General features: G+C 36.3%; 18 protein-coding genes, 1 long non-coding RNA gene and 1 pseudogene across 25 annotated transcripts; 7 read left to right on the top strand and 13 right to left on the bottom strand.

Annotated features, from left to right (window-relative positions):
• Positions 1–3,771: 3,771 nt before the first annotated feature.
• Positions 3,772–9,432, bottom strand: LOC125195869 (probable cyclic nucleotide-gated ion channel 20, chloroplastic). Of its 2 annotated transcripts, none has more exons than XM_048094135.1 (13): positions 9,052–9,432; positions 7,950–8,446; positions 7,511–7,702; positions 7,197–7,295; positions 6,587–6,724; positions 6,179–6,427; positions 5,802–6,065; positions 5,457–5,602; positions 5,270–5,347; positions 4,969–5,098; positions 4,635–4,881; positions 4,266–4,425; positions 3,772–4,133 (listed from the first exon to the last, which is right to left on the bottom strand). In XM_048094135.1, exons 2-13 carry the CDS (start codon positions 8,430–8,432, stop codon positions 4,037–4,039), a joined length of 2,283 nt encoding a protein of 760 aa, XP_047950092.1. In that variant the 5' UTR covers positions 8,433–8,446; positions 9,052–9,432; the 3' UTR covers positions 3,772–4,036. The 2 variants fall into 2 exon arrangements, with proteins under 2 accessions (XP_047950092.1, XP_047950091.1); XM_048094134.1 differs by having other exon boundaries at positions 8,993–9,431.
• Positions 9,433–11,637: 2,205 nt separating this feature from the next.
• Positions 11,638–13,530, top strand: LOC125196762 (succinate dehydrogenase subunit 4, mitochondrial-like). 2 transcript variants are annotated; one of them, XM_048095380.1, is made up of 3 exons: positions 11,638–11,737; positions 11,851–12,095; positions 13,127–13,530. In XM_048095380.1, exons 2-3 carry the CDS (start codon positions 11,868–11,870, stop codon positions 13,298–13,300), a joined length of 402 nt encoding a protein of 133 aa, XP_047951337.1. In that variant the 5' UTR covers positions 11,638–11,737; positions 11,851–11,867; the 3' UTR covers positions 13,301–13,530. The 2 variants fall into 2 exon arrangements, with proteins under 2 accessions (XP_047951337.1, XP_047951336.1); XM_048095379.1 differs by having other exon boundaries at positions 11,659–11,767.
• A 526-nt stretch (positions 13,531–14,056) lies between these two features.
• LOC125196761 (ALA-interacting subunit 1-like) lies at positions 14,057–16,389 on the top strand. Its single transcript, XM_048095378.1, has 8 exons — positions 14,057–14,238; positions 14,374–14,432; positions 14,505–14,579; positions 14,768–14,878; positions 14,969–15,039; positions 15,137–15,437; positions 15,693–15,982; positions 16,048–16,389. The coding sequence occupies exons 1-8, from the start codon at positions 14,190–14,192 to the stop codon at positions 16,100–16,102; spliced, it is 1,011 nt and encodes a 336-aa protein (XP_047951335.1). The 5' UTR covers positions 14,057–14,189; the 3' UTR covers positions 16,103–16,389.
• An 8,950-nt stretch (positions 16,390–25,339) lies between these two features.
• Positions 25,340–29,348, top strand: LOC125192631 (tRNA (guanine(37)-N1)-methyltransferase 2). 2 transcript variants are annotated; one of them, XM_048090254.1, is made up of 11 exons: positions 25,341–25,581; positions 25,668–25,765; positions 25,869–25,973; positions 26,371–26,433; positions 26,874–26,947; positions 27,298–27,823; positions 27,938–28,036; positions 28,182–28,340; positions 28,624–28,730; positions 28,819–28,893; positions 28,968–29,348. In XM_048090254.1, the coding sequence occupies exons 1-11, from the start codon at positions 25,487–25,489 to the stop codon at positions 29,052–29,054; spliced, it is 1,488 nt and encodes a 495-aa protein (XP_047946211.1). In that variant the 5' UTR covers positions 25,341–25,486; the 3' UTR covers positions 29,055–29,348. The 2 variants fall into 2 exon arrangements, with proteins under 2 accessions (XP_047946212.1, XP_047946211.1); XM_048090255.1 differs by lacking the exon at positions 27,938–28,036 and having other exon boundaries at positions 25,340–25,581.
• A 123-nt stretch (positions 29,349–29,471) lies between these two features.
• LOC125196913 lies at positions 29,472–31,044 on the top strand. Its single transcript, XM_048095577.1, has 5 exons — positions 29,472–29,979; positions 30,136–30,185; positions 30,364–30,451; positions 30,683–30,799; positions 30,875–31,044. The coding sequence occupies exons 1-5, from the start codon at positions 29,521–29,523 to the stop codon at positions 30,923–30,925; spliced, it is 765 nt and encodes a 254-aa protein (XP_047951534.1). The 5' UTR covers positions 29,472–29,520; the 3' UTR covers positions 30,926–31,044.
• On the bottom strand, positions 31,016–33,891 carry LOC125196912 (kinase-interacting family protein-like). The gene is made up of 3 exons (XM_048095576.1): positions 33,760–33,891; positions 33,152–33,281; positions 31,016–32,180 (listed from the first exon to the last, which is right to left on the bottom strand). The coding sequence occupies exons 2-3, from the start codon at positions 33,258–33,260 to the stop codon at positions 31,147–31,149; spliced, it is 1,143 nt and encodes a 380-aa protein (XP_047951533.1). The 5' UTR covers positions 33,261–33,281; positions 33,760–33,891; the 3' UTR covers positions 31,016–31,146.
• Positions 33,892–34,959: 1,068 nt separating this feature from the next.
• On the bottom strand, positions 34,960–39,799 carry LOC125196009 (dehydrogenase/reductase SDR family member FEY-like). Its single transcript, XM_048094348.1, has 8 exons — positions 39,439–39,799; positions 37,702–37,822; positions 37,303–37,420; positions 36,834–36,970; positions 36,220–36,321; positions 35,793–35,885; positions 35,601–35,673; positions 34,960–35,494 (listed from the first exon to the last, which is right to left on the bottom strand). The coding sequence occupies exons 1-8, from the start codon at positions 39,693–39,695 to the stop codon at positions 35,235–35,237; spliced, it is 1,161 nt and encodes a 386-aa protein (XP_047950305.1). The 5' UTR covers positions 39,696–39,799; the 3' UTR covers positions 34,960–35,234.
• Positions 39,800–41,985: 2,186 nt separating this feature from the next.
• Positions 41,986–42,666, bottom strand: LOC125195144. The gene has a single exon (XM_048093337.1). It carries the CDS (start codon positions 42,664–42,666, stop codon positions 41,986–41,988), a length of 681 nt encoding a protein of 226 aa, XP_047949294.1.
• Positions 42,667–49,643: 6,977 nt separating this feature from the next.
• LOC125196327 (sufE-like protein 1, chloroplastic/mitochondrial) lies at positions 49,644–50,213 on the bottom strand. The gene has a single exon (XM_048094798.1). It carries the CDS (start codon positions 50,172–50,174, stop codon positions 49,863–49,865), a length of 312 nt encoding a protein of 103 aa, XP_047950755.1. The 5' UTR covers positions 50,175–50,213; the 3' UTR covers positions 49,644–49,862.
• A 5,600-nt stretch (positions 50,214–55,813) lies between these two features.
• Positions 55,814–58,932, top strand: LOC125196229 (E3 ubiquitin-protein ligase RING1-like). 2 transcript variants are annotated; one of them, XM_048094654.1, is made up of 2 exons: positions 55,814–56,950; positions 58,621–58,932. In XM_048094654.1, exon 1 carries the CDS (start codon positions 55,882–55,884, stop codon positions 56,947–56,949), a length of 1,068 nt encoding a protein of 355 aa, XP_047950611.1. In that variant the 5' UTR covers positions 55,814–55,881; the 3' UTR covers position 56,950; positions 58,621–58,932. The 2 variants fall into 2 exon arrangements, with proteins under 2 accessions (XP_047950611.1, XP_047950612.1); XM_048094655.1 differs by having other exon boundaries at positions 55,814–56,958.
• Positions 58,933–59,033: 101 nt separating this feature from the next.
• On the bottom strand, positions 59,034–64,239 carry LOC125196228 (dolichyl-diphosphooligosaccharide--protein glycosyltransferase subunit STT3B). The gene is made up of 7 exons (XM_048094653.1): positions 63,731–64,239; positions 62,519–63,032; positions 61,349–61,885; positions 60,316–60,770; positions 59,945–60,067; positions 59,449–59,508; positions 59,034–59,314 (listed from the first exon to the last, which is right to left on the bottom strand). The coding sequence occupies exons 1-7, from the start codon at positions 64,105–64,107 to the stop codon at positions 59,185–59,187; spliced, it is 2,196 nt and encodes a 731-aa protein (XP_047950610.1). The 5' UTR covers positions 64,108–64,239; the 3' UTR covers positions 59,034–59,184.
• A 1,267-nt stretch (positions 64,240–65,506) lies between these two features.
• On the bottom strand, positions 65,507–69,265 carry LOC125197333 (annotated as a pseudogene).
• Positions 69,266–71,531: 2,266 nt separating this feature from the next.
• On the top strand, positions 71,532–73,187 carry LOC125197362 (light-harvesting complex-like protein 3 isotype 1, chloroplastic). Its single transcript, XM_048096095.1, has 3 exons — positions 71,532–71,980; positions 72,583–72,720; positions 72,801–73,187. Exons 1-3 carry the CDS (start codon positions 71,638–71,640, stop codon positions 73,040–73,042), a joined length of 723 nt encoding a protein of 240 aa, XP_047952052.1. The 5' UTR covers positions 71,532–71,637; the 3' UTR covers positions 73,043–73,187.
• A 1,063-nt stretch (positions 73,188–74,250) lies between these two features.
• On the top strand, positions 74,251–80,168 carry LOC125194216 (HBS1-like protein). 2 transcript variants are annotated; one of them, XM_048092321.1, is made up of 13 exons: positions 74,251–74,343; positions 74,457–74,618; positions 74,725–74,838; positions 75,575–75,739; positions 76,058–76,276; positions 76,483–76,560; positions 76,680–76,984; positions 77,065–77,175; positions 77,268–77,752; positions 78,269–78,434; positions 79,280–79,519; positions 79,611–79,745; positions 79,833–80,168. In XM_048092321.1, exons 3-13 carry the CDS (start codon positions 74,736–74,738, stop codon positions 79,962–79,964), a joined length of 2,139 nt encoding a protein of 712 aa, XP_047948278.1. In that variant the 5' UTR covers positions 74,251–74,343; positions 74,457–74,618; positions 74,725–74,735; the 3' UTR covers positions 79,965–80,168. The 2 variants fall into 2 exon arrangements, with proteins under 2 accessions (XP_047948278.1, XP_047948279.1); XM_048092322.1 differs by lacking the exon at positions 76,058–76,276.
• Positions 80,169–80,544: 376 nt separating this feature from the next.
• LOC125194217 (coiled-coil domain-containing protein 12) lies at positions 80,545–82,463 on the bottom strand. The gene is made up of 4 exons (XM_048092324.1): positions 82,235–82,463; positions 81,867–81,999; positions 81,649–81,763; positions 80,545–80,708 (listed from the first exon to the last, which is right to left on the bottom strand). The coding sequence occupies exons 1-4, from the start codon at positions 82,378–82,380 to the stop codon at positions 80,653–80,655; spliced, it is 450 nt and encodes a 149-aa protein (XP_047948281.1). The 5' UTR covers positions 82,381–82,463; the 3' UTR covers positions 80,545–80,652.
• An 817-nt stretch (positions 82,464–83,280) lies between these two features.
• On the bottom strand, positions 83,281–87,667 carry LOC125197046. Its single transcript, XM_048095742.1, has 3 exons — positions 87,572–87,667; positions 85,987–86,344; positions 83,281–85,725 (listed from the first exon to the last, which is right to left on the bottom strand). The coding sequence occupies exons 2-3, from the start codon at positions 86,331–86,333 to the stop codon at positions 83,469–83,471; spliced, it is 2,604 nt and encodes an 867-aa protein (XP_047951699.1). The 5' UTR covers positions 86,334–86,344; positions 87,572–87,667; the 3' UTR covers positions 83,281–83,468.
• Positions 87,668–90,413: 2,746 nt separating this feature from the next.
• Positions 90,414–96,699, bottom strand: LOC125195804 (phytochrome-associated serine/threonine-protein phosphatase 3). Its single transcript, XM_048094039.1, has 10 exons — positions 96,413–96,699; positions 95,876–96,022; positions 95,733–95,800; positions 95,279–95,336; positions 91,908–92,018; positions 91,619–91,669; positions 91,117–91,260; positions 90,894–90,989; positions 90,743–90,814; positions 90,414–90,649 (listed from the first exon to the last, which is right to left on the bottom strand). Exons 1-10 carry the CDS (start codon positions 96,491–96,493, stop codon positions 90,566–90,568), a joined length of 912 nt encoding a protein of 303 aa, XP_047949996.1. The 5' UTR covers positions 96,494–96,699; the 3' UTR covers positions 90,414–90,565.
• Positions 96,700–97,053: 354 nt separating this feature from the next.
• Positions 97,054–98,054, bottom strand: LOC125191755. The gene is made up of 2 exons (XR_007171236.1): positions 97,846–98,054; positions 97,054–97,577 (listed from the first exon to the last, which is right to left on the bottom strand). It is a non-coding gene; the product is annotated as an uncharacterized LOC125191755 (long non-coding RNA).
• A 971-nt stretch (positions 98,055–99,025) lies between these two features.
• Positions 99,026–103,492, bottom strand: LOC125196808 (ubiquitin-conjugating enzyme E2 2-like). 2 transcript variants are annotated; one of them, XM_048095437.1, is made up of 6 exons: positions 103,332–103,492; positions 102,817–102,950; positions 102,697–102,722; positions 102,402–102,491; positions 100,175–100,263; positions 99,026–99,482 (listed from the first exon to the last, which is right to left on the bottom strand). In XM_048095437.1, the coding sequence occupies exons 2-6, from the start codon at positions 102,939–102,941 to the stop codon at positions 99,354–99,356; spliced, it is 459 nt and encodes a 152-aa protein (XP_047951394.1). In that variant the 5' UTR covers positions 102,942–102,950; positions 103,332–103,492; the 3' UTR covers positions 99,026–99,353. The 2 variants fall into 2 exon arrangements, with proteins under 2 accessions (XP_047951394.1, XP_047951396.1); XM_048095439.1 differs by lacking the exon at positions 103,332–103,492 and adding an exon at positions 103,181–103,325.
• An 8,741-nt stretch (positions 103,493–112,233) lies between these two features.
• Positions 112,234–114,204, bottom strand: LOC125196392 (probable pectate lyase P59). The gene is made up of 4 exons (XM_048094886.1): positions 113,850–114,204; positions 113,086–113,761; positions 112,763–113,002; positions 112,234–112,658 (listed from the first exon to the last, which is right to left on the bottom strand). The coding sequence occupies exons 1-4, from the start codon at positions 114,047–114,049 to the stop codon at positions 112,431–112,433; spliced, it is 1,344 nt and encodes a 447-aa protein (XP_047950843.1). The 5' UTR covers positions 114,050–114,204; the 3' UTR covers positions 112,234–112,430.
• Between the last annotated feature and the right edge of the window lie 8,280 nt (positions 114,205–122,484).

Raw genomic sequence — 122,484 nt, 5'->3', positions numbered from 1 at the left:
TTGATGTTGTTCCACTCTGATAGCATGTAAAGAAAATATCTCAATATTAACATAATTGCCAAAATATTTATTCCACACTACCAAAATCAAAGAATTTTCATCGCTAAACAAAGTTAGTGACAAATTAGTATTGGATAGAGCCATAATCAAAAAGCTGGTCACTAAAGTTACTAACTAACCCAACGACGGAAAACATAGGGCGGCTGCTTGTTAAGGTCGTTTTAGTGTCAGAAAAATCTGTCACTAATTAGTGAATGACGGCATCCCATCACTAGTTATTGAACGATCGCCTGTCATCACTAATTTCCTCACTAATCAACGACTTTTTTTGTAGTCCCAAACGTTTCAATTTTTGCTCAAACATGTTTCACAAATATCTTTTCGGAGTAATGTCCCTGAACTTTCAAAAGAAAAAAACAAAATGAATGAAAAAGAAGCTAACTTCGCCAGCAAATCTCTGAATGTCGACTATTCTTCGAGCATCCAATTAAGTGATATCCAGAATTAAAGCTCAGAATTATAAAATTAATACAACATCCAAATCAGATCCAAGCATAAGAATCTGGATTTGACTTATATATCTTGACAAATGTCAAATTAAATTTGGATAAATCACTAACATATTCTTCTTCTTTTTTAATATCATATAACAACTTGTTCAACAATTTTTTATGAGCCGTCCTAAAAAAAATTAAAAAATTGGATACTTTTCTATAGTTAGAGATAAATTGGAGAAATGATATAGGAGTAGAAGTTATTGGTGGATACAAATTAATAATTGATGGCCATGCACTGTACAGCTTCAAAACTTAAATAAGGATGGTAAAACCCGCCGGAAACAACTTAATTGCTGGTGGTGCGACACCTGCAGGAGTAACTTCTGCGACCAAGCAATGTGGAATGACTTATATCCCCCCCTCTTTGGCTCTCCTGCATCTCTGAAATATTATTCCTTTTTAGTTATACCTTAATCAAACATTCTTAATTGTGGAGGATTAACTATTCATTATTATAATAAATTATGCGAGATCCTACAAACGAAATCATATTTCTCTTATCCCCAAAATAAGTCTAAACGGTCTACATAAATTTTAATAAAATAGTGAATAATTGTGAATATTTTAAAACTGGACTGGTAAGTGAACCGACGACGCTACTGATTTATGGTTCAACCAGTCCAACTAATTAAATCACTTTCAAACAAATAATATACAAAATATATTAAATTTAATAAATGATAAAATATACATCTCATAAAATACATTAAACTTTATAGATAATTAGGTATATACTCTATATGATTGTAAAAATATTAGTAAAATTTAGTGAATGATAAATTGTATTAAATTTTTTGCCTAAAACGCTACTCCTTAAATATAATTAACTTTTAGTTAGTGTAAGTAAAATTTTAATATTTTATATATAAAAATAGATCAAATTCAGTTTAATTCAAAATAATATATATAGTGAATAATATTGTAGTAGCACATATACATGAACAAAAAAATATATTAATATTAATAGTTAAGATACATAAATTAAATTATACTATAAAAATATAAATATTTAATAAATAATAAAATATAATTAATAATATATTAAATAATATTAAACCTTATACATGGAGTATATTATAGAGATAAGAATAAAATTAGTAACTAGTAAAGTATACTTAATATTTAGATGATGATAATTTTAGTTAAGTATATGTATAATTAATGATTACATAAAAGAATATAAAATTAAAACAATTTATTTTTGTGTTGATAAAAAATTTCATATATACATAAGAAAAATATTTCGAAAAGTCCTTTTGGTGGATTGACATAGAGATGTTGTTAACTAGAGTCAAGGTTCTATGTTTGAGTCCTACTAGCAAAAAACTTTTTAAGAATTTGAAAAAATATTTAAAATAAAAAATCGGTTTTCTAGTTTCACTTGTTCATGGCGGTTCAACATGGTGGTGTAAGGTGCGAACCGAACCAGAATGCTTGCCGGTTTGCAGCTAAAACATTGTTGATTGTAGTATAGTGAGGAAATGAGCTTACCTTTATACATTGTTGATTGTTGTATACTGAGGAAATGAGCTTATCTTAAAGGTAGTGTAAGTAATGATATATTGTCAATGAATAAAGAAAAACGATGGTATATATGATGATTAAGTCTTATAATGAAGTTAATATATTACTCTCTTGTTTTAATGTAACTGGGTTGTAATCCTCTTTTATTGCCTCATTATAAGTTAGGAAACATTCCTCTTTTTGTCAAAAAACAATACATATAATCTAACTTACTTTATTATCTCTTTTATTTGGTTTTCTTTTCAATTTTTCTACTTTATATTTTTTATACTAGTACTTTACTTTTTTTTACTTTAAGTGCTTATAAATTGAATGTACCAAAATAATAAAATAAATTTTTTTAGGGCTGGCGAGTAGGAAAGAAAACTACAATAATTTTGAACGATATATGTTGTTGCAACTCATTCAGTTATTTAGTTCCAATTACGCGTTTCATTTATCGTGATATTAAATGTAATAGTGTCATAAATGTGACTACAATGGAACCTCCATCAAGAAAAATAACTCAACAAATATACTATCACAGCAGAAACATTAAAAAATAACAATAGTAACATAGAGTTTCTTTATTTTAAATGGTAACTATGTTGAGAGCTTATTTTACTATTCGTTGAATTACTAGGATTTCGTGATAGAGCCTACTTATTTTTTGAAATTTAAATCTAATGAGTACATCATATCCAAATGTTGGACTTCCCTTGTGTAAAAGGGATATATGTACATATAGAAGTTGCGTATTAAAAAGATTAAATAAATAAAACATAGTGTTATGTATATTGCCAATATTTCTATTTGAAGCATATAAAAGTGTTGATGGTGGCACAGCCCCTACCTGTACGATTAAAATAAATATACATTAAACCGAATGCATATACATAGATTTATAAATAGGGTTGAGTAATTTATTAAAATATTCTGCAATTTATGATATTATAAAAATATTTGTAATAAATTGAGTTAGATTAATGGGAATTATAACTTTAGTGGTGGAAGTGCCTATCCATTTGAATAATTGAGTATTAATACTTAAAGAAAGATTAACTATAATTGTTTGTAAATGTAATTAAAAGCACATAGAAAAATATATGCCTTCATCATGATATCTCAAACATCAATATACACAATCATTATCAAATTAAATTCACCTTGTTTAACAACCCTATAAATCTTCCTATAGCTTTGGTCATATGATCGATGTAAGAACATTTATAATAAATTGTGTTAGATACCAATGGGGATCATAAATTTAGTGGTAGTAGTGCCTATCCATCCGAATAATTGGATAGTAATAGTTAGATAAGGAGATTACCTATAGTTGTTTGTAATGTAATTAAAAGCTCATAGAAAAATCCATGCCTTCATAATGATCTAAAGCTTGAAATATACAATCATTATCAATTGTATTTATGTTGTTTAACAACCTAACTATATAGTAGTAGTACTTTCTCCATCCTAATTAAGTTGTTTGGATGGTAATATGGTGAGATTAAAAAGTGAATGTTTAGTATTTAAGTGGAATTGCCGAATTGGTAATATAGTGGATAACATGATTTAATATTTTTGTATTTTTGAATTTTAGTTAACTGACACTTTTAGTTAAATTGTGATTTGATAATACTACTACTTATAAAAGTGAAAGAAAATGAAAATTGAATAATTGAGGGAGGGAAAATAATAACATGACAGCTGATGAAACAGACAAGAGAAAATAAAATTCTCACCTATTCTGTAAGACATCTTTAATTACAATAATGCATCTCTAACTTTGGTCCAACACCTTTTGGCTCCAAAACAGATCACACATTTATTCACTACTCAAAATAATGTCGAAACATTTCTCTGCCCACTTCATTAGATGCACACAATAATCATAAAAACTAATCTTCGACATTACTCACCACCAACACACACCTACATTGTGCTTGGATCATCTATCTGCACTTGTGGAGGATGTGTTACGCGGAGTCTGCGCGGTTTATCCGCTTCATTCTGTACTTCCACGCCACCTGGATTTGCCTGGCTGCACGTGTGCGCCAGTAGAGCGACCCATACCTGCAGCACAAGTTGTATAGAGTTGAAACAATAAGATGGAGGTGCATCTTGTTGGGATGTACTACCAATTTAACACATGCATCTACGACAGCAGATGAGCCGCGAACTATTCATGAGCTACATATAGATTACCTGATGGCACCCTGAACGCGTTGACTTTTCAAGAATCTTGCAAACAGACTCGTCACTTCTTCAAGATCAGCACAGCGCAGGACGAAGGCTTCCACGTTTGTCAGGCACGTTACCTTCCTGTTGCTCAACAATCTAGGTCCCGGGATCCTACGCTTCACATCTGAAACATTAGAAAGGAAGGCACTTATCACTAGTTCAAGACAAGTTTAATGGAATTATAGGATGACTATACTCATCAAGAAACCATTCTTACAACCTCAAAAATGTAAAATACAACTTAGAAAGTCATTCTTCGGAGTAATTGAGGCCATAAGAGAAGTCGATTATGTGAGAAACAGCTAGAAGGGAACAGTAGTTGCAGGTTAATACCTTTATTTACGGAAGAATGCTCGAGGCACCAGGTAAGAAGTTCTTCTCCACAGACATCCCCTTCGCTTAAAAAAGACTCATTCCCGTCTTCTCCCTTGTTCACCATCTGTCCCCGGATTATGAAAACCATTTTGTCAACGAGGCCACCACGAACCATGATGTTACTGCCTTTGATATATGTTTTAGTCTTCAGCTTCTCACGTATAGCGTCTATGATTGGTTCATCCAGTATTTGGAAAATCCGGACCTGTAACAACAGCAGATGTACAAAAGTCAAAGATCTTAAACATGTGATACTAAATATTTTGTGCTGCTCACTATGTTACAAACTTACTTTCTTGACAAACTTGAAGAGATGGCACCTTATTTCTCGTTGAAGATCTTCTGGTAAGTTTTCCATTAACCTTTCTTCGTTTACACCTCTCGTTGCAGCCCAAGTATAACGCTCTGAATCTCGAACTAGCCTGCATATGCATCCGATACAAATAAACAGATTGATATTGCATGATGCAAGGCTACAACTCTTTTACTGTTTTAGCTCTTTGTATATAAAATAGGCAGATTGAAAAGTAAATTAAAAAGAAACATTTTTAGACAAATGAAATAATAACCATAACCATCCTTCAGAAAAATACCTTCGTAGGTCTTCAGGCAAGCGACGATGACTCATCCACTGCTCAACATCACGGCGTCTGAGAGACATTTCTAACCTCCTGAAGGAAAAAAAGGAATAAAATGTTTAACTACACTGAAAGTTAGATTGATCGAAGATATAAATCAAAGTTCTGTATCTCTCGTGTGAACTCGAGATCCATTTTCTACCTGCGCCCAAGAGCCTGGAGAAAATTCTGCATATTCCCAATAAGCAAAGCAAAAAGCAGGAGACCAATCCCTATGATAGACATGGTGAAAAGAACTTCCCACTCGAAGTAGCTCGGAACTTGATTTCCAGCAAGGGTACTAATTTGCTTCACAAAGATTGACAAGATGGATTTGTGTCAGATGCAAATCATCTCTACAAGAATAATGAGACTATGGCATATCCAGCCAATCATGTAAAGGAAAAATTTCTTGACAGTATAGATCTCCAATTAGGTTAAGGACTTCTCAATGTGAGGAAACATGAAATCAATATAGATATAACATGATGGTGTCGCATAAAGATACCTGGAACCCCCAAAACAACGAGTACACGTATCTTTTAATTAAACTTCTATGAGTGGTTAGATTGACAGCAGTCTCATAAATCCCGAAGTCAAAACCTTCTTTCCCGAAACAAGCACTTGCATTCTCATTGTTCTTCCACATATCCCAATCTTCTCTATTCTCCTTGAACCTCTCGTTAGCATTTCCGTGTCCGCAGTCGATGAATTTTGTACACTCCGTAATGTTGCTGTTACTACAAGCGTCTCGAAAACATTGATTGACCCTCTGCACAGAAGTACATCTAGAAAAAGTCAAATGCACAGCCTTAAAAAGGAACATAATGCTTGGAATTTGAAAAAAGAAGACAAAGAATGATGCTCGTAGCAGAGCAGTCGAACCTGTAGGCCAAAGAGATACCAACACGAGCCGACTACATGGCTTGCCAAAACAAAGGTAAGAAGATTGATGACAAAATTTGACCATGCTGATTCAAAGATGAAGCCAGTTGGAGATGGACCGGCAACTAAAGGTAAGAATCTCCACAACCTTGGAATATACTGTATGAGGATTGCTGCTCGAAGAAGATTTTTTGCATAATTTGCGCCAGATGCTCCAATTGAACCGGGTAAGACCAATAATATAATTATCTAAGAAAAACCAACAAATAAATTAACTCAGTTTAAATGGTTATAATGCTGGTCAGTGATATTGCTATTAAACAAGAAGATAGAGATATATTCATATGCAGAGATCAGATTAGAATATATTAATGCAGCAGATCAGTAGAAACAGGACAGACTACTTGCCTGTGGCAGGGGCAGTACAATGAAGAAATCAATAGCAAAGCATCCACGGAGATAATTACGAGCAATCAATTTAGGGTCATCGACTAAATCTCCAGATCCAGCAACTCTGGACTCGGGAGCAACATAAGCTAGCCTGAACTGCAAAAAATGACATAATATCTTTACTTGTAAGAGATGTTTAGAGAAAAGGACGCATCACTACTATGTCTTTTGCCCGAAAAGCTCGTTTGGTCTGTAAGTATTTTGATTGCAAAGTTCTCCAAGGAGAAAACGAGAGAAAATTTTGTATAAGTATGACTAAAATGTCCATTTTCACCGATCACTACTGTAATTGTTCGAAAGTTTAGTTAATTAAAAATTGAATCAATCTGAACCCACGTATCCCGTTTCCAGATAAGGATAGGAAAATTTAAGGATAATATAGTAGTATTAACTTCCTTCACATGTATTATATGACTAGTGCATGAGAATTAAGAGAATAAGACAATTTTTTTTTTGTTGTTACAGTACAAAAATGCTTGAGTACCCAACCGTACAGGCCAAACACAGCATAGAACAAGGAACAGCAAAAGGATTCAATGGAGTGGTAAGGGTGCGTGAGTGCATGTACCTGAAGGAATATATGGAGCAAGTAAATGAAGTCAGTCATGCTTCTCAAGACGATCATTGCTGTTGTCATCGGCCAATTTAGTACTATGCACTTATTATCCTGGTAAAAGGTAGTGATGTTCAGATTTATACGAGATGTGGGAGCTTATTTGTTACCTTCTGTAGTTATATATAGAAGGTTACACATATAACTTTGGAAATGAAGACTAACACAATCAATTTACAAGATACTATTCTCACATTTCATAGCATCCAGTGAAGCTAATCATGAGCAGACATGAATGGAGCAAGATCAACTTGCTTTAAAAAGATTACCTGCTGCACAAATAACAGGAAAAAGAACAATGGGTCCAAAAAAACTGCAAACGAGCAAGCAAGGACAAAGAACTGGTTCCACCGTTGAACATGTTCATTGTGGGGGTTCATAACTGTTCCAATATAAGGGAACAGAAAGGACCACATTCTCTTAGCCCAACCTTTCCCATCTCCATGTATCATATTGTGAAACTGTAACAAATTTATCAGAATAACACCAAAATTAATACGTGAAATTTGTTAAGCATTACGAACTGCTCGACAGTGTGCAAAACTTAGAAGTTTGGTTATTAAGAGAAATGTGAAGAAAACAAATTATCAATCAAGCAGCTATAATTTCAACAAAAAGAGATAGCTTAGATGCAAACCACTTCCAGAAATAAGAAAAAGGGTTTTTACATTGTAATGCTCCTGGATCCCGTGACATAATTTTTAGTACCTTTGCATCAAATATCTCTGTTTTTCTTGAAGGCTTTGTGCGCCCCTTAACATTGTAATACATTGGACAAGTTGTGCAGTATGGATCATTGCACATCCCCAGTTGCCCTGACTTCAAAAGATGCTCATTCCTACCCCCATAATTCTCCGCTGACCAACCATTATTGGCAGCCCCATCTAGTTTGGGCTCTGTCCCCTTTTGGCGTAGTGTACCTTTGGGAGGTTGAAAGACAAACTCCTGGTTGCGGTTTGCATATAAAGGACCGCTCATCTGTGTATTAGGAGCCCGTCTTGGATTTCTCAAAGGACCGGTGAAACCCACAAGACTTGGTTCATATTCAGTGGAATCCATAGAGTTTGAAGGGGCAGACATCGAAGCACTTCTTCTGGTTGACAATCCTCTACTACCAGAGTCATCCCCAGCATCTGACTGTAAGTATGCAGCTGGTAGCATAGGTATCTCATCTCTTTCATAAGAACTCATTTCTCAAAATATACCTATTTGTTAACAAAACAGTTAGTTTTTTCGATGGTTGAAAGCTAGAAACAACTATGCTTCCATCCAACATCACATTAAAAACATAAAAATCATGAAAGCTGAGGATTTGAAGTCTCAATTCCACATTTAGATTCCTGGAGCTACAAAAGCTATCATTTTTTTAATCATACCATTCCTCTCTTCATCCACTTATTCATGTTCCATAAATAATTGCAGGGAACTTCCATGTAAAATTTTGCAATTGACATTTTATAATTCCTGCTTTCTCTTATACCTCAACATCCAATATTTCACTATTTATATTACAAAATTGAAACAAGCAAGCACTAAAAAATGAGGAAAAAGAAACAAAAAGCATGAAACAAGTAACTAGTATAACTCACAGTTGTAGCAGAGAGTGCAATTAAGCAACCATCAATATGCCTTATCACAGAACAGAGATTAAGTTGACCAAATTGACTAAGAAAAAATCATGCAACCAAGCCCACTGCACACTGATCACAAGAAAACGAACCCAGAAAAGGAAAATGGAAAATTCAACGTACCTGCTGTAGTAAGATGAGCAACGATTTAATCAAAACTCAAAACTCAAAATTCAGCTCACCATAGAGCATAGAAGTACTCCCAGAAGAGCAACGGCTGCTAGAGAAAATCAAAGTGGAAATAATGAAGCAAAATTAAAACAATAATTGAAGTGGGAAAAGGCAAGAGTTGAGAGAGAGTGAAAGGCGTTGATTTGGTACGGCGGTCAAGAAATCTGTATGTGGTTAAATATAATTTGGTAAAGGAGGACTTGAGGCGCTGACCCGCAAAGGGATTGAGACGATGGTAACACGAAAGAGAGTTTGCAGCAAGTTGGCCAAGTCGTAGTCGTTGGGACAGACAATAAAACACACAGCCGTGCGGGTGTGTGTGTGTGTTGACCCCATTGTGTTTGTCGCTTTGTGAAGATTGGTGGCAGCCTCCTTTTGAGATTTTCGAACTCCGGTGGCGACTGGCGTGGCGTAGAATACCATGCTGCATCTTTGTCGTCTCTATCCCTTCGATCAAATCCCACTTGCGATTTCCAAGCTTCTTCAACCTCAAATTTACTCTACTAAATTACTAAAACTCATTCATCCTAAGTGGTTGATTTCTTTTTTATTAGCGTTTTGAAAAAACTGATACTAATAAATAATTAAATGGAGATAAAGTAAATAAGAGATAGAATAATATAGAAGAGAGTATTATTTATCTTACTTACTTTAATTTCTCTTCATTTTAACTATTATTATCATTTTTTACTTTACTTTCTCTCCATTTTAATGATTCATTACTCCCTTCGTCCCAATTAAATTGAGACATAACTTTTGGGCACATAGATTAAGAAATTGTATTGAAGATATAAATAAAGTAGGAAAGATAAAGAGAGAGTAAAGTATGTGATGGAATAAAATAAAAGTGATTAGATGTTTTGTTTTTTGTCAAAACGGGAAATGACTCAACTTAGTTGGGACATCCGAACAAGAAATGCGACTCAACTTAGCTGGGACGAAGGGAGAATCATTTTCCTCAAACACATACCAAAAAGTAGTCAATCACTTAGAATGGGATGGAGGGAGTATAATTTAATAAGGCTATTTATGGCGGAAAATTTATAATATTAAAATAGCCGGTAATTTGATTACTATAATTGATTCAAAAGTAATATGGAACCTTGTAAAATTGACCTAAAACATCGTATTCAACTTTCATAACTTTTTCAAAAAATTTGAAAATTAAATAAATAAATCATTGTTTAAAGGCAAATCATATATCTGAGTATGCCACACGACAGAGTAGAATTTGTTCCACAAGCCACTCGGGTGGCGCTTGTTGTCTCCGTCGCCGTTTCACCTTGCGACTCACTCATATGATGCTTGCATACCCCTTTGCGCATCATATGATGCTTGTAGACCTCTCAAACTCTAATATCTTTCCCGTTTCGTCCATGTTTTGCTTATGTGTTTGTCTTTCTGCCCCTGCTCCATCCACAACCATTGATGTGTTGCATTCTATGTCAAACAACTGTGCTTGCACCGCTTTTTTGGGGGGGAGGTGGGGGTGGTGGTGTCTTTAAGTGCCCATCAGGCCCAAGGTAGGGAGATTGCCAGGTCACTCGGTCTTTGAAATAACAGCGTGGACTTGACTTTAAGAAACGTCTTCTAAGTTTTGATTTTATTCTGCATCACATCTTCCTTCTTGGTCAAGTCTCAGCTAGTGTGGATGCATCATCTTGCTTCTGTTGTATCATAGCCCGCGTGATAAGTCTCCCTAATCCTTCAAATGGATTTGCGCCGTGCAAACCATCCATGTGATAATTTTTCTTTTCTTAATAAGTATGGACATTTTGATGTTTTTGTCTTCATACATGATTACACGTGACTATGTTCATTTCCATCATGCATTGTTGATTTAGACAATGTAGATTGTTATTTCCAGATAATATATCTTTGACGATGACTAAGATTTCTATTTAAGTATTTGTGATTAGGCAGTTATTATTGTGAATTTGGTCATCACGGTTTCTCATATTTTGTTATACTATGCTTAGCAAAGTGCGAGCGTGACAAAAAAAAACCATTATATTTTGAGTGTTAATTAAAATGACACCGATTTATCCAAAATTGACCTATTTTGGCATCACATCATATCTGATTTTGCCACATCAATTTCAATTTTTTACTATCAAAAAAATAATTGCAAAATTATAAAAACTTGTAATTTAATATTTTAATTTCAATAATAAGCAAAAAAAAGTCAACACAAAACAAAGTAATAAGTACTCCCTTCGTCCGCGAATAGAAGTCCCGGTTGAGTTGGGTGCGGGTTTTAAGAAAAATTTGAGTGTAATAATTAAAGTGTGTGATAGTGGAATGTGGGACCCATTTATATTATTATTTGCTTTATTATTTGGAATAGTGAAATATAACATTAAGAGAGAGAGTGAGAAATTGCAATCAAAGTGGATTAAAATTAATTGCAGCTTCTAAATTAAGGGAACAATAAGGTTATTTTTTATACTCCCAAGATAAAATGTCTAACCGGGACTCTTAACGACGGACGGATGAAAATGGCTAACCGGGACTCCTACTCGTGGACATAGGGAGTACTAACTAATTAAATTCATATAGGAATCTATTTTAATCGATGAATAAATAAAAATTTAATAACAGCATTATGGTGGTGGAGTCGAGACATTTATTTTATTTTAATGCATTAAGCACTTGTGACAATTTTATTTCAAGAATTCTAATCCAAAACCTAAGCAGGTAATTCTAATCCTATTGAAGAATTTTGAGGTACATGCCTTCATCGATTGAAGATCCTCCATATAATTGTATTGTTTTTGCGCGTTTTTCAATTTCTGTTTCTCTTTAATCAGAAACGCATCAGCGTACGATGGCAAATTCTCGAAGCGCATCAGCGGCGATTCGCCTGAGCAGATCGGCGGCGTCAGCCTTCCGAGGCTCAAGCGCAGGCCGCCAGATTCCCCACACTCCATCCGCCGCCGGCCAATCGGCTATCGGGCGCCCCCGTGCCCTAATGTTCCCCACTGGCGGCAACATCTCTTCCTCTGCTTCATGCCTCAACCGCGTAGCATCCCGCCCCTACTCCTCTTCTGCCCAGGTGCGTCGTTTTCTAGTGACTCGGATATGCATTATCGATTTCGTCAGAATTCAACTCAGCTGCTAATTGTGCTATTATAAACGTAGAGTAGAAAGAGATCTGGTTGTGTAATTGTGAGTTCGATGGAGATGCCATTCGCATTATCTCTTTTTGCGGTTCTGGTTTACGTAGTTGAGGAGTTTGTTTCCGTTAGTTATCTGGAAAATTTGTGATTTTATATGGAAATGTATTTCATGTCTTACAAACAGATACTCCTAGTTTTCGGATTTGATTTTGCTACGGATCAGTAGCTCGAGTATATCTATTGGTTATATGCCAATTGGTCTGGGCTATTGAAATGCAAAATCTTGTTAATCCTTCAGGCCATAGGCTTTAGAAGGATATGCTCACGGAGTGTAGTTTGAGAGTATGATATGTGATTGGGTATTATTATCCTGACTACTAGCATTTTTCTAATCCTACCCTTTCAATGGAATGTTAGTCAAACAAAATTAGCTCAAATGATAAGAAATTTATCAAGGGTCTTGGGATGCATTAAGCACTTGTGACAATTTTATTTCAAGAATGTTAGCCTATACCACTTTTATCTATCTAGGCTAGTTCTCAAATGCAAACTCCCTCATGTTCTTTAGGTGCAAAAGTTCTCTCTCTTTTTCTGTGCAACCTCACAACTCTGTTTAAACTGCATATCCTTTTCCTTTGGTTAGTCTTGTCTATGCCTTGTTGGCTCCCCATTTGGGCATGAGCTTGACAGCTTCTCTCTCCATGCTTATTGAATTAAGATACATGTTAATATCATGAATGAGTCCCCTTCCGACCATGATCTTTGTTCTCGATCGTCATAGTTCTCATGAAATTCCTTTGAGATTATGTTGCTGTGTATATTTCTTCGTTACCACTTGTACACCTTGTTATTTGTGTCCAAGTCATTAAGCATTAAGCAGGCCTGCTGCATTCAGTTTTCTGTAGATTTTTAAGACTATATATAGTTCATGGTAACTGTTCTAATAGAAAAGATTGGTTATTTCCAGATCCCAGGAACTAGAGCTATTCGGTCTGTACTCTGGCATATAAATGACGGAATGGAAGAGGTTCTGGCTGATTATGTTCACCATGAAATGACTCGAACATGGATCTCAATCTGTTTGAGACTGTTTGTTATAATCATGACCAAGGATGTTGTCGTGGCTGTTGCTGATCTCTAAAGGCTGGGTTGTCTACGTGCAAAAGTGCCCATTTGGAACTCGTCTCAGGCACAATATTCCTGCCTTTAGCAAGAAGGGATATGAATAAAGTGTTCTTCAGATGACTCAGCTCTGTCTGGAAATGTATGAATTCTGGAATAGATTGTTATAAGGTGCATATTACCTACTGCTAGGAAATAAAATTGATCTTGCAGAGCAAGTATGAAGTTATGGTGTGATTTCTGTTTTTATACCGTTGCTGCATTTGGATGCATGAATTTTTTGAAACAGAGTAGGTATGTTCTTCCATAAAATTATTATCAGAATCCCGAAGTTGCTAAATCATCTTTTCTTCACAGATAAGATATTATAAACAACATTATACTTAGATTACATAATAACCAAGTCCAACACCTATATATTACTACTCCAATTATAAAGCATATTTTATGGTGCTTTGTATTGCAAAATCCCACCAATTATAAGAAGATGGTTTTTCCATTATAATTAAATTGATAAAAAAAACATAAAACAAAGGATAATGGAACAAACAATCCTTTATATTTGCTCTTATTTATGTAATTAACTAAATAATATAACTAAATTTAATTAATTAGTTTTGGCCATTTGGTTGGATCGTGAACAGGGAGGGACATGCAAGTTGAGCATCCTTGTTAAATGGATGCGTTCAGTTATGACCTCGCTTTGCGCTTCATTCGCCAATAAATCCCGATTTAAATTTAATTTGCAATCTCCCTAAAAACATAGAAACACTAAGATTAGAAGCATAGGGAGATTCCAAACATATCATTACACGACTTGATTTTCTTCCTTTCAAAGAAAAGCACAAATTTAAGGATTCAGATTATGTTCTTTATCTGAAAAAGGGACAATAAATTTTCATTTTCAAATGAGTTCTGATGATGGATCCTCTAAAAAGGTTTCCAGGAAACCCAGATGTAAAATTTCCTGATTTTCCCTTAAATCTTTTTTTTTTTTTTTTTTTTTTTTTTTTTTTTTTTTTTTTTTTTTTTGTGTGTCATGCATGTTACAATCTTTTCATTGTCAATTATTAAATTTTGATTTTTTTGCAGATTCAAGATTTACTCAGCAAGAACTCCCCGCCTGCAAACCGATTCTTACTCCTGCATTGGTATGCTTTCTCAATCTTTGATCATTGATAATACTGAAAGATTCTGTCTTTGATCATAATTGTTGATTTTAGGTCATTGGAATTCTTATGTGCCTTGGCATAATCTTCATACCAATCGGTCTGCTTGCTCTTTCCGCATCCGAGAATGTAATCATCTTCCATCTCTCTCTTTATGATCTGCAAGATTGTTTTTTTTGCTGGTTTACATGTTTTTTTGCAAAAAATCCATTGGAAAACAGAAGCATATCTAGAATTCTGCTGTTCCCCATTACAAGATCCTATGTTGTTTTTGTTTGTGTAAAAAATGATCAACTGTTACATGTGTATAAATTTAGGTGGTTGAAGTGGTCGACCGTTATGACGACGTGTGCATTCCATCAACTGACCAGAAGGTTGGCTTCATCAAAGATCCTGCAACTAACAAAACCTGCATCAGGAGCTTCACTGTAATTAGTCTAATCTCCTTATCTGTTTTTTTAAAAAAAAATTTATTGGTGTTGAATCTCTTGTTTCATGGCCTATTTCTCACCCTACAGATTCCAAAGAAGATGAGGAAGCCAGTCTATGTGTATTACCAGCTTGACAACTTCTATCAGAATCACAGAAGGTTATGGATATCATCTGTGTTGCAATTAGATCAATGTGGACTAGTTGAAACAGACCGAAAAAGGGGATTTAATTAGCTAAACCTTTTGCTAGTGCAGATATGTGAAAAGCAGAAGTGACCGTCAGTTATGGAACCCCAAAGCTGAGTCTAGCACCACTCCATGTGATCCAGAAGGGCAAACAAGTGACGGTAAGCCCATTGTTCCATGTGGGCTGATTGCTTGGAGTTTGTTCAACGATACCTACATGCTGTCCAAGAACGATGCTGCTTTGCAAATTAACAAGAAAGACATCGCTTGGAGGAGCGATAGAACTCATAAATTCGGTTCCAATATCTACCCCAAGAACTTCCAGAATGGCACCTTGATTGGGGGTGCAAAACTTGATGAGAGCATACCTGTTAGTATACCTATCATCGTTTTCTTGCAAGTGTTGATTTGTTTGTCATATGTTCTTTGTCTGTTGTTTTACTCAAATGGGATCATCACTATATGCCTCCATCTTGCTAGGATCATCAATTTGCATATACATATAACTTCCAAAACAACACCTAAATCAGAAAACACACTTTCTATCGGTGCTTATTATTTTCATTTCTTGGAATTGATTTGCTGTCATATGTCTAATCCTTATTTGTTCTTTATGTGAAAACAGCTGAGCCAGCAAGAGGATCTGATGGTGTGGATGCGGACTTCAGCGCTGCCTACGTTCAGGAAACTATACGGGAAGATCGAGACAGACCTCGAAGCCAATGAGAAGATCACAGTGACTATACAGAACAACTACAACACATACTCCTTCAATGGGAGGAAGAAGCTGGTGATCTCAACGGCGACATGGATTGGTGGGAAGAATGACTTTATTGGCAAAATGTACATGGCTGTTGGAGGGACCAGCATTGTTCTTGGTGTCATTTTCTCACTTCTTTATGTTTTCAAGCCAAGGTAACTAACTCACCACTTTAATATCAAGTTTTTGTATTCATTTGCTCAGATTCATCTCTGTGCAGGCCTTTGGGAGATCCCTCCTATCTGTCATGGAACAAGAGTCCAACCTTGGATTGACTGTTTTGTTACTCACAATGAAGTACTATGATTCTCTCTTTTTTAGAGAGAGGGGTGAAGCAGTTCTTGCAACATTTTTCATCATGGGATTGCTATTCTATTTTCTTCCTTTTTTACAAAACCTTTAATCAGCACTAAGAAATTCATGGCTGGCGGAGAATTTCTGTTTCGAAATTCAGTAATGGAGACTTTTGCTTCTTTAGCTCATATTTATACTTCATTGTATTTGCCAAGTGGGGTTTATTGCAACGAGTTGATCGAATGAAAGTGATATATGCTTGTCTTTATTACTCATATTTCTTGAATTCATCTAGTGTTTCTGTGTTTGTAGAGACACCTATTTTTGAAAGAATATGGAGTAGTAAACATGTTTATACATTTCTTATATCCCCTTAATGAAAAAAAGTACCCCACAATAAAAATATTTAATTAAACTTCAAACTATCAATTTGATACCGGATGTAAACGTGTAATTTTTGTATGTAGAGTAAAGTTTAACTTGGGTATAGTTCAACCATCACTTTTTAAAACTTTTGTTTTAGGTGAAACTACCCCCAAAAAGGCCAAAACCTTCAAGGGCAAGAACGGAGTTTCGGACCGAGAAAAGGAGTGCAACCCTGTGCGGTGATTGTTTACAATAGTAAAACTTTAGTGGAGTATAATACTTATCCGTCCCGTAAAAATATGAACATTTTTATTTATAAAAATTGTTCCTAACCCATTATCTATATACATTAATTTATTTACAACTTATACCACTATAACCATCATTACAGCTCATTAATCATTAATAATAATGTGAGTTCAACTATCCAATAACCATATTTTAACTACTCTTCTCATATTCTCTCTTATTTTATCAATTGTACATTAATTTCTGTATCATCTCAAATATCCATATTTTTTTCTGCCTATAAAAACCACATCATCTTAGCAAAAATAAGACACGTAAAGGTCATGTTTGGCTGTCAGGATTCTGTCTGGGAAAATAATATGATTCCTTAAATTTTAAATTCTTGTTTTTGTTTCGGTTTTTTATCAAACCGAGAAAGTAATCAGAATCCCAAGAGCAAGGAAAGTTAGTACAACTTTCCAGGATTCAGAATCCTAATTTTTCTTAGGTATTCTTTTTCTCAGTTTTAGGATTCTTACATATTTAATGCAATATAGTATCATTTATTATTATTATTATTATTATTATTATTATTATTATTATTATTATTATTATTATTGTTGTTGTTGTTGTTGTTGTTACAATGTTTAAAAATAATTTAAAATTACAAATCATACTTAGTTTTATTATAATAAATGACTATAATTGAAATTATCATAATTATGACTATATTTTATAAAATCTTATAATAGTAATTAATAATTTATTAAATAATTAAAATATAATTATATAATATAAATCGTACTATAATAAATAATAATTAATATATTTTATAAATTAATAATTAATCTATAAAGTCGTAGTAAAAATTTGAATTATAAATTTTAATCAATTATAATATCCGTAATATAATAATAATAATAATAATAATAATAATAATAATAATAATAATAATAATAATCATATTTATTAATAATAAATGAGTATTACTCCATGTAATTTTAATTATAATTATATTATTATATATTATGATGGATAATCTATATTTAAACTATCCATCGTAATAATAAATAAGTATTATTATTTGTAGTTAATAATTTATTACAAAATTTAAATTATATTCTTTTTATAAATAAAAAAAGTAATAAGTAGTATATTTATAGTTTGGAGTTTAAATTAAATATAAATATAAAATCTTGATATTTTTCAAACACGAGAAAGTAAAGTTATTGGGAATCATATTCTAGAGATTCATTTCCTAGGAATCATTTTCCATGTCAACTTTACTTTCCGGTCAACCAAACACGACCAAAGAGTATTGTGAATCCCAACTTCTAGCATATCCCAGAAATAAATATCCTGTAACACATACCGTAATTCAAAAACTGTGTTTTTTTTTGTCACCGAGTTTAAGGAATAGTATGTTAAATGAATGGTTGAAAAAGTAAGAGAGAGTAAAATGAGAGAGAAAAAGAGAAAATAAAATAAAATGAAGAATTACTTTTGTTAAAAATAAAAATAACTCAATTAACTCGGAATTTATGACTCTATTAACATGGAACGGAAATATATGCATTGTGATGAAAGTTTAGTGAACTGGACATGTCATGGACTCAGAATTGCTGAAAGTAAAGTTGGGCAAAAGAAACACAATTTAGGAAGTATTTACCAATTAAATAAAGAGTGAACTGCATAAAAGGTCCCTAACTTTTCGACTTGTTGCACCGTTGACCCCTAACAAAAAAAAAATCCCACCATAGAGATCTAACAAACTATAAAATCACAAACCAGGTTCTTTCGGACAATAACACCCTTAAGCCCTTAAAGGGCATTTTCGCCTATTTGTATGGACGCCGCCTCTGCATGTCTGCAACATGCAGTTTGTCTGACATCCGCCCAATGATGTGATTGCAATGTCTTGTCTCTCATCTCTCTCCCTTGAATTTTTGCAGGCGACGTTTGGCTTCTCACACGCAACGTGTACCTGAAATGAAATATATTACATAGTAGTAGAATGGGAAATTAAATCACTTATTTACACTTCCCTCCAATTTACTTCTCATCTCTCTCTCTCAAACGCCATTTTCATCAATGCCGCCTAAACGAAAACGAGGTGGTACATTTGGAGCTTCCTCGTCCCATAGTTCAACGCGGCGGAAGAAAAAGCATCCGGTACCGCCGCCGTGTTCTTCTTCGTCTACTTCTCCATCTCCGTCTCCGCCTCCATCTCCGTATTGGTCTCCGCCACCGTCACCTAGACGCGGTCCGGAGGTAATCGACGTAGAACCAAAAACATGGGACATCCGCAATCCTGCGTTTGATATCTTTTACCCGGAAGAAGAATACAGTAAGTTCAATTTTAAATTTCACAAATCGTTCACCTACCAATTTTGTGATTTAATTTAGGGTTTCGAAAATTGTTAGTTTTGGGATTTTGTTTTGGTTTTAGACTCTATATGTGACATTTGTTGGTTTAATTTTGGTATTTTTCTAATTTTCTAATAACCTTAACAGAGGAGCATCCAGAGAGGTTTTCCGTTGCGTTTCATCACGGTGGTTCACTCATCGAAATCAATGGACAGAAGAAGTATGTTGGGGGTCACCTGACATTCTTTGATTATTGCAATATTAACCAATTCGAGCTATTAGATCTGTCCAGTATGGTATTGAGGTTGAAGTATGATAGGAAAACCGTCTGCGAGTTCTATTACGTTCATCCAAAGTATAGTGGTGATTGTATGGGCGTTGACATACACGGTGAGCTGATGCCCATTATTGACGACCCACATCTGGCCGCTTTTCTCGAAGTTGCGGCTACTAGCACAAGGCTAGTTCACATTTACGTCGTCGAGATGACGGCGGCGGCAGCCTTACTTAAGAAACGAAAGGAAGAAGCGGAGGAGTTTCTAAAATTTGTCCAAGATAGGAAAAAATCCAAAGTTGTGATTGAGGAGATTGACGAACCTGAAACAATTACTGTGCCCAAACCTAAACCAAAAAAGAAGAGACAACAGCCGGATGAGTTTAAGAAAACAGTGTCACCATTGTTGATGATTGAGTGGTACCCTAGGGATGTTGAGTTTGAAGAGTATTTGACCAAAAGTTTAGAAGACAAACGTCGGGAATGGAAGAGGGAAGAGGAGGCAGCCCGTAAGAATTTGGAGGAAGCATTTGCATCATGTAGGAGTGCAGAAGGAGCACAACCCAAAGTTGTTGTTGCCGAATGTGAAGAGATTGATGCAGTAGTGGGAGTTGATGGACTGGGAGACATACATGCATGCGTGCAAGAGGTAGATGTGTTGTTTGTGATTTATGAATAAAATTGCAATATTGGGTCTTCTCCTGTGATTTATTTATGATGTTTTGTGTTGTACAAATACTGTAGGATGTCACAATCCCAAGACCGTCATCACTTGATTCCATGACAAGTATGCAAACTGAGCAATCTGTACAAGATAATCTTGTTGAAGAAGTTATAGTAGGTGGCCGAAATGGCCATGAATGCATTGCAGAGGTTACTACTCAACTTGGAACTACATTTGTGATTTATGTTTTATATTTGGTATGCATCTGAAATTTATCTTTTTTGTGCATTGTAGGTTGTAGTTCCAATGGAGCAATCAATTCCTACTCCTTCACCTGCACATCCTCGTGACCAAGTGGAAGAGCCAAGTACAGTTGAAGATAATATGTACCAACCGAGCATGGACTTTTCGGCAGAACCACAGTTAGAAGTTCCCATTGTCGAGGACATATCGGATGAAATGCTAATGTCAGGATTCCATCATGATGTACCGGATATACATGTTGGAGCTCCAACGAAAGAAGTATCTGAACTGCCGGAAGTACCACATGTTGTACCGGATATACATGCTGAGCCGGAACTAGAAGCACCAGAGGAGGTTTACATACCATCATTTGATTATGTTCCGGACGGCTGCCATCTCCATAACGAGGGACCTCCGAGTGAGGATGAAGAAGAGGAGGTCGATCATTTTATCTCGTTGGCACACATGTGCCGAGATGAGCAGCTGTTTACGTCGTATTATGAATCCATATTCCAGCAACAACATCCGTGTGAGGAGCAAGAGAATGTAGACCATCCGGGGGAAGGTGAAGCCCAGCCGGGGGAAGGTGAAGACCAGTCAGCCCAGGGGGGAAGGTTTAGACCAGCCGGGTCCAGGGGAGAAACGGCGGAGGAAGTATTCGCCTTATGTGGAAAAGAAGAAGACGACAGAGAATCCATTATGCGAGGATGAAATTGTGGACGAGATTCAAGATATTGATGACCTTGAAGATTTGGAGGGTTTGAAGAAGAAAAGCATCAAGTATACCCCGTTCAAGCTCAACCCTAATGAGATACCGATGTGGAAGCCTGGTAATGTTTTTAAGCATAGAGATTTCTTGTTTGATGTGTTGAGGCAGTATGCAATCACGACCAGACGGCGGGTGCACGTAAAAAAAATGATGGCGAGAAACTACGTGCCGTGTGTAAAGGGCAAGGTTGTCAGTGGTATGTGTACTTGAGGAAGCTCGAGTCAAACAATGGAGCGGATTATGTACTCATGAATATGCAACGGGATCACGCGCACACATGCTCCCAAGTGCTGGATCAGAAATGGCTCACTGCAAAGTGGCTAGGTGAGCGTTACATGGAAAAGATCAAGGCCAACCCTCACATTCCACTAGCAGCTATACGGCAGTGTGTCGATGAAGATTTTGGGCTAAAGATAGGTAGGATGAAGGCATATCGGGCCAGAGAGCACGCACTGGATGGCATATTCGGCTCTGCGGCAACCCAGTACAGGAACCTGTTCTACTACAAAGCCGAATTGGAACGGACATACCCTGAGTCCAGTGTACATATACATTATGAGAATACGAGGGATACTGGCGCCGTAGGCCCGAGATTCCTGAGGTTCTACTGTTGCCTTGGACCATTGAAAAAGGGGTGGACGCGGTTATGTCGACCAATTATCTTCTTGGACGCGTGTTTCTTGAGAGGAATGTACAAAGGGCAACTAATGACAGCAATGGGAATTGATCCCAACAATGGTTGGTGGCCGATTGCCTGGGCTGTGACTGAAGCGGAGAGCTATGTCCAGTGGAAGTGGTTTCTGGAGTACTTGTCCGACGACCTCGATTTGCATGCAAATGGCCCACGATATGTCTTTATGTATGACCAACAAAAGGTATGTACCTTTTTGTGATTTCACTGTTACATATTATACTTCAGATGTGATTACAGTTTATTATATCTGTGTTTTTATCAAATATTTAGTACGACTATTGTGATTATGTGGTAATGGTGTTGGTGTTGTGTTGTGTACCTGACTGTGGCAGGGTCTTGCGAAAGTGATTACTGAGGAATTCCCACAAAGAGAGCATCGCTTCTGTGTTCAGCACATATACAATAATTTCAAGAAGAGATTCGTTGGGGAAAATTTCAAAGAACGGTTGTGGGAGATAGCCGCGAGTACAACATTAGAACATTACGTGGACAAGATGGAAGCTCTGCGGATTGAGTACCCTTCAGCACATCAGTGGCTATCTGGGGTTGCTCCAAAAGATAAATGGGTGAAGGCTTTTTTCTCCCCACATACTTGTTGTGATGTGCTCCTCAACAATATTTGCGAGACCTTTAATTCGAAGATTGCATTGGCTCGAGAAAAGGCTATTATCAGTATGTTGGAGGACATCCGAACCAGTCAGATGGAAAGGCTCCAGATCAGAGGCCAGTGGATCAAAAGCTACAATCACGCAGTCCCTCCTGTTATCAAGGAGATTGTTGATAAGTGGTACGCGAGGGCTTCTTCATGGAGAGCTACATGGAACAGAGAGTCTTCGTACCAAGTATCAGGGCCGTCTGGGCAATATGTTGTGAACATGCGCGATTTTACATGCTCATGCAGACTGTGGCAGCTAACAGGGATTCCGTGCACTCATGCTATCGCAACAATCAACAAGAATGGCGAGGATGTCACGCGATACGTCTCCCGCTATTATTTGAAGTCCACTATGACGTTGCTATACGAAAATGTGCTTTACCCAATCAATGGGGTGGACAATTGGCCCAAGAGTTGTGATGGTGCATTGGAACTGGCGCCTCCGAGGACAAAGCGACAACGCGGACGACCGAAGAAATTGAGGTGAGAGGAGCCCAAGATTCGTCTCCATGCGGACGGAGGTGAGTCACTGCGACGGACCTTCATAATGAGATGTCGCCGGTGCGGGCTAGAAGGCCATAACAGGAGGACTTGCAACAATGATCCTGGGACAGATGCTCGTGCTGAAGTTGGAGAGAGTTCGCAACAAAGTGGGTCGCGTACAACGGATATGAGGGGGAGTAACTTGCCCGATTCGTCAAACAATCGCCAAAGCCAAGAGATAGTATTCATTACATTTTCGCAAAAAATAATACGAAGTGCTTTTGTATATCATATTCTTTCTTGCAGCCTAATATTGCGGATCCGGGACCTAGCACTAGGAGCAGGACCAGGGCCAGGGCGCGGCCTCAGCGTTGTGGCCGCCGCGGTGATCAAGATTGACTATCTTACTTAGTGAAATAGCAGTGGAGGTGTTGGAGATGGTTTTTTTATCAAACAATATGGTGCATGTAATGTGAATTATGGTGTTTTTTGAGGAAATATTTTGGTGCATGTATTTTGTAACGTATTATAGTAGCAGCGGTGATGAACTGAAATTATGTATGTTAATTTGTGGTGTCAAACAATATGGTGCATGTATTTGGTATGTATTTTGGTAGCAGTGCTGATGAACTGAAGTTATGTATGTTACATTGAGGGAATATTTTGGTGGCACAGATAAGCTGATGATAACTGATGCTTAGTTGATGGTCATCTTCGACAATTATTTTGCACTGGTGTTCGTAGTGTGTTATTTCATCCAAACTAGAATACCTCATTCGTGATTTTATGTTATAACTTCAAATTTGAATCGTGAACTGAGTCGTGATTTATGATATTCCATGCAAACTAAATACGTGATTTCTCACATAGTTTGTGTCCTGAATTGTGATTGTATCCTAGTTTGTGGCTTATGTGATTATATCGTATAATGCTATGTGACATCGAAAAATGAAAATTAAAACACGAGGAAAAGATAACTAGATAACAAAATATAGTACGTCCCACATACCATAACAAAAGACAGTACGTCCTACTTTGTTACAAAAGTAGAAATATTACAATGCATAACAACAAGATTGTGAATTTATACTTTCGGGACGTCTTCGTTGTATTAGCAATTTTCAGTGTCAAAGCTTCACACTGGTCAGTTTTCGTTGCCAATTGTAACTTCAACGCTTCACACTCCTCAGTTTTTGTGTGCAATTTCTCTTCAAGAACACCTTCAATTAACGATTTGGCTCTAAGCTGAGATTCGAATTGGTCTCGTTCAAGTTTCACTCTTTGAAAGTAACTATCTTGGCTTGGGGACAGACTCGCATCAACCCATCGAAAAAACTTGCAATCATCTTCCTGCCAACAGAACTTGGTGATTAAACTGTCTGCCAACAAAAATCAAGTTAAGTATACAATACAAGATTTTAACCTTCCATATTGGGCAGCGATAGTAGCGTCTACCCGGGTTAGTAGCCGTCCTAGATATCACAAGCTCAGCCTCAAGATCATGATTACAGTTCACAATTTCTGGACGAGGCCAATTCCAATTGAAGCTTGACCCGTAAGATTGAGAAGAAGAAGAGGCCATTGCAACAGGGCCTGAATTCAATTCAACATAACAAGATTCAAATCAGCATTTCTACTTAGACGAAACCAAAATTAAATCCAGAATTGGAAAATAATATTCTAAAATTAAATCCCCAAAAATTCAACATAACAAAATTCAAATAAGCATTTCTAACGAAATAGCAAAACAACAACAACAACAACAACAATGAAATCCCCAAAAATTTCCATACTACTGTAACCTTAAATCGTATGCTAAAATTCTCACCACAAATGCAAAATCCCTAAAATGAAATCCCCCAATATTTGCATAGTACGATCTAAAATCGGAAATCCCTAAACCCCTAATTCGCTTTGCAAATCGTTTAGCCTAAATGGGTAGCAGTTCACTCTACCAAAAAATAAACAGAAGCACACTAACTCGAGTTAGGGATGACGATTCGCGGGGTTCACAAAACGACGATGGAGAAGAAAAAAACGAGACCGGAAGAAGGCAGAAAAAAACGAAGACGAATGATTGAAGAGGGAGAGATAATATAGTCTAACTCAACATCATAAAAAAAATGGAAACAAATAGCCTGTTTGATTTTTTACATCTCTTACACGCTATTGCCCTTCAAGCTATAGGTGTGCAGGGGCTGGCAGGTTTCAGGTATAATGAGACGCTATTGCCCTTCAAGCTATTTGGGCAATTTCGTCCGAAAATTGGCAAAATATGTACTGTTTGTGATTTTATTGTTTGTTAGATCTCTATGGTGGAATTTTTTTTTGTTAGGGATCAACGGTGCAACAAGTCAAAAAGTTAAGGACATGCAGTTCAGTCTTAAATAAAATGGTTAAATATTGAAAATATTTATCCCAAACAATTGCTATTATCACCTTTTACTGGGGGATCGGGTTATAATCAATCAAAGAGAAATAAGGGGATAAACAGGAAGAACCCTAATTAAACCCTACACAAATCCAGTTGGAAAAAGGAAAAAAAAATTCCAATTGCTCCAGAGACACCGCCACTATTCTCCGATAACGGGCGCATAGCTGCCTCAAGAATCAAGTGTTAAAATGTTGGACGAGAAAGTATTTGACGTAGAGTTGAATTTGTTGGCGCTTCGAGTACCGCGGGAGCATTGCAAGCTTGCAACACGGATTCTAAATGGGTGTGTGATGAATAGCTCCATATGTTGCGTTTTCTCAAATTCTATGCTGCATTGATTAGTTATTGATTTTTTTTTTGTTTGTGTAGTCATTTACTTGACAGACCACGCATCAAACCTGTAACTGAGGATCCGACGTCTGATAAGAATCGCTACATGCTATTGTCAGAGAAGATTAAAAGTCCTGGTACTAATTATTAGAGGAGTTTGCTTGAAAATTTTCTAAGATTGTTAATTTCTATTTAGCATTATTGATGCTAATGGGCATTGATTTTGTCAAATTCTGACAGAATTATCCGAAATTCCTGCTGGTAAAGTTGATGAACTGAAAGAGCTCTTTGAAATCCAAGTAGTTCCGTATTCAATGACACTTGGTTATTCATATTGGGGTGCAGGTAGATCAAATTGGCCTTTTAGTCCAAATTTGTTATCCTTTTTATTTTCTTTGCACAAATTGTGTCTTTGGAACTTGGTAGGAGTAAAACTAAGTATGTAATGTCAAGTAGGAACTGTTAGTATCTTTTTATATTGCGTAGGTAATGTCATGCCTTAATCTATTTTAAAGTAACTGGTGGTTTTCTTTTTAAAATATACTACTATCAGATTGATATGAATATACCGTACTTGGTATTAGTTGCGGTTTGGTTGGATATGCTTCACTGAATTCCAGTTTTGGCCCGTAGGGTTTTCATTTTGGTGATTATAACTACTCATGCTGCATGCCGTTTTGGATGACCGGAACACACTAATTGTCATTTTGGATGTTAACTTTTCTTCATAATTGTGTTACAGATCATATACTAAAGCAGATTCTTCCACCTGGGCTTGACGTACCTTCATCATTTGAGACCATAGTTAAGTATTTTATGTTTTAGCCTTCTTACTTATGATTTTAAGTTTTACGTCCTTTGTACTCCCTCCGTCCCACTTAAAATGCAACATTTGAGAATCGACACGAGATTTTATGAAGTGTTGTTTTGTGAGTTAATGAAAAGAGAGTAAAGTAAGAGAGATGAAAAAGTAGAGATAGAGTTGTTTCCATTTTAGGAAACGTTTCATTTTTAATGGGACAACCAAAAAAGGAAAACGGTGCAGTTTTAATGGGACAAAGGGAGTATTATAGTAGTATGTAGGTCACTGGCACCATATTGGATGTGTTGTACATTTGTTACATGGTGATTGATGTTTTGTCACAGGCATCATTTAACCTGTGGTTGGTGCTTTGCAAATAGAAGATTGGATTGTCTGGTTTCTGTTAATGATTATGGAGCAACTTTTACTTGATCCTTTTGCAGGTCACATTGCCCATCTCAATATACCAGATGAGTTACTCCCATACAAGGATGTTATTGCAAAAGTTATCTATGATGTATGTTAACCTTCCAATTACTTCAATGTTATTTTGGAAATTATTATAAAAAGTTACCGCACAGTGTCAAATTTGGATCTGAGAACGATCAATAATCAAATTTGTGCTTTAAAAATTTGCTCTTTTTTTGGTTTAATTTTTTTTGCGTGAGATATGAAATATTTTGATGTATATACTCAATAGTACTTGGCAGGGTCTAACTTGCATATAAAGAAGTGATCTTTACAGTAACAATAGTTTATAACATAGTTATGTGGAAAATCTGTTAGATTTATTTTGAGACACTAGTATACTTTGAATTACTCCACCTTGTTTTAATAAGCTAATTTCCTCTTTATGTACCATCACAGAAAAATTATCCACGAATCAAGACCATTGTCAACAAAGTTGGATCGATAACTAATGAGTTTCGTGTGCCAAAATTTGAAGTATTGGCGGGAGATTCAGATATGGTTACAGAGGTGAAGCAGTATGGAGCAACCTTCAAGCTTGATTACAGTTTGGTCTATTGGAATTCTAGGTTGGAACATGAGCATTTAAGGCTAATTTCTAAGTTCCACACCGGGGATGTTGTGTGTGATATGTTTGCTGGTATTGGCCCTTTTGCTATTCCAGCAGCTCAAAAAGGATGCCAAGTGTATGCAAATGATTTAAATCCTGATAGTGTTCGTTATCTAAATATTAATGCACAAACCAACAAGGTTTCTGATCTTGTCCGTGCCTACAATTTGGATGGGCGGAAATTTATATCTTCACTAATGGAAGTACCTTCAAGTGATACATGTCTGGTGTCTAATAAAGAAAATTTGAAGACTTCTGAGGAAGAGGACATGCCTCATAACACACAGATAAAGCTGGAAGAGAGTAGTCTAACTGGTAAAATGTTTTTTATGTAAATTCTTTTTCTGTATATAGATCTTTTGTTGTATTTAACATGAGCTATTAAGTTAGACCTTAGAGCTTATGGGGGTTTTCTGCAAGAAACTCCAGGTGAGACTGGTGCTGAATTTGAAAGTAATGAATTGTTGAGAGCAAAGGTAGAAGGAAATATAACCTCTGTAAAAAGACGCTCTGAAAGCTTGCATGAAGGTATGCTAGCATTGTGTAAAGTGTGAATTGCTTTAAGTCGGTGTCACTGTTGATATTTGAGTATAGGATCAAGTGATTAGCTGTTTCCCACTTTCCTGTTACATCTTTATATAGCTACTAAATCCAATTCTGTGCACTATTACAGAAAATGGAAACGGTAGCAGTGCTGGTAACTGTGTTCCTGAAAGGAAGAAACGGAACTTGAATAAGCATGTTACAGGATCTCGCCCTTTCAGTGCGAAGCCCTGGGAGCACATTGATCACGTCATCATGAACCTACCTGCTTCTGCTATACACTTTCTTGGTGAGTTTTTTTTTTTTTGTGTTTCCTAACTTTCTATGCCAATAACTTTAACTCAAGCTCTCACAAAGAAGCAAGTATATTGCATCCAAGAAATTGGTGATGTCTGAATAGTTTGAGGGAAAGCTATATAACATTGTACCTATGCAAATTTAGTTTTTTTATGTCTGGGATTGAGGCTATATTGAACAACAGAGCAAATGCTTGTATTTTTTAAATGATTAACTACTTCTATGATGTTTGTGTATAGTTTGAAATTGCCTCTGATCGTTGTATAATTGTGCAGATTCCTTGAGAGGTGTTATCAACAGAAAATACTGGAAAGGGTCTCTTCCGTGGATACACTGTTATTGCTTCATACGATCAAATGAGACAGAGGATTCAATAAAATTAGTACGCATTTTCTTGTCGTCTCTCTGTTTCTATTCTCAAACTTTATCTAAGCATTCCATATAAATTTGAAATCGTTGGTGCTCATCAGATAGCAGAGGCTGCAGTCGGGGCTAGTATAAAAGATCCAATATTTCACAGGGTTAGAGATGTTGCGCCAAACAAGGTATAAATAAGCCCAGGTCAGTTGCTCCATAAATGATAACTAAGATTCTGAATCATGGACTTGATTTTCTGCAGGCAATGTTTTGTCTAAGCTTCAGGTTACCTGGGGAAGCCTGCATTTGTGGTGCTGAGACTCCGACCGAAATCTCTCCTGCTTTGTGATGGGGCACGGTCTTTGCTACAGCCATCAAAACTACTTCATGATCAGATGCAGCTGCTCCTTTTCCATGGGAAAACAATCGTTTTATGCCAAGTGCAGCTGCTGTTGTAGCCTATAGGGAACCCACATTTTTGCACTTGTTTCATGGTGTTATCAATTTTGTATTGGATCATGTATAAAAGTATTTAATGTTGTGTTCAAGATTCTGGTAGAGTTTAGCCATAGTAATTTTCAGTTTGTCTAGTAATCTTTTACCTTGAAGAATCGAGTACCTTTTGAGTAGTAGTATTAAATTTGATCCTTGTGTTCGATTACATAAACTACAAAATCATAGCCTATACAAATAATAAGGGTAAAAATATGCAGCTGAACTAAACAACCTTATCTGGAACGACGTCGTTATAGCCATCCCAAATCAAGCCCTAATTATTCCAATTCAATTATCACCTCCATGAGAATTGAGTGAAGATGGAAGCGAGAACCACTGCTTCCGCCTCCCATTTGCTCCTCTATTCCACTAATAAATTCAGAAAACAACCCAACCCATTCACACCAAAAGCTTCATCATCTTCAGAAAAGAAGGAAAAGCTCGAAATTAGAGTGTGCACAAACAGGACTTGCAGAAAGCAGGGCTCTTTGGATGCTCTGCAAGTTCTCTCCGGCATTGCGCCGCCGTTTGTAACGGTGAACTCATGCGGGTGCCTCGGGCGGTGCGGCGCCGGCCCCAATATCGTGATCCTTCCAGGGGGTGTGTTCGTGGGGCATTGTGGGACCCCCAGCAAGGCCGCAAATGTCATGGCAATTGTCTGCGGTGCTGACAATGGCGATGCTGAGAGCAAGTGTTTGGAGGCGCTGGCGTTGAGGAAGAGAGCTGATGATGAGATGGCCCAGGCTGATTTTGCGCAGGCTTTTGCTTTGCTGTCGCAGGTACAATTTTAACTCGTTATCGAGCTGTGATTTACTGCTTATGGTTTGTGGGAATGTGTGTTGGAAAATTGGAATCTTTGCTATTGAAGTTGTGATATGAATGTTTCTGAGTGGAAGTGGGAAGTGCTCATATTCGCGCATATCTCGTCTTTGCAGGCTATAGAGCTCAGACCATTTGGGGGTTTGCATATAATGTACAAGGAAAGGTTTGTGAGCTCTGGCTTCATTCAGTCTCCAAATGGGAGTCGGTTCATATTTGCTATGGAATTTGAGATGTTTATTGCCTGATTTCGACTAATTGACTTGTATGAATGATTTGCGGTTGAAACTCAACCTATTTGACTTGCTGCATTTGAATATGATAGAATTGCGTACTTTTATCAGGTCAGCTGCAAGGTTGGCGATGGGAGACATAGGTGGAGCGTTTGAGGACGTTAAAGAGGCTTTGATTATCGCACCTTGTTATCCTCAGGTAAGTTTGGCTTTCGAATGTGGAGAAATTCTGTCATCAGATTTGGCTATATATGATTTTACTTATTGATATTACAATGTATATTCTCTATTTCAGAGCTATTAGAAGGATATGTAGTAGAAGACATTTGTCAACTTCATTACTTTGCTGAGTGTTATTCAATCTTCTGTTATTCTCACTTGTTTGAAATCTGACTGGTCATGAAAAGATTCACCAAGGCTATATTTACAGGCATATCTTTGCGAAGGTGATGTTTATATGGCTATGGATCGATTTGACAAAGCTGAGGAGTCCTATTCAATTGCTTTAGATTTAGACCCATCCATTCGTCGTTCAAAGTCATTCAAGGTACTGTTCGTTTTGGTCAGATTATGACACACATACTACCTTTATATAAGCATTCTGGGATTATTCTCATTTCAGGCAAGAATAGCAAAGCTTCAAGATAAATTATCTCCTGCAATTTTGGGATGAAGCTTCTTTCAGATGGAATTGTGTATTCAAACTAGCATAACTAGATCTTGCATTGTTGTATAAAACTCTAGAAGTTGCAAACTATGGAAATCAATAAAGAAGTCACTTCATTTCTTGCATATTCCAGAGCAGAAATTCTAATACTACATATATATATATATGATATTAAGTAGCAAGTGCTATACTATTGTTTGGATAGGGATTGTTGCCCTTTTCATGTCTCAGGTGGTAGTAGCAGCGTCAAAGTGAGAACCACACTGGAACAAATCAAACTTCTTGACCTTATCCCACAACTTGGAAGCCTTTCTGCCATCTAGATCTCCAACTGCTTTCAGATCTCCTTTTGCATGCTGATCGCCTGTTTTCTTGACGTTGAAGCTAAAGCATTTACTCAGTCTGATAGCTCCAACACCACCACCTCCTACTTGGAAGCACTCTTCCAAGTTGACCTCTTCTCCACCTTTACTCTTCAACCCTTTAGAGATGCTCTTCTCTTCTTGTTTCACAAGTTGCTCGTAATATTCCTTATTCCTCTTCTCCAACCCGTGAATCTGCCCCTGAAGATCCTCAATCTTCCGACTCAGCATGCAAACCCTGTGATCCTCCCTTGTCTTCAAGACACACCTAGCTAGCTCGGCCGCCTTCCTCTTCAAGAACATAGATTCAGAGGCCAGCCCTTTGTTCTCTTCTGCCAATGCAGACACTCTGTAACCCAGTGTCGTGTTGTCATTCAGCAAAATCAACCTCTCTGACTCCAGCACATCCAACAAGTTCTTCTGCAGATCCATCTTCCTTGACGACTCACTCCACCTCTTCTCCACCACAGTCAGCTCATTCTGAACAATGTCATACTCCACCGTCTTCATGATCAAGTCAGCAACAATCATATCAGCATCAACCTCTTTTGTTTCAACAGGTGGCAGAGTTGGAGGCTGGAAAGACAGTGAGCTCTCAGCATCAGAATCAATGACTTCTCCAGTGTCCCTTTCATCCGTCTGAGCCGCATCTTCAAATTTGGCACGCAGATTAGGGGAAGGGGATCGACTGTGGAGCTTCTGCTTCTGCTGCTGCTGGTTCTTGGCAAGTACCTGGCAGTAACGGTCTGCCAACGAGAGGTAGCCGTTGTACAAGTCATCAAGCAGCGCCAGAAGCTGAGGGCGCTCGTGGTAGTAAGAATTAGCCCTTTCAGAAAAACTATCAGGACTCTTTCCTTTATTAGTTTTCCTTGTCAGCATCTTCATCCTCTCGTCCATATCTATTCAAAACCCAAAATTCGATTGGCATTAAATGAAAGATGTTGGCCTTCTCTTTTGGAAGGAAGCAGTTGAAAACTGGTCCCCAGGTGAGGAAGAAAGGATTTCATTTGAAATTCAAATAGTCCTGCTATAAATCTTCCGTGGGCCTATAATTGCATTTTTTATTTCCTAACCATGTGTTTGAATTTGCAGGTAATTAAAGAAAAAATGTAGTCCAGTGATGAATATGCAGTGTGTAATAAGGCATTTCTTGAATGAGACATGATATGATCCAGCTTGAAATATTAATGGATGATGCCCTTATGAATAAGGATTTCTTGGCAAAGTTATGGTTTTTACAAATAAAAAGAGAGAATGTTAATACACGTGTAAAAATCACAAGGAGTCAGAATCATAGATATGTACACAAGATTTTGAAAAAAGGCATCAAATCTGACGTAGCCACAGTGGGCAGAACACATGGGATTAGAAACTGAGAGGCAAAATCAGAACAAAATCATATTCCATCTGCAATAAAAGCTAGTTGGCCAAAAGCGTTCAAATTTTGAACAATGGAAAATAAGGGGCTCTGCTAATATGATGAGCGAAAGATGGTAAAGTTTGTAGCTTTGTGAACAGAAACTTTTATGAGTCAGATGTATTTTTGTAGGGGTTGAAAATGACATGTCAAGATTGTATTTTTTTTACTCAATATCTATGAGGGTACATATGCAGAAAAGCAAATGCCAAGAAACCATCCTGGCCCCACTTGATGCAATTGAAAATTGAAATTCAAAAATCCCATCTTTTTCTGCACTAGCTTACAAATTGAATTAGTCTCGGAATATAATCTCATTTCCTATTCATCCAAGAATCTATATGATGCTTTTCAGTGTTTCAAATTTGAATGCTTAACCAAAAAAGTAAAATAAGTTTGGAAATTCAAATCTTTATCATAAAATAGAGAAACAAGATTAAAAGAGGAATTTACCAGCAATGGCACAAAGAAGCCAAGATGGTTTGTTGAAGCCTTTTCTCCGAGATGATTGGTGAATGGGGGAGGGGTCTCCGGCGCCAGTTTTGTCAGCCTTGGCCACCATTTTAGGAGACAGATAAGGTCCCTACAGCATTCAAAATTTGAGCTAAGAAATTAACTTCACATATCTGTATGCAGAAATTCATGTTACAGATAATGATCCCAGAATACTGCCTCTCATTATAAATATATTAGCAGTCATAATTCGCATCCAAATCGGCGTTTATATCTTATTAGTGTGTGAGACTGACAAATGAGCAGATATATTTAATACTGCAACTGTAGCTAACACATTGAATGATGAACCAACAAATACATTATACACTACACCACTTTCCAACCTCAATTTCTGGGCTTGTTTGTGTTGCGATTATAGCAGATGAAAAGAAATCAACAGATATATAGCTAGCAATCTCTCTCTATCTCTCTCAAGGACTGAAAAATTACATAAAAATTGAATCTTTGCATGATTTTGCTCGAAGGAGGAAAAATAAAACATAGTAACAAAAATGAAGAAAGAAGTGCATAATGCATTCATAATTTCATACATATCTACTTGATACCTTAAGAATTTCGAGCTGAAAACAACACACACACTAACACACAGTGTGAGCTGCGTAGAGGAGAAGTAGGTTGGACTTTGAGTAGAGAGAGAGAGACAAGGATGGGATGGGTTGGGATGGTCAGAGTGAGGTTATATGGAAGAGAGAGAGGGGAAGAAGAAACCGCGGTAGAATGATTTGATTGTTAGCCAATGGGAGGAGGCCACGTAGGAAAGATGGCCGTACTAGCATTTAATGCATCAGACCTAAAGCCTAACGTTCGCTGCTGGAAATTGGAAATGGAAGCTATGAAAAGTAGGACAACCTTTCTTGCTCTTTCTCACCTTTTATATGCTATACTCTCCAATCCAATTCAATTTTCACTCTTTATAATCACGTAGCTATTCTAAATTCCAAGTGCATTATTATGGGATAAACTCACATTTCCCATTTCTCCATCTTATTAATGCTCGTCCTAACATAAGTAAAACTCGAAACAATCATTTTATCACTACTCACTAGATTGTTTGGCAGCATTAATGACATGTTTAATGTGTTGGGGCTGCATTGTCCTCCGACAAAATACAGTAGAATTCAGTTCAATATAAAAGTATACTATGCCTCATCCTCATCTATGGAGTATGAAACAAATTATATCTGTGGGGAACGATCGATTGTAATTTTGAGTAGACACAAATTATAATCATGATAACCGAGCCATTTTGGTATTACAAATGTTTCTCAAAAAAGAGCTAATTCATGAGTATATAATTAACTTGTATTGCTATATTAAGAAAGTATATTCATTACTTAACAAATATTGCTGTATAAAGTAAGTATACTTATTACATAATTAATCTGGTTTCCTACAAGATAAAGTGAAATTAGTAAATGTATATATTTTTAATAATTTATTAAAAACTGATGGGAATTTTTTCAAAATTAATACTCACTCCGTCTCATTCAAGATATCCTCATTTTTTAATTGCATAGTTATGATAAAGTAAAGTGAAAAAGGTGATTAAATATTTTAATGAGATGAGACGAGAGAGGAATTTGTTTTCAAATATGAAGAGTGGACATCTTGAATGAGACAAACTAAAAAGGAAAGATAGAACATCTTGAGTGGGACGGAGTGGGACGGACGGACTATATTCCTAATCAGCTCACTAAAACTCAATATGCTGTGCAATCAATAATCCAAGCCTGACCACAATTCAATAAGAAACAAATCAATCTTTGGGTCAACTATCTCAAGATTCTCAACACATGAAAAATGTCAAGTCTTTCAACTTGAACATAAAAACTCTGCAAATTCTAGAAGAATTGGTCGCACAACAAAATCATTCAACACATTCTGCTAAATTGTTAACATACACATACATCCAATATGGCAGCCCAGATATAGCAAGATAAATCCCTTCTTTTAATTCAGCAACAGCTAACGTGTCATCTATGGTGAATGATATGGCAAAAGTTGAATCTTGATAGACTTTCTACTCAGAAGCCCAGTATCTGCATTTAACTTCTTCCCCTTCAATAAGCCTCTCTACTGCATCTGATGGTAGGCCAATTAGTTCCAGTGTCTTCTCCCACACTCTAGATGCAGTTTCAACGTTGTGTGCTTCCTCCGAAGGGTTTGCAGGTCGGCAGTCGTGATTGATGAAAGCACAGACAGGCCAATCCTCTGATTTCAGTGATTCCGTGTAGTCCGCAAGTTGGGGATCAGTGGCTGCGAAAAGAGTGCTTCTAGATCCTGTAATATTCGTACAAACTACTTAGATGCTATCAAGTACCATTTCAACTTAAATTCTTCATGTTGCAGAGCAAGTCATCCGCAATTCAAATGTCAGTGCATTTACCTTCTTCAGGGCTGAAGATAAAATATGGAATTAATTGGTAACCAGCTTGAACAATCTTCGGGAGATCCCTAGCCTACATTTGGAGTCTTCACATATTATTGTGAACTACTATGATATGCAAAAAAAAAAAGCAATTAACCAATCATTTAAGTTGGCAAGATCCTCAGTGGCTAGGATCTTGTAGAAACTTACAACATTTGTGTGGACTATTCCTGGTGAAACACATGCTATATTTATGCCTGCTTCAGTTGGCAGTTTCTTGTTAAGGACACTGCTGAACATGATCTGCATTATCAAATCTAGAGGCTATGAGTGAAGAAGCAAAACAGAAGATCATGGGCAGTAAATGTCTTAAAGGAAAGATGTAATCAACTAAAATATTGAATTTTGCAACTAAAATCACGGGTTACAAACTTCAACGCTAAATTGGAGAAAATTTGAAAAGCAGCCACAAAAAGGAGTTGTCTTCCCTATTGGGAGCATTAATCTAAAAACACTTGAATGTTAAATTGCTGCAGATCCGCTTGAATGTGCAACCAAACAAAAAAGAAGAAGAAACAATTAGAGTAAAAAGTTTAGTAGATAACTGCTAAATTTTAAAGCTAGTATTAGAAAGTACCTGTGCTAGCTTACTGCTCGAATACCCAACCATACTTGTAAATTTTCGTTTACCAGATGTAACATTCATGTCTTCTGGATCAACAAATCCTAAGTTATGCATCTGCACAAACACAAGATGAAATCATGTTCAGTTCATTATCGTGTAGTCTTGCGTACAGTTCTCATCAGTTAATATTTAATACTACAAAAATAAAGCGATAAACTAAAAAAATCTCATTAGTTTATTCCCGTACAGATTTTTTCCTCTTCAGTGATTTGCTTATATAGCAAGAAGTAACAACTTTCTGCTCTTACAAGTGAAGGCTTCTTTGTGCAGGAAATGATAATACTTACCTCATAGTAGTCCATTCTCACTATCAAATAAAGTTCCAAAACAGGGTAGACCAGGTGCATTCTTTTTACATTAGGTTCATGTGTTGTTAAGTTTTGTAATATAATAACAAATTCTCTACAAAAAACATGCAAGTTTTCAGAGTGCTCAATTTTATCAAAGCAGAATTGTCAATGTTCTTCCTGGTGGAATCATAACAACATTCAAAGAATACATACTCTTGTCACATTGGAAGATATTTATGCCCAAACGTATAATGTACAAGTGCTCATAAAACTTACAACAGAATTCACATTGACAATGCGGCTGGGCGAGCTTCTAATAAGTGAGGGCAAAAGCAATACTGATAGCAGTGCTGGGGCTAGATGGTTCACTTGCATATGTTCTTCATAGCCATCCCTTGAAAATTTTTGGGGTTCTGAATTGAAGTGTAATGGAGTGAATTAAACTAAGATTCAACATGTTACCTTATTCCAGCTTATAAGAATAGGACAGCATGTGTGGGACATGAGCTAAACAATCAATTGAAACATGAGTTATCTGTCCATACCTAGAATATTTTACTAGGGGGAGATAATAAACTAAGAGAGCCAACTAATAGGCACTAGGCAGTCGCTCGATGTATAGGTAAACCAAACATGGCTTCATTATAGTCAAACTAAAGGCAAAATAAAAAATAGTGCGCCTCTGTGTGTGTCTGTGCCTGTTTCCTTATATAGTTATATGGAAGTCGACCCTTCATATACAAACCTCCAATTGAAAATATCCCAGCATTATTGATGAGAGCATGTAAACGTCCCGAACGTGCATTCCAAGCTTCAGCAAATCTCGCGACAGACTCCAGAGAGAGAAGATCGAGTTCCATAACCTTGAAACACATAGCAGTTAAAAAACTACTCACGGATACTTAGAAAAAGAGTGGCAGAGCCAACACAAACTTGATACATCCTTATTCCAGACACAGATAAAATAGAAAGGCCGAAACAGCCAAGAATTCACATATCTCCAAATGCATCAATTGATAATGGGATTCCAAAAGCAAGACTTCACATAATAAAAGTAGAAATCCCAGTATTTCCTAATAAGATTATGGATTCTAGATGACTTTATTTCCATTCCAACTATGAACTCAGTGTATTCATTAAGTACCTCGATATTAAGAGGAAGACCCTTCCCGGACCAATTCTCCTGCCACTTCTTTATCAGATCATTAGCAGCCTTTGTATTTCTTACTGCCATCACAACATGCCCCCCTGCTTCTGCCAATTGCCTGTGCAATAATAAAATAATAGAAAATCATCAAATTCCCTTCATACAAAACCAGTTCGCAAAATGCTGGTAGACCAATGCACGATATGAAAGACTCAATCTCAACAGCAACAATAGTACACTAATCACTATAACAGACAATGTCGGAAACTAATTAACAGAAATCTGGAGAAAAATAAAAATCCACTGTTCTTATGAACTGATGCAGGGTTGCCAACTTACTGCTTACATTTTTCAACTGTTTTTTAAGGAAATTTTACAGTTTTGTTTAAAAATTCTAAGATTGTGAGTTTTTATTCCAGTGTTATTGAATGATGAAACCTGTTGTTTTTGTTAAATTCTGACAGAATTATCCGAAATACCTATTGGACAAATTAATGACAGAAAGAGCTCACTGAGACTCAAGTAGTTCCATATTCAGTGACACTTTGTTACACATTGGAGTGCAGGTAGATCATCTACTTTATGCAGATTATGAGATTAATTAATACGGAGTACTCCCTATTCAACTTTGTGCTTTAGAATATGTACTTTTTTTGGTTCAAAATCATCAAATCCAATTCCTACAAAGCCAGCTCGAAAATGCTGGCTGATCAATGCACGATGCAGATGATAACTCAATCTGAACTGCAACCATAGTAAATCAATCACTATAACAGCAAATGCCAGAGACTGAAGAAAAGAAATCTTTAACTTCAGAAATTCACAAGTATTAACCACATTCCTACATGATTTCCAGCTAAGTTAATCTATTAAAAACATTCAAAATTTATTTCCAGAAATCACTTCCGATTCTAAAGTCCAAATCATAAGGTGCCAAACAGGCATAGGACCTCAGCATTCCACCCGCATGAACCCTAACATACTCAATCAAAGCTGGAAAAAGGGATCAAACAGTTGTTGAGAATCTCATTCTTATTTCAAACACTTCCAATCTTCAACATTTCATCAAATGAATGCAGCTAGTTTACCTCTATTCAAAATAAATGAGCTACAGAATGCACATATATGCAAGTATATGTACCAACTTGTCCAAGCGTAATTGAAGCAAGTAAAAAACAATTAATTGGAGAAACTAACAGCTCTAGTTTACCAACATGTAAGAAAGTATCAAGTAAATAAACTAGAAAATGCAAATCAAAGTTAGAACTCCACGACAAACACACGTGGATGATCCGCACAGTGTGATTGGGCAAATGCAACTATCATGTCTTGTTTTCAGATTAGAGAAATAACTGAATTGGCAGTCAAATTTGTACAGTGAGCATGAGAGTTTATACTTTACTCAATCCCATAGAAGGGTGCATATGCAGAAAAGCAAATGCCTAGAAAACATGTTATGATTCCACAAATAATCAAAAGAAATCACCAATTTCAGAAATCCATAGCTAATAACCAAATTCCTGCAAGATTTCAGCTAGTTACTCCATCCAATACATTCAATTAAATCTCCTCAAATCAATTCCGATTCCGAAATCCACATCACAAAGTAGTCAACAATCCAGCCACATGAACCCAAACTCACTCAATCACAACTGGAAAAAAAGGATCCAACCACTAAACTTAAGGATAAAAACAGCAATAGCAAAAGGTATCAACGACAAGTGAAGAAAAAACCTTGCGATTTCCTTGCCGATGCCGGAGGTGGAGCCGGTGACGATGAAAGTGAGATCATTAATCGGCGGCAGGAGCATTGGATTCGGAACGTTGCTGGCGATGATTCTCTGAAACAGCATCTCGTAGGCGAGGTAGAACCAGCCCATCAGCCACTCAATCCACCCTAATCCTTCCTTCTTCGCCTTCTGTGCCACTGCCTGCTGCGGTGGTTTTCCGTTATCATCTCCCTTCTCCGATAAAGATGAAAGCGTCGCCATTACTCACTCAATGAGAGGAGCTTTCGGCAAAGCAATGAAGGTGTGTATGTATAGTTTGGGAGATTCCAAAGAAACGACTCAATGAGGAGTGCGTGAGTGTGTTTGGGCGGTCGATTAATTTTCATGATGGAATCGTGACCGCTGAGAGTTTAAGGCTGGTAGATTCTCCTCATTTTTGTTTTATTTTGAGGAGCATCGTATTCCTCTTTTCTTTTTTTATCATGATAAGAAAACGATTTCGATCTATAGGCCAATTTTCAAATTTGAAAACGGAAAAAGGAACTAATCAAATACACTAAGTTTAGGAATTTATTTTTTAAATTATGGCTGTAATTTGATGTGAATCATATGGTACTATTACTTTTTCCATAGGTTCTGATGTAATTATAAAAATGTTTTACAAATTTATTTTGATTTTAGTTTATTCATGAGTAGTGGCACGAGAAAATATAGCGAAAGAGTGAATATATCATTCAAAGAGTGTGATCATGACAATCAAAGAGTAAATCCTTATTGACTGAACCTGCAAACCATTCAAGATGCTGAGAGTCTTTCATATTGATTTTCGTTGTGGTGTGAGTAATTACGATGTCACGACGACATAAGGAAATGTGTCGATGGTTTCAATTTAATGTTTGCGGCAGAGTGAGAGGAGATAACACAGAGAGAGGTAGAGTGAAATGAAAATGAGGGGGTGAGATGGCACATGGTAAGTTTTAGGGTTAATTCTTTTATTATATTTAAGAATTTAATCAATACTCTATTAATATGAAAGTAAAACACGAAATAGAAATATGTCATGTTATATGGGACATAATTTTTCCCAAACTTCTAAAATGGTGAATTATATTACTTTTGTGTGTTGTATTTGGGTGCATTTAATGTGTGTGTATTGTGTGTTTATATAATGTGTATTCATTGATGTGTGCGTACAATGTGTGCGCACAATTCTTTTAAAATTTCATTTCATATCAATTAAACGCAAGATTTTGAATTGAATTAGAATTCAATATCTTCTAATTCATCTTCACTTCGTGTATTAATGACTATAGCTGAAATTTTTTGACACGGCACGAATCCTTATGAAATTAATAGTTTTGAGTCGAATCTTATTGGGTTCGTGTCTTTATTAGGTTGATCCATTAAGAACCCGATAATTTTGGGTTGGGTTTGGGTTTGATGTGGATAACCCATTAAGAAATACTCTATTCGTCTCACTCAAGATGTCCACTTTTTCTTTTTAGTTTGTCCCACTCAAAATGTCCATTTTCTATATTTACAACAAATCTCTCTCTCCTCTCTTCTCATTAAAATATTCAACTATTTTTTTTCTCTTTACCTATTTCACCTAATAATTCCTCATAAAATCATGTGTCACTCAAGAATGTGGACATCTTGAGTGGAACTGAGAGAGTATTAATATTATTATTTTCATTATTTTTATTAATATTAATTAAAAAAAAAATTGTTTTACTTTTATTCTTTTAAGTTCTTGTAAATCAGGTTTAAATCATATTTTTATCATAGGTTTAATCGTGTAATGTCAGGTTTTCATTGTGTAATATCAGGGTCGGTATCATGTGGTGGCAACCCATACTATATCGTGTCATTAACAGGTTCGTGTTGGATTCAGGTCGTGTTCGGGTTTGAAAGTAGTAGGTCAAGTTCGTGTTCGGATTGACAATTTCTTTAATAAGTCATGTTCGGGTTAAGCTTTATTGAGTTAAGTCGTTATCAGATTGTCCAATTCACACGATTTGCCATTCCTATTCCTATAAACGACTTCGGTGAATTCAGATATAAAGAAGAGAGGAATGTTAACGGGTGACCGGCAAAGAAACATAGGCATGCCATAAGTTGGGAAAATATCACTTCATGTTCTTGGGAGGACACATATATGCTTGGCGTGACAGTTATTACTTATCACTACGTCAACAACTTGACTTATCCTACTTAGTACACTCGTGCCAAAAGTTGCCCATTAAAACTAACTCTTGAATAGTACTAGTACTTATTAACACTGAAAATTCGACATTAAAAGTGGGTTTAACTTTAAGTAATAATTGTAGTAATTAATATGAAGAATTATGAATTCCCTCCTGTGTTGGAATGTCACTGTCCCACCCACCAGCTTCTACACATCTTATTTTAGAGAAAGAGAGAAACTATATACCTAATGAAAAGATTAAACACTGCAACTACATCTACAATTCCCATCAAGATTTACATGAAACAAACAAAAAACAATGTTCATTAACCAAAACACAAGCTGGCTAGGCAAATAAATTAATTAGAGTCCTCGCTTGATCATATCTAAAAACCTCTGATCAGACTCTTGCCTCTGCAATCTCATATCCTGGTTGAACTTGTTGATAAACGCTTCAACTTGTTTGTTGAAAGCCTCCACATCCACCGACGGATCTCTCCTTAGGCCGCCTAGTCGCCTTATCGACGCCCTGTCGTTGAACGTCTCCAGTTTCCTCATCACCTTCTGCTCCTCCACCTTCCTTCTCGGTGGCACAGACTCACTCTTGCTCAGCTTTTTCGACTGCCCCTCGACTATCGTCTTCCATGTCGACTCCATCGTGCACTCGCTTTCTCCCTCCTCCGCCTCACTCTTCATCTCATCAATTATATCACTACTAGCTTGTGCTGTGCCAATGCAATCATCAATTTCACTAGAGGTGGATTCACTACTCCTTGTTGACAATAATGTTAACGTTGTTGCTTCTGCTTCTTCTTCGACTTCTGGATGTGGCACCTCCACCCAGCGCGGTGGAGGGTCATGGTCGTGGTCGTGGTCGTTGTTGTGGGAAGTAGAGGAGGTGGCTGCTATGAGCAGGACCACGGAATTGATGATGATACAAATATATAGAGGAGAAGACAAGAAATACCTAAATGAATTCCAAAAAGCTACGAGATTGGGTAAAAAAATCTCATACAAAAAGGGGACCAATGCCTCTTTCACCATTACCATACTGGAAAATAGGCCTGCTGAAAAAAATAGCAGCTTCATGGCCTTCACTGCACTTTGCATAACACTGATGTTGGACTCTACATAACTCACTTGACAAAAACTAGCCATGATACAAAAAAGGCCAAAAACCAAAAACAAACTTGTATAGAATTTTTTTATGGTGAGGAAAAACTGAGTCTCTGTAATGGAGATGAGAAGGGGGAGGGGGGAGAGGCAGAGGGGCTTAACTACTATACATGATATATATATGCGCACAAGTAATAAACAAAACCACCATACCCTTTTTCCTATTTAAGTAGTAAAGGAGGGAGCAAGTGGAGAGGAGAATGGATTTGAATAATCACAAGACTATTATAAAATTGATAACTAATTATTCCATGATTGATTAAGGGTTAACCTCTCTTGTGTCTTGTCTTTTTTTGAACTTTGTTTGATGGATAAGACGTGGTTTCATCAAAATTAGGGACAAGTTCAATTAAGTTGCATGCTAAGTTTGAGCGACTAAAAACTTCAAATTTGTGTCATTTCTTCCTTTATTGCGAAAGATATATGTTATGATTTATGGGAGTACATATTTATGTATACGTACGGACGTATTATTTTCTTAATTTGAATAATTAATATATACATGTTGTTAATTAGCATAAGATTTCGTATAAATATGATTGTCCATATGGGGGGACATGCAAAATTAGAGAGACAAATAAAGAAATAAGAAAATAGCTAGGGTTTTGATAAATGTTCAAATATGAGAGAGCACAAAATAGAGGAGGATTAGGCTGTCTGCAGATAATGAAAAGAAAATTCACTTAGTGTTGTTGCCAACTTGTCAAAAGGGTCCATCAAACTTTAGCAAGATTAATTATTGGCTATAAAAATGTGTTTAAAATATAGTAATATACTAGTTTTTACATATTATAATATAATGCATAATGACAACAACTTAGGGGTGTGTGCACAATAATGAGGAGTGTGTTTCCTGAATATTAATTAATTTTTGTTTCCTGTAATTTCGTCTTAAGGATATACAGATACAGATATTAATTAGATGGCATTACCGTGTTTAGTACTATTAACAACTCGTGTGATTCGCATAACTCCACTTTTCGAGATAATCAAATGCCAAATGAAATCTGAACGTTTATGAGGTGTTATACGCCCTACCAACTAAGACAATTCAGATTAAAAGTGTATATATTCCTTATTTTACTTAAAAGAAAGCAAATGAATAAAAATGAAGAATAACAAACTACGAAGCATATTTTATTTTATTTTAATTTTTAATCACAAAAGCGAATCAAAGACCTCGAAGGTCTAATGTTTAAGTATAAACATAAACTTATAAAAATATCTACTACATAAACGAATCTTGTTTTGCGAAATTTGATTTATTTACTATGTCTTTCATATATTTAATTTAAGGGAAATAATGTAATAAAGTAATATAGTATGATATATTATAGTTATCTATTATTATCCAAAAAAGTTATTTTCTGATAAGAAATTATCATTACCTATGATATTAATCTTTTACATTTTAAATTTGAATTATAATTTTTTGCGTCAACACTCAATATGTGTAGGTTTTATATATATAGTTGATATAAAATCCGGTTAGTCTTGATATAAAAAGTTATTATTCTTAATAACTTTTTTATGTCTTGCCAGTACTATAAAAACAAGGTATCAAATGGTAAGAGAATAGAAATAATTAAGATTATCCTGATTAACCATCGAGGGCATGAGAAGAAATAGCTTGTGTTACCGAGCTATATAAATGATTAATAGAAATCGAATTACAATTTAAATTAAGTTGGTGACTCCATTAATTTGGAAACAAAAATGATATGATCACAAACTCATTTTACAAACACACAAACTTGGAGACACAATTAAGTACATCTGTTATTTATTTTGAAAAATTGCCAAATTTTAGAACGTAGAGAAAAATGCTCTTAATTAAGTTGATTACATAGTTGTCAACTACTAGTTGTGCCACTAAGAATAAAGACACTTATAATTGGAGCACAAATGATGTACTTAAAAATAATGTACTAAGCATTCTTAACTGTATTAAATAATGTACTAAGCCTATTTTTAATGTGACAATTAGATGTATGAAGAAATACATAGTGGTGGCTGGTAGCGGTGGCGGGCCACCACCGAGCGGCCGCGGCCGTGGCTTTTAAATTTTTTATACGTGTTTGAATAGAATTAAGGAAAAGCAATGTTGAAATTGAGATGTTACTAATTTATAGGGGTAGCGTATAGGGTAGGGTGGCTCAACAAAATTTCTCCATTCCTCTTAGATTTTGTTTTTTACTGACAAAATATTAAATATATGTAATGTGGAGTAATATTATTGCTTTAGAGTTTAGAATATATATAAATGCAATCTAGTGTTTTTTCAGATAGAAGATTGAGATTCGCATTTTGTTCATTTTCATTTTTAAATTTTACCTTACTTCTACATACTACTTAGTACTATAACTTAATGTAATGTTGTATACTAAAAAGAATAGTAGTACTACTAGTATTAATTAAAATCTAACATAACTATGATGACAACTAATAAATAATCGACTTCATGTCACAATTAATTGTAAGAGAGAATCTATTTGTATAAAAGAGTCAAGCCAAGCAGCACAAGCAATGCAATGTATCGTGATATATAAATCAATTAAACCAATTATATACAGAGTTTTCTAATGATTTGATTTGACTTAAATTTGAATTTGAAAATAGTTTGTTCTGAAGTAAAGAACACAATGGACAAGTTGACCTTTCACTATTTACTTTTGATTTAGAAAAACCGATAGTACTAAATTGAATCTAATAATTCAACTTACTAGCTTATAGGGGTTGCTTGTGTGTCAATATATGAGCTTATTAGTCCAGTCACTAAATCAATACATAACTGAATAACCAATCATATAGGTCAAGTTTTATATATCACGAATATAAGTTAGATCATTTTAGTTCATACAAGGGAAATATAACAAAAAAATGTTTCAGTTCATACTCAGTTACCATCCTAATAATTTATTGCATGTCTTCCCCTCCAAATTTGACTGCAATATGGAGAGAAATAGACTTTTCAAAATGCAAGGTAGCTTCACAACCACCTCAAGAGCACAACTATATATTCCATAGCAATAAAATATATTCTATGTCAATAATTGCTACTATTGTTTAAACCCTTTATGCACTCCAAAATAATAATGGAAGCAGACAAAGGGAAAAGGATCGCTCATGTCTTGTTGTTAAAGATTAAATAAATCATCATTGTGTATCTATATTATATACACATGCTTCACAAATTTGATTCAATAGGGCATTTCCAAGTGTATGTGGAACCAAATTTGGTGGGGGAAAAAGATAAGGGTAGGGCCAATATATCATTTTCAAATTTTGAATGGACCTCCTCAAATTATTGAAAGGAGAAAATTTTGCTAAAGTGATCAGCTTGATCGTGGCTCTTCCTATTTCTAAATATCTCCACAATTCAATGAATTGCGACGACATATAAATAAATTTGCAACATCCGAACTTATACATCAAATTTGAATAAATATGGACAAATAATGGATATAAGAGAGAAGTGGAATAAATACAAAGAAAGGTGAGAAATTTTTTTTACTGTGATAAGGGGTTTACTTTTAGCAATTTGATTAGAAACCAGGCTGTCTGAATAAAGTGGTTTAAGAATTATCCATCAATTTATTATGAGCACTATCGCAGGGTCCATTGTGCTGTTTCTCCATTACTTGGTTGGTATCATGATTTGCATTAGTGGAGTTGGGGTGTGGTTATCCAAGAAACAAACATATCCCTACACCTCTAGTTGTTACACTCAACTTTAATCTAGTTGCACCGACTCGAACCAAAATAGCATAACTAAATTGAAAATGTAACATGTAACCAAATTAGATTAGGTCCAAATGAGTTGAAAAACTAAGATCTTATATTGATAATCGCTTTGAAAAACTAAGATCTTATATTGATAATCGCTTGTCCTAACCCATTCAATTAAACCTCTTTATTAAGTGTGTCAAATCTGAATTCTAAACTACTCTGTCACATTAGTTTGTGAGTAAATTTGTTAATAGTACTACGTTCGTTTGTAATTTGTATACTTGAACTAGTAGTAATAAGCACATTGGCCTACTTAACTTTTTTTTTTCTTCCAATTATGAGTTTTAGAAAATACTAATACAGTAATTTTCTTCATAGTAGTTAGTACTGCGTTATTTTTAGATAAATGTTGGATGTTTAAATTTAAATCTAAATTTTAAAGTGTAATCTACTGTAAGTACGATGAAATCGTTCAATTACACCCTTAAATCATGCATCAATCTTATTAACAACACTAATTTATTTTTATAATATTCCAGAAATTTAAACATATCTTAATTAAACACCGAAATGATCCATTAAATTTTGCTAGCCCTTGATGAGACTGGAAAAAACACTACTCCATCCGGCCTTGAAAATTTATCATTTATTTTTATTTTAATCCATCCCTAAAAATTTGTTACCTTTCACACATTTTTTTTCATTTTTGGTAATAGAACCCACATTTCACTCACATTTTAATAAGACTCACATTCCACTAACGTTTCCAACTCACTTTCTATTACATTTCTTAAAACTCATGTCAGGTGACAAATTATTAAGAACGGAGGGAGTAGAACTTGTCATAATGAAAAATTACCGAAAATATTAAAATTTCCATGTATGATTATTTTAATACGATACGATACACTATTAACAGGTTTAGATACGATAGAATTTTCATATACCGGCATACCGCAGTAAACCATGATTTCGATATATACTTTAATTTAATTTAGGCAAAATACATACTTAGGTCTTTATACTTTAGTCAAAATGTTCATTAGGTCCTTGTATAATTTTTTACGTTTTAATAGGTCCTTATACTTTTCACAATATTTTTATCAGGTCCTCGTACAATTTTTTGTTTTAGTAGGTCCTTATACTTTTATCATAACTTTCATTAGGTCCTTGTACAATCTTTTATTTTAGGGACTTTTTTACATTTATCTAGGACAATAATCTAAATTTAATTAAACTTAATGAACTTTTTAATATTCCATTATTTAATTTAGCATAGCCTATAAAGATAATATCATCTTGTTATCCAATAATCTCAATAGGTTGTAGAGAATAATAAAAAGCTTAACATGATGATTGAAGATTAAAATCGAAATTTTTTTTAAGAATAATCCGAATTTTCAATTAATTATTTAAATTTATATTGAAAGATACGTTTCCCTGAATATTTATAATCATAAGATAAGTTAAATAATAAAATTAAAAGGTTCATTAAATTTAATTAAATATAAATTATTATCTAAGATAAAAGTAAAAGAATATCTTAAAATAAAAAATTGCACAAAGACCTAATAAAAGTTATAATCAAAGTATAAGGACCTACTAAAACGAAAAAATTGTACGAGGATGTGATGAAATTTATAAGAAAGGTATAAGGACCTATTAAAATGAAAAAATTGTACGAGGACCTAATGAACATTTTGATTAAAGTATAAGGACCTAAGAATGTGTTTTGCCTTTAATTTACAAGATACCATGTACATAGCAACATCAATATACGCGTGTACATAGCAACATCAATACATACCGTGCAAACAGTATACAATGTATATACCCACATTAATATAGTAGTGTACAAATGATATATACAACGAATACCAAATATTTATTTATATGAATTATGAAATATATTTATAATATAAGTATATGTAATGGTATAATGGAATTGCAATATATCTTACCAAATTTCGGTATGGTATACTGAAAAGACGGTACGTTATCAATATTGAAATTAGGCATACCCAAAATTTTGATAAAGTAAGGGTTTAGTTTTTACTCATACCAAATTTACAATATGATATATATGAATATGATATGGTAGTTTCAATACAATATATCATACTGATCCACCCCTAGTAGTAGACATCATTTGAGATGAAAAATATACAAATGGAGGCAACTACTCAAGTCTTAACCATCTCTCCTGCACGTTATAAGCCATAAAGAAAATGAGGGAGAAAAAGGGAAAACATGGCACCATATATATAGGTAAACAAATAAGCTTGATATAGTATTAGTAGTATATCACATGAGGTATCATATATGAATTCAGATCCTGACTATATTAAACTTAGGTGGTATTGAAGCACAATATGCAGTTTTCCACATAAAAGAAGATAAACAGTTGATCACTACTCATTCTCACCATATGTTATCAGTGTTTTTTCCTACATTCACTGGTAATCACATTGCAATACCACAGAATTGATGCAGTAAATAGTGTAATTCTTGCTTACAAACTAAAAAGGAATTCACAAGCCACTCAGTTCCATGCCCTCAATGGCAAACGAAACCAAAAGGTACCTAAAATGCAACAATTTAACGCAGAGCATGACCACACAAAGAGAATGCACCCTTGGTAAGTTGCATCCCACTGAATCCTAAGATGCAAATCCAGAAAGAGGGATCACCAGATCACACGGGTAATCGAACAACTCACAAGCATTTTAGTGCAGGAAGATGCTGATTGCGACAAGGGGAAATTTCATGGCATGGAATACAAATGACTAACAGAGCTCATGAACTGATACCTTCACTAGATCTTCTTGTCTACTAAGGGGTTGTTCGGTTGTGATGTTTGTTTGTGCCCAAAGGCCATGTTGTTTTCTTAAAAGCTCGACATGTGACAAAGTATCTTGACCCGTCTCCATCAAGATTATATTTTATCTCAAGATTATACATCTCACACCACCACTATAGTTGATATAATCCTAGATTAACCTCACTTTGGTTTATCCCATATTGTTGTACACTATTCTTTGGTCAGACAAATATAATGAACTAAATCCAGACACCATAAGTATAACACATCAATTCACCTAAACTGAAACAGAAAATGAGTAAAACTCAAGCAAGTCAATTTCTATAAATCCAGCTACACAACATAAAAAACCCATGGAGAGATTTTGATGTCTCATTTATCAACTGAATAATCAGATATCAAATTCAGAATTTCAAAGACTCGGCCTTTATCTATCTAAGCAACAATCTGAAATTCTGAATCATATGAAAATGGGTAGTCGAATAAATGGAAGAAAGAAGCATGCTAATTTGAATTAAGAATCTATGCCAGCTTCTTTAGGGGTTTTGGCGGTGATGGAAAGCGCGTGCAAACCAGATTGGAGCTCGTCGGAGAGGAGGTCGTAGACCATACGGTGTCGTTTGACTAGGTTTTGGTCCTGGAATTTGGCGGAGACGATTCGCACATTAAAATGCGTCTCTTGCGCGCCGCCTTCCATATGTCTGACGGCGGCGTGGCCGGCGTGCTGGTGGGAGACGTCCTCCACCTCCAGAACGGCGGCTTGCAGCGCCGTTTCGAGCTTCGTCTTGATCCGACTCGCCCTTGAAATCGCCACTCGCGACGCCATTTTACTGTCCAATACTTATTCAATTACTCAATTTTTATTTATACCAAATAAAATAGAATTGGGTTATTAGTTATACACATTGGGAATTTGGGATCAACCCAACTAGATTAAGTTATCAGACTATTTGAATGCAAGATCAATTGAGTTAATACGCCCTCCGTCTCGGGTAATTTGTCCCACTTTGACCGGACACGGATTTTAACAAATGTAATAAAAAGTGAGTTATAAAAGTTAGGGAATGTGGGTCCTACTTTTATATAGTACAATATTAGTTTTATACTCCCTCCGTCCCAAGATAAGTGACTTGTATTCCTTTTTAGGGTGTCCCACTATAAGTGACCTATTTCCATTTTTTAGCAAAAAGTCATCTCTCTTACTTTATTCTCCACCTACTTTATTCTCTCTTCTCTCCTCTACTTTTCTCTCTCTCATACTTTACTCTCTCCACTTTAACTTATTTAAATATCATTCCTTAAATCTCGTGCCCAAAAGAAGTAGGTCACTTATCTTGGGACGGAGGGAGTACATAAAATGTAAGTATGAATGAGTTAATGGTATATATAGTTCACTACCAAAAATGGTAAAAAGTGAAATAGACAAATTATATGGGACGAACCGAAATAAAAAATGTGACAAATTATTCGGGACGGAGGGAGTACTTATTTTTTTTATAGGAGTATAAATTTTCTAGCAATAGGGCTGAAAAGATTTTCGATAATAAACCCCACGTCCATTAACATATAATTTCTTTTATTTAATTTATTTTATAAAAATAGTTTATTTATAATTTTTTAATTCTTTTCTTCAAAAAGATTACTTCATTAATAATATTTTAATTACTTTATCTTTCTATTTATTTTTTATATTATTAAATGTGTATTAAAATTTATACAATTACAAAAGTGTTTAATTTTATAGGACGGATATAGTAGTATATTTTTGTTGATAATTTTATATGGAATGGTCATAAAATTGAGTACTCCCTCCGTCCGCTATAAGGAGTTCCATTTATGAGCGGCACGGGTTTTAAGAAATGTTAAGAAAAGTGGGAGGAAAAAAAAAATTAGTGGAATAAGGGTCCCACTTGAATATATTAGTTTTAAATGAAATGTGAGTGGAATGGGTTAGTGGAAGGTGAGACCCTATTATTATTTATGTTCAAAGTGAACCGGGACTCTTATTCGCGGACGGACTAAAATGAAAAAACGGGACTTTTATTCGCGGACAGAGGGAGTATTATCTTAACTCCGAAACTTATGGAGTAGTATATAACTCATAGAGCTACAATAATACTACCTTCGTCACGCATTAACTGTCACATTTACTTTTTTGCACCCGTTTTGTAAAATACTCCATCCGTCCCAGATTAAGATTCACTTTTTGCCATAAAAGTCCGTCACAGTTTAAGAGTCACATTTAAAATTTTCCATATTTGATATTACAATTTTACTCCATTGTTCATCAAAATTACATGAAAATGTCATTATCTACATTAAAATAAACCAAACAAAAATAAAAAACCAAATAGTCAAAAAGGGACCCACCTTCAACCAACTCACTTCATTTATTACACACTCCACCATCTCACTTCATTTAATACACACTTCAACTCTTTCTTAAAACCCAAGCCATAACAATAAGTGACTCCTAATCCGGGACGGAGGGAGTAATACTTAATAAATAGTTCAAGTCGAGAAATAGTAAAATAAGAGAGAGAATAAGATAGACAAGAATCTTTTTTACATTATTTTCTCTCTTACTTTACGAGTATTTCTCTACTTTAACTATTTATTATCATTTTTACAAAACGGGTACAGAAAAGTAAATGTGACAGTTAATGCGATACGGAGATAGTATATTTTTTCCTAAATAATTATAATTATTTATAAATACAAATATAAGTAAATAAAAAATAAAAATAATGAGCAATTTTCAAATAATAAATCAAAATATATGTTCACATATATTGGAGAAAAATGTAATAGTGGTAACTTTTAAAATTAAAATGTAAAAAGTAATGAAAAATAAATAGTTATATTGGAGAAAAATGTAATAGTGGTAACTTTTAAAATTAAAATGTAAAAAGTAATGAAAATTAAATAGTAATAAAACGAGTATAGGTCAAAATTAGTCCTGAATATATGTCCATTTTATCATTTTGGTCATAAACTTTATCTTTTGAATTATTTGGTCCTATACATTTCAAATCAGATCACAATTGGTCCTCCTTTAATACTTAACAGTCAACAATTTTAATCACAATTTTGACCAACTTAAGCAATTTTTAATCAGATTATCAACTCCTAATCATAATCTTAATTATTTCAAGGATATATCATTTAAAATACCAAAATAAGAGTATTAAAAAAGAAAATAAAGAGGAAGAAACGATTTAAAAACACTTGGACGTCTTACTTCACATCTTCCTCCTTTGACGGCGCCATTGTTGGGCGAGCGACGGGCGGCGGAACAAGAGCTAAGCTAGTTTATCGGTAGAAGGAAGAAACTCTAGATGGAGAAGGAGAACGGGAAGGGGAAGAGCGCCTGCCCTCCGAGAATCTCCTCCCTTCCTTCACCTACGGGAAGCTATCTTAGCCCTCGATCCTCTCCTCCTCACGCCAATTCCTCTCTCCCGCGCAATTCGATTTCACCATAAATTCCCTAAATTCTCACTGATTTCTCCTTCGCGATTATATCAGCTCATCTATTGCTAAATATCTGGATACCAATTCCAATTTCACTCTGACCTACGATTTTTTGAGAAATTCCTCCAATTTCACCGGATCTTCTTCCTCCTCTCTCTGCGCCACCGCCACCGTAGTCTCCGAGACCGCCTTCGCCGCCGCGCCGCTCAGAAAATATTGAGAACAAAAACGGCCGCTCGCTCGATTGGTCCCGCCGCTCGCCGCTCGCCCAACAATTGCGTCGTCGAAGGAGGAAGATGTGAAGTTTCGTTTTTTTTCAAAAGACGTCTCTGAGTGTTCTATATTGTTTCTTCCTCTTTATTTTCTTTTTTAATAATCTTATTTGGTTATTTTAAATGATATATCCTTAAAACAATTAAGATTATAATTAGGAGTTGGTAATCCCATTACAAATTGTTTACGTTAGTCAAAATTGTGATTAAAATTATTGACTGTTAAGTATTAACGGACTTATTAACGGAGGACCAATTGTGATCCGATTTGAAATGTACATGACCAAAAAATTCAAAAGATAAAGTTTAGGACCAAAATGATAAAGTTTACACTCCTTCTGCATTTTTTGTCATCACTTTTTTCTATTTTCGCCCGTCCCCCTTTTATTATCCACTTTTACTTTTTATCATTAACGAGAGTAGTAAATATTAAGAACTCCTCACATTTCACTCACATTTTATTATACAACTAATATATAAAAATGAGACTTAGTAACATTTTCAATTCACTTTCCTAGAATCCGTGCCCAATATAAAGTGGATAAAGAATAGGGGACAGATGGAATATCTCATTTCACACCAAATTTATGGGGATTGGGTTAATTTCATGCCAACACTATAAATTCAGTTGTGTTATGAGTTTCTTGCGCTATAAATTTCCAATGCTAAATAAATAAACTATAAAATTTTACTACTACTTCAAAAATAAATAGACAGTTTTTTCTTATAAATAATTCTTGAACACAAACACGCATATATGCCACTTATCCAAAATTTTCAATCTTAATGGTTTGACAACCTTCTCAATAATTTTTCTTAATATTTCTATTTGAAACTTCTACTCGGACACTAGATTGAAGATGGTGAGGGGTGGCTAACTTGTGATGAGCTTCATACTTGGATAGGAGGGTTGCAAAAATTTTATTGCAAATGTGTGAATCTCCATCACTAGTAATGGCCCTAGGAGTTCCAAATCAATTGAAGACATTCTTCATAAGAATTTTGGTTTCTATGTTTTCACCATTGGTTGGAAAAGCAATCACCTCTAACCATTTGGATACATAGTCCACATCAATAAAAATGTACGACTGTCCATTCGATTATAGAAAGGTCTCATAAAGACAATTCTCCAAACATCATACAACTCTACCTCATGATATTTTGCATGTGCATCTCATTTCTTTATGATATGTCTTTCCACAAAATATTTTTGCATTCTTAAAAATCGAAGGCCAATAGAATATTTAAACTCTGCACATAAAAAGAGGGTGACTCTAAGAATGAGTAGAATGGTGTAACCACAATTTAGAGGAGTTGCAAGACACTAGGGTCTAGGGAAATAGATCCCTGGGAAGGTAGGAGGAAATTCTCATGTTCGGTGTACTTGACCACACAATCGGCCAGGGGCGGATCTACTAAGAGCTTAGGAGGGGCATTTGTCCTACCTCATATTTTCTACTTCATATACATATTGTCTATTATAAAATTTATTTTTTTTAGTTTTTCACCAAATACCCTGCTTTAAATACTTAAATTTTTTTCTTAGATAAATTTGCCCCTCTTTACAAATTCTTAGCTCCACCCCTGCAATCGGCCATAGGTTGAGTTTCTAGCCGTTGTCGAATAGTGTTTCTAGGACAACAGTACCCATGGAACCGAAGATCGATGATGAAGTATCCTCCCATGGATGAGTAAAGATCACATACAAATGGATTGCAATAGGCGTCTCAATAGATTCCAAAGAGGAAACATTTGAGAAATCGACTTTCTCACTGGAATGGGAGGAATTAGCTCCAAGTTGACAACTATGTTTCTCGATGGAGAGAAATTTAAGAGAAAGCAACAGATTAAGATTTTGAGAAATGAGAGAAGACAAAGGAATGGAGGCGAGGAATTAAGGTCATGCTCATGCTCAGAAAATCCAAACGTGTAATCCAGCTCGGTGAGAGAGTGAGAGTGAGGGTGCGGTAGCTCAATGTTTTATTCAGAGTGTCAGTCTCTACATGGAAGCATAGTTCCTTGGATGGGAATTAGGGTCATGCAGTTAGTTTTTCAGCATTTGTGTAAATGTTGTTATTATAACATCGCAAAGTAATAATCTTTAATTTAAAGTATTGTACTACTAGTTTTTTTATTAATATTATTCCAATATTGATATGTGTCTTTGCAATTTTCGACAGAGATTCTTATCATGGAACGGATTGAATTAGCAAAAAGAAACTTTTTTGCCGTATAGAGAGAGAGGATTATGTATTTGTATTTTCAAATTGAATTTTTCTTTTTAAGTAAAAATATTGTATTGTCAAATCATTGGTAAGTGGCATATATGCGTCTACCATATTCTACTCCAAGCAATCCGCTCACCTACACTCTATGTACACTCAATTGTTATTCTATACTAGTAGTATTATTGATTTTGATGGTCGTATAATCGCATGGCTAACCTTTTCAGTTTGGAAGAGTAAAAACGGTGGAAATCGAATCCAACATTTTCTCTGTTACTACTCCGTATTAGAGAAAATTGAATTACGAAGAGATAATCTGAAATCATAGCCTCTGTTTTACAATTGTATTAATGTGAAATATGTAGTTATGAAATTTGACTTTTAAGAATCGTAATAGTAATGTGGTACTAATTATTAATTAGCGTGTTCATTTATTTTTAGAGTAAGTAGTTTTATTTAATTTCATTTGCCATTAGTATTATTATCCACACGTTCTCTCAAACAATATTTTTCTTGCACATTTCTCTACTGAATCTTCTCTCTCTCTCTCTCTCTCTCTAAGATCATGTCTACGGCGGAAAATTTGGGCGGCGCAGCCTCTCACCAGTACTACTGCTACCAATGCGAGCGCCACGTCACCATCACTCCTCCATCCTCCCCCACCGACGAACTCGCTTGCCCCATTTGTCACGGCAGTTTCCTTGAAGAATCCGACACCGCTCCTCCCTCAAACCCTACCCCCGAATCCGATCCCTTCCTCAACGCCGCCTTCCCCAATTTCGGCGGCCTCCCCCTCATCTTCTCCTCTTCCTCCGCCGCTCCCGCCTCCTTCACTGTCTCCTCTGCTGGCGGCGGCCTTGATGATCTCTCCTCTCTCTTTGGCTCGCGATCCCCCAACGATTTCAATCCCTTCGCTTTCCTCAATAATTACGTCAATAACCTGCAGGCGAGGGGGGCGAATATTCAGCTTGTTTTCGAGTCCCCTGGAGGCGCTGGGATTGGCGGCGGCGGCGCCAATTTAGGCGATTACTTTATCGGCCCTGGTTTGGAGCAATTGATTCAGCAGCTTGCAGAGAATGATCCCAATCGTTACGGGACGCCGCCTGCTTCGAAGAATGCGGTTGAGGGTTTACCCGATATTCATATCACTGCGGAGATGTTAGAGTCAGATTCATCTCAATGTGCGGTGTGCAAAGATACCTTTGAGTTGAATGAGGAGGCGAAGCAGATGCCTTGCAAGCATATTTACCATAAAGACTGTATTCTGCCTTGGCTTGAGTTGCATAATTCTTGCCCGGTTTGTCGCTACGAGTTGCCCACTGATGATCAAGATTATGAGAATCGGAAGAAGGATAACAGTAATGGGAACAACAGCGGTAGTAGTTTGGGATTTGGGGCAGCTGGTGGAGCTCAAGATGATAGTAATAACAGTCAACAGACTCCAAGGACTTTGGAAAGGAGGTTTAGGATATCCTTGCCATCGCTTTTCAGAGGTTTTACCACATCAGCTGAGACGAGCGGTAGTGGGGGTAATGAAGGAGGAAATAACAGCAACAATAACAATACTACTGGATCATCTAATAGGGGCTCAGGAGCAGGAGCGGATCAGGCTAGAGAGGAGGACCTCGACTGAAGTATGTTGGTGCTACTTTCTTACCTTCCTTTTGTTGTGTTGATTGATTTGCTACCCTTATTGTGCCTTACTGTTTCAATGTAGTAGTAGTAGTGAAGGAGGCACTTTTTATTAATATGAACAATGTAGTTGCTTAAGAGACTAAAGTTGAAAGGGTTACCATCAATTTTGATATTATGCTGTGGCTTCCATGTACTCCTATTTCTTATTGTCTTGCTCTACTTGGTGAATCCAACTTGCTAAATTAGTACTGATTTCATGATGATTGCATACTTTCTTTACTTTTTTGTTCAACCTTATTATGTTTATGGTTTGATCTGTCAATGGGTGATGTGATAAATTAGTTATTAAGACCAAAAAAGGGAACAAAACCAACTCCCTGGTATTTTACATACATTTGAATTCATTGTAGCCTCAGCCTGGCTAATCTAGTAAAAAAACACCTCCATTGTATTTTCATCAACAATCTTTTGCATCTATTGATACCAAGTCTGGTGGTTATAGCAGAGATCGTTTTGGTATGGTCGACCAACTCAATCATACGAATTAGCTTTTTTTTTTTAATTTTAGATGTGTGCTGCATATACTTAAACCTTGTGAAGCTTTGTATTGAATGAACACATTAATCCATTCTTAACTCATGTTCTTGTGAAATCTTGCATATTATGTCTGTATGCTACTACTTCCTTCTTTTGGTATCCACACATATCTGTCTGTATCTGGGGATGGTACTCGGAAGGAAATAGTTGTGAATCTGGGTGCTTGAGTTTCTGTATGTACCTTCGTAAGGCATATGTCAATCAAAGTTACAGTTTTGAGCACCATTTAACACCCATACCATAAACTGTAGTAGACAATTAACTGCTGTCAGGGAATGTAATGACAACATCCAATAAATGAACATTAGTTATATCCCACCAACAAATCTACCATATGTATGGACTGGGTGATTTTGCACTTAGCCTTACTCAGCAGTAAATGGGAGAAGAAATTGTATGTGATGTTCAAGCCAACAGAAATATATGGATATGTCTATAAGAAATTAATTTTCAGTGTTGGGTTTCATTAAACTATATATTCCTCGCGATCTTGAACACACCTCTTATGTAGAGAGCCGTGGTCTAATTCTCATCTTTACTTCATATGTCGCTGCTCATTCTGTCTGAGTTTCCACAGTGCCATATGCTGGAGATTATGTTGCACTGAGTGCTACTTGACTACTGAACATTATGATGGATACGTGATTTCTGAATCTCTTACAACTTTCTCAGAAGATTGCGTCTGCAGTTGGTGTTTTTGGGTGGGGGTGTAGAATTTATGGTTTTTCTGCACCCCGACAAATTTTGTCTTGTGAACATGTGATGTGAGAATTTGAGTTTTTGATGCATTGGGTGTTTGCTGTTATTGAACTTTGTGGTGGGTTAAATTTAGTGATAACTAGGAACGTCAATTAACTAGAAAACTAGACTCTGTGAAACCTGAAAAATTATGTTTATGGCTTGGCCAACATATATCTATTCTTGCCTTCCTATAAAAATAAGAAATCAGTTGCCGGTGTAGTTTTGGGTGTAGGTTATGCGTCTAGTGATAACAGATTGAGCAAAGGATGTTCATGATTGGATTTTGTACTGTTTTGAGCTGATCGGATTTCATTATTTTCTTGTAATTCAGGAATGCAGCTAAGATATGAAGCAAGTTGAGCACAAACAATCTTTGTATACACAGAAATGTACCGATGACGCATTTTTACTGGTTCTCTCATCAATAAATTAGACATGGTTCTAATTTCAAATTTTTAGACAGTTCGAAATGACATATGGCTGTGTGCGTTGAGTGAATCTATTTTATCATTTGGGTACATTTAAATTGATAGACCCTCAGCAGAAATTTCTGTAAAATATAATGTCTCCAGTGTGGCAGATTTCAAGTATGCACATATCCTTATCTCTTAGTTGAAAAGCATGTATAATATGCATATGATTAGCCATCTGTATTTGGAAGTTGTGATATTGCTTCAACGTGACATTTTATCTCTCGATGGGTAAGTTTTGGTGTAGTAAGCTGTAAGCACAGTAAGACAAATCTCAACCATAAGGAACTACTTAGTTACTACGTAGATTCAGCTTACAGAAACGAGGTATCAGTGCAACAAGAATTCTGGATCTCTGAACGTTACAAAAAGAAAATTCCGAATCCAAAATGGTCCTATGCATATGCTCTGCAACGTAGAAGTGATCACCATCTATTGTTTGGCGGTTTGACCTTGTATATCCTAACTATCCAGTTCGACGTTGTAAATGCCTCTTCCAAGTGTTCCAGCTTTATGTCTTTGTTTCCGATTTCAACACCCCGAGCCCTGTCATACCTGTCACCAACAATAACCTTGCAAATGTCAATGACGGAATAATCACATGTATATATGGTGTATCATCTTCAGAATTGCTAGTGTCAGTCTCAACTCAAGTGTAGTTAGATAACAAATACAAATGCTTGACTCACCCAGGAGGCTTCCCATATTCTGTTGTCAGCTCACCAAATCGATAGTAGCAAAGCTTGTACCTAAGCAACAAGTCAAAACAATTAACGGAAAATGTTGTGGCTGAGGCATGAGATGCGAATAACAGTTCTATACAGCAGCTTTACATTAGTTGAATCCAAGATAGCAATTTACATAGGTAGAATACTATTTACCCAAGTACTAATCCTAATCCTACAACTGAGTGATCCTATATATTTGTACTTCAATCCAATAAATTTCATCACTTTATAACAGTAAGATTGACAACCAAGCTGTAACATTTTCAGTGAACAGACATAATTTCGAGAGAAAAAACTAAAAAAGAAACAAAAAGAGGTCTTTTCATGGTCAATTTCCAATAGTAATTTCGATGCTTATACCAACACTAAAGACGTAAGTAACAGCAAGACAGACAATGAAACTGCAGAAAATATGGTCACATTTCATCATATAACTCGGACAGGAAAATCAACTTACATTAGACAATTCAACATCTTTGGAGCTCCACCTTTGTCAACACGATACTCTCCATTAACAAGGTAATCAGGCTCCTTAATTACAGGAAATACTCCACCACCAATTCTCACCATCCACAAAAATCTGAGACAAATTAGGTTGTATCAGTTGGCCAGGAATTCTGATACTATCAGAAGTAGCAATCAGCAAAAGAATATGAACTTGAAAGCAAATTCTAAACATCTCCTATCACACATGAACAAATTGGACAGAGTCACTGAAGACTCGTTCAATAAAGGACAGAAACAAAAAGTAATATTAGTCTGGTGATGAAAACATGCTTGCTGGCAGAAGATAGAAAAACTAGATGACTTCAATGGTAGAGTTCTTACTTGTTAATATCATCTGAAGAATAGCCAGTTACACCCCCGAAAACAACTAAAACATAATCAACGTCAAGTGATTTTATAATCTCGTATGCTTCATCTTCATAAGATGACATAGCACGTCCAACGGTAGCAATGTGTGTGTTATTCCAAGTGTTGTTATCAACAATCACAGTTCTGTTCCCCATGGCTGTAATCTGGTAACCATAATCCCACCAAGACATCACCTTGGCATCTGGAGGTGTATTCTGTCGTAGCCAAAAGTATGCTTCACGGTAGTCATCAAATATCACCCTTTGGCCATGGGCACCTCTGGCGGCCAAGACAATTGATGGGGAAGAGTATGCCTCTGATGTAACCCACGTACAATGGATAACATATCTGCTTAGCAAGTACAATGCTCCAAGAAGCAAGGCAATAGCACCATTTCTTCCAAAAGGCATAGATTGGTCTAGGGAACCCTGTTTGAAAAAAGAAAACAACAAGGTAAGCATACCTTGTAACCTATCTCAAGGATTTAAGATTCAAGCAAACTTAAATCCCAAAATCACAAAACAAAAACAAATAAAATACTGTAAATTAAAATAAAAAAATTGAGTGGTATTTGATAAAAGGCAGTTGCTTTTTTCAGTCAGCTCTTAGGTTTTACAGGTTGAGAAAGGGAAATAGTCTGAATCCTATAAATATACTCCGTACTAATTATTCAAAACAAACTAAAGAGATGAAAATTACATACATTCCACATGAACTTTACCTAACAATGTATGCTTGGTTTCATTTCTAAAATCGGCCTACCTACTTTAAGTTGCAGCAAGTTATGTAATGTAAGTTGAAGTGTCCAACGTGTCAATACAATAATCGAACCCACCAAATAATAATAATAATAATAATAATAATAGGTGCATATTTGAAAGATTTCACCATGAAACAGATACAACAATCATAAAACTGTGTACTCTACACAATGGGACACAGATAGGAAATTTAAAATGTAATGAAACATGATATGGATGATGGAAAGTAAGCATTGGATGCCCACCTTAGATGAAGCTTTGGTGTTACTTGCTCCCTTACTAGAGCCTGCAGGAGCAGGCTTGCTCTTTGACCTCGCCAGCTGAGTTAGATTTTTTACAGTAGCTGAGACCGCAATAGCACTAATAAGGCATACTGCAGGTGTTGCCACAAGGATCAACCGCACCATGACTCCAGCAAAGTACATACTAGTGAGACCATACATCACTATGAATATCGTGGCATCCGACAAACGTTTGAAGCAGAAATACAGACCAGCTGGGAAGAGGAACAACAATATATGAAAATCAAACATGAACGAGGACCAAGCTGTTGGCTGATGCTCAGAGACAGACGCAATTATTGGAATGTGATCCTTTGCATAGGTGGGATCCAGGAGAGAATAAAATCGACCAGTCCATGGAGATATATACCCAGAAGCAGTGCCAACTCCCAGAGCTACTGCACCCAAACCTACTGCACTAGTCACTGTGAACCTCAGGAATGTGTGGAATTTCTTTGGGTCATCTAGCAGGTATTTGACCCAATCCAAGAAATTAAAAACCTGCACAAGGTAGCTTGAGGTTAGTATAGCCTTTATGATAACAACATAAAACCTTGAAATAGTTTCTCTTGAATACTGATGAGAAGGAAGAAACTGCAACACAACATGTTAAAGGTAGCTTTTAGAACAGGAAGCAACAATTTCCACCAGCTTAAATGCTTTCACACTAGAGATTGAACACAGCTGCCCAAATAATCAATCACCTTATTCTTCTATCCAACTTAGGAAAAATCCTTAAACATAAAGGACAGCAAGCAAAAGAAAGAATTTGACTAGGATTAGTTTCCAAGTGGACTATGGTCTCCATCTTCCCAATGAGGGCAATATATCCTAAAAATTCCATTTGATCAGCCTCAGCCCTCAGTTCCAGGTATATTAGCAAAAACATATGATTCATATTAAGTGGTTACTTTAGCGGAGAAAAGAAGCAATCAACATCGACTGCATCGTACCAGGGTCTAACTACTTTTCAGTTCGAACCAACAAAGCAATCCTTTTCACATTTAGGTGGTAAAATGAGAACATTTGATAAATTCCTGAGTCCCCTACTCCCCTTTACGTGAACCTATAAGCTTATACGCAGCAGTTGCTGTCCAAGTTACACAATTGCACTTAGAATCTTAAAAGACACACCTGAATCAAGAAAAACACCCCCATTGCTGCCATGTGTTCTCCAGACTGAACATGTTGAAAGCCCACAAAACGGATCTGCATAGCTAGTAACATTCCCAGCACATACATGCAATTATAAGCTACGTATAATCTCATTGAGTATCTTCCAGTAATCAATAAAACCAACACATATAGTGGGATCAGATTAATAATGAACACATAACCACCCCACGCCGAAACCATGTAGAAGTACCCAAAAGCTGAGGCCAGGGCCCAAGCAAGTGAGCCTGTATTCACTGCCTTAACAAACAGATAGAATGTAAGTAGCAAGGCAAATATAGCAACACCCTCGTTATCATACGATCCAGCCACCGACCTCGAGATGTAACCAGGGCATATGGCAATTAATACAGCTGCTACAAGTCCAGCTCCAGAATCCCATAATTCTTTCCCAAAGAAGTAAGCTACAATAGTGGTGTTGGCAGCAAAAAATGGTGCAGTGAGCACACAAACTTCACGAATGTGAACAGCAAACCTGCACAGAATGGAGATAATCTTCAGATCTCTAAATCACTACATCTCTAGGTGCTGGAGAGTATGAAATATGCACAAATCCTCAAGCAATAGCAGATCAATAAGACCAGTTTGTGGTATTCCTATTAAGTATGAGCCATAGTGTCTTCCCATAAACCACAAAATCTCAATTATACATTCTAAATCAGAAGAATAAAGGTTAGAGCATTAAATCAAGATAAACCTTATCAGCTCATCCTTAACTGGATCTCCTTTTCACTAACAAGGTATGCCTATTTCCAGTGTACAAAATTGCATAACGCGTGTGTAATTGCTAAGGTGACATAGCATTTCTTTTTCCAAAAAAAAAGCAACAACTCTCATCTTTCCCAAAAAGTTTTTGAGCTTGAGACCCAGAACATAACGTCAGAAAAAATGTGGCCATGTTCGGAACAAGGGAAGAATTTTGTTAAGAAAAGGAGACAAGTCCCTATCAATAACAAATGGAACATATTCAAACCCTTTTCCTGGACGGTAAAAACTATACTACTATGTTAGCATCCAGGAGGACCCCATTTTGTAAGTTAAAAAGAAAAACCTTTAACAGATTCCTAGCATCCACGCATCAAGAAGTCAGCTAAGCATATATTCACAAACCGAACATACAAAAAAGATACACAATGCTTGTACTTTCCTAAAGGTGTCTGACAAGAAAAGTACCGGAGAAACCGAAGAGTCCAGTAAATGAAGGCAGCAGTGACCATGAGACCGGGATAGAGAGTCCCGCCAACAATCCTCCCAAGCGGATACCAGCTCTCGTAATCGAACCAGTTCCAGAACTCATAGAAGCCGTTCTGAGTCAAGAACTGAGTGACTCGGTAATTGAAATAGGGGTCAAACTCGTGGATCATGCTCTCGTAGCGCAAGATGCTAAATAGACGAGTGATGAACGCCAAGAGGTAAACCAGGAAGAGGACTGAGACGCGGATCAGGAGCTCCTGCTGCTTCGTCTTCAGCTTCAGAGATTTGAGCACCGAGCTCAATCCCGGAGACGCCGGCAGATCCGCAGCGGATTTCTCCATTTTCGCTGCGACCATTGGACGAATTTGATGGATCGGATCAAAATTGGAAATTGAGATTTGGGGTTTTGGAGAAAATTGATTAGCTGAGGAGATCCATGTTCAAAGGAAGAAGATTCAGTGATTAAACCCTACTCCATTTCAACCAATTCAGCAAGGACTTATTTGTACTTTCCAATCTTCAATTTTTTTTTTCTTATCTTTAGCAGCAGCAGTAGTATTTTTTTTCTATATTTTTGGGTCTATATTTGTTTGAAGTTGGGTGTTATATTGCTAACTCATAATTTAATTGTTAACTATAACTAAATAATAGCGTCATTAGATATTTAAATTAAGGGCTTAGATCATTAATCCCTAAATGTCAATACGATCAATGAAAAACGTCAATAAGGCCATAGGATTAATTCCAAAAAATATCAATTGGGGTATTAATGTTAATTAACTACATGTTTAGTTATAACTAACTTTTAAAATAAATCCCAAAACTTTAAATTCATATAACATATATCAAATTAAAGATAATTTCATAAGGATTCCAACGATATCATACATGCATATGTTCCAACGTCAAAATTTGAAAAAAAATTCGAAATTTTTTAATTTTTTCGTACAAGCAGAAACGTCAACATACTATATAAAATATGTCAATAATACATGTAGAATGTCAATATAAGCAATGGGTTAAGAGCATCCACTATAGAGGAGCCACGGCCGGGCCACGCCAGAGCCGCGAGCCGCGGCTCCCTATAGTGACGGGGATGGGCATGCCGCGCCGGGGGGAGGGGGGGTTGCCCACGAGAGCGCCACGATCGTGGCCCGGCCGCGGCTCTTGGGCGGGAGCCGTGGCTCTCCTATTGCAGCGGCCACGGGCCGCGGCTCTCCATATTTTCTGATTTTTTTTTAAATTCTATAAGTATACACATTTTTAACCTCATTCCTACACAAATTCTATAAATATACCCATTTTTAATTAAAATATACACAAAATGAAAAAAATAAATTATTTGGTGGCTTGGGCATGTCCACTATAGTGTAAAACATGGGCGTTGGTGGCCCGACCACGATTTTATGGCTTGGCCTCGTTTTGTGGCTTGGCCCGGCCAACTATAGTGGACACTGTAACATTTAAAGCATTGAGTTCATATTTTCGGAACACTATATTGACATTTTCATCCAAAATCCTAATTTTGAGTTTTTTTTATCTTTTTCGATTTAATTAATTAAAACAAAAATTACACGTGGCAAATTGTAAACCACACGTTATCTAAAATCCTATGGCTTTAAATTAGTTGTAGTTAGCAGTTAAATGATGAGTTAGCAATTAATAACTCACCTCGGTTGAATTATTCATTTTTACTTTGATGCTTTTCACATTTATTATAAAAATTTATGGTACCTATTAAGTAGCAAATCGAAAGAAAATAAAGAGTTGACTTATCTTTTAATTTTCTTTATTTGTTAAATATATAGAATACAATAAAATGCAGGCTTAAACAAATATGGCATTCACCCATACATACAAATACAATAATCACCTGATAACTTCAACTGGAACACAAATACCAACAGCAACTAATTTGCCTCGCCTAACCAAATCTTTGTGCCTCTGACAACAACAATCACCCTCTCAGTTTGCACTCCCTGGTTTTTTTTTTCAAAAAGCAAATAAAGATTATCAAAACCGGGCTTTTCTTTTCCGGGCAGTGTACTTTGAATCAGCTGGAACAACATTTCCCTTTCTTCGCATTTTTTCCTTCTTTTCCATAACCCACTCTCTTCCCTTCACCTTCTTGTTTAGTTTATGCTTCTTCCTTGGCCTGTGCCTGTCTGATACAGAAACCTGCAGTGCGGTGCACACACAATTTAGCAACAAGCTACATTATGCGAGAGTTCATCAAGTCCGCTCACGAAAAGCACTTACTGACTGATTTTCTTCATCTCCACTGAAATCTTCATCCTCAGAACAACCCTCTTCATCTTCACCTCTTGCCTGTGGAGTGGCACTGCTCAACGATGCTTGACTACACGTGAGCACGAGGAATTCTTTTCTCATCTTGGTGCTGTAACAATGATAAAGAGCTGAATAAAAACCTTCAACAAGAGTTGGTATAATGGTTTGTAAATTTCATAGTACGTTCTTATTCTACTTTATGTATTTTACCTTTCCCATTTAATGATTATGTTGATCAAGTGAAGCTACTTCAAAGATTTTCCAAGGAAGGAAACATAGAGCCCATTATATTAGAACGAATCACATTTGCAAGCATAAAAGAAAGGACAGCTCTACTATGTTCCACATACCCATGTGGGAAATCAACAACTACACCCCCAGAGAACCCAGCTCGCATAGCAGATCCCAGGATCAGCTCACGTTGTGCCAAATTTTCAGGACTGCCCTAGCTCCCCGTGCCAAGCATCGGTACAGTGACCCAAAGAAGGCTCTAAAATCATACAATAATAATACGAGTCATACTACTAGAACAAAAGAGAAGTAAATTGTTTTTTCAATGAGGAAAGCATGGCTGAGTCATGACAGTCGTGCAAAATAAGAAGGATCAAGATGTAAGACATCACATACTTCAGTCTCAGGCGTGGCTCATGGGAAGATCTATCAGCATTGCATAACCACTAGTTTGACAAATGAAAAGGTAAGATCAAGTTAGCACATACTCCACCAATTATACATGTAGAAATGTGTTTCATTTCATCTAGGCCAACTACTGGAATATTAAAACCAAATAGATATATGGCTAATAAATTGAGAAATAAAAATTACGATGCTCAATTTGCTTTTTAAATTTGCATTTGAGTAAACTTGATGAAAATCATCTAAAATACTGAAATACAGAAAATAAAGTGAAAAGTGAAATACCAAATGTTTTCACAATCAATAAAATGAGTGACATGGATGCAACTTCTTATAAGGATATATGCAATTTTAGTACATGCACCACCCGATATCAAGGCCTTGCACCCGTCATGGTTCTTGCAATTGGAGATGGAGTGTGTGAGCGTGAGTGCATGATAATAGTAACTAAGCTATCAAGATGTTATTAATATGCAAATGCATCCACAACAAGCCTTATTCCTCTCGTACACTAAAGGAGTAAACGGTCATTATTGATTGCATATATTACCTTCACGAAAAGTAAAAATATATGAAGAAGAGTTGAAAATGAACCTGCACAGCTGAGATACTTATTGCACCATCAATAACTCCTGGGCGAACCCCTAAGCCCTACATAATTCATCATAATTGAAAAGTGTATGTTATAAACAGAACAATACACATGAAAGTTCAGATTCTTGAAAGATTGGGTACATGAACAATTTGGCAGTGTAATTAGCCAAAATCAAGTACAAAAACACACATGCAACTATGGAGCTTATGAGGTGTGTGTGAGAGAGAAAGAAATGGAACTGTCCAATGTGTTTAGGTTCCTCATCACCCACCACGTAAAAGCATAAGCATTACATTCAAATTTCAAACTTAGATAAACAACCAATTCCAAAGATTCTGGCTCTATAAAAAGATGGATTAAGTTCTCAAAGTATAGTAGCTTAGCCGATCTTCTTGGTATGCTGCCATACATGAGTTTATGAAAAATTCCAACAACCATTCTCTCAACAGGAACAAAATAAAAGGGGAGTCTTGCTCGATAACAGAGCACCTCACTTTCTGGAAAACTTAAAACTTATAAACATATAAATGGAAATGATACAAACATCTATAAGTACAGACCCTGAATACATGAGGTTTGGGCAAAGATATAGTACTACAAGTTTTGCAATATTCAGACTATCTAGAAGTGCAGACATAAAATTTGAGAGTTTTGGCTTACCTGACCCATGTCACCAAGTATAAGGTCACCCTCAGCTTCACGCTCCAATGCAACATCTGGGGTAAGAACAAATTAGTTAAAAATCACAGAGCTAAGGCTAATGAGCAGAGCTAGCAGATAAATATGATGGTTGGTTGTAGCATACTTAGCATTGAGCCAGATATATCTAGACCAATCCAGTGGTGCCCGTTCTCAGTCAATGTCTCCCCACTAAGTCCAGATCCACAACCTGAACAAACCAAATATTGAAATTCTTGACAAAGTCATGAGATGGCAGGAAGAGGCACATAAATATCACACAATGAATCACAGCCAAGTATAGTGGCGAGGTATATACATTACATCCGGAAAACTCTGCATCAGTCAAAGGTAACCGCTTTGTTTCTACAAGTCTCGTGATCGTGTATAAACTTTCATTGTAGTTTCAAACGATGTAAAACAAAATCTCAGAAGATACAGTAGTAGGGAATGCACGAATAAACACAACAATTGAAGGTGATACGACATGTAAAAATCATCATCACAAAAGTGAAGTCTTCTCAATCTGCAATGTACTACTACTAGTACATAAGGAGAGATTTCGGAAAAAGGGGCTCAATTCGCAGGCCTTTCGAAATTTGACATTAAATTTATTGCCCTTTCGAAATATGAGATCGTGGCGTGCGAATTTTTCGGAATATGGGATTTTCAAATTTTCATGTATTTTCACTTATTATTTATTATTTCTTTCATTATATTTAACAACTGACCGAATTATCCCTAATAATTTTTAACACAATTTTTGATTTATTTTTTTCCATCAACCACCATCTCCAGCTCCAAACCCTCCCACGCTCTCATGGCGGAAAACGCCCATTTCAATTCCTCCACCCACCAAGGCCAAATTCCTTCACAATTGCATAAACCATTTGCTAATCTAACTGTAAAGGTCCCAACATCCAATTCCAATTTTCTTTCATGTAATCTGCAAATTAAGTCAAACCTTAAAGAACGCGGAATTGAATTAAGAATTTAACTGGGAAAAATGAGGCTGCCCGGGCTGGAATGGCACCGGGCAGCAGCTGTAATATACGCCTGCTGGAGGCAACGGCGGCAGTTTGACTGCGGACAGCAGTAGCAGCTGCCCTCGGAGGATAGCAGGCAACCCGTAACGAAGAAGAAGAGGCGCCAAGATCTTCTTTTGAGAGAGGAGATCGAAAGGGAAAAGAGAAGGAGTCGAGAATCTAGTGTGCCGGACAGAGGACGCAATTGTGTTAAGACGGAGGAGGAATTTGAGTTTTTTCTAACTGAATTTCTTTTAGATGGATCATGGGAGAGAAAGGGGATCATGGGAGAGAAAGGGGAGGAGGAGAATTAGGGTGGAGGCGGCAGTGGTAATTTCTAAAATTGGAGTTGAAAAAAATTCAAATTATGCTGTAAATATTATGGGTAATTTGGTTAATTTGCAAATATTATAATAAAAATAATTAGTGAAAATACATGAAAATTCAAAAATCACATGTTTCGAAAAAATCCCACGCCACGATCTCATATTTCGAAAGGTTAACGAATTTAATGTCAAATTTCAAAAGGCTTGCGAATTGAGCCCCTTTTTCCGAAATCTCTCAGTAAGGATTGTAGCATATGTTAAGTAAATTACCGATATCAAGCAGCAGTCTTGGAACGCCATCCTGAGGCAGAGCAAGAAGCTCCAGTGCTCTATCAGTAAGTTTGGCCTTTCCACAAATAAGAAAGCAGCAGCAAAATCAATTGACGGATTCTACTTGATCAATGGAAGACAAGAATTGTATTTAAACCTGAATATCGATGATGCGAGACGAGGAGTTGTATTTACGAGCTTCGTCGTCGTTATAGAATATCTCAGGCGGCGCTTGAAGCTCCGGTCGCGATGTCATTTTTTTGTCCCAAAAACGACTCCAAACTCTTTGTGAAGCTATCAACTACTACTCCGTAGAGTATGATATAAATCCTACCCGTAGCTCTATCCAATGTCATAATATTATTATTATTATTATTATTATTATTATTATTATTATTCCCTCCCTCTCATTGAAAATGACGCACTTCCCTTTTTCATTTGTCTCATTTAAGATGATTTTTTAACATCTAAATCTCTATTTTATTTCCCCTCTTACTTTACTCTCTCAATTTAACACACAAAATAAAGTTATATAAATTCCGAGCCACCCAAATAAGAGGTCACCTTCTTTGAGACGGAGGAAGTATTAGTAACAGTAGTATGTTGAATAAAAAAAACTAAAAAAACAGCATGCACGAATAAAGTTATTTTATTATTTTTAAAAATAAAAATACACTATAATCCTTATTTGAGACAAATTAAAAAAGATAAATGGTCATCTTTAATCCAATACTCCTGTAAAATTATTAGTCGAGAAGAAAAGGGTCCATTTTGACGTAAGAGCATCCACAATAGGTAGGACTAGCCAATAGTCTAGCACTAGAACTAACCACAGTCTGTCATACCACTAGGACTAACCACAGCCCCATAATAGCCTAGCATTAGAACTAGCTGGCGCTATAACCAATAAAACAAATGCACAAATTCTCAAATACGGAATTAAAAATTTGACACGAATACAGAGAAAATGCAACCATTTTATTTCCTAGAAAAACATACATATTTCAATCTTTTTAAAAAAAATGAGAGTGTAGATAGAGAAACTCGTTAATACAAGTGATGCAAATGAAATGAAGTGCAACGAGCCGTATATATAGAGTTGAATTAAAAAAACGCTAGCCGATCGCTCACCGATCGCGTCAGCACAATAGCGGACGACCGCTCATCCACCTCTTTCGTCCGTCATGCTTGCCGCATGCAATAGCGGACGAACGCGACGCCCGAGCCGCTAGTCGGTCGCTAGCGTGTGCTTTCGTCCGCTATTGCGATGCTCTAACAAATTAAATGTACTCCCTCTGTTCCATGTTAATATAGTCATTTTTTCTATTTCGGAAAGTTCCAAGTTAATTGAGTCATTTCTACTTTTGGTAAAAAGTAATCTTCTCTCTTACTTTATTCTCTCATCATCTCTCTTACTTTATTTTCTCTTATTTTATTCACCATCCACTTAACACACTATTCTTAAACTCCGTGGCGGAAAAAAATGTGTCTAAAGTACTCCCCCCGTCCCACATTAAGAGTCACTTTTTGTCATAAAAATCCGTCCCAGTTCAAGAGTCACATTTAGAATTTTTCATATTTGGTCATACAATTTTACCCCATTGATCACCAAAATTACATCAAAATGTCATTATCTATATTAAAATAAACAAAAACAAAAATAAAAAACTCCAAAAAGCCAAAAGGACTCACCTTCAACCAACTCACTTCATTTATTATACAATCTACCATCTCACTTCATTTACATATTCCACCATCTCACTTCATTTATTACACACTTCAACTTTTTCTTAAAACTCGAGCCATAACAATAAGTGACTCATAATCCGGGAGGGAGTATAAATGATAAAGTAATGTAAGCTTTTATTGGATAGTACAGGGGTAGCTCGGGAATTACCATTTATAAGGAGACAAGCAAAAGCTTCTCCCATAGCTATAATAAATAATGCTTCTCTCTTTCTGCGGCTCAAATTCTCCTAAAACATCATTCCACATAATCTCAAAATCCCAGCTCCCATTTTGGCTTTCGCTTTCTTTCTCTCTCTGGTAAATCCTAATTTCTCAGAAATGTCGATGGCAATTTTCTCCCCAAAGCTTCCATCTTTCACCCCTCACTCTCATTCCAAAACCCATCTAGGTTTGAGACCTAGTTATCTCCCCCTCAGACACCTCGAGAAGCTTCAACCCCCCTTGGTCTTGAGCTCCGACAGCGCCTCTGGTGTGGCTCCTGCTGCTCCGGAGGAGACTTCTGCTGTGGAGTCTCTTGGCTCCAACGGCTCTGCAACACCGCCGCCGGTGGCAGTGGAGTCTGTCAATGGTTTTCAGGATGCTAGGTGGGTTGGGGGAACTTGGGACTTGAAGCAGTTTGAGAAAGATGGCAACACTAACTGGGATGCTGTCATTGATGCTGGTCCACTTCTCTCTCTCTCCCTCTCTCCAAAGACACTTGGTTTATCTTAATTGTTTCAGCTCTTGCTCTATTATTGTCTTTTCTATGTATCAAAAATCGAATCTTTAAAATGTGGGGGTGAATAGGAGAAGGTAACCTCTCTTTGTCTTCAATTTCTTTGTGGTATTTAGTAATTCTAGTTCTATTTCAATACACGTTGATTCATCTAGTAAAGGTGGGATTAGTGAGCCAATGTATACACTTCAAATAAAGTAAAGATCGTATCTTGATTGCTAAAGAACTTTGAAGATCTTCAACCCAATTGTTGTCTCGGCTTCAAATTTTGTTATTTCTGTCAGAAATGATAAAGTGATGAAATCCCCTTCTACATATGTTTGGATTGTTGCCGTTTCAGTCCAACCATAATGTAACCATTCACTTCCACTTCTTTGACCTCAGCTTAATTGTACAAGGAAGTTTATTCAAAATTTCAAATCATATGTAAACTCCCTTTTCTGAAAAGCAAAATACTTGTGTCGGATTTAAATTACTCTAATAAGTTGGTCCCTCATTGATCAGCTGGTGATTAGACTCACCTCTTTCTGTCTCTTTGTGTATTGCAGAGGTGAAGAGGAGGAAGTGGATGGAAGACAGCCCGCAATCATCAAACAATGATGAGCCTGTTGTTTTCGACACTTCCATTATTCCTTGGTGGGCATGGATGAAAAGGTTCCATCTTCCCGAAGCCGAGCTGCTAAATGGTTGGTTTGCACATTCATTTTCTCTACCTAAGGTTGTAAGAATCACTACAGGTTGAGCAAGTTGGTGGGCTCTTATGCAGGTCGTGCTGCAATGGTCGGATTCTTCATGGCCTACTTTGTGGACAGCCTCACCGGGGTAGGTCTGGTTGATCAAATGGGCAACTTCTTCTGTAAAACGCTGTTGTTTGTAGCTGTAGCAGGTGTGCTTCTTGTAAGAAAGAATGAGGACTTTGAAACCATCAAGAAATTGGTGGACGAGACGACATTCTACGATAAGCAGTGGCAAGCTGCCTGGCAGGATGAGACATCAGAGAAGAAGTAGTAGTTACTAGGGAGATTTTGCAGACCAATTCTCTTGCAATTGTGCCTTTGTTTACAAGTGCTTTTTCTTCTTGAATCGCAATATTATGATTGTTATCCACTCATCTTATTTTGATTGCTCAAAGCTTCACTCCAAGAGTGTCTAACTTGTTTTGGCTTTGCTAAGATTCTCCCTATAAGCTCTTTAAAACATCCATCGAATTAAGATGTTATGTTTTGTTCATGCTTTTTGAAAGCAAGAACTATAGGTTTCATAGTTTTGCTCAAGTTCAAAAATCAAGTAAGAAAAGTTAGAAATGTAAATCATGTTGTTTGTTGGATTGACTACTCATCAAGCTAAGTTTCAGAATTGTTGTAAACTAATCGAGCTGAGTTTAATACTAGTCGACTAATAATCAAGTGTTCGAGTTCGACTTGAGTTCCACTCGAGCTTATGTCTTGTTGTTTGAACTCGGTCACCTTCGCCCCTACATATACATCGTGCATGAGCTTTCACCAAAATAGAATTCGTACAATTGCATTCATATAAAAAAGTGAAAAACTAAATGGATGATTTAGTGTAACGGTAACGGCATGCCATCAATATAAGTTTATGCTCTCCCGTTTTACATCCAGGATCCGGTAACGGAGGGGGCGGAATATATAGTATTAGCTTGATTTAGTGCGGACATGACTATTTTTTTCGTTGTTCGGGGCAACGACGGAGATAAACGGAGAGGGCGGACATGATAATTCTACGTCCCGATAAGGGAAAAATAGTCGCACGGAGGGGGTGGACCCCCCGGGATCCGCTAGTCGGCCAGTGTTTATGTCTTACATAAAGCAAGAAAGTACTACTACTACTACTATAAATTACCAAAATGATGAGAATAAATGTTGAATATTTGATTCACAATGGACATAATATATTCAAATTTAATTTCATATTAATTATTTCAAAAAATCAAATATATATGATTTGTAAATAATATTAGAATTCAATTTCATATAATTCTAATTTTAATTTTGTGCACAAACCGTCAACCGACCCGGAAAGAATTCTAATCAAAATATGGTAAGAATTTTAATTGTATTATGATTCGTGTTAGGAGTTTTCACTTATTATAAATATCAATTCATATAGAAGTTCATATAGATAAAGTTTTATTAATATTTTTATTACTATTTCTTTATCATAAAATCGAATCATATTACTGCATTATTTCGTATTTGCAATATCAATTCTCAGTAAAATTGAGACAAAGAGGGCGCGGTGCAGAAGTGAACCGGAAAGCTTAATTCACCGCCAGCGAATTCGTCTCGGTTAGTCTCCATTTATCACCAATTGCAATTTCAGATTCACTTTTCTCAACACTCCTCTTGTTGCGTGATTTCAATTTACGGCGGATGATATTTTACCCTTTTCCCCCTTGCAGCGGTGTTACAACGATTGGCCACATTTTAGGAAAACTTCTTCTTTTGGAGGAAGAAGATGCCATTCAGCTCTAACTTATTTCTTGCTCTACTTGTTATATATTTTTAACTCATACCGCACAGACTTCAAATACTCTCCCTTTGCAATTTCTTCATAAAAATCGGTATGTTGGGAGCAGCTTTAAATCATTATAAACCAATCATTCTTTTCTTCTTGTCTAATTCCAAATTCCTCGATGCCGGATTAAGTTGTTGTTACTCATACGGCAGGATTTGCGAACATGCCTCGCAAAGTGAACTATGGAATTGATTACGATGATGATTATGAAGATGACTATAATGATGACTATGATTATGATTATGATGAAGAGGTTGAAGAAAATGGTGAGTCTTTTTTTTTTTACTTTTTCTATGTTGGCTAATAAAAGTTTGGTGTTGGACTAATAATAGAGCATGTGAAGATAAGAGATTTTGTTTCTCCTCAACTGACTTCCAGTTACAAATTTTGCATTCTTTGTATCACCTGTCTTGCCCTTTGTTGTACACTCTAGTAGGAAGGTGCAAGGCCTGGTAGTAAAAGTTGTGCTCTTATGGAATTCAGTAATTAACTAAGCAGCAGTCATATATTGAAGGGTAGAGGCTACATGCATAAGTATTCACTATTGAATGCGATTTATCTTATCCTGTGCAACTTGGAACCTGGTGAAAGTTTATTTTTCCCCGATTGCGTATTGTGGTCCTTGTTAGATCACCGTTCTATCTCTTTGCTTCTTTGGATATAGAAACTCATGTTGTCTGTACAGTTCATCGCATATTAAAAACTCGAACAGTTATGGGAAAAATAGCAATTTTCTTTCAAGTTTTTACCCTGTGAAAGGAAATAAAAAATATGATGCATCATTAACAGTTGGTTCCTCTAGATTTTTCGAGTAAAGGTTGCATCTTGTGATCCAGGAATGCTGGTTTTGCACCTAATGTTAGAAAACTATTTTTATTCTTTGAAGACATCTAATCATGTAGTTCATCTGAATTTCAATGATGGTATTCAGGAGCTTCTAAATTGATATAAGGTTCAATATTACTTTTTCGATTAAATATCCTCTTATTTGTTTCCTGATAGGTATCACAGCTAAGACGATGCCTGCAAAAGAAGTCAGGACGGCTAAGGTCTGGCGATGCCCAATTTGTACTTACGATAATGAAGATAGTATGTCTGCATGTGATATATGTGGGATCTTACGTAACCCTTTGGTCAAGAGCAATATCCAAATCAATGATGTTGCAGGTAGAACTGTTTGTAACATGTATTTCTCGATTTATATTTTATTTTTTTAATTGTAATTGATTGTTTCGTAACTGAATCACATGCAATAAGGGAAGTGGGGCTGCCTTCTGGACTTCTTATCCTTTCCTCTTTTCAGTGCCACTAGATCGTCAAAGTTTCATTGAAATCTGTTATGAGAAATTACTGATGCCACTTAATCTTTCTTCTTTTTAAATTTGACCATAGGCTAGTGTGGATAATAGTGCATCTAGTCTCTTTTCACCATAGGTTCTTATTATTTTCGTCAAATCCTTCATAGAGTAGATACTTTCCATGCAGTGGGCGGCAAATGCAAAGATTCTGGAGTATCTGTGATGGCCAAGTCTCTTTTTGCATCATTGCCGCAACATAGAGTCCAACCATTCATCTTTGAAGTGCAGGATGATGTTTCTTCCACAGATAACCACCTTAACTTCCACAAATTCAGAAATATGCGCAGCACTTTTTCGGAATTCAGTAGTGCTTTTAGTAATCAAAATCATAAAAGAGTTAATATAGGTTCGGAACATTTTGAGTCAGTTATCATCACTCGATAATCATATTTTTATGAAAATTATTCTACACACATTAGATGATTATCTGTACCGCAAAGATGAGGACTCATAATCTTTTTAATCTGCTACTTCTTTTCTTTCTTTTCTTTTCTTTTCTTTTCTTTTCTCCATCTATCCTCACTCCCCTGATATTTCACTTGTTGTTGACAGCCCCTTTCAAGTTTAATGTTCCTTCTCCGGATGATTTGGTGTCAAGTGGACTGCAATCACTGAAAATGAAATCCAAAGGTATATCTCTAGTAGTTAGGCTCTATAGTTGCCACTCTTTTGGCAAATAAACTGGCAGATTTTTTTTTCCGGACTAGCCTGTCATATACAATCACCAAAATTTAATAAATCTTCCTCAGATAATCAGAGGGACACAAATATTCCAGTTGAACTGGAGTTGTCTGCTAAGGATCAAGAGTCCACTTCAGCATCAGTAACAAGACAGAGAGGTAATGGAGTTAATGAGAAAGATTATGCTCCAACCAGTGGAAGCATACAAGGGGTGCCTCATAGCAATGTGAATACTGAGGCTATGTCTTCCAAAACTGGAAAAGTAGAACAGTCTATTGAGAGAAAAACAGCATCAATTTCTGACTTCACTCCTGAGACATGGATGATCCCGGAAACAGTTGATGGTGAACTGAGCCAGCTAAATCTTGCGATTGTAAGCATCTGATATTATGTCAGAGGTCATAACAAAACAATTTATTTGCGCCCAAAACTAACGATTTCTTGTGTACTCAGGTTGGCCATGTTGATTCTGGGAAGTCAACACTTTCAGGACGGTTGCTTCATTTATCGGGACGGATATCACAGAAATTGATGCACAAATATGAAAAAGAAGCTAAACAACAGGTAATAGCATTACCAACTTTATATGTTCCAATGGCTCTATATTATATTTATGGATATATAATTATTTTATATGCCCATTGTTATTTGACCAGGGAAAAGGATCTTTTGCTTATGCATGGGCATTAGATGAAAGTGCTGAAGAAAGGGAAAGGGGTATAACAATGACAGTGGGCGTTGCTTTCTTCACTTCCAAAAAATATCACATTGTGCTGCTTGATTCCCCTGGACATAGAGATTTTGTTCCAAACATGATCTCAGGAGCAACACAAGCAGATGCTGCAATTTTAGTTGTTGATGCTTCAATGGGTTCATTTGAAGCTGGCATAGATGCTACTGGGGGGCAAACGAGGGAACATGCACAGCTGATTAGAAGCTTCGGAGTTGATCAGATTATTGTTCTTGTCAACAAAATGGATGTGGTGGGATACTCAAAGGAAAGATTTGATTTTGTGAAGCAGAAACTAGGGACATTTCTCCGCACTTGTGGTTTTAAAGAATCTTCTATTTCATGGGTTCCAGCAAGTGTCATGGAAAATCAGAACTTAGTTGCAAACTCTTCTGATGCACGGCTGTCGTGGTTAGTAGCTGCATTTGCTGTTACTTAGTCTCTCTTTTCCCAAGATTTCTTTGTGTCATCTGTCATGCTATGTATGCCTCTGAAATTATAAATCATTCTTTCACCTTTTTATTTAACTGTTTCTTGATACATCTATTTTACTCAAACTATTTTCGGGTTTGATCTCATGTGTATAAACTGAAGTAATAATACGTTGGACAGCTTGAATTCGTTATTTGGTATAAATCTTTTATCCATAACATGCATAATTTCTGAACGTCGGTCGAGCCTAGAATCTACAGAGCTTCAGAGCATGGTATAACTGCTGCGTTTTCTATCTGTTGCTGGGAAAATAGTTTTTATTTATATAGTGGGTGGTATTGTTAGATTTTTTAATTGCTGTACAATTCTGCAGCACACTGTATTATTCTAGAAACGTACTAGATCAGATGACTATTAAAATATTTGACATTCTGGTTGACTATATTGGATTGTTATTTAGAGCTGAGGCAACCTTCCTCTTATTTTGCTATGCAGGTATAGAGGACCTTTTTTGATGGATGCAATAGATTCTCTGCAACTTCCTGCAAGAGATTACTCCAAACCACTACAAATTCCTATATGTGATGTTAAGTCACAATCCCAAAGTCAGGTGTCGGCATGTGGGAAACTGGAAACTGGAGCTATTAGACCAGGACTTAAGGTAAGAGTGTTTTGTTTTTCTTTACATTTTGATGAAATTGAATCTTTCGTTTAGGGTGAGATATGATCCATTCAGAATTATGACAACATTCTTCTTGAGTAACTCTATACTTCTCAATCCAGTGACATTTTGCACCATATTTAGGAGTGATGTTGTAATTTGACAATTACCTGTCTCGGTTAAAGTTAGACTGGAATAGGATAGGTTACTTTGTAATGGCACTTGTAATTCCATATCATGATTGGTAATATTAGAGATTGTTCATAGTAGAATGAAGGCAGTAAGAAACTTCAAAATGAAGTAGTTTAAAGTTTGGGACTCTAGGATTTTGATCTCTATGTCTGCTTTTAAGATATACTATAAAGTTAAAGTTCCACCTATCCTGCTCTTAGGATGTTTTATTGAAGTGCTTAGGCCTCAGAATATGTTATTAGGACCATACTTCCACTCTGCACTGGTTTAACCTCTTACCATTATAGTTGATTTGTAAGTTGGTGTTTTTTTTTAAATAGAAAATATATGATGAGATTGTTGATGGCTTCCTTCATTAAGGGCACTGGCATCATGCAAATTTTTTCAGTATTTTTCTTCTTTGCAGTATATGTAAGCTGTAAATTAGCACTGCCCTCGTTTCTGCTTTGCTTTGTGGCTTTTTTTGTTTGCAATTTTTATTCTCTCTTCATTTTTTGTTCAGATGATATATCACGTAATGGGAGGATATATGTGTTGTCAGTTCTTAGTATTTTGTTCCCTGCAATGAAAAGGAAACTTCTGTACTTGCATCTGTTTTTAGATACTTTGGTGAATGCAGATTTGCAATTTCCAATAATACATTTTGCCTACAGGTATTGGTTATGCCTTCAAAAGAAATAGCCACAGTTCGCTCGTTGGAACGTGACTCTCAGCCATGTAGTATTGCAAGAGCTGGTGACAACGTAACAGTGAATTTGCAAGGCATTGAGGGCAATCGTGTAACAGCCGGAAGTGTGATATGTCACCCTGACTACCCTGTTCAAGTTGCCAGCCAGTTGGAAATGAAGATTCTGGTCCTTGAAATTTCAACTCCGATTGTTATTGGTTCTCAGGTTAACATCAGAAAACACTAAAATATACTATACTTTTGTAGTTTATATTGTTAAATGATTTGACGTCCACAAACTCCACGATGTTTTTCAGTTGGAGTTTCACATACACCACGCAAAAGAGGCTGCAAAAATTGTGAAGATATTGTCTCTGCTTGATCCAAAGACAGGAAAAGTAACAAAGAAGTCCCCAAGATGCTTGTTGTCCAAGCAGAATGCCATGGTTGAGGTTGGTGCAAAATTTTTCTTTCTGTGACTTTGTGTCTCGTTTTGTTGCGAAGGGTTTGTTTTGATGTTTTGCTACTCGCCGTGGCAGGTGGCTTTGCAAGGTCCGGTATGTGTAGAGGAGTACAGCAGCTGCAGAGCTCTGGGAAGAGTGTTCCTTAGAGCTTCAGGAAGGACTATTGGTCTTGGTGTTGTGACTCAAATCATTAAGAGAGAAAACTAGCTTATGGAGCAGTAGTATTTTGTGACTAGTGTTGTGTTAGCTCACCACTTTTAAGCATAGGTGGGAAATTTTTGCACTCGGTTTCATTTTATAGTTTCTTGCATAAGTTGTTATTTCTTGTGAAATGAAATGAAATGAAAGCGTTTTTGTTTGTTTCAACATTCACCAAAACTGTATTGAAATGAAAGAGTTTTTGTTTCTTAATTGCTGTTTCAACATTCACCAAAACTATAGCTCGAGTCTTCAGATACATGTATAATTGGAAATGTTGAATTCAGCGGCACAATACATGATTAATTATTTTGTGGCATTCCACATCCCCTATGCATCAGCTGTATTTTAGTTGCAGGTAACATGAGAGTTTGCATTTCCTAATCAAATTCTTGTACATTTAACATATTTCACAATGGAGACAGCACCAACATTGCGGACTTTGCTTTGGCCCTCAAACACAACGATTGGGAGGAAGAACCACTTAACAACCATCATAGCTAAAACCCCAACACCAAATTCTACGTTTTCTATTCCTAAGCTTCTTTCTTTGATCACAAACAAGCTTGCATGCAATCCACCATAATCATTAGTTACAAAATCTTCCCTCTTCATAGTAAAAAATGTCTATTACATGAGGCTAGTTAAGTTTTTCAGTTACATTTCAAAAAAAAACAAGGATAATGATGTCACTACATCAATCTTCTCCACCAATTTCTGTGGCTTCTGACCTCCGGTTTGCTTCCTCCCGTTCTGCACAAGCCACAATCAATAATGAGCATAAACATGCAATTGACAAGTGATACGATGATTATCATCTTCATGTTTTATTTTGCACAACAATGGATGTGTTGACAGATGTACTAAAGGAGAGTGGCTGGGGTTCAACCAAAGTCTGTTGTGTTGCCAAAGGCATAACAAATGCTCACCAATGAATAACCAAGGTTTCAAATGTGTTTTATGCCTTATTGCCTCAAAATCATGCTTTACCAAAAGTCAGCCATAGCCCATATGCAAAATTATCCCAAATAAATCATGATAAAGTTGCATAGAGGAGATCCAGAATGCCTTCCAGCAGTTCAACCATATATAATAATCTTACACACAAGAACTAATTTGGATTATTATTGTGTACACATGAGGCAGCTACACCAGAGAGGTGCTGTAACATAATCTAAAGCTACTAAATACAAGCTCTGTGCCAGCTGAGTTAAATAATTTCCTCAAATCCTCCAAAACTCAACACCTAAAAAATTACTGCATTTTTCAAGTCACAGTATAACTCCTTAACTTAATTTCTTTTCCCTTCCCCTTTAGGAATATATCATCATCCTCAAAAGTAAATCAAAGTCAATCGATTCTGAAGCAATCAAACCACAAGCTTGTCTGAGCACAGTTTCGTAACTTTTCTCAATCATGCGATACCTAATCCTCTCAGCAAGCTTAAATCACAGCATTTTCTACAGCTAAAAAATTTAAATAAAAAATCACAGCACAAACAATACTAGTTTTAATGTTTCATTAATGAAGAAGCTAGTTGAGAAGTAAAAGAGACTTGTTAGGAGAAAACTACGTAAATCAAATGCACTAGGGGCAGGAGACATGAAAATGTTAACAAGAACAAGAGAAACCATCTCAAATAACCAGTAAATTGGACAACCAAGGTCAAATGTCTAGGAAAAAGATAGCATACCCATGAGTATTAACATAGCCTTCTGAGTGCGCCTTTCGAGCTTGTCAAGCCGCTTCTGCACATCCCTTCGCAAATCCCAATTTGGTTTCTTTGGTGCTATGTTGAGGAAAGGATCCTATTTGATTTAAATCACAACAGTTAATATCAAAGGATAGTACTATATTCGATTTGAGAGGGAGCAAGATAGGGGATGGTGAGGACACGTGATAAACTACTACCTCTGTATTTTCCTCTGGTGGAGGAGCTGCAAGTACAGGGTCTATGAATTTAGGCAACACGGGCGGGGCAAGTTTACCCTCTTGCAATTGCTTGTCGTGAGGAAGGTAATTCCTAAATTTCATATTAACATTGCTAGGAGAAACAGAGATAAGCAGTCAGGAACATAGTCCATACAAATTCTAGCAAAATACTAGTAGAAAATAGCAATGAATGGCTTCAAAGGAAAATTATATGAACTCATTCGTGAATAAAATAAAGAGATTGACGAAATAGATCAAAATGAAAAAAATATATGGCCATAAGGGAAGTGCACAAACCCTAATCATAAACTGTGAGCAGCAGAATTAAAGATTAGAAGGAATCTTACTCATTTTCTTTCTCCTCGGGTTGATTCTCAGAAGCAGCATCGTCGTCGGGAGTGTTGAGGAGTTCCTGAGCAGCCCTAAGGGCTCTCAGCCTCTCTCTGCGAGCCGCCGCCGCAGCATCGAGCGATTCATCGTCTCCACCGCCCATGTTCACCGATCAAGTAGTGTGCTATTAGGATTTATGTACGCTTTCACTCAAAAACTTGGTTTATCAAATTCCAATACCTCAACCCTAAAATCTAAATACTCCCAACTTTATTTTATGATTTTTGGTAATTGAAAATTAATTCACGGAAAATTAAATTCTACCATTTGCACCTTTGAAAACATTATTTTTCTCATTATGAATAATCTTTAAATATAATATAAATAATTACATTTAAGATACTTTTGTACTTTAATAACATTATTAAGTGCACCAATTTTCAAATACAGTAACTCTTGTTTCATACTCTATTTGGGGTAATTACACCTTATATAGGAGTAGTAAAAAAAATCTGAAAACTGAATATCCAAACCGATCTAAATCGAAATTTTGAAATTTAATTTGGTTTTTTCGATTTTTGGTTCAGTTTAAAATAATTTTTTTTTTCGATTTTCGATTCGGTTCGGACAAAAAAACTGATTGTATTTTTTATATAATGTATTATATTCTGTATACCGTATATTCTAAATATATATAGAATATATTATTTTATGGTTTTGTATGTTTATTTTTCAGTTTTTCAGTTTTTTTAAAATCTCATATAGGAGTAATTTCGATTTTTTCGTTATATATTTTTCTCTTAAAGTTTTCAGCTATATCACTCACCATTATTCCTCCTACAATATTACATGAAAATACACTATACAACTCCACTATTTAGGTGAAGAATGATCATGGTTGGTTATTTACAGAATAAATATAATCCCTATAATTGACTAAAACTCGTATTCGTGTAAATCTGCATGAAGTTTGCCATCGGTAGACATTCTACTCAACAACATCATATGGAATTATCGATCCATCAACAATCATTTCATCGATCATGTCAATGCCCTCAGCAGCTAAAACACTAATGACAATATTCCTGCTTATACTTTCCATATAAATAAGATACCAATTGTCATACAAGGTGAGGATCAAAGCAAGCCTAGCACACTTAATGAACCATGTCAATTACTTCTCATAATCAAGCTGTATAGGATATATTATAGGATGTACAAGATGTACAACATCTACACATAACAATAGTTCTATAAAGTGGCCTTGCATGAAGCCTTGTTGTGTCCAGGTTCTTTACATTTAGAACAAGTCACTGTTCTCCTATCCGGATCATCCATTTTACTCCGCTCCTTTAATTGATTTGGAGAGCAGGGAACCGGAGGAAGCACCTTCTCATCGTCATCTTCTTCTGCCGTAGGTGAACCAATCCCAGGAATAGGATTTATGGACTTGGAATATATTGAGCGGTAACTGTCCGAGGTGAAGTATTGTGTACAGAAGTCGTAGACAGACTTCCCCGAGCAGTTGAAAGCAGCAATAGCATGCCGACAGGGTAAGCCACTAGCTTTCCATTCTAGGCAAGTGCAGTCCCAGTTCTGAATATTGACAACATGTGTAGAATCATCATGAACTTCAAATAGAACATCTGAGGAGATGAACACTCTAAGACAATGTGCATCAAGAGCTGCTTCTTGTATCCTTTCTTCTTTTGATGGAGTCAGTCTTGTGGCCCATGTGCTCGATTCCATTTGTCGGCTATCTATTAGTTGGCTTATCATGTATACAAGTGCTTCTATCTTCTGCATTATAGTTGATTCTCTAATTTCTTCCATCAGCTTGCCATAGGGTTCTGCTACATTCTGTACAATATAGTTATATCGCTCACCTTTAAAACTCAAACACGTCCAATGTTCTGGTTCAATATGCATTACCCAATCGTAAGCAATTGGCGATATCTGCCTGATTTCTTCTGTGATTCTTTTGAAACCACCTGGTCGAACAGCATGTGCAGCGGCCAAAAGTTTTCCAGGTAAAACACCCCTTCCTTCTCCTTGGAATGGACCCTTCAAGTTTCTCTTGAAACTTTCCAAAAGATGATGAATGGAATAACCATGGTAAGCATTTTCAAATACCTCATGCACAGACTTCTCTAGGCCCTTTTCCCTATCTGAGACAAAGGTCAAGGGTAAAGAAGTTGATATGGCAGATTTTAGCTGCTCAAGAAACCAATGCCAGTTGTCATCATTTTCACTATCAACTATGCTAAATGCAACTGGAAAGAATCCATCATCTGCATCCACTGCAGTGGCTGTTAACAAGCTCTCTTGGTATTTTGATCTCAGAGAAGTAGCATTGAGGAAAAGAATGGGACGGCAAACATTCTGGAAGCTTTCTACACAGGAAAGAAATGAGACAAAAAGGCGCTGGAGTATTTTCTCTTCATTAGTCTCCAGCTTGACAAAACTACCAGCATTTGTCTCGACTACCTTTTTGCAGAACCAAGGCAAGCGATTGTATGATTCTTTATATGAACCCTGAAGTTGCTCCCGGGCACCCTCTATCCCACGCCTTACTTGTGTATACTTCAACTGAATCCCCAAGTCTTGAGAAATGCTTTTCGCGATTTCTCGGGGTTTGTGATGCGGAGAATCTCGCAATTTGTCCTTAATAACACTTACCAGCAACTTCTTTGCTGGAAGGGCATTCTTCCAAGATTCTCCCCCACAAGTATGTGATTTATTGAACTTCTTAATTCTAAATGACTGAGAAGCAGGAACCCAAGATGCAAGGATACTCCATGAACAGCCTTCCTCAACACATTTGCCACTAGCACGATTTGAGTCATTTTTCTTCAACTTGTAGACAAAGCGGTGAGCTATAGCATACTTTTGAAGGGCCTCTCTAAACTCTCTCACACTAATAAAGTCCTGTCCTACACCAGTGATGCAATCCTTCCCCGAATCAACTAAATTTTCTGGCATACCATCACCAGGTAAAGTGACTGTAGGTGAGTTGTCAAGATCATTTGTCACTCCAGCAATATCTCCGGAGTGTTCCAAGTCATCAATGGCAGCTAAAATATCATCTCCTTGGTTATTTCTTTTCTGCTTTCTCCTGTTCACATCAATATAACTAGCAGCAACACCAGTTGGATCATGAGCACCAATCATCCAGGAGGCAGTGCGCCTCCTCTTTTTGACAGTATCTGCTGGACTATCACTCATGTCTAAACCTACTGGACTCTGACGAATATCAGAATTGGCACCTAACTGTGGCTGATAATCACAATCATGGTCTGCACAATGTCCAGAAGACACAGGTGAAGTTGTATCTGTTTGACCTGGACTTGAGCTTTCTGCATCCTTATCAGCTGCTGTAGCATCAGGTGAAGTTTTAGCATCACAAGCCACATTAGCCACATTTTTAAGGTTACTGACATTGGGAGAAGCAGGAGCTAAGGGTCCAGGATTATGGTTTACTGTCTCAGCGAGTTTCACACCATTGTCCCTGCAGTTATCATTCATATATATACTGTAAGCTTATTCAAGAATACTTTTACCAGCAAGGTGAAGTGTATGATTGCTAAATTGTAAATTGAAGCCAAAGAATTCAAACACTAGAAAATGAAGGATGCATAAATATTGACATGCATGATCTCAACAGACATCAACTTCATAGAATATTGCAGTTCAAGACAAAATAGACTAAAATGGAACACTTATATTGCTAGAAAAGAAGTTAAAGCTAAGAAGCACCATGCTTGTGTACCTGCTCATGTGTATTTTATACGCATCATGGTCAAATCCATCTTTTCCATTAACAAAGATATCAGCAGTTACTGAATTCCCATGATAATCAATCATTCGCTTCAGGTCTTTGTCATTTCTTAATGTAATGAGATTTCTCCTATTTCCTGGGAGGAAGTACTTGATAGAAATGGTATTCTGATCCAAATTAAACATTTCAGCTAACGTTAGTTTTAGGCCATCGAACAGGGTTTCATGATTGATATTGACAGCATTCGCCTCTGACCCTTCATACGACAAGGTGCCATCATCCTTGGTTATAAACTCGCCTCCAGACTGGCAAATCAGTATAAGCTTCCCCTTTACCATGGCATGTATTTCTGGAGATCAAGAAATGCATTAGACAAAGAAGGAATGTTTGCATATATGTTCTGTAACTTCTGTTTTCTGTAGCAATTCCCTCACTTAAATTTTATTGCAAGTTTTGCAGACCTTCCTTCGGAGATCCAAAAAGAGCAATTGAAGTCATATATTTACTTTATCCTTTATGATCATATATTCATTAACTTATAGTCCCTAGCAGTTTCCTTTCACTATGCACTCAACAAACTCAACCAACAAATGTATGTAATATCAAGCTGTGGAAGATTAGATGTCCATGTCCTCTAATTATCACAAAAATGCAGTTAGTTGGTGTATCAGTTATATGACGAAGCTATGTTGAGATTCATATCTGAGGCATTAATTTACAAAGAAAATAAGGGTTCTGCAAAAAAATTGAAGTAATGCACTTATGGTATCCGGATGTGCCACCACGAAGAAGCTAGGGAGATAACTGCTTCATTCAAATATGAACAGAGAAATGTGCAAAGAACGGAAAGAAAGAAAGTGTTCACCCTCTCTATATATGGAGAATTGGAGATACGAGAAGATGAAAGAGCTCAAGAGTATTGCACACCGCAACATAATCAGAGAACAGGCACCACTCAAAAACTTTTATCAGGATTGTAGGAGCATGATGAAATTCTATTCCTCATGTTCACATTTACAGTATGCAAATAAGTCATTTTTCATGTTGCGGAAACAAGGACAATAACTACCAATTTACAGCTTATAATATCTTACAAGTCCCTTCCATCAGCATAAATTTCTTTAGACACAAAATTTGGTATCTTTGTGCCAGGTGATCTAAATTTCTGTTGGATGATTTATTTCAGAAGGGAGCAAACTATATTTTTTCTAAGGAAATCACAATCATCAAGCCATTAGCCGATATTTAATCACCAAAATGCGTAATCTAGACACATGCATATAAGGATATTCCAAGTAAAAGTAAAAACAACTCGGAAAGTTAAAGAGCAATGCGTTGACACCCGAATCATAAATTGAATTGAATGATAAACGATCGGCATTACCTCAACAATGCAACAAGATACTGAGAAACAAAAATTAAACTACATACAAGTCAAACCAAATCACGGTCAAGAAAATGACCAGAATAACAGCAGGAATGCAGGGAAAATAATTGATCTCTAACAATCAATCAGTTGATTGGACATCAAATAAGAAGTAAACTGTAAGAAAATTGATGTTGAGCTGAAATTAACCTGTGGAGGGGCAAACAGTGATTGGAGAAAGGTTGAGGCAGGGTCTCCGGGCACGCGAATGAAGAAAAACCCTAGAAATGGGGCCAATTTTTAATTTGAGATGGATACCTGCTGCATAATAAAAATAGCCTTAGTTGGAGGGCTACTTTTCTAATTATCAGAAGAAAATGGATACCTGCTGCATAATAAAAGTAGAAAATGAATATATTTTGAAATAGAAAATCACCGATTTAGAAAAATGAAAAGTAATGTTGATAGGTAATGAGAGCCTTTTAGTATATTCATGCGTAATGAAAATATTTTTTATAAAAAAATAAACTTATTTTACAGAACCGACTAAAATAGCAAAATAAAATTATTTTATAAGAGACTGATAGAGAATAATGTAATGTTAGATAAACGTACTCGGTTATGATGAATGAAGTAGTATATTCTAAAGGTATGAATTTTGTAATTTTTATTTAATGACAATGCAACTTTTGTATCGTACTTCCTCCATGCATGATCATAAGTTCACATTTTGATATGACACATGTTTTAAGAATTATAGTAGAAAATGGACGAGAAAAAAGATTAATGAAAAGTGAGTCATATTTTATATACTAGTTCTGTATTAGTTTTATAATAAAATGTGAGTGACTAAAATTGGTGGAATGTGAGGTCTATTATGAAAAATGCTAAAATATATGTAAATGAGATTTTATTAGTGGACATACAAAAATAACAAAAGGAAAGCTTATTGATGGATGAAGGAATTATGTAACTAAGATTTTGTTAGAATATTTATAAAATTATCTTTAATTTAATATGTATTTTATAAAAAATATTTAAATATATAGTACTACTTCACTATAAATTGATGGCCTCATCTTATATTGGATGTACACAAAACTTACGATCAAGGAGTTAAAAAAAATCATTAATAAAATATTGTTGCTTTGTTTTTTTTTTCCGAATAAAAATGTAGTAATAGGAAACTTAGGTTTCTCGCAGTCAAATTATTTATTAAATAGATTTAGATTGTTGATAAATTAAATAATTCAATAATCTGAAGATCAAATTGTAAGACAATTAGACAACCAATCAACTAATAAATTTATTTTGTTATGAACGTGTATGGAGTGTTATATTACTAACTCAATGCTCAATTGCTAACTACAACTAAATAATAATTATTAGATATTCAAATTAAGGGCTTAGATCATTAACCCCTAAATGTCAATACGATCAAAAAAAAACTTCAATAAGGATATTAAGGTCAATTTACAATGTAACTAACTTTTGAAAAATATCTCATAACTTTAAAACACATATAACTTTCTCGATTTAAACTGTTTTTTCGCACAATATATATCAAATTAAAGATAATTTCGTAAGGATTCTAACGAGATCTCACTTGCATATGTTCCAACGTCAAAATTTGAAAAAAAAAATAAAGATAATTTCGCACAATATATATCAAATTAAAGATAATTTCGTTAGGATTCTAACGAGATCTCACTTGCATATGTTCCAATGTCAAAATTTGAAAAAAAAAATTGAAATTTTTAAAAAAATTTCGTATGGTAGAATTGTCAACATGGTATATAAAACATGTCAATATAATACATGTAGAATGTCAATATAAGCAATGTGTTAACATTTTCAAAGCATTGTGTTGATATTTTTGAATAAATTAATTGTAGTTAGCAATTAAATAATAAGTTAGCAATTGATCACTCCCTGTGTTTATATATGCATTTGCAGTTCACTACTTTTTTTCGAACTAATATAAATATTTGAAATATGATGGTATTGGCAGTAGTGAGTATAGAAAAGGACCATTAAAATTTAGAGCGAACTATATAAATGGTACCTGATCTTTCACTTTCGCACATAAATAGTATCTGATCTTTATTTTATATCGTTTTTGGTACCTATAAATCACATTTTTGGTACCTGATGTAATTTTCACCCAAAAATACCCTTTAAATAAATTCATTTTTCCATTTGTATCCTTAAGGATATTTTAGGCATTGACAAAACTAGTACCAAAAGTGATATTATAATATCTTCTCTCATTCTCCTCACTCTTTATACTATTATTATTAATCAATATTAATATTATTATTTTGATGTTATAAATTAATATTTAATTTATTTTTTATTATTATTTAAATATACTTAATCATAATTATAATTGTAATTATACTTAATTACTATAATAATATTATTGTTATAAAAGTAAAAACTAGTAGTAATTAATAAATAATAATAATTATTTTATATTAAATTAATAACTAATCAATATAGCCTTAATCAAAATTTTAAATGGTGAATTGTATTCATAATGATAAAGAGTTCAATATTTTTAGTTAGATGTGTTAAACCCTAAAATGAGTATAAATAATTTAATTAAAAAATTAATTTAATTACTTTAAATAATTAACTTAATTAGGTGTTTTGTTCTTGATTTATATTATGAATGCAATTAGATGTATGTATAAAACTCTAAAAAGAAAGAAGAAAAAGAAAGAAACTTAAACTATGAAGAAAGAAGAAAGGAAGATAAAATGCTAAAAAGAAAGAAGAAAATGAAGAAAAAAGAAAGAATAAATTAAAGAAGAAAAAAATAAATAAGAAAGGAAGAAAAAATAATCACATATTTGGTTCTATTTAATTGAAATTTCCAAAAATATCCTCCATAACAAAAAAATAACATGTTTAGTACCTAGGGTTATTTTTGTCATATGGTACAAAAAACGATATAAAATAAAGATCAGGTACCATTTATGTGCGAAAGTAAAAGATTAGGTACCATTTACGTAGTTCACTCTAAAATTTAAAAGGATGGGGCAAGAGCTACAGATCGTACATAACCTATTATTTTAAAAAGAAATGTTATAAATAATCCAGACAATGAAAACAGCTGAAATCACTCAAAACTATCTGGGAAACACATGAACATAACATATGGCAAGTTCTGGCAAGTTTGAATGGTGGATGAAAACAAACTCAAAGGAAATAAGGTACTCCAGTTCTGGGTCCTCGCATTTGGTTATTCTCCTCCGTCTCGGTGAAGAACTTCACTTCTCTCTCCTAATCAAATACCAACAGCGATCACATTAGCAAGTGAAAGAGAGAGTAGAGTAGAGTAGAGCAGAGCAGAGCAGAGCAGAGGTTCACTACTACCATATTCTCATTGAAGCTCAGAATGGATGCAACGTTGCCACATCGGTAACAATAATTTGGTGCAGACCACACCTGCACAGCACACAGCATAAAGAAGTAAGAAAAGCCAACAGTGGGAAACAATAACTATGGATGTAATTTAGCAACTCACTGTCACAAGCCCCTTGTCTTGAAACATGTATTTCAGACCTTCTTGGACAAGTTGGTGGGCACGGCATACCAGATCAAGTTTGTTAATATGATTGAACTGCAAAAAGTAACAACTACATCAACAAGATTTGCATTCTCCAGACTTCCCATACAACCTAATCTTACAAAAAGGTACTAGTAATTTTTTATATCCGGACTGCTTTAAGCACATTTAGTCAACTCACCTCAGAAGTAACCCTGGAACCAAAAAGCCAACCTGCTCCTCGGGGACTAACTGCCCATGTCTCAATATCTTCAGGATCACTCCACATTAAATCACAGAAGGGCCCTTCATGGGGGATTTCACCGTTTCGTTCAATAACACGAATCTGGCATGAAAAAATCAGCACATGAATAATTAAACTGAACAACAGAGACAAAGCTCATAGATACCAAATACTACTGTGTTATCTGAATAAAAAGTTTATCAGAATAGATGAGAAAGCTTTGTAGAAACAAAAAAATGGAAGGCCACTCCACTCAGAAATATATGCAGCCATCTCGCTGAGCAAAACAAACATGAAAACTCTAATAGTGCATGTCAACATTGAATGCAATAATTTTTTTGCCAAATTATCCAGCCCTTTTCTCACTAGATAGCCTATCATCAAACTACTTTGCCTCAAATCTTCTTGTGATGAAATATGCACCCAGAATAAATAATTTAGAAAATGATCATGGTTGAACCTGATCAATAGTTCTAACATCTGGGGATAGGCCACCATGCACACAAAGTACCTGAAATGTAAGAAACATAAATGTCTTGAGTACAAAACGAGTAATCAACTAAAACCAACATCATTACTGGGATTTTCTGAATATGATGAGTTTTTTTGTCGGGGGAAGATCTGAAGATAAGAGGCATGTAAAATAAAATAATTATACAATTCAATGGATAATATGGGTGAAGTTTTACAATTTAAAATTGGTTCTATTCCCCGGGGTGGAGTGTGAGGACAAGAGATATATTCCATACCGTCCCATCTATTATCGCAGATAAAGTAAGATAATCAAAAACATCAGTGCAATATCGCCAAGCATTTGCATTCCCATATTTCCTCTGGCATTCATCATAAAATCCATAAACCTGACAATAACAGGAAATGTCGAAACTCATGAATATTTGGCAATTTGCAGTTATAAGATAGACCTTGTAGAAAATCATAGTTTGGCTTTAGCAAAGAAACAACATTAAAAACGGCACCAAGTTGCATGTAGTTGAGTAATTCATATCTAAAACAACTAGGTGTAGTATGATTCAAAGATGGTTAAGAAAATTATATAGAGTATATGAAATTGATCAGCATAGCAGAATAATGACACAAGCATATCGAAAGGATTTGAGATCCTGGACAATGTGATATTCCAGTGTTTTATGAGCATTTTTCCTTAAGGAGCCGGTAAGCATTTCAATAAGACATTGCCAAAAATTAAAGATATCAATATCAATAATTTTTTCCCTGTAATCCAAATGTTGCAAGAGAGAACAAGAATTATCTTTATCCGATTCTTAATGCAAAATAGCATATGTTCATCTCCCTTTTCAGGGGCTGGCAGAGTCATGTCAAATAGAACCAGTACTACATGTAGAGTAACAAAGAACTCAAAGTAAGCTCGGTATCTATAGATCAAAAACTGCTACCTGATGTTTATCTGCTTTTTTATGAAAAATAGAAAGAGTGATGCACAGAGGCCTACCATTCAACACCAATTCTTTCCTGAAGGACAAGTTTCTAAATCCCCCTAATATAATTGATTCAAGCATTGTGATTTCAACCACTTATGATGATATCACACAGACCTACCATGAATTGCATACATTACCTAATTAAAAGATTATCTTTTTCCAACTTTGATAGTTCAAATATGTAAAAACCCAAGCCCACGAGTAGGACAGAATGATGATATGGTGCTTTCATCTCCATTATTCCAGATTGTTACGTTGATCTATGTTAGGGCCATGAGACACCATGCCAATTCATTGGGGGTAGATCAAGGTGCGAAGAGTAATTGTAAACTATAGAATTTTCTTGTTTCAGTATAATTATGAATATTCTGATACTCCCTCCGTCCTCAAAATATAGACTAGTTTTATCATTTGGGGTCGTCCCCCAAAATCAGACCAAGTCTAAATATGAAAAGTTTTCAACAAATAATAGTCCTACACATAATTTATAATGTGGATCCCACAACCCACTAACACTCCTTCCACTACCTTTTTCTCTCTCTCTTTTACTTTTTCTCATCTCTGCCTTACTTTACCAATTGCACATTAAAGCCCGTGCCATTTACAAGTTTGTTTTTTTGAGGACGGAGGGAGTATTTCTCTATGATAGGGAGCTGTATGAAAATGGGATACATGTCATGTAGTTTGTGACTGAATATAAGTGCTAATAATTGTTAGTGAATAGTTTCTGACTGAATATAGGCATTAATATCTTTTTAAGAATAAATTTCTCTTAATAGGATTATAGGAGTAGTTTTTTTACTGTTTCTCAATGTTTTGAACTGTGGCATTTTAAATATTGTAAATTGTAAATTCATTGTTCAAAACATTTCCAAACTGTAGACAACAAGCTCTCTCCTTCCCATGCCCAAGCAAATAACTAACTACATATATACAACTTCCTGCCCATGTTCGCCCATGTTCTCCTGTTGTTGCTATCATGAATAATAGACTCTTTTCATCCCCTGGTGTTGCACAAGGACATCCATCAATGTTTCGGAGTGTGGATGCTCCACTTGTTTCCAAATCATACTCTAGATACATATTAGTGGATCTTCCTAATGTTACTGGTAAGAAAGATTTTTTCATAATTGGTTTCTCCAACATCATATCTTCTTACCTTTTCAAGAATGTGACTCCCCATCCATTTATGTGAGTTTGACACACCTTTGACGCGGCTAGCTTCTAGATTCGTATTAGATTTTTTCACTACCTAACATTTTAGAGGGTCAATGCATGGGAGCATCAACTCATGTTGTCATGCATCAGTTTAACAATCGAGGTCAAAGTGTTATAAATGGTATTTGATCAACGTAGGGGTAGTGGGGTACTAATCTTACACTAGAAAGAATAAGACAAGGATGTTGCAACTCCAGATGGCACACATTTACTGGAAAGTACATGTTTAAAGAGCTTATAAATGGGTACAATTGGATATTCTAGCAACTTGAACAAATTATTCTGGCAAAGTAAGCATGAATGCTTTGTTATGCCTTTGCATTTTTACTGTGAATTAAGGTGGTAACGCATGTAAAAATATAAACTTAAAATATAAAATTTGAATGGTATTAGGACCACCTCAAGGGAGCTATCCATTGACGTGGCAATGTCCCACATATACTGCAAACTAGATATTAATAAATGTATATGAGTGCAACAGTTGCTTGAAGAAATTTGGTTGGACCATTTTACTAAAGAAGCTTGCTGTCTTGTTGCGTTGTTATTGGGCCAAACACATGTTGGTCAAGGCCACTACTATGTTGTTCACAATCAACAATTAACTCGTTTCAGTGACATAAACAATAACAGTCTCCAAGAGCTATATACAAAAGAGTAACATATACACTACATCATAAACAAAGTAGACTTCAATTATCAAATCCTAGTACTTTCTCCATCACCAAAAAATAGCCTCATTGTGGACAATACAAATTTTTATGCGCAATTGGTAAAGTAAGAGTGAGAATGAGAAAAAATGGATAAAGTTAGTGCGTGAGAGAGAAAGTGATCGAAAAGTTTCCATAAATAAAAGGGACTAGTTTTGGTGGACGAATTAAAATGGAAAAATGAGACTATTTTTCATAGACGATGGATTATATAGTTTTGCTGTATTTTTCTATGCAAAATTGCCTACAAAAGAACACAGTAAAGCCCCCACACAAAACCTCCAAGATGACTAAATATCAAAAGTTCACATCTAAAATCCAAAACATACTTTCCAAGATTATTTATAAGACTCAATCCCAATCAACAATCACAACACAGATGATCAAAATATAGAAACTAATCTCATTTATCCAACTTGACCATTCGAAACAAATTAAAGTACAAACAAGACTTGATCAATCCCATAAATCCAAAGTTAGAGGATACAGACTATTTGTATTGCTCCCATCTCCTAACCACAAAGCATCCCAAGATAGACTTAACACTATAAAAGCAAGACAAATTTTCATATATACCAACAAAGAGAGTAAAATTTTGATGATGATTAACACTTGCCTTCTTCCATCTTCAACATACTAGTATACATGGATACACTATCAAAATACCAAAAGTTATGCTGTTCATTTTCTAGAACTTAAAAATTAAGTACATAGCAAAGGAAAGCATAATCATACCTGTGTTAGTTGCCTACTTTCGTGATTTCCGCGGAGGAGAGTGATGTTAGCAGGATATCTAGTAAATAAGAAAAATCACAAAGATGAGTAATCTGAAAATCTCATTTTTAAAGTAATGCAGTAACATTGTTAAATACTGTCTGCCTATAATCTGAGAGGAATTTTTGCAATACTTCAGCATTAAGCTATTCTAGAAAATAAGTAGCACAAAAATGTCATAAATATAGTGTGTTATTCTTAATTTCACATAACAGTACTAAAAAACAATTACAGCCAGAATTCCAGCAAACTTGCAACATTAATAATGCTGATTACAAAATCTTGACAAAGTTGTACAACAAGTACGCAACGCCAAAGTATCAGAACTGAGATTCATGAGATGAACAGACTTGCAAGAATGATAAAAATGTGCCATTACTGATTACCAATTTACTAAATTTCATATTCTACATACCTTGCCTTGAGAAGCAAAAGAATTGTGAAAACTTCGAGACTATTGTAGCCACGATCCACAAAATCTCCCTGCCAAAGAAATATGTAGTTTCTTTACTTCATACAGTCAAATTGGCAACGATAGGCATGTACTACGATATCTACCATAAATATGTAGTTTGTATCCGGTACGTGACCCCCGGTCTGGAAAAGTTTCATTAAGTCATGAAACTGCCCGTGAATATCCCCACATACTGTGACTGGGCTATTGACAGGCTGAACGTTTGATTCCTCGATCAGTATCTCCTTTACCTAAGATTTAGAATATATGAGAAAAAGGATCCATCAAATATTGCACAATAATTATTAAATCCAACATTTAGACCTGTTATGTTACAGTCATAACTGAAAGATTGAAAGAAGAGACCCAGCCACAGATTTCAACCCCAGAAAGACAAAGCTCCAATCTGAAAATGCAACTATCATGCTGAATATTGAACCAAGGGCCCCATCCCCAAGGCCGAAAAATAAAAATATGTAAAACCCTAGGCACTAGATCCTAAATGAAGGCTCAATCTTCTCCCAATTGTTCAGCCCATCGATCAAAGAATCACTCTAGTTATTAAAGAACTAACTTGGAAAGAGTACTCATAATATTATGAAAATACAATAAAAAGAAGAAAGGAAAAGACGAAGTAATACGTATTCGCAGAGGAGCTGGAGCTCATCTTCGGATAAGTGCTGGCTGTCTTTCACCTTTGCTATCCACTGGTCCAAATCCATTTCCTCAAAATTCTGCTTTCTCAATTAAACTGCAACAAATTCTCCCACAAATTATGATCAGTCAATAGCAGCAGCTTTATACGTAACCCAAGATGATTCTTCCTAACGGCTGCGTTAGCCGATCGGACACCGTGGCGGGACCGGCGGAGGTGAACGGAGAGAGTGAGAACCACTTGTAGTTTACCAGATCCACTCAAAGCCCTTATGCCGCAATGACATTCAAATTCACTATTCACCAAATCTTTGCTTATTTTCAAAAATGACCCTACATTTTCAACTTAATTTAATGCTCTACCCAAAAGTTTACATGTGTCACCTTTGGATGATGTCATTAGATATTCAGATATACCCTTAAATATGAAATGTTTGTTTTTCGGAAATTTTTTTTATAATTATGTAATGTTATTGTGTGAGTTAATGAAGAGAAAATAAAGTAAGAGAAAGAAAAAAAATTAGAAATAATAATATTTCATTTTTTTTGTTTGACAAACACCTTCACGGTGGAGGGTTGCGTAGGTCCCTCATCCCATGTAAGTATATCATTCCAAAAAACCAGTACATGATGATAGTCCCAAATTGACAAGATCAAACGAAAAAACAAAGACCGTTACAAAGAAGGAAAAAAAAAAACGTCAAAATCGGAAATTTGGGAGGACAAGCTGATCCAATCTGCATAAGGCTCTGACTCAAGCAGGTGCTGAGTCCCTCGTATATATAGTCTTCGTCTCAGTTTGTAAGCCAACCTCCGCCAGGAAATCCACAGCCTTGTTACCTTCTCTAAATATGTGAGAAACTCTCCAAGTAGTAAATCCTTCCAGCTCCCTAATCTTCCACATATCAACACAAGACACAGCGCGCCCCTTGCTGATCCGAGGCCAACCAACGGACCACGATCTCGGCATCAGATTCAATCCTGAGTTGACAGCCATGTTGTTTGGCCAAGGTTACTCCTAATAGAACCGCTGCAACTTCAGCCTCCAGTCCAGAACCCCCTTTCAGCCTTGCCGGTATTTCTATTTGGGTTATTCACATATAAATACATGAACTTTGGACACTTTCTGCTTTTTCCCATGAACTTTATTTTCTGAATGCAAATAAAAGAACTTTGAATTTTTTTTGATTTTTCCCTTAAACAAACAAAATCAAAACACATTTCCTTATGTAGTATAACCCTAATAATGTAGGACGAAAGGAGTAATATTCCAATTTCAGTCTCAAAATGGGAGAAAGGTACATTGAGAAGGTATTCTCATTTACGTTCTCAAAAAGATTATTATACCTTCTTAAAATGTAATGGACTCCAAGGAAAGAAGGTTAATTAAAAAGACAAACAAAAATAACTAACTATTTACCTTTTCTATCAAGAAGAGGTAAAGATACCTTCTCAAAATGAAAGAAGGTGTAAGAGCATCCGCAATATTGTGGATGTCCCATTGGACTTCCCAAAAACACCTCCTGCCACGTCATAAGGACTTCCCACTGCACAATGACAAACATCCCCAAGGACTTCCCGCAATAAAAAATTCACAAATTCACAAATATGCAATTTACGTTACGGCATTAAAATTTCGACACGAATACAGAGAAAATGCAACGATTTTATTTAAAAAAAAAACATACATATTTAAACTAAAAAAAGTACATGGTTCACCAAAAAAAAAAACCCATCCCAAACCAAAAAACGATTCAAAAAAGTACATGTTATGCCTTGAATCTCTATAGTATGTCGCTAGTCGAACGGGGGTCTCGCTGGGGGCTCAAGGGCGCGGAGTGCCCCCGACCCGGCGGTATGATATGTTTTTGTTTTATGTCTTAATTTTCGACGATAAAACATGCGTTATAGTTTTTAAAAAAACCGTATACAGAGTTTGCAACTAGCCGTATATATAGAGTTTTTTATATAACGCAATGGCGGACGTCGCTGGAAAGCCGCGGACATGCGGTATCCGCAGCGGACGTCCGCGTCTTTCGCTCCCGCGCCTAATGGCAGACAACCGGCGGGAAGTCCGCCGCTGGAGATGCTCTAATACCTCCTCAAATACCCTTTCCATTAGAGCATAAAATTTTATAAAGAAAAGGTATATACGGTAGTTTCTCTTTACCTCTCCCTTGGAGATGCTCCAGTCTCCAAGTGAACTAAAATTTATAGGACACATCATCCTGGTCACAAATCCAAAAGCTTTGGCCTAAATATTAACCACTATACCTCAGGCCCAACATACACACACATACCTCATTTATAACTAACTTCAGCTGTGAAGAGAGAGACCAATTTTAACAATAACAATGTTCACGACTATTTACTTTAACTAGATCACAACTTGGGGTTACAGAATAACAATTTCATCAATACGAATAACAATTTCAGCAAAACTAGTCACTTAGACAAAGAACAAACAAACAAACAAAAAAACAAACAAGAAACTTGAGACAAACACACAAAAAGAAACGTCTTCACAAAGGTGACAAGCAAGGCTAGCAAGGGATTTGAGTAGTCTATCAACCACAGCTATATTTCACAGGGCTTCAGTATTTTCTATCAATCATTCCACCATTTAACTGGAATCTGAGAAAATTAATGGGCAAACTTATAGTTCCAAGTTGTCCCATGCAAATACAATACAAGATATGTTTATGTACATAAATGCTCCTGGAGCATCAGAACAAAGATAGAGACAATTCATAGTCCTGAAAATAGATTTAAAACAATCATTCATAACAACAATTTTTCCAGTTATGGAAGTTGCTATCTTAGAATTGCAGTAAAACAGACATTTCATGTCATCTGCCAGGAGAGAGGGGATTGGAAACTGAGCTCATCAATTACCATCACCTGTAATACACACTTCAGATAGTGCGGTTAGTCAGCTGTCCAACTCTGTTCAACAATTTCTCGCACCTTCCTGTTGTATTCACGTTTGTTCTCACTAAACAACCTTGCAGCTTCAGAGTTTGCAGGTGAATTTGGATTCGGATCGCAAAGCAACGACTGTTATACAGAAATGAAGAGTTTAACTGATTACCATATCTCCAGTGAGAGGAACACATTTAGCACGAGCATATAGTTTACAATGAAAATAACCTCTATGCATGCTTGGATTAATGCATCAAAGCTTAGCTATATCCATAAAAATTTTAGTTTCTTTATAACAAAAGAAATGATTGCATTTGTACTTCTTACCTGATACTACTGATGTGCATTGTTAAACTAAAAATGCCGTGAAGCACACAGAAAACAAATTCGACTCGAGTTTTCGAGTTTTGCCTTAGAACAGTTCAAAAAACAATCAGACTTTTAACATAACAAAATTTCTCATCATTTATTTGGACAAAGAACATTTTTTTAATCGGTTGGAACATTTTATATGCAACTAAACTTCAAAACAATTCAAATGGTGGATTTTAGATTAAATTAGAATCATTAGATTATACCAAAAAACCAATTTACTTTATGAACATAAAGCTTATATTAGAAAAATAGTAGTAGTATAACCTTATAAAAGACATAATAATCTACACGTGACTAAAAATCTATTCATCTTGCACAGCCCAATTTATAGCTTCTTAAAAGAAACCTCCCACATTCGTTTTAGTCTCTTTGTCATTTCATTCTTTCAAAGATATTGATGGTCCATTGATTGATAGTAAAAGAGACAGCAATTATTTTCCCTACAACAGTACCTGGATAGATGTAAGTATAGCAGCTACATCATATATAGGACTCCACTGATTTTGCAAAATATCCAAGCAAATGCTTCCATCTGCATAAACTGATGAGGGATAGTACATCAGAAGAGCAAATATGCCCAGCCATAGACCTACTTACTGTAAAACACGAATGACCAGTTAAGCTGACAACATAAAAAGACAAACAGATGGAGTATTCCATGGGAATGTAAGTTTCTAGAATATGCATGGCAAAAACATATCCATCAACTTATCATTTTAGCTAAAACATATTTAAAAGTTAACTGGGATAAAAGTGTCAACCGAACAATTGACTAACTCTAACTGGCGGCTGACAAATTAGCTATCACTGAAACCGTAACAAAATTGATTGGCCATGGTTAGAGGATCTTATAAACAGCATGTTTTTCACATTTCTTTCATTTTTAATTACATGTATTATATATTTTAACTTTTAAAAGCAAGTTAAAAGTTATACTCTTCCCTCTCACAATTCATGACATGAATTCCTTTTAGGCCAATTCATATAACATATTAACATGGCATGTTTTCTTTATAATTAAATCACCTTAATTGCTGAAACATCTTTATATAATATAAATTCATCACTCCACTTTACACCATTTTTTAACTCTCCTAGATACATATGCCAAAAAAATGTGTTGTAAATAATGGGACGAATGGAATATTTCTTAAGATGTAAACTACTTAAGTTTACGAAATGAATATAATTTGACTTGTACTATTACTATAGGCTGTTAAGTAATAGTACAAAGAAAAATCCAGGCTATATTTGTAATTTTTTTTGTGCAAGATAAAATATTACCATGAGGTCAAAATTTGAGATTAAGATCGTTGATTATTATTAATTAGTTTTTTCATTGGGTCGAGTTGTTAGAGGTTCATTAGAGTCGGCGTTATCATTAGAGTTAAGAGTCAGATTAAAAGTTCTGTACATTAGGGTTCAGCCTGCATTTCACTTTCAGTTTTGAATTCATTGAGAAATATAATTAAGGTTCAGCAAATAAGTCCTAGCCTCTTCGAAGGAGTAGCCTCTTCATCAGGGTTCAGTCAGTTCATTATTTATATGGTTATGTTTCCTACATTTAATTTGTTTCTTCTTTTTCCGTTCTTTTCTACAAACCACCTTTACTCTGTCAGTTCATAGTTAAATATTTATAGGGCCATGTTTCTTACATTTCATTTGTTGAGAAATATAACTAAGGTTCTGCAAATACATTGTGGCCCCTTTGGAGGAGTGGCCTCGTTAGAGAGGAGAGGAGAGTTTACATTCTTTTGTTTGTTTCTTTATCTTATGTTCTTTTCCTCCACAAGCCCACAACTTAACAATAACTTTAAGATTGGATTGGGCTATAACTTAACAATAACTTTAAGATATCTCATCATTTTCCTTAGCAGAATGTTTGTTGGAACTTGGATTCAGCATATAAAATGCAAAACAAAAAAGGGAAGGCATATAAACATGAAATTATAGAAATGGGTAACTTTGCAAAATACACATACATAGAGAGAGATTGAAAATACATTAAAAGAGACGGTAATTACGAATCCACCAAGTATAAAAGACACAAGCTGGACAGAGAGAATAAGAAACTAGAATATAGACACAGTCCCTAGCAACTGTACTAGCAACGAATAGTCAAGTGCTAACTATGAGAATTTGCAAAATGAAGAAGCGTTGCCACTAATATTCAGCTACGAAGCATATAAGAGTAGTCAGATGCACAATTCATGGATGACACGGTACATAAACTATTTAGAACTCAAACTCCATATTTCTACTAAATGATTAACCTAATACACGTCTTTTAAACTTTATAAGAGATTGTGTATTTTCTCAATGCAGGGAAATAACAGATTAAGCCACTGAAGGATAGTTTTGCTGAAAACCATAACAGCAATCAAATACTGTAGTAGTTACAAACTAAAGCGAGCACACAACACAGGAAAACTATCCAGGCCCGGCCTATATTTTTTATAGGGAATATTCAACTATATCTTTAATTATTTACATATCAGGAGTAGTTAACCATTATGCTTGCTACTAGTAACTAGCTCTCGAACAATTTACAATTTCACAATGTCCACTATCAGTCTTGACTTAGCAAACAATATAATGGGACAACAGCAAGGATAAAAGTAAGCAATTACAAATGAAGTCCTTAAACTACCATATCCATAAATGGTTGAATTAACTTACTATTGGGATGAAACATTCGGGATATAAATCGAACAGTTGGGGGCTTATTTGGGTAATCCTCACTGAACTGAAGAGTCAGCTTAAACGTGCCTGAACACAAACAGTACCATCATCAATGCAAATAATGAGAAAAACAAACGGTGCAGAAAAGAAAGAACCAATATAAACATGCTACACAAGTAATGTAAAGTGGAACAAACTGTCATGCTATGATTATTTATGATATAAATAACTAGATAGGTGCATATTCAACAACATCTATTTAGAAACAAACTAGAAGAAGTAATCTTCTTACCTCCATCCCAAGGAGTATCATCTGGGCTGTAATTCAAAGATAATAAGAAATATCAGTGACAAATATAGTCCGATACCCTCGTTATCAGTTAGTACAATATGATTACTTCACATTACATACCCAAATATTACTGCATTCCAGAGCATAATGTTATTATCATATGGAGCCCCGCTGATGCCAGCGGGAGGATCATGCTGCAACCGCTTGAAATCTCTCATCAATCGCTTCCTAGCTGGCGTTGACATCTTAACTGCCTGCAAGTAACACAAGTCAAATACACCATTTCCCCACTGATACTAACACCCAGCTTGAACCCAATGTAATTTCCTTAACAATCAAGAGCTGACAACAAGCCGACTTATTAAATTTTATACAACATCCCTAATTCAAAGTCTACAAAATTAATTTTTCTTTAAACGAAGAACATTTCCAAATAATAAGAGAGGAAATAACAAAGAGACCATTTTCCCACAGAATGGAATACCTAAACACGAAATTAACCGTCAAGATAACCAAAGATCCTAGATCCACGAATCCGTGGCACAAGTATACATATATAAACAAGTCAACGCCAAAAAAGCTAGGGTTCCTGTGCAGTGCAAATAATGAAATCATATGGGGAAAAAATACGAAACCTGAAATTGAGAAACGGCAGTAGAAGTTTTTCCCTCCGGCTATATATTACAGAGGTGTGCAAAACAGGAAAATTAATCTGCAAAGTTATGGATTCTGCGCCTGAGATGTAAGAAAATGTAAATGAGAGGGATTGATTTGGCGTGATATGAAAGCGAAAAATCTGTGGGAAATTTGTACTTTTTGGTCCTATAAAAATAAGTCATATGGCCTGCATCAAAAAAAAAAATATGGCAATTAGTGTAAGATTTGAGTTTGGATGTAGAATTGATAAATTTCTATAGAAAATTAATAAAGTATGAGAGAAAAAGAAAAAAATATCAGAATGAGAAAAAGTAAGTGAGAAATTGGGTTAGTAGAATGATGCGTGTGATTATTATTTATTGAAAACTTTCCACAAATGAATGTGCTCTATTTTCTATGGACGGTCAAAAATGATAAACGTGCCCTATTTTTTATGGATGAAGGGAATAATCCTTATTCATTTACAGTAATCCTTATTCATTTACAGTAATCCTTATTTTTTTTATCTATTTCATTGAAATAATCCTTATTCATTTATAGTAATATTTTTTACTTTTTTAATTTTATTATTTATAGACCATACCATTCATTACACAAATTCAACTATTTTTTTTCAATCTTTCTTACTTTCAGTTATAAATTAAAACTTATATTAATCCAAAAGACTTATTTCTATGGGACTACCGAATATGTAAATTGAGATCCACATCATTTGTGACGTGGAAATTCTAGACTCTTGATGAAAGCACGTTGGTGCATAGAGGGATATTAGTTCAGCTTAAAATCATGAATGAGTCTTTTGGAGGATAAGATTGAAAATTTTTAATCCAAAAAAATTGCAATTCGATTAGCTTGACTGGTTCGGAATCCGGTGGATTAATAAGCCTATGTACAACTATTATCTAGAGTAAATTTGACATTTTATTGATAACTTTTATAATATAAATAATAAAATAGTAAAAAATAACTATTTTATATTTAATACACATATTTGTTAAATATTTATTAATATAATAATAGATGAATAAATGATCAAATTCAATTGAAATATTTTGAATCTTAAAACACAGCTTTAAAATTTCTTGAAATATGCAAACTTTTATTTGGCTTATGATCATTTGCAACTTGCGGAATATACAATAAATAGCCCACGTTCTCATTAACATACTAATAAATTCAATTAAAAAAAAACAGTAATAGCAATAAGAGTAATTGACAAATAATATTACAATACTCTCAAAACTGATAGTTAATTTTTTTTAAGTTTTACACCATCAGTTATTGTTAAATTAACATGCAATCACATAAAGTCCAACAATTGTTATATGTTCTCATGGCGATGATCAAAAGAAAATTAAAAAACTTGAATTTAAATTAACCTATTCATAACACTACAAAGTTGCTGCACGTGATCTGGTGTAGGGGTGGGTCGATACGATATATCGTTCGAAAATTTTGTATCGTTATCGTATCGAAAATATCGATATAAAAGAATTTCATATCGTTACCGTATCGAAAGTTCGGTGTACCGAAATTTCGATATGGAAAAAAACTATACCGTTACCGTATCAAAATTTCGATATATTATACGAAACTTCGGTATACCGTTCTGAACGGTATATCAAAATTTCCTACGATATACCGAAATTTTATACCATTTCGAATACCTGTATACCGAAACTTCGGTATGCCACTAGAGCTGGATATTTTTTCAATAAATATTTTTTTAAATATATAAATAAATTAATGAATATTTATATATGATATTAAACTTTTAATTTTAAAAAAATTATATTATTATTATAATCAGTATAAACGGTATGTATTGATAATTCAATATGTAATGAGTTTCGATATATATATTTCGGTATACCGATAATATCGATATATATCGTATATTCGATATAAAACGGTACACCGCGGTATAAGAAAATCCATATCGTTATCGTATTGAAAACTTACGATACGGTATTGTTTCATACCGAAAATTTCAGTATACAGAAAATTCGATATTTTTCGATACGATACGATCGATATACCGTTTTTTCGGTATATTTACCGGCCCTAATCTGGTGGGATTTACATTCAAACAACAAAAGTTACAAATGATTACATAAAACCGTTCTTCTAAATCCCTTTACCATTTTAATTAAAATTTGCATTCATAATATTAATCTAGAAGACTAGAACATATATGTCAAGGAATTAATGAAATAAATATTACACAGTGGGATGCAATGTTTTGACGTAAACAATAATCTCAAAAATTTTAAAGAGAGATGTTGCAAGAGAAGACAAAGACGGCCAAACTGTACATGTAATGTTTAGGTAATTAAAAAATAGGGAGGGAAGAAAATACTATAAAATAAAGAAAACAAAATAAGATAAATAATAAGATTATCACTGACATGGAATAACGAGGTAATAAAAAGAGAATATGGGTGACGTGGCAAGTAGGCGCCCACAAGTTGACTCTCCTATTTGGCACATCACCCCGTTTAGTAAATTGACAACTATTCTTTTTTTTCTTATTTATTTATTTATTCTATATCAGTGTTTTAGATTTTATATTATTTATATCTTCAAATCCCCACTATTTTGCTTTTGTTTAGCAATATATTCTATAATTTTTTCTGTTGATCTCTAATACAACATCCCCCACTATTTTGCTTTTATTTAGCAATATGTTCTACTATTTTTCCTGTTGATCTCCAATGCAATATCCGTAAGTTATTTCTTCTTGGTTTGCATCTTCTTAATTCTGACAAGTACTATCATTTTATTTATTCCAACAACTTGCTTCCAACATCAATTTTCAGGAAAACGTAAAAGACACAAGCTGATAGGAGTTCTATATGGTTAAAATTATGCTTCCTCTAATATACATTTATCAAGACTGCATCTAAAATATTTTGTAGTGATACATCAAATAGTGATTTATATAATTTTTTTCCTTTGTTGGTTTTAATTTTTTTTTTGGTAAAAAAATCGGGAAAAGCCTAAATTCAAAAACAAAATCAACGAATATAAGCAATATTTAGTCTGTCATACAACATCCAACTATAGAGGCCCGACGGAAGGACTTCGAGCTCATGAACACCTCTACGATAAGAATAAGCATAATGCGATAAAGACTTAAGCTTTGCAAGTGTCATTAAGATCACCTATCAGTTTTTAGAGCTAATGTCAACTGCAATATGATTAACTATAGCAAATCCAATATTATGGTACATAATGTCTGTGTACCTAGAAATTCAACTATACTATGCCCAAAAAATTCTAATAAGAAAACAAACTTCAAAATTATTTTCACCAACTATGGACATCAATCTTTTCCATGTGCATGGTCATTATTGTCTTGACAATTATCCGCAACCGATCTGAAATTTAAATATGAGAGTAAAAATAATGAAATCAAATATATACAACTATAATACAAAAATCATAATCCATGACAAGCCCTAGGCTTTGAAATTGACTTTTCTTTTGATGTTATCATTCACTTACCGCATCCTTTTTGTTCTTATTCTGGAATGATCGCCAATTTTTCTTGATTTATTTGCTCTTTCCCCTTTTTGGCTTCCATCTACAGTGGTTGGACTACCAATCGTCTCTTTGATTTTACCATGTATATAATCAAGTTGCGCCTCGTTGTATCAAGGCATATTTACCCTTCATATTTCTGCTGGGGTTAGAAGCCTTGCACAGCGGAAGACTTGTACAAAACAAATAAATCAGACACGGATCTATTTGACCGATTATGCGATTAATCAATTCACATATTAAACAGATAATTGCATGCTAGAACACAAATAATTCATGCTTAAAGAAAGTAATCCTAAACATGAATTCTATGGTTTAGAGTTACCGATTTGATTCTCCAAAGAATCGTCGATTGCTCGCGTCTTCTCCACGTGATGATCTTCAATACTAGACCACGGATCTTCTCTCTGGTTCCCGAACTGTATCTCGATATCGGGTGGGCTGATCTTATCAAAATACTAGGACTCGAATAAAGAAGACAGAAAAATCTCACGGAGGAGAGCTGGGAGAATTTTCGAGCTCCTCTAAAATTAGAGGGGAACGAAAATTTCTACTAATAAAATTGTGATTCTGTCTCTCCTTTATTCTCCTATTTATATTAAGTTCATATTGGGCCCAGTCAGGGATCTATGGAAGGTTTTGGATATGGGCTCCCCAATTAGCTTTTTACTAATTAAATTGAACCCACAATTTAATACAAGCTTATATTGGAATATTACGAGCAGCCACTACAGAAGTAATATTGCACTCCCCATCCAAATCCGAAATTACAAGTAATCCGGGTTTCCATTATTTATATTATTTATTTCCTGCGCTTTAAGATATAAATGTCCATTAATTAATTATGTCTGCTATGGACTTAATTAATTAACATCTTATTAATTCCAAGAGTGGACTTAGCAAGAAACACTTATTTATTATTCATAGAGTAATAAAACTCTAACTGGCCAGTTTCCCGAATAATAAAACCTTGTTCGAACTCCTCTTGAGGACATTATCAAACGAGACTCACCTCGCGCACGATTCAACATAATAACAATCCTAGCACCACTAGATATTAATCACCACTACCCAATATATCGGGATTATTGGGTTGCGAAAAACCCGCACCATTTGATAAGTCAAAGTAGAGCATAATCAATACCGTATGCTCAATGCTAACGTATGTAGATTAAGAAATACTCCCTCCGTCCCGCTTTAGGAGTCCCAGTTGATCAATTTTGGGCGTCCCGCTTTAGGAGTCCCGATTGAGATAAATTAATAAAAAATGCCTACAAAGTGTTAAAAGTGGATCCCAACATCCACTACAACTAATAAAAAAGTGTTAAAAGTGGGTCCCAACATCCACTAAAACATTTATTTATTAGACACTCAACTAAAAGTGGGTCCCAACATCCACTAAAACATTTATTTATTACACACTAAACACTTTTTTCTTAAAACATGTGCCCGACTCAACCGGGACTCCTAAAGCGGGACGGAGGGAGTAGTTATTTATCAAGACCTAGTCTTTCGGTAGATAGCATAAAGACACGTCTTCTGTTAGATAATTCGGTGCTATACCACACCAACGTCATCTTATTTCGAGTAAGGCTTAGAAATAATCGGATCGACATTGCAACCTTTCACGATAGGTAGTCTAAGCCTATCTCGGGTTGTGAAATTCTTCTTTTCTTTTGCAAAGCATTGCATAGAACCGATTGTGTTACCTTAAAGTGGACGGCGCCCACAACCGATCTACTAAGCAAAAGACTTAGACTTTGTTTGCTTATTATGCATTTAAATGTTTATAAAACATCTTATAAATGCATAAACAAACATAATGTAATAATATATTGATTCTATTCGTGTGAAACTGCTCGAATAATACTGAATCGGGTTAAAAGTGGATTATAGAGTTTTACGTATGCAAGCAAGATTCTATTCGAGCGAAACTTGCCCGAAACATGCTTTTCAGTATACCAAACCTAACAATTTCAATGTTTTATTGTTTTTTTTTTTGCTTAGCTGACATCTGTTGAGGATGAAGTTCCTTAACTCGGATATTTTGCGTCGAACCGTGGGAGCTGTTGCCTGACAATCACTCCGGCGTCAAATTTAAGGATAAAAGGTAGTCGCCGGAGCTTTGCCGGTCGATCAAACCAGGAATGATACGATAAAAGCGTAAAGATAAAATAAAAGGATAATTGATATTTCTTAATTGAAATAGAAGAATACAATATCTCCTATTTATAAGACTATTCTAACTTAGAGAACAAGAAATAAAGATACTAAGAATATATGGAAAGATATGCTAAATCAATACTAAACTAAATAAAAGATATGTGGGGATATTCTTAGTGATATACTCGTATCAACTCCCCCACGGTTAATATCCACCTTGCCCTCAAGGTGGAAACCTCGAAGCAACAACAACGAACAAAGTCGGTGAAAACAAAAGCATTGAGGATTCCCCTCCCGGATCAAATGCGATCACAGACTTTGAGCACATACGACTCCTAGTAAGCTTGAAGAACTCTTTTGCACATCTCCTAGGCAGGTTTCTGTTTAACATACGTTGGGTGAACAAAACAACTTTGCGAGGTACCCCTCTCGGAACAAACGCATAATATCGGTGTTTTGAACGCCTCCATTCACCATTTTCAGAAAAAATCACAAAGGAAGGACCAAGTTGGAAGCGAGTGGATGCGGGTTGTGAAGCATTAGTCAACACATATACTAACCCTGCTCGATTAAGGGAGGTTAGATACCTCTCCCCCAATTTCAAGACCTCAATAGTTTTCTTCATGATCAAATTTGACTTCTCGTCTTCAATAATTTTCCTTTCTTTCGTCACATCCTCTTCCCCTGCTTCTAAATTCCCATCAATAAGAACCTTTTCAATGGGAGAATCATCAAATCCTTTCTCAATGGAGCCATCCTCCTCTTCTATCACATTAATAGGAGGAAATTCTTGTGTCCGCACCTCATCCATGATTGGCATCTCTACGTCGCTTGAATCTGAGATAGGTTCAACAGAAATCTGAAATTGGACATGCTGCGGCAGATGCGGCAAATGTTGGATTTCAACAAACCCATGGGCAGGGGTTTCCACATGCGTTGGTGGTGATACCCAACAAGAACCAGAGTATGCTTGTGGCCAAGTGTTGTGCGTAATATCTGGCTGCGCAGGCAGAGGAAGATTATATTGATGATGGTGATATCTCGTTGGATGCTGCCACACATAGGGCTGTCGGTCTGCGTGCGGCGACTGAGGATAAAGCTGAGAAGCTGCGGGCTTGCGGGCTGTGTTCGCGCCCCAGTCGTAAGGCTGGTATGGCTGTTGCCAATCCGGGGGGTCGGGCGGTTGAGCGTGCGATGGGTAAAATCCTGGGTCGATGAACTGAGGGTTGTCGTATGGTGGCCGTGGGACAGCAGCTGTAACCGGCCAGTAGGAGGGCTGTTATTCGTCAATCGCGTCAAATCTCTTGTTTAATCTGTCGCAGATAGCCATTATCCGGTCACATAGGGAAGACAAAATGATTTCCTCGTTGGTATGAGCCATGAGTTGCGAAGATGAAAGCACCAAATTGTTAAGGATGAAGTTCCTTAACTCGGATAATTTGCGTCGAACGTCACGGGAGCTGTTGCCCGACGATCACTCCTGCGTCAATTTAAAGGATAAAAGGTAGTCGCCGGAGCTTTGCCGGTCGATCAAACCAGGAATGATACGATAAAAATTGATATTTCTTAATTGAAATAGAAGAATACAATATCTCCTATTTAAATGACTATTGTGACTTAGGGAACAAGAAATAAAGATACTAAGAATATATGGAAAGATATGCTAAATCAATACTAAACTAAATAAAAGATACGTGGGGATATTCTTAGTTATATACTCGTATCAACATCAATGAATAAACCATTACATTTGACGTCTTTATGTTTTGAAAATGAGTTAAATGCAGTTATTTATGTATTATAAACATAATACATTAATGCATAATTGACGTATACACAAGGGAACATATTTATAATTTGCTTTATAGCGGACTCTATTAATTTTTGAAATTATTGTTATACTTTCGTAGGAATGTCAATTCAATACAAAACTCGCGGGTTGGTCCAAATAATCCGATAAAATTAGAGAATTAAGGTTATAGTTTTGTAACCCGAATATAGAAATGGATTATTAGGGCCAGCCTGAATGGGTTGGCAAGTTAAGCAGACTGGCCCGGTCGAGTTGCGGTTCAGCTCGATAGGTTTCCCTTTCCAATCAAAATTTTCTCATTTTTTCCATGTGAGAAAATTCCAAGGAAACAATGTGAAAGGTGATTTGTGAGTTTAACAATAGAAAAAATCTTATCCATCTCTCAAACTAAACCATATAAATAGTTTGACTTTGGACTAATTTTTAAATTAAACAGTAATTCTAACCGATCCTACGTAAGATAATATGCAGTTTTTATACTGCTATTAGTTATAATACGTTAGAATCATTTGAATGTGGCGGATCCATAATCGGAAGGGGTAAAATAAAATTTATCGGAAACTAATAGAAGGGGGAGGGGAGACGTCGGAAGCTATCGGAGGGGGCGTCTATGGAAAAATTACTTCCGGGTCCATGGTAGTGGGTTGCTGGGGAGGGGCGGTCGCCCCCTCCTGGCCCTCCCTAGATCCACCACCTGTTTGTAATTTAATACTCCCTCCGTCCCATTGAAGATGACCTACTTTCCTTTTTAGTTTGTCTCAACTAAGATGACCCATTACTTAAAATGGAAACACCTTTATCTCTACTTTATTCTCTCTCTCTTACTTTACTCTCTCCTCTCAACACACAAAATAAATTTGCATAAAATCTCGTGCCACCCAAGAAATGGGTCATCTTCCTTGGGACGGAGGGAGTATTTATTTTCATTTAGTGCATTAGTACGATACTGAGTAGTTCAATTAATTACGTACTTATGTAAAGTATGTAGTGGAAACATAAGTTTTAATTGAATAAGAATTGGAACTAAGCATTGTTAGAAAAATCTTTTTGTCCCAATTGGCATGACGGGTTAGTCTGAAATTGTTGGGTTAGGATTAGGGTTAGAAAAATTTTAATCCAAAAAAAAAATAGTAATCCTAATAGCTTGAATCCGAGTGAATCGGCCCGATAGACATCCCTAGTTATATGGTATTGATCATGAATGTGTCACTTACCTTTCTATTTGCCACTATATACAGATTTACATTAGATGAATTAACACTTGAATCACAAATTGTATTTAATATACAATTGCATCATATCTGATAAACAATTGCAGTAGACGGATAACTAATTGAATCAACAAGAGTTTGAATCATGGAGTATCTAAAATACAATTTCATTGGTGATCTTAAACAATTGTGCATTTCCAAAATGTATAAATTCAGATCTTACAAAATCAAGACATGGATCTCCTATCTAAATCGCAAAATTGAAATTCTTACATTGATATAGGGAATATGTTATATAGTGATAGTATATTATGTAGGCTGTGTGAATACTAAATTAAATAAAGCGTGGTTTAACAGGGTTCTCCTACAACACAATTAAGTGCACCTGCAAATCTAGTAATATCTGCTGCATGTATACCTGGAGCTGCCAGAATCTTGTCATAAACTTCAGGATGCTTCTTAGTCCAATCTTTATCTCCTGATTCGATAAAGTACGCCCCTCTTAAAAATAGGTCTCCTTCTGATATCCATGTCCATGTCATCCACTCTGATTCTGGAGATTTCTCCCTTTTTGTCACCTACAATCGTGGAGTAACTTGTAATTCTTGATTTGGTGGTGCATCTCATTCTAAATTAGAAAATTATATCAATTGGGTTTGAATGTGAATATAGAGTTTCGTACCTGCTTGGCAAAAGGGTGATCGGCAACAAATCTGTTTCCCTGGCTAATGATGGTGGGATGACTGCTTCCACCAATGGCATACATTTTCCAATGAGTATAGTCATTGTTAACAACATGAAAATAACCAAATCTGCACCTCGGCATTCTCTGTACCATTCTTTTGCCAAAATGGTTGAAAGCTACCGTAACTTGCATTTTATCATCATAAGTAGCTACATCATTCGCACCAAAGAGCAATGCCTACCAAAAATTCACAAATATATATGAGATATATATTCATAGTAATTCATGTCATTGTCAATCCATATGATATATAATAGTACCTCATCGTGATCAGTGAAGTGGCTGTTGGTGATGCTGATGCCCGTGGATCCCTCGATGGCGTCAATAAGGCCATCGGTGCAATTCTTCATTGAGACATGATCGATCCAGATATTCTGTGACCCAAAGATGTTGATGCCGTCGCCATCGCTGACAGTGCGGAAGCCGTAATGGTCGACAGAGTCTCTAATCATGCCGCCGCTCTTGCTTAAGATGTCGTGGATTCTTATGCCGTGGATGATGACGTTGCTGACGAACTGGATGGTGATGCCGGAGCCATAGGCAATGTCGACTCGGACGCCACGCCCGTCAATAGTCTTGTCGCCCTGCATGATCAGCTCCTGCTGGAGGACGATGAGCATGTTGCGCTCGAAAATGATCCACAGCGGCTCCTTTTGGATTACAGCGTGCCGGAGGGTTCCCGGCCTAGGGTTTATCATGTCGTGGTCGGTATGGTCCGTCACCACATAGATGGTGCCATTCTTGCCGCCTGTGGTCTTGTATCCAAATCCTAACACGCAGTCTGCCAACCTAAACCGCTTCTTCGCCCACCTAGGCCGACATCTCCAGCAACGGTCGATTGGGTTTGTCGCCATGCACGGACCCGTGTAGCCCTTTAGTAGCTCCCTTCGAGTGCTATTTTCCTTTGCATTTATTTCTTCCACTTCTTTTACTGCCCTGCACAAATGCATCACTCCAAATAACAAAACAATCTTTTTCTATTTCATTTTCCTATATAAAAAAACAAATATACTACTCTTCTTACTTTTTGGCATGAACATTCAAATGACTAACTATGTGTTCAGGGACGGGTTCATAAGTCTCAAGTGTTCGATTCCATGACTCCTCGGATCGCTTCTTCCATACCTCATCCCATTCTCCAATATTACCATTAACCATTTCTAACATCCAACCAAAGCCAAAAAACACCATTAACATCCATGGATATATCTTTATTTCTCTCATTTTCTTTTCTATCTGGCCTACAACTTATCTTGATCGAACTTCGGGTTCAGATTCTCCATTAGCTACAACGTATATGTTTCGAGTTCGAGCGAGGTTCGTGTACATGGGCCTTTTGGAGGTATGAAACACAAGTAGTGTCAAAAATTAAGAATAAACTAGTATTTGTGTATAATAGAAGATACATGCGAGAGAGAGTTTCTAACGTTGAAATAAGGTAATGCAGTTTTCAACCATCAGTCAAGGTTTACTCTTCCTAATATAGAGATGGTGGGGAAGTTTTCTGTTAGACAGATTGTTGCGTTGCTTCACAATTGTTTTGACTATTTCAATCTACTCCAAACTATATTTATATCACTCCATAACTGAAATTTTTTCATTTTATAATTTCAAACAATGATTAATATTACTCCCTCCGTCCCAAGATAAGTGACTTGTATTCCTTTTTGGGGTGTCCCACTATAAGTGACCCTATTTCCATTTTTTAGCAAAAAGTCATCTCTCTTACTTTATTCTCCACCTACTTTATTCTCTCTTCTCTCCTCTACTTTTCTCTCTCTTATACTTTACTCTCTCCACTTTAACTTATTTAAATACCATTCCTTAAATCTCGTGCCCAAAAGAAGTAGGTCACTTATCTTGGGACGGGGGGAGTATCATTTATCTTATATAATGCCACACCCCAAACTAGAGATTTTCATAAAAAAAATTCCTCAATTCCTACTAAGTTATTTTCTTGAGAATCTTCAACAAAATAACTTATCACAACTCAATACTAAATCAATGAAGAATTTGTGGCCCTTTTAATTTCAGGAAGACCAATCACATTATGTCTCGGGCAAAATATCCCCTTTATTTTCCAGGCTGATTCTCTTGAGAACTAATATTTCTTAGCTTTTGTTTCTTTATTTGATTTGTTTTGTGAGGATTGATCACCTCACTATTTTGTAGCTGTAGCCGCGTGATACGCTAGGCCATTATTTGGTTTGTTTTGATTATCAAAATTGCATCATATGTCTGTTTATGGCACATTTTATATATTTTGGTATTTTGACGCGTTTTGTGAGAAATATGCAAAATACAGCCTTAAATGACAGAAAAGGTCGAAATTAGAAGTCTGGAGTATAAGAGTTAGCCAACGGCTGCCGAAGAAGCAGCGGTCCACCTCAGAAATCATGCCTGGAAGAAGACATGACTAGCAAGTCATTGGACATTTCACAGCGGACCACTGTCAATTCTCTGATCTTTCACACTTTCTTAGTGTATACAATTCTTGTTTGAGTAACTATATTGGTGTATACAATTCTTGTTTATGGTATCTGTTTGTTTATGTTTGCTATATTCTAAGTTGTTCGATAATGCTTCATGCTTGAGTGACACATTTTATGATGATTTCTTAGCATGTAAAGTAACCGAAAGAGTTTTTGCATGTTAGACGGACTTAGTTAACACTATAATTAATTCTACCTAAAAAGGTACTATTAATTGAGGGTGAGGGCATCTCGAGGATCTAATCAAGACTTTCGGAGCTAATAATCTAAGCCTGCAACCTCAGTGTTTAATCTACTTTGTGTCGCATGGGCAATACTTATGTGACTCGCTCTAGTCAAGGATGAACTGTGGTAGGATATCCTAACTGTGTTTTGTGTAAACCATAATTGTGAAAACGCATCCCTAGAATTCCCTTGTTCCTATCTGTTTTCTCAAATCTAGCATACTACGATTGCGATTGTTTACTGTTTTTTTAATTGCTTTAATTTACTACTTTGTTCCGTGTTCAAATCAAACCTTTTGTGTGTCCAAATGGTAGTAGAAGCTTTGTACATGGTAGCCAATATGTGATAGAATTCACTGAGTTCGACAACCCTGTGCTTACCATTTGGCTATACAGTAATTACCTTGTTATACTTGCAAGTAGTTATAGTGCTAATAAAATAGTGCATCATCGCGTTGTATCTAGCCTTCGGTTGATCTATGCCAAACAATAAAAAATAAAATATAGAATTTCAACTGGACTGTATAAGCATGACTGAAGTAGCCCGATTGTGCATGTCGTTTGCGCGCATTCTTTCCCAACAAAGTTATTTATAGTTCTCACTCTTCCCAAAATATTACTCCCTCCGTCCCATAAAGATAGGGACTTTGGGGATGACACGAGTTTTAATGTGAAATTGATAAAGTAAGAGAAATGTAGAAAGAAAAAGTGATTGAAGTATTGTTAGTGGAGAATGGGGCATATATTATGAGAGAGAAAAGAATTGCCAAAATAGAAATCGGCTATTTTTTTTGTGACAGACGAAAATGAAAAAAAAAGACTATATTTATAGGACGGAGGGAGTATTAATGAGTATATGGTAAGTTTGATGTCGATCCCATGAGGGACGGACACAAGGGGTTTCACACACTAGAGAGGGGTTGGCCATGCAGCCACGCGCTTTAACTTGGGGTGTGGGACTTAACTACATGCATGAAAGAAACAAAAGTCACACCTTAGCTAATGTATTCGTAGGATGAAAAGTTATCTTGGAACAACTGTAATGTGATGACACAAGGCTCGCATGTATGAAATTAAAGCAGATTTGCTACTAACCCTACACTAACACTTGAGAATTGTGCAAATAACAAACATGAGATTACAATTTGACATGTTAACTGAAGCTCATGCCACTACTACTTTAGCTTGTTTAGTCGCGTGCACAGAAAGGAATAACAAGTCTCCTAGGTCCAGCGAATCCACTAGATCACAGGATCTAGGAACTCACGGATCGTTGGAAGATCTCGGTCGTCGGATGCACAGAATATCGCTTCAAAACCCTCAACCACGTATACTAAAAGTTAGCACAGGGAACTAGGGATCGATCCCACAGAGATGAATGCGCAATTAAACATGCTCAAGGATTCGGGACTATTTTTGGGTTGGCTGCTGCCACGCATTTTGGGTTGAGGAAATTAAACTAAACTTGGAGTTGAAATCTGCTACGCTAACAGCTATATCTAGGCAGAACAGAAATCATGCATATAAACTGAAAAACGAGACAATCACTAGATCTAAGAAACTATTTTCTAAATTACCTAGACCTGGGAAATGAACTGACGGTGGGGACCATTTGCTGAAAAGGTAAAGTACGGATGAAAAGCTGAAAAACAACTAACTAAAGTACTAACTAACAGCGACATCATCTTCTCCAACAATTTGCTTAAAATTTCAGTAGAAACCGAGATGGAACGTAAATCGAAACGAAGCAGACTGAATTTAAAAGCAATTAAACGAAGAATAATTAAAACTAAGCAGATCTGCGACTACTAGACAAAGTAAAATGAAAAGAGAGCAGAAAGTTCGAAATCCATGCACAACTTGATTCCCCTGTTCAGATCCAACTTCGGATGCTAAATCCACTCCGGATCCAAGCATCCGACACAAACTCCGACCAAAAGTATGTCCATAGCTACAGATTCGCCAAACAACCACCGATCAACAACAACAACACAGATCCACAACCTATTTCCCAGATCAAACACATAATTATCCAAAACAGAGAATAACATTCAACTTCCGAAATTAAACCTCAAAAACACAGAATCAACGTAAATCAACACAAGATAAACACCATCATGACATAAACTAAATGCATAGATAATCGGTAAGTAGCCAGCAACCAAATCGACTTCCAAAACGTTGAAGTTCGACGGAATAAAAGTGCAAAAAAACTGAATGTAAACTGATTGTATCTTCGCCCTCCGTGAGGACGGTGTTACCACTAACTCTCACCGAAGATGAACCCCTAGAAACCCTTAACTACCCCAGAATTCCCATTTTTCCCAAGTGTGTGTGTGAGTGTGTGAGCTGAGAGCAAAATCATGTATATGGCGTGTGCTGCATGCTCCTCTATATATAGGCGTAGAAGTGGGTCCAGCGAGGTATGAATAGTCTTTGTTGCCCTCAGCTATTGACTCCCTTCGTCCAGCCATTTTTTTCTCTTCAACTCTGCTCACTTTCCTTCGTTTTCCTTCGCTAGTCCATTGCCTCCAGCTCTTCCTGGATCTAGCGATTCCTTCACACACCTGGCTTAAAAACTGCGTTAGACCCAGTAAAATAAAGTGTTTTTCACCACATAACCGATGCATGAAATTAGCCTTATCAAACTGCTCACACTTAAACCATACTTGTCCTCAAGTATAAAGACAAGAAAAAGAATAAGGCAAATTTCAAAGCACGGTTATCCCCTGACCGACTCTTTAGACTCTAACTTAACACAGACTCCTAGACCTAGACACAACTAATGCACAGATAACAAACACTTAAAGAAAAACACATAGACACATATGCATGAGCTAGCTTCAACTTTTAGGCAACCGTCCCCACAAGATCAAGGTCAATCCAACAGGCTGCACTTCTCCAAATTGGCCCCTTCCCTTCTTCTACCTAATCAATCTGTCAGTTCGTCAAGATAGCCTTTTACTTCCCCAATTGTTGGATTCACTCGATCACTCATTCCTCACCAGGGATGTTAGGACCGATTCTCTCATAGTTATTGCCATACCACTGAAGCGTCGGGTTATGAGAGTTTTCTCCTTTTTACACTTCGTTCTCCCCTTTTTATTGGGTCAGGTTACTATTGCTTCCTGCCCTTGGACATATTCCCCCTGGACTTCGTCCAGCTTATACCTCCTTTTTTTCATCATCATTTTTTTTTCTTTTTTTTTTTCCTGTGGACTTTGTCCAGCTTATTCCTCCATTTTCTTCTTTTCTCTCTTTTTTTCTCTCTGGACTTCGTCCAGCTTATAACTCCTTTACCTGGACTTCGTCCAGCTTATACCTTCATAACCTAATTCCCTATTTTTTTCTCCGTCATGACTCTTCTCCCTAAGCATTCAGTGGTGGCCCCTTTACATGTGTTAGCTCAAAGTTATTTAAGGCTTATAACTCGCTCTTATAGTGGGGCTTCACAACTAAGTAAGCTAAGGCATCCTCTATCGTTCTTACTTCATCCAGATTGACTTCGGCTTATTAAAGGAAAAGGCTTCTAAGTTGAAATACATCCTATCTTCAATTACTCTCACTAAGGAGATCATGCCTTATTATATTCACCAGCTCATGCGACACAGACAAACCTAAACTTAAAGACTCATAACATGCTGACAAATACACGCATTGACTCCCCTCCCCCTCCCACTTCACTCAAGCTTGTCCCCAAGCCATCGTCGTGAAGGGGGAAAACAGGGTAATCGATGCAACACACAACAAACAAATAACAATCCTATAAAAACTTCTCACACTAAGACTGAGCATCGGGCTAAGTGGGAGAAGACACAATAAACAGAAAACAAAAACTCTCTTGGACGCGGATGGGGTAACCATTTGCTTGAGCGGGTGCGGTGGTCGCTGGACGGAGGGACTGCCCTGGGCTGGTTGCTTGACCTCGCTGCTGGACCCAGGAGTCACCTTCGACTGGGTCAAGGGGAGTGTCTTCTCCAACCATTTTAACATCTTCATTATAAGCTCCACAGCCTCCGTCATCCGCTCGTTCTGCTTGGCGGACTTCACCACCAGGTCCGCAATGTTTCCCCGCAGGGTCTTCACCTCTTCACGACTCCCGCTCAACTCTTTCCTTATCCCACCAAGCTCTCTCACCATTTCTTTCCTCATCACTTGCATTTCTTTCTTCACCTCCTGGATATCTTTCCTCAGCTCCTCGACCTCTTCACTCGGCATAGCCTCCGCAGTCTCCTCAGCCTCCGCTTTCACCTTGTCTCCTACCGTGTAGAAGAAAGTTTGTTTGCCATGAGCTTGGAGTAACCCCTTATTGAAAAAGTACTCAACACTGAAAGTCTCGGGGGTTCGCACATCACGACCAAGGGAGCGGTTTTGGCTATCTTCATTTCAACATTCCGCTGGAGGTAGGCGCCTAGGAGATGGCAGGTTTACATATGTCGAGCAGGGTTGCTTGTCATTTGATGACAAGCTTGAGCCAGCCAGTAACCTAGATGCACCTTTACGCCTTTTGACATGCACCAAGTGAAGTAAAGGTCGGTAGTTGTCAGAGCTGAATTTGCAGTTCCCATTAGGTTGTAGCTGATAAACGTCTGAGCAAAACGGAGGATTCTGTCCTCGATGTGAGAGGCCTTAGAGTAGCTGGACTTAAACGCCCCTGCCTTGGAGTGGGTGACTAGTTCCCATGCTGCTTGTACTTTGAATCTTGGCGTGTTCTTCGGTACGCCAACCATCCTCTCATTCCATATGCCTTCATCGTCCTCAGCCTTGGTAAACAACCCCATCCTCAAGGACCACTCTCGGATGCTCATTTCATGTTCCTCATTAAAATGCTTGAATGTGATGGAGTCCGCGTCGAGGTCAGAAGTGTTCTTTAGTCGGAATGTTGAGAAAAACTCCCGTGCTACGTCCACCGGCACCTTCTCCTGGCTGTGCCTTAGTAACCACTCAAAACCGATTGAATAGATACATGCGCGGAAGTCTTCATCACATGCAATCGTCATAAGTTCCTCGGAGCTGTACTGCTTGCCAGACTTAGCCATCTTTCCAGCACTGCATCTCTCTTTGTACACTGTGGCCCGTTTCTGATCGTCGAAATGCCTTATCGACTCCAGCAGTTCCTTAGTCAGCCACACCTCCGGACGTCCTTGGATAAACTCCTCTTCAGATTCTCCATGTTCAGAATTGGACCCAGGAGTAGGCTTGTCTTGTTCATCGGTCGAGGGAACTTCGATCACTGGGGAAAGGGTCTCCTCAACCTCCTCGATGGAGGGAGCTTTCCTTGACCGTTTTGACTGGGTCGCAGCTGCCTTTCCTTTCCTTGCCCTTTCCTTGGCCAGGCGACGATCCTCTGCCACTTCAGCTTCTGTCCCTCGGGCAGGGAACTCCTCCTTCTCGGAATAGACCAAGTCATCCACTTCGTCAAGCAGACTCCTCCTGGCCCTTCTCCTCTCTGCTCTCCCGTCCACCCGGGGTTATTCTTCTTCCTGGTCGTCCACCAGGTCCACAATCAGATCTAGCCCTTCCTCAACGGGCTCCGGTACTCCAGTAGTATCTAGGTTTGTTTCTTCCAAAAGCTTTTCCGGGGTTTCCCCCACATCATCCACCATCGGGGTCCCCCCCCCCTCACTATAAACAGGGGTTTCCCTTCCGACATCACTCGGGGTTGCCCCCTCCTCCATGAGTTCAGGGGTCGCACCCCTAAAATCCTTTGGGGTTTCGTCCCCAGTCTCCATAGGGGTTTCCCCTTCAGCCATTAAATCTAGAACAGGGGTTTCCCCCTCAGCACCTTCTACCAGACCAGGGGTTTCCCCCTCTACAATCTCTTCCATAACAGGGGTTTCCCCCTCAGCAATCTCCTCTCGAACAGGGGTTTCCCCCTTTTTCTCACCCTCAGAGTTAGGGTTTCCATTACCTTGTCGTTCGGCCTCCACCTTCGTTTCACCGTCGTTCCGCCCACCATCCACCGGCAGTTCATTCGTCGCCTCTTCTTTGTTCGTCTCCACTGAAGCGGTTTCTGCTTGTTGAGAACCAGAGTCCGGTACCCTGGTTGAATCTTGAGGTCTTTCTTCTTGGGGAACTGCGGGTTGTGCCGTCGAATCCGCTGGGATCGTCGGTGGTGGTATGGCCGCCGCGGATGTCATCAGGCTGGTGGAGAACAGAGCGTAAACTTCTTTCGACTTCTCGACGCTTCCTAATTTTTGCGTCAATTCTGCCAACAGAACTGCGTCGTACACCGCCAGCTGCGAACTTCTGGTGGCCTGAGTTGGATCCATTGCTGTAAATCTGAAATCAAAAAGAAAACTTGGTCGAAATTGGTTAGGGTTTGTGTTTCTTGAGAGAGAAACAAAGTAGAGAGAAGGAGAGAAATGCAGTTTGTCGGTTTGGATTATTGGAGAGAGAAATGCCGGTTAGCCTTTTTGGTGAAAAGATGGTGCGGTTGCAGGCGTGATGTAAGCAACCGTACACCTCCCATAAATATCGGCCAATTTGAAATTCAAATTATCTCCATCCCTCCTTGACTTCCTTCTCCAGGCTCTCCTTCCCTAGCTGATTTCCCTGACCATGACGCTATACTTAAAAAAAATTGAAGACGCCAGACTCCTAGGTCAAGGTTAGAATATAAGGCATCGGTTTTCCTACGGAGTCTGGTGCTTCGAAAATATTTTTGGAAGATTTAAATTTTATATACATTTTTTGGATTTTCCTATGTTTAAAACGTAATTAAACTATTTACACACTCCGTTCGAGTATTCCCGAGATCCCCTGGTTCAGTGTATATATTTAAAATGTCAACCAATTTACCTGACCCAGGAATTCATCGAGAATACCTCCTTGTCTGACTAGGTGATAATAGAGAGTGCGCGTAGTGGCACTTCCTCCACTACACACAACTCAGAATTATCCCTATAGACTTTCACTCTATGACCATTAACAAGAAAATGGA

This window comes from Salvia hispanica, chromosome 6, assembly GCF_023119035.1.
Source record: "Salvia hispanica cultivar TCC Black 2014 chromosome 6, UniMelb_Shisp_WGS_1.0, whole genome shotgun sequence".
Classification (NCBI taxonomy): Eukaryota; Viridiplantae; Streptophyta; class Magnoliopsida; order Lamiales; family Lamiaceae; genus Salvia; species Salvia hispanica.
Note: the sequence above shows the minus strand (reverse complement) of the source record. Positions and strands in the feature narration are given on the sequence as shown.

Bases quoted from the DNA above. Each gene is read 5' to 3' on its own strand.
- LOC125195869 (XM_048094135.1), bottom strand. From the start codon at position 8,432: ATGAGTTCTTATGAAAGAGATGAGATACCTATGCTACCAGCTGCATAC. The intron at 6,725-7,196 runs GTACATGCACTC...CATTTTTTGCAG, and splicing joins TGCTCCATATATTCCTTCAG to TTCAGGCTAGCTTATGTTGC. The intron at 6,428-6,586 runs GCAAGTAGTCTG...GGTTTTTCTTAG, and splicing joins TTGTACTGCCCCTGCCACAG to ATAATTATATTATTGGTCTT.
- LOC125196762 (XM_048095380.1), top strand. From the start codon at position 11,868: ATGGCAAATTCTCGAAGCGCATCAGCGGCGATTCGCCTGAGCAGATCG. The intron at 12,096-13,126 runs GTGCGTCGTTTT...GGTTATTTCCAG, and splicing joins CCTACTCCTCTTCTGCCCAG to ATCCCAGGAACTAGAGCTAT.
- LOC125196761 (XM_048095378.1), top strand. From the start codon at position 14,190: ATGAGTTCTGATGATGGATCCTCTAAAAAGGTTTCCAGGAAACCCAGA. The intron at 14,433-14,504 runs GTATGCTTTCTC...TGTTGATTTTAG, and splicing joins CGATTCTTACTCCTGCATTG to GTCATTGGAATTCTTATGTG. The intron at 15,040-15,136 runs GTTATGGATATC...TTGCTAGTGCAG, and splicing joins TTCTATCAGAATCACAGAAG to ATATGTGAAAAGCAGAAGTG.
- LOC125192631 (XM_048090254.1), top strand. From the start codon at position 25,487: ATGTTGGACGAGAAAGTATTTGACGTAGAGTTGAATTTGTTGGCGCTT. The intron at 28,341-28,623 runs GTGAGTTTTTTT...ATAATTGTGCAG, and splicing joins TTCTGCTATACACTTTCTTG to ATTCCTTGAGAGGTGTTATC. The intron at 28,894-28,967 runs GTATAAATAAGC...GATTTTCTGCAG, and splicing joins GAGATGTTGCGCCAAACAAG to GCAATGTTTTGTCTAAGCTT.
- LOC125196913 (XM_048095577.1), top strand. From the start codon at position 29,521: ATGGAAGCGAGAACCACTGCTTCCGCCTCCCATTTGCTCCTCTATTCC. The intron at 29,980-30,135 runs GTACAATTTTAA...TCGTCTTTGCAG, and splicing joins CTTTTGCTTTGCTGTCGCAG to GCTATAGAGCTCAGACCATT. The intron at 30,800-30,874 runs GTACTGTTCGTT...TTCTCATTTCAG, and splicing joins GTCGTTCAAAGTCATTCAAG to GCAAGAATAGCAAAGCTTCA.
- LOC125196912 (XM_048095576.1), bottom strand. From the start codon at position 33,260: ATGGTGGCCAAGGCTGACAAAACTGGCGCCGGAGACCCCTCCCCCATT. The intron at 32,181-33,151 runs GTAAATTCCTCT...GGTTTTGAATAG, and splicing joins GCTTCTTTGTGCCATTGCTG to ATATGGACGAGAGGATGAAG.
- LOC125196009 (XM_048094348.1), bottom strand. From the start codon at position 39,695: ATGGCGACGCTTTCATCTTTATCGGAGAAGGGAGATGATAACGGAAAA. The intron at 36,322-36,833 runs GTAAGTTTTATG...GTGTTTGTGCAG, and splicing joins TTGTCAATGTGAATTCTGTT to ATGCATAACTTAGGATTTGT. The intron at 35,495-35,600 runs GTAAATGCACTG...CGAATATTACAG, and splicing joins TATCTTCAGCCCTGAAGAAG to GATCTAGAAGCACTCTTTTC.
- LOC125195144 (XM_048093337.1), bottom strand. From the start codon at position 42,666: ATGGTGAAAGAGGCATTGGTCCCCTTTTTGTATGAGATTTTTTTACCC.
- LOC125196327 (XM_048094798.1), bottom strand. From the start codon at position 50,174: ATGGCGTCGCGAGTGGCGATTTCAAGGGCGAGTCGGATCAAGACGAAG.
- LOC125196229 (XM_048094654.1), top strand. From the start codon at position 55,882: ATGTCTACGGCGGAAAATTTGGGCGGCGCAGCCTCTCACCAGTACTAC.
- LOC125196228 (XM_048094653.1), bottom strand. From the start codon at position 64,107: ATGGTCGCAGCGAAAATGGAGAAATCCGCTGCGGATCTGCCGGCGTCT. The intron at 61,886-62,518 runs GTGTGTCTTTTA...TACCTTGTGCAG, and splicing joins GGGTGTTTTTCTTGATTCAG to GTTTTTAATTTCTTGGATTG. The intron at 59,509-59,944 runs GTAAGTTGATTT...CTTGTTGCTTAG, and splicing joins AAGATGTTGAATTGTCTAAT to GTACAAGCTTTGCTACTATC.
- LOC125197362 (XM_048096095.1), top strand. From the start codon at position 71,638: ATGTCGATGGCAATTTTCTCCCCAAAGCTTCCATCTTTCACCCCTCAC. The intron at 71,981-72,582 runs GTCCACTTCTCT...TGTGTATTGCAG, and splicing joins GGATGCTGTCATTGATGCTG to AGGTGAAGAGGAGGAAGTGG. The intron at 72,721-72,800 runs GTTGGTTTGCAC...GCTCTTATGCAG, and splicing joins CGAAGCCGAGCTGCTAAATG to GTCGTGCTGCAATGGTCGGA.
- LOC125194216 (XM_048092321.1), top strand. From the start codon at position 74,736: ATGCCTCGCAAAGTGAACTATGGAATTGATTACGATGATGATTATGAA. The intron at 74,839-75,574 runs GTGAGTCTTTTT...GTTTCCTGATAG, and splicing joins TGAAGAGGTTGAAGAAAATG to GTATCACAGCTAAGACGATG. The intron at 79,746-79,832 runs GTTGGTGCAAAA...TCGCCGTGGCAG, and splicing joins AGCAGAATGCCATGGTTGAG to GTGGCTTTGCAAGGTCCGGT.
- LOC125194217 (XM_048092324.1), bottom strand. From the start codon at position 82,380: ATGGGCGGTGGAGACGATGAATCGCTCGATGCTGCGGCGGCGGCTCGC. The intron at 82,000-82,234 runs GTAAGATTCCTT...TGTTTCTCCTAG, and splicing joins CCCGAGGAGAAAGAAAATGA to CAATGTTAATATGAAATTTA. The intron at 81,764-81,866 runs GTAGTAGTTTAT...TAAATCAAATAG, and splicing joins CACCAGAGGAAAATACAGAG to GATCCTTTCCTCAACATAGC.
- LOC125197046 (XM_048095742.1), bottom strand. From the start codon at position 86,333: ATGGTAAAGGGGAAGCTTATACTGATTTGCCAGTCTGGAGGCGAGTTT. The intron at 85,726-85,986 runs GTACACAAGCAT...TGATAACTGCAG, and splicing joins TATAAAATACACATGAGCAG to GGACAATGGTGTGAAACTCG.
- LOC125195804 (XM_048094039.1), bottom strand. From the start codon at position 96,493: ATGGATTTGGACCAGTGGATAGCAAAGGTGAAAGACAGCCAGCACTTA. The intron at 91,261-91,618 runs GTTCAACCATGA...TTTTCATGCCAG, and splicing joins ATGTTAGAACTATTGATCAG to ATTCGTGTTATTGAACGAAA. The intron at 90,815-90,893 runs GTGAGTTGCTAA...TGTGCTGTGCAG, and splicing joins AAGACAAGGGGCTTGTGACA to GTGTGGTCTGCACCAAATTA.
- LOC125196808 (XM_048095437.1), bottom strand. From the start codon at position 102,941: ATGTCAACGCCAGCTAGGAAGCGATTGATGAGAGATTTCAAGCGGTTG. The intron at 102,723-102,816 runs GTATGTAATGTG...TTTGAATTACAG, and splicing joins TGGAATGCAGTAATATTTGG to CCCAGATGATACTCCTTGGG. The intron at 99,483-100,174 runs GTACTGTTGTAG...TCTGTATAACAG, and splicing joins CTATACTTACATCTATCCAG to TCGTTGCTTTGCGATCCGAA.
- LOC125196392 (XM_048094886.1), bottom strand. From the start codon at position 114,049: ATGAGAGAAATAAAGATATATCCATGGATGTTAATGGTGTTTTTTGGC. The intron at 113,003-113,085 runs GTACTATTATAT...AATTTTTGGTAG, and splicing joins ACTTCACTGATCACGATGAG to GCATTGCTCTTTGGTGCGAA. The intron at 112,659-112,762 runs GTACGAAACTCT...CCACGATTGTAG, and splicing joins ATCACCCTTTTGCCAAGCAG to GTGACAAAAAGGGAGAAATC.